The sequence below is a fragment of the Gadus morhua genome, chromosome 9 (assembly GCF_902167405.1).
Source record: "Gadus morhua chromosome 9, gadMor3.0, whole genome shotgun sequence".
Lineage (NCBI taxonomy): Eukaryota > Metazoa > Chordata > Actinopteri > Gadiformes > Gadidae > Gadus > Gadus morhua.
In genome coordinates, this window is record NC_044056.1 from 13,617,621 (window position 1) to 13,759,339 (window position 141,719).

Below are 141,719 nucleotides of genomic sequence, written 5' to 3' on the forward strand. Positions count from 1 at the left end.
AATACATTTGTGTCTAGTACACTGATATATTTGTATATGTTAGGCTATATATTGAGATGGCAGTGTTCGAAATACCCGTCAATATTCGGGGATGCCCTCATCCCCAGATTGTTCTCGATATGCAGTAGCCAGCTAGGCCATAACATTACAATATTTCATGGATGCAAGCAAGCCAAGACAATAAATCTATATCTATAGCCTACATGACAACACACGCACACACACACACAGACACACACACACACACACACACACACACACACACACACACACACACACACACACACACACACACACACACACACACACACACACACACACACACACACACACACACACACACACACACGTTAAACACACTGGTATAGCAATAGGAGCCTGCATTGGCTAAAGTTGTTGGGATGCACGTCATTTTATAACAGGGAGGGGCAAAGTTGTGCATTACAATGCAAACACGACAATAATTGGCACAGTTCTTGCGCACTCAGAAGAACATGAACTGAATAAATGCCAGGTATATAGCATATCGGAGACAGGCACACAATCAGTGCATTTGCAAATAAGAGCCTGCAGTATGACCGTTCTTGTGACATTATTTAACCATCCATCTACAGCTAATACGATCAGACAGATACATCATTGATCACATATAAGCCAACAACAAGCCCAACATCGCCACGGCAGGTGCGCTCTCTCTCGCACATTCACACAATCACTCCAACTTCTCCAACTCCAAGGCAAAGCTGTTTCACTAAGACCACAAACAACCACAACTAACCAGCCTACATATCCACAACAATGCACAACAATCAGTTCTATACATTGCGTCTATCTTCTGTTTGGCGCACATGGCTAATGTGCATACTTGCACAGGACTGTCGGCTCCGCTTGTCAAAAAAATAGAACGTATTTGTGAATAAATGCTTTGAATTCTGAATACTAGACTTGGTGAGCTTGGTGAGTTGGCTATGGGACGTGCACTTTTACCGCGCCATTCTAGGGCCGGATTGTGGCTTTCTTGGACTTCCATAGGTTTCCTCCTACTGCATAAAGCAAAGTGTCTCTCCCACGGAGGTTGGTCCTTACAGATACCCGTAGTTCTGACTTTAAAGTCAGAATTCTGACTTTAATCTCAGAATTCTGAGATTAATGTCAGAATTCTGACTTTTTATCTCAGAATTCTGAGATTAATGTCAGAATTCTGAGATTAATGTCAGAATTCTGACTTTATTCTCAGAATTCTGAGATTAAAGTCAGAATTCTGACTTTTTTCTCAGAATTCTGAGAATAAAGTCAGAACTTAATTTTTTTTTACATGTGTGGCCCTAATCCTCTTCCGTAGATTTGGGCTAGGTTAGTTATTGGTCATTCGAAATAAAGCCCTCCTCCAAGTCAGGAGCGCCGGCCACGTTGGCGCAAGAAAATTCGCCAACGTGGGTCGCACCAGTGTGCGACCCAAGGGCCAATGGTTATCGCTTTTTTTTTGTTATCACCATTCGATTGGACAATTCAGCGAATCAATCAAATAGGCTACCTCCCTCAGCAGCATTCGCGCACCACAACATCATGTAGAGGGGAGATAGATCGCTAACTAGCAGAGAGTTGTAAGCAATTTTCCACCCTTTTCAGTGGAGGAATCGGACTCCCCAAGCATTGTTATACTTAAAAGGAGCAAGTAAGTTACATATTAATTTAGTCTTTCGGCCTGTAGCATATAAACAAAATGAAGCAACTGTCCCATATTTCTAACTGCATTTGAAGTAGACATTGAGACTCACAAGAAATGGACGCTATAGGACAGTGATCATGATTTGTCTCAATATCAGAATAACAACAATGGGTCAAATAGCAATGGCTGGTGGAATGGCCATGAAGTAGGTCTGTATATGCAGTGTAAGCTTGTCCAGGCCCTGCAAGTCAGGATGTAGGCTATGAATCTGAATGAAAAGTAGGTAAATAGGTAGTGGCCATCCCCAAAATGCACCAGCATACAGGAAATCAAATCTATTAAATTCCAAAAAAATTATGGGGGGGGGGGGACGACGACCTCAGACCCCCTGTCTATTACTGTGCCCCACCAACATGTTTGATCGCCAGCCGAAAGCAAAAGATGGGGAAAGGGAGGTTTAATAGCACTATCAAAGGTCTTGGTCTGCGGAGCAGCAACCGGCTGATTGTCTGAGTCATAGGTGTGTACACGTACACGTACACACGTACACACACACACACACACACACACACACACACACACCATGTGTTTTTGTGTCAGTTGCAATGGGAACAGAGCCTTAAGAGACAAGGAAAAACACAACACAACTATATTGCCAGTTTAGCCATTTTATCAAACCCAGATCCACCATCTATACACACAACTTCTTAAATAAGAATATAAATTACGCAACAAAAAATTACATACACAAGGTCATTTCAGCACATGAAATCAACATACAATATACAAATCGAAGGTTTCGCCGGCGACAATGAAAACAGAAAAATACAAGGTTGTCCATGGTTATCGGTGGGTTTAATCCTGTTGAAAGAACTTGGGTACTCTCAGCAAAAGGTTTTGAATGATGAAGTAGCAGCTGGAGGACTACTACTAATATGTTGTGGGTTTGCTGCGGGGAAAGAATACCTAAAAAACAATGTGATGTTTTTGTCTGTGGTGACATCAATACAAGCATTACTTTTCTTACCATAATTTGACGTATGAAGATATAGTTGACGCATCTGATTAAATTCGTCCCTAAATCAGAGGCAGCAGCCATTTAGAGTAATTGCACTTTTAAAAATACATTAATACTTTGGTTATGACAGCAGATTGCAGACACAAAATGATATGTGAACGATAGGTGGCTATTTAGCATACATTCAATCTACAATGGAAGGGTTGTCCCATTATACCCATCGATACACCCCACTCTTTCTTAACAATCACGTACATCAGTGTGGTTGGATGTCCACAGTAGAAAGTGCAACGGCGGAATCCACACAGTATCCAGAGTTTAAGCTGACCTTGTGTTTAAAACCTGTATTTACAGTGGATGGACAGCTCATAAAGTCAGAGAAGATCAAGACGGAAATTACATAAGTCATATCACTGTAAGTCCAGTTAAACATTGACTCCATCATCAACCACTTTATTGCAGTGGATGAACCAGGTCAAGTATTGTGAATAAAACATAACGTGTTCAACTTTACCCTTAATAAACACTTGATAACAAAACAACATTAGTATTTGATTTGTGAAAAGTTGCACTGTGCGAAACCATCATTAACAATGTGACAACAAGGCATGTCTGAGAATCTTAATGGGGTTGGTGGGTTCAACAATTTGCTAAAATATTTTTTTATTAAATCACAACTCTCTGGTTTCACCCGACAACACTGGCTGTGAACGAATGGCAGGGATTGGCTTGGTTCGGGTTCTGCTTTGTGAATGCCTTGTAAATGTCCAACTTCTTTCCAGACCAGTCCGGTCTGAGTCCGGGTACTGCAGCAGCAGCAGCAGCAGGAGGAGGAAGAGGAGGGTCTACTCACTGAAGCTGAAGTTCACCCCCGAGCTCTCTGTGGTCGGTGAAGAGGGCCCCGCACTGGACACTGCACTGGAGGGGATGCTACCATCTACACACACACACACACACACACACACACACACACACACACACACACACACACACACACACACACACACACACACACACACACACACACACACACACACACACACACACACACACACAGTCAGTCACTGATCTCACATACACAAGATCTTCAAAATACCACATATGCCGTGTGTCACATAATATATATATATTATATGATATTATTATAGAACCACATTAAGAGCAAGGTTGGGGTTAGTGATTAATTGATGAACAGAAGATAAATGGTATTTTTTATTACAGAACTGCAATAAGTAAGACATCACATAGTAAAGAAAAAATAATAATGTTGAAGGTGACTGCGGTTTGCTTCCCATTTATCGTCTGTTCATCAATTAATCACTAAGCCCAACCTTGCTCCTAATGTGGTGATCTTCAAGAACCCAGCCAGAGCATTCCTCTGGCTCTTGAGGGGGCAAAAGGTCACATGATATTAGTGGGACAGATGCTGTTTGCTGTTGGAATTCAACAGTCAAGGTCTGACCCCCTGAAGATAAAGGGCTTCCTGGTAAATGACATCTGCTTCAAGGTCATTCAGAACGGTAAGCATCTTCCCTTGCAACTGCCTCATAATAACACATCTATGGGGCACAGTTGGGACCCAATATGGCAGTGACCCACCCAACACCTAGGACCCAACCTAAAACACCTGGGTCCCAACACACCTTGGACCAAAACCCCCCCTTGGACACAACACACCTGGGAACAAGCAAACATACCCGTTTCCCAACCAACATATCCCAAGTGGGAACAACCCAACACATGCCCGCCTTCCTACTGTCAGCCAGAAAGACTTGCATGTGATGTTTTGCTCAAACATCACAGTAGTGCAAGGGAATTCATGGTACTCACTTTCATAGTTCGATCTAACTTTAGGGCTGACTGTTACGGGCCGTCATCATCATTGTTCCAGTTTCATCTAAATTTGGGCAATGTGGGACAGTTGAGAGACAACTGGATTGATCTCCTCCCATGGGGGGGGTTCTACGGGAGGCCGTCCCCGGTAGGGGGCATGAGCATGAAGAGACTTACGCCACAGAGGCCGGCTGGGGGGTCTGAGGGAGGTCTCAGAGCCAGAGGAGGAGAGGGGCTGCTGGGGGCTGTACAGAGACGTCTGACTCTGGGAGTCAAACAGGGTAGAGAGAGCTGGGAGGAGGAGGAGGAGGAGGAGGAGGAGGAGGAGGAGGAGGAGGAGGAGGAGGAGGAGGAGGAGGAGGGCACGTTCAATATGAAACAAATTACATTCTACTGGCATTTGCAGTACTTAATTGGTCTTGGAGTTATTCACTAAATCCCTTTCACTAAATCATCATCGTAATTACTTGCACTGCTTTAACTTGCACCGCCACTTTGGTCGCTTTTTACTCACACATTCATTGACAAAGAAAAGTCATGATTGGTACTATAGTGGAAAAGTGTGCCAAGACTTTTCTAGGCAAAAGTGAATTTTTGTTTTAACAGATAAGTAAAGTTAAAGTGAATTGTCTGTCAATCATTTAAACCAAGGAATATGTATAAATGCATCTTCTCCCTTATATTTGACACACACACACACACACACACACACACACACACACACACACACACACACACACACACACACACACACACACACACACACACACACACACACACACACACACACACACACACACACAGCTGATTGCTCATCTTAGGCAATATTTGTAATACTTTCAAGATGTAAAAAATATATATATAATCCATTTTACTAACAGAGCCTATCCAACGGCCGAAAACAAATCAAAGCCTGACGCTGGCAGAGGTTTCAGTGATCTGGCGGCCCGCGGCCTTGAGTCGTGAGCCTACCCTTCATGGTCTTGATGTGGGCCTCGCTGCTGCTCTCACACACCGTGTTCAGGAACTCGTCCACCTGCTTGAGGGACAGCGAGTTGTGCAGCGTCTCCAGCGGGTAGATGGAGGGCACCATGGAGCAGCCCTCAAACCCTGCAGCCGGGGGAGGGAGGAACACAGGAGGACAGACAAACAAAGACACAAACAAAGTTGCACCACCCCTTCCATCACTGATTGAATGAAAGAGTGGCGGTTGTGGCGGTTGTGGCGGTGATGGCGATGATACAGCCCGACTAGATCTGCTTGAATGTGTTGGCTGCTCTTCAGGGAGCGCATGGGGATGCAGAACAGTGGCCTGTTTTAGTGCATGGACCGGTCTAAGAAATTACCCTGCTGTATGGGTGGAGCTAGAGGTACTACGGTCTACCTTTCATTGGTTCAATCGTAGTCGTTAGACACATCCGGTGTCTGACACGACTCCACGACAAACATTTGAAACATCGAAGCCGCCTTACGAAATACATATTCTACTCCCTAACGAACAGGGCAATGGCACCTCACCTCAAAGGTTCTCAGTTTTAGCATTAATGAATGTTAATTCGTTACACATAAAGGACCCAAAGAGCCCCAACAAGGATATGAATTCTACCAAAATTAATCTTCACGTGCTTTATATAAATACGATTTCAAGAAGATGGGTTAGAATTTGCAGTTTAGTCAGATAGAATAGTTGCTGTCACTGGGCCAGTATTGAGGTTAAACTCTAGACAAAATAAACTTCGCTGCTCTCTCTTTCTACAAAGAAAATGGAGTAGCACAACTCTGGTGACAGAACCTCCCTCAAAAACAGCAGACTCGCCCTTAAAATATTTTCAGGGTTTACAATACCCAAATAAAAACATGACTGGGAAGATGACCCAGTTCAGAGTTTTTTTATCTGGAAGCCAGAAACATGTATTGGGAGTAAGACAGGATGCAGTGTGGTGTCCATCCCAGACCTCCCCCAGAGCACTTCATGTGGTCTCCCCCATATGTTCCCTTATGTTGCTTCAGTCAGTCCACACGCCAAGTCGAAGCCCTTCTATTGAAACCCATGGGGTCGTTATTTTATGATACTATATATATCCATCACACATGCATGTTCTATGCAAGCCTTTAGTTATTCCAAAATACCGCAGTGTTACCTTTAAAAAGGCACAGCGAGCATCAATCACAGATAGAAGGTCCTCAAACATTTCTCTCTGCACCAAAAAAAAAACGATTTGAAAAAGGGCAGCAATTGATTGAACATTTGGATACGGATAAGAGAAATGGCTGGTGAATCCTGAATGCATGCAAAGAGAAACAACAGATACAAGGGGAACGATGATTGCGACAATATGCACTGTGAACGACAGGTCACAAAGAGTGGCGGTGTGAAAGACTTAATCATCCACATTTCAGGACCAGCTGAAAAGAAAATAGAAGAAGAATAAGGAAGAAGCCAAGTACGATGTGCAGCAATGGACTCTGGTATGCAAATCCGCATTCACCGCAGCCTTGCATGAATGAGGAGGAGATAGAGAGGGGAGGAGGAGGAGGAGGAGGAGGAGGAGGAGGAGGAGGAGGAGGAGGAGGAGGAGGAGGAGGAGGAGGAGGAGGAGGAGGAGGCGGCTAGAGCTCTGCAGAGGGGCTGACTGTACAGGGATTCTGTGCCCTGCTGGCCTGCGGCCACTAGCCAGTCCCTGGGGAGAGGCAGGCGATGTAGGGGCAGGGGGGCAGGTGGAGGGCCATCGCCCTTCCCATAGACAGATCGGTGCAGTTGCTCCCCAGACACCACCACCACCACCACCACCACCTAGCAGCTGGACAAGATGCCCCTCCTTTAGAGGCTCTTGGGGAGATGGGTGGATGTTGATGTTGTTGCAGAGGAAGAAAGAAGAGGGAAGAAATGGAGCAGAATGGACCGGGAGGAGGTCAAGGTGTCACAAAAGTCGAGGGTGTGAGAGGAAAATGTTGTAGGCCAAAGAGAGACATTGTGCCTAACCGTGAGAAAAACTGAAGGGTGAAGAAAAAAACAACAGCATTGGTACTGCAGTATTGCTCTTTGCTGACATTAACTGGGTGCTCTGATGGCTGTTCATGCGAATGGTGTGAACACACTCTAGAAAACCATCAGGCCTGAAGCACAACAATGCAATCACATCTATGCAGAATTGCAACCCGCACTGTGGAAAAGGCACACAGAGTTCAAGTGATGGGCGCAATTAGCATGAATAAGGAAAGCTGGAATCCCTGGGCCAGTAATCCATATGAAGAATGATCAAAGGGCCTTGAATAACAATTCCTCCACTTGGGTGGGTGTGTGCGGATAAAAATCAGACGCACAGTTCCTTTGTTCACTTGAGGGATTAAACACTCCACCTCCAGTTTCAGCAGTGGTCTCTGAGGAGATTGAAGGAGAGATCTGACTCAAATCATGGATTCTCCAACTATAGTGGATGGATGATTTATGCACTTTTAGTCATCCGTTTTAACAAGTAAGTAGGAGCTAGGAGATGCCGGTTTTCATTCAGTATCAATAACAAATGCCAAAATGTATAACCTGAATGTGTTGCGTTCAATGATTTGCATTGATCAACTAGCATAGAAAGCAAGGGAGCTAGACACAATTTGGAGTCGAGGCTAAGAGTTTGGTCATTATAAACATCTAAATATCCTAGAACTTCCACAAAAGAAAATAGTTGTATATAAAGGTCAATGTTCCTAGCGATCCATTCCCAATTCAATGATCTGCAGATCGCTTTGATCCATTTGTAATGCATGATAACAGAGAGCTTGCCTTTTGCTTAAATTATAAGACAATAATATTTAGAAACACAGCAGTAGTTGACGATTATGTGTCCAAGCAACAGACTGCATATTCTGGCTGACAGGTTCGCCGTTTGTCCCCGTCTTGAGCCTTATCATTTTTCTTCTTGCTTAGCCATGAAATTCCTCATTTCTGATTACAAAACCACATTACAAACAAATGTACTTTTGGCTGGATTATGCTGTTATGGTGTTGCAATAGTGCAGTACATTTAACATAAGACCACCCCCCCACAAGGCTACTCATAAGTAAATATCCTTATAACTTAAACAGCACAGCGGGATCTATGATGCCTATTATATGTATTTGTCCTACATATAACACCATTATAAGGACACGGACAGATCATTTTATAAACATACATAAATTGTTTATAAAACAAATTCAGTTCCCGGTCACTACCTAAGAGGGTCGCTCCATACATTATCATTAAGGTTAGCAACGCTTCCACTCATGAATACAGCAGCAAGTGAGCACACATGACATACTGTAGCAGACACTGTATCCATCCGTCCTGCAGAGAAGCGTTATGAGGATCAGGCAAAATGGTGAATGTTAGAGGATGTGGTCAAATCCAACACAGGAAACAGACACAGGGATGTGTCCTGTGAGATACAACATTAATGAAAACAAACAAAGAGAATTAAAAGGGTTTTTTGTGATATGAAATGCAATTACTGATCCATCGTCAACAAAAAATCCCCAAATCTCGAAAATAAAAAGGAAAAAAAGTTTCCTTTTCCCCAAAAAGGGTCATGCAAGAGAAAGGAAAGTGGAGGGTGGACAAATGAACGTAAAAAGTGAAAAAAAATAAGCAGACATACCATTAGTCGGATGCCTGGCAAACGACACAGAAAACCTCTTTACTGCCGGCATAGAGAACAGCTCTGAGGAAAAAAGGAAGGTATGGTGGTGTTACCAGTGTGTGTGTGTGTGTGTCTGTGTGTGTGCGTGAATGTGTGTTTGTGTGTGTGTACTTCACACGGTTCTACTGAATGTGGTTGAGGCTAGGCCTGATGTTCCGGCGGTACTCCTCTTCAAGTTCTGAACAACAAGAGCGGGGCGCTGGTTCGGTTTGTTTTGGGGTCAAATTAAAGAGTTTTCAGTTAAACAAGAGAAGGGTGGAGGAGACAGAATAAAAGGAGAGAAGGGTGGAGGAGACGGAATAAAAGGAGAGAAGGGTGGAGGAGACAGAATAAAAGGAGAGAAGGGTGGAGGAGACAGAAAAAAAAGAGAGAAGGGTGGAGGAGACAGAATAAAAGGAGAGAAGGGTGGAGGAGACAGAAAAAAAAGAGAGAAGGGTGGAGGAGACAGAATAAAAGGAGAGAAGGGTGGAGGAGACAGAATAAAAAGAGAGAAGGGTGGAGGAGACAGAATAAAAGGAGAGAAGGGTGGAGGAGACAGAATAAAAGGAGAGAAGGGTGGAGGAGACAGAATAAAAGGAGAGAAGGGTGGAGGAGACAGAATAAAAGGAGAGAAGGGTGGAGGAGACAGAATAAAAGGAGAGAAGGGTGGAGGAGACAGAATAAAAGGAGAGAAGGGTGGAGGAGACGGGACAAAAGGAGACACGGTGAGGCAGAGAGATAAAAAACACAAAGCATACAGACAGAAAGGGACACAGAAGAAAAATTGCAGGAGATCCATCCATCCCTGTATGAATACATGCATACGTAGCTGTATACATTTGAATATGCGTGTTTCATTTCAACAAAAGAGGAGTGTAGATGCAGTGAACCTGTAAATGAATGTCAATATGTGCGTCATGATGACACGTTATGTATTTAATATGTGCGTTATGACGATGCGTTATGCATTCAATATCTATGGCATGACAATGGGGTGGGTTATGTATTATGTATTTAAATGATGACAATGACATTCGTTTGAGCCGATGAGCAAATCTCTGATCTAGCGGACATTTGGAGGTGCAGCCGGAGCTGAGCAACAGAAACAGAACAAGGCTTTTCACTCCCTCCTCGTGCTGCCACAGGTCTTTAAGCCACACCAGCTGCTGCGGAAGGGGATCTACAACAGCTGGGATGTTCTTTTGTAGACAAGCAATACATACAAACAGACACTAACTATGCAAATAATAACAATAATAGTATGAAAGCAGAGTACCTATCAGCATAGTGGATCAATAGTTGATCAGTTGATTAACGCTGCGACAATCAGGTGTAATTTTGCCTTTAACAACGACAAAAGGAGATCCAGACCCCTCTTTTTTTATAGCAACTGCTTTTTTTTCCCCACAAAACTCAATGTCCAGACGTCCTTTTTTGTGAACCCCTGACTGTTGCCTAGACAGCAAGGCTTTATATGACGTCATATCATTATTGATATTGGAAGCATGATTCCTGCCGCCACAGTACCCAGCCTTATAGCCAGAGTGACCTCTGGTGGCCAAGTTGGGGAGCACAGGGTAATTTTCTGCCTTGTCATACGGCCTTCTATACAGTCCATAAGGCAGATGTTTCACTAATTCATAAATGAATTGACTGTATAAAGCAGGTCTTCATACCATAATCAAGCATCCCATACATGTATGTTGAACCCTGGTATACTTGGTAAACCATACAAAACTATTTAACCAAGGGGCAACCTGCGACACTTTTGACTATTGACTATTGAGAAGTCCATTATCCTGAAGCCCATTTGTTTCGAGATAGCACGTTGGGTTAATTCGTTTTGAGTTAATGAGAGTAACAAATCATTCCAGACAGAAAAAATATTTTGTTTCAGATTATGTTTCACAGATCCAAGGCTTGACCCAAGAGCATGCAGCGTTGAGAGGAAACGCATGTACAATCTGAAGAGCCAAGTAGTGCAGCACATTAACAAGCATGCTGATCAGTGAACCCATGCAGACCCAACAGCCAGCATGAAACAAACGCAGAGCCCACAGTCGGAAGGGGAGGGGGGGGGACTGATGAAACCGTTTGAAACCTCTCATTTGCTTCCCAAATTAGAAGCAAGGTTCTGAAGAGGAGGAGGAGGAGGAGGAGGAGGAGGAGGAGGAGGAGGAGGAGGAATGACGGTCCTTTGGAATAATCCAAATCAAAAGTCCCCTGGCCAAACGGCAGGGGGAAAATAAAAGATTCTTGAGTAGCATCACTGGGAACCCCAAGTCTCTTCTCAAGGGGAGCCAGAGATGGAGAGGGTGAGAAAAAAAAAAGGCACCGGACAAAAAAAAGATCACTTCCAAACCCCACTTCAAATATTTCAAGCAGTGAGATCAGGTGGGGAAAAAAAGGGCAGCGGGCTCAGTCGACCTGAGAGCTCCCGGTGGTAAACCACAACCAAAAACCAACACAGAGGCAGTAAATAGATGAATGAATGGACTGAGACGGAAATATCCTCCCTCCCCAGAGGAGGGGAGGGGGGGGGGGGAGGGGAGGAGAACAGAGCAGTGAGGCGCTAAGAGGAACATACCGAACATTGCAATCTGGCATGGCAGGCTGCCGGGGGAGAGCGGCGGTTTGCGTTGGCTGTGGTGGAGGTGGAGGCGGTGGGTGCGGACGTAGTCCCGCAGGTTGGGGGCGCTAGAGGACACCCCGAGGACAGAGGCACTGAAGAGGCCAGAGCAGAGAGAGCCTGTTGGGGGGTGGGGGGGGGGGGGGGGGGAGGGAGGGAGGGAGGGAGGGAGGGAGGGCGTGTGGTGGGAGTGCAGGATGGGGTTGGGAGGTGTGATATTGGGCTTCTGTTAGTTTTGGCCGCACACCAGTCATTATTAATAATGCTGTGTGTGTGTGTGTGTGTGTGTGTGTGTGTGTGTGTGTGTGTGTGTGTGTGTGTGTGTGTGTGTGTGTGTGTGTGTGTGTGTGTGTGTGTTAAAAAGTGAATTGTGGATTTGTAAAAAGGAGGCATGTGGACAAATGTCTAACAAAGTGCACATATTAGCATTATATATTAGTATGCAGAGATCTTATTCAAACTATGTATGGTAGGCATTGGTATGAATCTATCTATATTTATAGATATAGATATAAATGTATAGATACTTCAACCAATGCCCAGGGCCTAAGATCAAAGGCTCTGGCCAGAAAAGGAAAGGTTACATTTAAAACAGACCAAAAGAAGACATTGTAATCATGAAGGCTGGAGACCAGTAGACTTAAGGCAGAGAATTGACTTCAGGGACTTGATTTGAGGAGAGTTTGTTGCATGCTACCTACACTGTAAACTGACCCAAACCCTTGCCTCAAAGATAGTAAGCAGATATTCGTACATTAAATCTGCATGCGTGTGTATGTGTGGGTTAGCTTTGAATCCAATGTTTGAGTCTAGAAATGTCAATGTTGGACAGAAACAAGTAGCAGCTGCCTGAATGAAGGTTACCTCTGTATAAGCCTACTTAATGTGTCTAGTGCCATCCATGTGACACCAGATACATTGCAGTTGGCTCCGGCACTGTGACCTCTACATAGTCTGGGGCAGCCCCCCCCCCCCCCACCCCTACACTATGATGTCATGGAAGCTAAGCAGCTGCCAGCTAGCAGCAGTAGGGCCAACAGTACCGGCTGACCGGAGGGCGGAGGAGCAGGAGAACCAAGGAGGCAGACGACAGAAGTAGAAGAGGAAACAGAAGGATGAATGAAAAATAAAAGACAGAAAAGAAAAGAAAAAGAAGAGTAAAAAAACTGAAAGAGAGAGACAAAGACATGATAACAAAGACTGAGAGGAATGAAGTGAACAAAGTAAAGTAGAGACAGAAGAACACGAAGAGAGACAGCAGAGCAAATGGGGAACAGAGAGCAGCACAAAGGAAGGGCCAGCGGGAACCGAGCCACTGTAGATATGTGCATGTGTGAAGGCTGCTGGGACACACACACACACACACACACACACACACACACACACACACACACACACACACACACACACACACACACACACACACACACACACACACACACACACACACACACACACCCCTTACCTAGTCCGGAGGGGGGGTGGATCTCGGGGGAGTTGCGGGAGACGGAGGGGAAGAGCCGGTGGGAGGGGAAAGAGGAGCCTTTTGAGGGGTGGGTGGGGGACGACTCGGAGAGTACCTGGGTGATGGGAGACGGTAATGATAATGATGATAATAATAATATGGGCAACATGCGATACCCATTAACATTGAGTCATTTCCCTTTCATCCTAAACGACTTCCTGTGTGGGGTGAGGCTGAGAACCACCAAAGCAAGAGTACAACATCAGAGAAGCTCCCAACAGAGTTACCGCACTGCACAACCAGGGTTTAACAACAACCGGAGCGGATTCAGAGGGGAGAAATCTTTTTCTCCTCGTCAGGAAACCTTAGAAAGCTTTATTTTTTTAGTGACGAAAGACAAATATTGAAAAGAAAAGCAGAAGGCCTCACTTGGCTGCGTATCTCCTTTAGCACCGTGCCACATCACAGTGCGTGTGTTGGCCCAGACACACACACTACGCTAGGCTAACGAGGCTAAGGACCGGCGTGCTATACCTCCATGGAGCCCGTCTTGCGGCTGCGGACCATGGGGGAGCGCTTCTGGCTGCAGATGGGCTCGGTGAGAGGCAGGGCCTGGTCGGTCTGGTCCTGGGACAGGTCCTCCAGGCTGCCCTGGTTGGTCTGCTTCTCTTCGTTCTGATTGGCCACAAGGTGACGCAATTAGAACATAGAGAAGATTAGAGTCGAACACCTGTCAGCGTCACATTAGAGATGCTAGGCATGTCGTTCGGGATGCTTTATTTTAATCCTGAAGGACACTATGGTGGAGATAAGACAAATATGATAGCAATAGAGAATGGAAAATAAAGCAAGAATAAACAGTGACGAAAACACATCCGAAATACAAAAACATGCATAGAGACAGAATAATGTGCATAAAGATATACAACTATGACTTAAGTGGATCAAATGCTGGGACGTTGAACATTCAATCGTTCAATGTCCCATTATTCAATTCAAATACGACAATTGCACATTAATTACGGCACATTAGCCAATATGTGATGAAGAAAACTAAACACGTCCGGGAGGAAGCACATATATTCAGAGTGCATGAACACACACCTCAGAGGAAGCAGGCCTGAAGCCAAAGCCCATAGGAACGTTCTCCTCCTCCTCGCACCCCTTCACCCCCGGGCTGAAGTGCAGCTCAACGTGGAACCGCTCCTCTGACGAGGGGTCCTGGTGGGCCCACACACAGAACATCTCATCAGGAGAGGGAGGGAACCTGCCAACCACAGCTGTCCCTGTGGCTGGTTCTACTGAGCCGCTCATGGGTCCATTTTTAGAGATAGGAACACAAAGACTTCAAAGAAAACAAAATGGGCGCCGTTTTCAGTGATTTTTCTTTGTGAAGAAAATGAAGTCCCTAATGCAATCACAATGTAAAGCTCATACGCCCATTGACAATAGAGGTTTGCAAGTACAGAATAACCCCGTAAAGAAATAAACATTGGCATCACTTGTTAACTGACAAATAAAATCGGAAAGATAGCTTTCCACAATGTGCTCTCAGTCCTTGAACGATAATTCAAAGTCTGTGTGTGTGTGTTGTGTGGTCAATGTGTGTGTGTAAGTGTAATGTATGACCAAACCTTGTTATTGTCCTCATACAGCATTATTACTATCTGAGTCATGTAGTTGAGTTCAGACACAGCACTCAGGTAGTCCATAGCCTGCTTCCACTGCTGGTCCTTCACCTCCTAACACCACACACACACACACACACACACACACACACACACACACACACACACACACACACACACACACACACACACACACACACACACACACACACACACACACACACACACACACTAATTAATTTATTTAGCAAAAAACCAAGAGACAAAAAAAAAACACAGCCAAAAACCATGTTTTAGGCTGTGTTAACTTAAAAGTTGACAAGTGCTGGCCGGGTTTGAAGTGAAAGAAAGTGGTCACCCAGATTTTGAGCCAGTCTGCCGTCAGATTAGCTTTATAAAAGTCAATCTAAAGTCTGATTTGCAAGAATAAATATTAGGCCCGGTTACATATTGCAATCTGTCATTTCTAAACGCTGAATCAAGAGTTCAAAATGTTGTGATGTCAGTGAAATGGCAGGAATAGGAAAGAAAGGAAGAAGGAAGCCAAAACTAATTCAGAAGTAAAGTGCGGGGTCCTTTAGTACTCATTATGGAATTCCTGCCAATTTGCCGCGAATAAATGTAATCTTATTTGACATAAAAACATAAAAATGCCTGACCTATCTTTTATGAGGATTGTCCTGCAACTAAATAAAAGCATTGCCTATGCTTTAACAGCATTGCCATTTAGAACAATCCAAGCCTGAGAGAGCTTTATGGGCATCCTGTAGTAGATCAAAGTGTTGTTGACGCGTGTTATGGCTCTATGCTCCACGTACATCCAGCAGCCCCCCGTAGCGGAACACACTGAGCAGGGAGTGCACGTGGCTCTCGCTGGTGAAGTACAGGCGTGTCCTGACGTGGCGGCCAGGGGACATCACTCCCCGGGAATACCTGGAAGGGGGGGGGAGAGGAGTGAGTCAGCCAGCGGGCATTCACACACACACACCCCAACCTTGCTCTTAATGTGGTGCTCTCATAATATCATATAATATATATTATGTGATACACGTCGTATGTGGTCTTTTGAAGATCTCATGTGTGTGAGATCAGTGAGTGAGTGAGTGAGTGAGTGAGTGAGTGAGTGAGTGAGTGAGTGAGTGAGTGAGTGAGTGAGTGAGTGAGTGAGTGAGTGAGTGAGTGAGTGAGTGAGTGACTGACTGACTGACTGACTGACTGACTGACTGACTGACTGACTGACTGACTGACTGACTGACTGACTGACTGACTGACTGACTGACTGACTGACTGACTGACTGACTGACTGACTGACTGACTGACTGACTGACTGACTGACTGACTGACTGACTGACTGACTGACTGACTGACTGTGTGTGTGTGTGTGTGTGACACACACACACACACACACACACGTCATCTTTGTTATCGTGTGTGGGATAGGGCCCCTTTGTTAATGTATGTACAGTGGGCATACACAAATGCACCCAATCCCACTCTAGATACACACACACACACACACACACACACACACACACACATTCACGCTCCCCAGCCACAATCCCTATGGCTCCTTCTTGCATGCCGTGTGTGGGTCCGCCCTTACAGTGGGTGCAGCTTGTTCACAGCCTCGTCCTCGTGGGTCCTCTGTAGGTCCAGCTGGATCTTCTTCATCAGGGGGACACAGAAGGCCTGCGCTATGTCCAGCTTCTCTGCTTTACTCAGACCGTACTCCTGCCAACACACACTCCTCAGGTCAGCAGTGCTTAGGAACACTCACGGTACACCTCATCGGAGCTCTATACTTCACTGTGTGTGTGTGTGTGTGTGTGTGTGTGTGTGTGTGTGTGTGTGTGTGTGTGTGTGTGTGTGTGTGTGTGTGTGTGTGTGTGTGTGTGTGTGTGTGTGTGTGTTTGTGTTCGAGTAGAATGTGTTTAGAGTGAGTGAATGTGTGTGTATGTGTGTGAGTGTGTGTGCAGAATGTGTGAGTGCCTGAGCCTAAGTGACCTGTGGTATGACGATGTCAGCCAGGGCGCGGGACAGGCGGAACAGCTCCAGGGTGTCCTCCAGGCCCAGCGAGGCGTTGTGCTGCTTGTCGTACTTCACACAGTCGTAGATGTCGGGGATCTTGCTGATGTCGTAGCGGCCGCTCTTCATGCGGAAGTCCCGCTCCAGCTTGGACCAGCGCTGCAGCATCAGCTCCAGAGTCTCACTGTGGTACAGCTGCAGGTCTGGGGACGGACGGACGGACGGACAGACGGACACGAGCGGATCATGAGTGTTTTGGTCCTGGTTGCCAGGGCAACCAACTGTTTTGGTTGAAGAGTGCTGCTTTGTTGTTTAGGCAGAGATATATATAGTTGGAGGAGTATGGGCTGTGCCGGAGGGTTATTTTGATTTAGGTTTTTACTGTGCTTTTGATTATAAAAAAACGATCTGGTCACGCAGATTTTATGTATATGATCTTGATGGAAGTTTCGTCATCAGGCTGGGCATATGCAAGATTAAAACCACGCAGTGAGGTCAGAGAGTACCTGCTGACTTGGGGTTCTCTAGTCTCTTGCGGATCTGCGAGGTCAGGCTCTGGATGAGGGTGTACACCTTGTCACACGTATGCACCGGGTTCTCTATCAGCTTCATGGAGTTGACCAGTGATGGGCTTTGGGTGGGGGCCAGCTGGGGAGAAAGCAGGCACAGGTGACTGAGTGAGTATACTCTATTTGTAAGGGGACAAATAGGCACATAGACAAAAGGTCCCTTTGACCTCGTGGAGCAGAGTGTGGTCTCCCAACTGATCCAATGACTGGTTACAGATAACCTAAACTGCTATAAATGTATGTCAATCTGACTCGTTCAAACAAGTGGTTGAGAACGCAGTTATACTGGTTAGAAAAGACGATTCAGATAATCTGTAACAAAACATGTTCTCACAGATGCTACATTTAAAAAGCTTGACTTAATAAGTGAATAGAGGTGAGACAGGCTCGGACTTGTTGACATGGATACCCGCTCTACTGTTCATTTTCCCAAGGTGCAAATGGGGACAGCGACAGACACAGATAGGCCTTTCACTGCGCCGCAAAATCAGAGTCCGTTCCGGGCTAGTTCGAGTGTTTTGGTTTCACAACCCCACAGAACCGGCTCGGGCCTGTAAAAACCGGTTCAACTCCAACCCCACGATTGAGCTGGGCTAGAACGAGGACTGCCTTTACGCCAGGGGAAGGGGGCGGGGTTATCCTTACCTTCATAAACAGGAAGACCAACGAAGACCGGCATTTTTAAAAACACCGAAGTAAACAATGGACGTGAAGACGAAAACACAGTGGACCGTGGAGGAGACAACCTGTCTCCTTGGATTCTGGTCTTCTTCCGAGGTCCAGAACAAGTTAGAGGGCGCAACCCGGACAAAGGCTATCTTCGTGCAGCTGCAGCCGTTTGCAGTGACGTGATGACGTTGCTCTTGCCGGCCCCATGGCTGGCTCTGGCCGTTGTGAAACCAACTGGTTCATAACTGGGATAAGGCTGGAACCAGTTTTGAACTGGCCCTAGCACCAGCCCGGAACTGGCTCTTGGTTCTTTTTGGTGTGAAAGGCCTAAGAGAGGCCCGTCTCAACTCACCTTTAACTATTTGTCTGATTGGCCTTATACATGTAGCTCACGCTAATTTGCAATACCTGTCTCCAGATGAGTTTATTCTAAATCCGAACATAAAATAGACAAAGATACGTATCTAGAAACGCTTCTCTCTTACTCGTGACTGCATGCCTTGCGGTTCTCTGGTCAGTAAACTATTACCTTTAGGTAGTCTAGTTAATAAACTCCTACCATGGTGTAATCAAGCTCAGTAAACTCCTACATGTGGTAGTCTAGTCAGTAAATTCCTACCTTGTGGTAGACTAATCAGTAAACTCCTACCTTGTGGTAGTCTAGTCAGTAAACTCTTACCATGTGGTCGTCTAGTCAGTAAACTCCTACCTCGTGGTAGTCTAGTCAGTAAACTCCTACCTTGTGGTAGTCTAGTCAGTAAACTCTTACCTTGTGGTAGCCTAGTCAGTATACTCCTACCATGTGGTAGTAGTCTAGTCAGTAAACTCTTACCTTGTGGTAGTCTAGTCAGTAAACTCCTACCTTGTGGTAGTCTAGTCAGTAAACTCCTACCTTGTGGTAGTCTAGTCAGTAAACTCCTACCTTGTGGTAGTCTAGTCAGTAAACTCCTACCATGTGGTCGTCTAGTCAGTGAACTCCTACCTTGTGGTAGTCATGCTCAGTGAACTCCTGGTTCTTCTGCATGATCTCGTGCAGCCTGGCCTTCACCTTCTGCTGGCAGTCAGTCAGCGAGTCGCTGTCGCTGTCCAGCAGCCCGTTCATGTTGGCGCTCTTCACCATCTGCACCAGGATGGGAGTCAGCTCTCCCTCCAGAGCAAGCAGGCCCTTCACACATAAACATTTTGAAAACATTATTATTAACAACTTATTTTTAAACGTAAATATTCCAAACAGGTACCAAATTTAAAGTTTCTGAAAAAAGAAAATGAAAAAAAAAAAATATATATATATATTTAAAAAAAAAACATTTAAAGCTAACCTTAGCAAAAGCTGCGGCGGTCATCTGCACCCTGCCTTCGTCAGAGGCGTAGATCTTCAGGTCGTGGCGGTAGGTGCTGTGGAGGCGCAGGAGCCCACAGCCGGGGAAGCCCGCATAGTCCCCTGGAAGGTCAGCGAGAACAATATCGCTCAGGGGAGTTTGGGGAAGGCTTGAGGTCAGGAAGGGTAATCTTATGATGAGAATGAAATCCACTGAGGATTTAATACCATCAACAAAGAACCCCAATTAGACGGCTGCCACCAAGACTTGACTGTAGATAACAATGCGTGCTGAACATTAGCCATCAGCACACGTGGAGCGAGAACGTTTAATGTTCATTTGTTTGCAAGTGTGGTTGCAGCAAGATACAGAAGGAGTTTATTATCATCAATAAATCATCGTTAATTTGAGACCACGGCATCTTAACATTACCATCTGTAAACAACAGTGAACACATGTCTCTGAGTGGTGCTGTACTGCGGATCATTCTTCAATGACAATAATGTCCAACAGTGAACACTAGACACCACTTGTGATGCTGGTGACATTAGCATAAGTAGACCACAGTGCAGATGAGCCGCCCTGATGGCTGAGAAGCGAAGCTTCCTTGGCATGGTATGTGGGCTGTAGGCCAATACGGCGACGCCTTCCACTCAGAACATTCCATAGCAAGCTCAATACAGTCACAGCCGCAGGATGCAAGAAGATGATGCCCCCGAGATCCAAAACAAGATGGGAAAAATCCCGGGGGCTTTGCGGGAGCATGGGTGGATGAAAAGTTGTGGATTAGACGGGAAGCAAATGGAAGGAAGGGAAGCGATACAAGGCAGGAGGGAAAGCCTTCTCTTACCACAGTCAATAGGGGACTCGCAGCCAAGGGACTGGCGGTCACCGGCTAGTGTTTTACACAGTGAAACAACAAAAGGTGAGGAGAGAAGGGGAGCGTCAACGGGGTAAGAAGAGGTGGGCGGAAGAAGAGGAGGAAGACGAAGAAGAAGAAGAAAAATATTTAACTCAAGATCCCATTTGAACGAATGCTTCCAGTTCTATTTCCAGTTACTTGGTAGTCATAAAGCAGTAGCACTTGTAGGTCATGCACTACAAAACATCCAATAATAAGTAGAAAAAGCTTAAAATCGGGCCATACAAACAAGAACCAGTGGATAGTAGCTATTCAAATGGGATCGTATTTACAGTTCAAAATGCAGAGGAGATGCCAACACAGATGCACCTGGGTTAGACCATACCATTATCTTATAGTCTCAACACAGATGCACCTGGGTTAGACCATACCATTATCTTATAGTCTCAACACAGATGCACCTGGGTTAGACCATACCATTATCTTATAGTCTCAACACAGATGCACCTGGGTTAGACCATACCATTATCTTATAGTCTCAAAAAGGATCCCTTTACAGGTGATCCTTTGTCGGATGATTCAATCATGACCCAACGTTTGGCTAGTCAAACAGAGGGCATGTGCTCACTACTTACAGACACGCCATTACTGTTAATGCTAATCATGCTCATCTGAAAACACTATGCCTGATGAAAAAGACGGAAAAGAATATCAATAAAGGTAATGTCAAGGCATAACAACCCTCAAAGGCTAAAACACCCGTGTTGTGTGTGTTTTGCCTGTGCCGGCCTATGTAGGTCTAACACACACAGTGGGGGCTTCACCATTAGCACTGTGTTGTAAACCTTCACGCTATTGTAAACGGTGCTGTAAACGGTGTTGTAACTGTGTACATGTGCAGGCGTGTGTTTGTGTTGCAGCTGGTGTGCTGGCTGGGCACCTTGTCCTCCAGGGTACATGCAGCGGAAGGCCCGGCCCAGCTCCTCGGCCTGGACCCGGCCTGCAGGGGTCAGCTCCCCGCCCCACTTCAGCACCAGCAGCAGAGAGGGGCCCTCCCTCTCAGAGTCTGGGCAGGAAGGGGAAGGAAGAGCACTTTTGTTGGGATCAAAATATTAACAGTACACTTGTACACTTCCTCATGGATTAGTTAAACCACCAACCTGCCAAGGGACAGTGCTAAGCTTGCATTTACATCTAGACATATTCAGCACGTGTGGTGGTGTATAACTTAAAATGTGCATCTTAAATTATATCCAAACTCATTTTTTAATGGTCGACGTTAAAAGATTATGGTGAGAACTAAATGGCAAGTTGGACAACACAGGAAGATGGAAACATAAGCTTAGCATTGAAAAACTAGTCCCCCCGTTTAGCATTCTGGTCATCCAAAATGTATTTTGACATTTTTATAATCAACATTAGCATCAAAAATTGTTTGCTATGAAAGCTCTACAACACTTTGTGAGAGTGTGTATCCTTATACCTTCTTCCTCACTGGAGGCCTTTGGTTGGCCATGAGGAAGGTACGTCATCTGCACCTTCCTGTTGATACCGGAGAAGTGGCCATACCTGAACAAACACACACACACACACACACACACACACACACACACACACACACAAGAGTCTTGTTCATACAGGCAAGCTCATCACCTTTCTAGGCACACATATCTAAAGTGTGTTCCATTCCAGAAGCACAAGGACCTAAAAGTGGAATGGAACAGAGCCAAAGTTGCTCAGTTTTGGAAAGCACGCACGTAAGCTGCATAGTGATAGGTATTTGATAGGCTGTGAATTAACTTTATTCCGACATAACGTTTTGGGCGAAAGTTGGGTTAATGCCACCTAGTTGGTCGTTGTGCTATGACAATAGAACATATTGTAATTTTATGGAAGTAAAAAAAATAAGTACTAAATTTCTTAATTTCAATATGTCTGCGGCCAGGTGGGCAATTGTCCGCCGCCGGTACCTGTCCATGACCCTGCAGATGAGAAAAGGGGCGTTTCTAGGTTTTTGAAATATCGGGGGCTTAGCCCAGAGGGAACGGGAAAATGAGCGCTTAGCATGCGGCAACATTTTTTGTATGCTTTATTGCGCATGCACATTTTTCATAGTAATGCTTTACCTAAATACACAAAATATGCAGTTTATTATAGCTTTAAATAGCTACCTGACTGCTGTGCTGCTTAACCACAGACATCTAAAGTTCCATTCAAGTTATTTCAGAGTAAAATGAATACAAGTGAGACAGACCTTATATATATATATATATATATATTAGAGCTGTCAAGCGATTAAAATATTTAATCGTGATTAATTGCATTAATGTCATAGTTAACTCTAATTAATCGCGATTAATCGCAAATTATTTTTCTATGCTAAATATCCCTTGATTTTTTTGTCCCATAATTCTTCTCATTTTAATTCTCTTATCAACATGGTGAAGTGTTTGTTTGCCTTGTGCAAATGATTTTTTATTGATAACAACATTGGCATATACACTGATCAAAACAGGACGATACAAAAAAAGAGCCTTTAGTGCAATTAAACGACTGCTTTGAACAAATGTCATTTGAACATAGCAGTCAGGCTACTGCTTCTTTGTTTTGAGCCAAAGAAAAACAAAAAAAAAAAAGTTTTTTTTTTTTTTTTAAATAAAATAATTACGTTAATCGCGCGATAAAAAATTTAACACCGTTAAATTTGGTTTGCGTTAACGCCGTTAATTACGCGTTTAACTGACAGCTCTAATATATATATATATATATGACTGGGGATAGGATAGGTTAATTCACTTGAGGTGGTAAACAATCTGGTTATGTTTTTAAACCATTTATTCTCTAGCCAGAAGGACTATCTGGAAGGACTAAGCTACTTTATTTTGAGATGCCCCTGGAATCCCCATGTTTGTTTCTAGTGTAAAGCAAGCTAAATAAAATAATAAAAATAAAATAAATGCAAGTTGATATTCTTTTTTTCACAAAAATAAGATTCGGGGCTAATTAGGTAATATCCGGGGCTTTAGCCCCGAATGAAACAGCCTAGTGACGCCACTGATTGAGAACCACTGCTTTACGCCACAACCGAGATACTGTTAATGTGACGATGGTGAAAGTAGGTGGAGTGCAGAGATTCAGTAGGAGCCAGCTGAATGTTGGCCAGGTTTTGTTAGCGCAGCGCACACTGGTGCAGACAGACACACAAACACACACACATACCGAAATAATGCTTTAAGATGCATTTGGAGACGTCTGCCTCCGTACATGTGAAAGTTGTTAGCTGAGATGTTTGGAATGGCAACAATAGACATTGTGTACAAAACATGGGCCACACCCATCAGCCTGCACAAGCACCCTCATTGCACTTGTATCCCAAGAGGCGTTTTGACTACACAGTCAACGGGAATACAAGTGAGAGCGATCCAAAGACCAGGCATAGCCAGTGATTTGGATCGTTTGCACACATTACTCATCGGCAGCTCGATAAAAGGAGACGGAGACATGAGAGAAGAGACGGTGCGTACTGAGTGTCATTCAAACTGGATTCCCTTTTGGAGAGGAAAATGGAGGAATGGGCGAGGGAGAGGGAAGGAAGGAGAGAGAAGGACAGAGTTAGAGACACAAGAGGGAGGGTTGTGCCGTCTTGTTGTCAGTGTGAAAAAAAACACGTTTTAAGGAAGAAGAAACAAGACATTTGAAGAATGTCACGTGTTTTACACCATGGACGACAGGACACAAGACTGGATTAATATAGTGCTCTCTGAGTGTGTGTGTGTGTGTGTGTGTGTGTGTGTGTGTGTGTGTGTGTGTGTGTGTGTGTGTGTGTGTGTGTGTGTGTGTGTGTGTGTGTGTGTGTGTGTGTGTGTGTGTGTGTGTGTGTGTGTGTGTGTGTTCTCACATCTCCAGGACTGTCTTGAGTTGCTCCAGTTTGGATTTCTTCTCTTCGATTTCACAGTCGTCGTGCTGCTCCAGCTCCACCAATAGCAGACGAGCTATGTCCAGCACTTCCTGGGGCAATGGACAACCACACACCCATCCAACCTTAGGACGCGTCTCCATGTTGTATTGCCATTCAAACAAGCCAAGTCCACGACAGTAAAGAGGAGTACACATTCAGAGAAAGTACTTTCAATTATTAGTATTTGAAATCCATAGCATCACAGCGTGCCACTGTCCGAAATACCAAAACAGACTCTTTCAGATGACTGTTGAGGTTAAACAGGAGTGAATTATGCAAAAAAATAAAAATGTTAAGGAAAAAATTGGCAATACCATTCTCAACGAAGTGTTAGTGAAAGTAAACGAAAATTGCAAGTAAAGGAAACAGACCTGTAGCTGTTTTGGCTTCTTCAGTTTTAGCTTTCCTGATTTGTAGCCTCCACACTTCTCAAAAAGCTCAAAAAACCTAAACACAGAAATATGATGTTCAGGAAGAAGTCAGGCTTAAACGTTTATACATAAGAATAAGAAAACGTCTTCAAAGTAATGTTTTTTCCAACGATACAAAAGATATCCCTCCCAACCAAAGCCTCTTAATGATAAAATCAAGTAATGCCTTTTGGTATGTGGCTGATGACATTGCAAGAATGGGGGACAGTTCTTATGAAATAACAATATTCTATTAATAGGAATATAAGTATAATATCATTGATTCCATGTCATTTTTACTTGATTTGTGTTAACTTTGATGTCCTTTATGAGGACAAAGCATGCTTAACATATTAAATTGTAATATGACAATTGACAGTGGTAATAGTGATATGGAACCCTTATCTTACAGTGGGTGTCGGACTTCCATCTTCATCTTCTGCTTAGGTGTGCGGTCTCCATGGCGAATGATAGCAATGACGCATCGCAGCTCCATCCTTAAAAAGGCGTTTGATGCAAAGTTATATGCGTTGAAAAAAAAGAATGAATGTAAGACTGCTGTCCAAGTAAAGGACTGGGCGTTCCAGAACATACATTGTCCCTGAGGTGGTGGGGACGATGGGTATGTCCTCAGCCTCCAAGGGAATGGACCAGGGGATGTGAAACAGGGGAGCCAGCTCCCTCATCACCAGGTTCCTAACACAAGCACAACGCAAACATTAGACAAACACCAGAAAAGAAACTGAAAATCACCAGAGAAACATGAGGCAAACACCAGAGAAACATGAGGCAAACACCAGAGAAACACCAGAGAGACATGGGGCAAACACCAGACAAACATGAGGCAAACATCAGAGAAACACCAGACAGACATGAGACAAACACCAGAGAAACATGAGGCAAACACCAGAGAAACACCAGAGACATGAGGCAAACACCAGACAAACATGAGACCAACACCAGACAAACATGAGACCAATACAAGACAAACATGAGACCAACACCAGACATGAGAAAAACACCACAGAAACACCAGACAAACACCAGACAAACACCAGAGAGACACGAGACAAACAAGAGACCAATACCAGACAAACATGAGAGAAACACCAGACAAACACCAGAGAGACATGAGCCTAACACCAGAGAAAAAACAGACAAACATGAGACAATCACCAGAGAAACAACAGAGAGACATGAGGCAACACCAGAACAACACCGAGAGACATGAGACCAGAGAAACACCAGAGAGACATGAGGCAAACACCAGACAAACACCAGACAAACATGAGACCAGCACCAGAAAAACATGAGAGAAATACCAGAGAAACACTAGACAAACACCAAAGAAACACCAGACAAACATGAGACAAACACCAGAGAAACACCAGAGAAACAACAGAGAAACAACAGAGAGACATGAGGCAACACCAGAACAACACCAGAGAGACATGAGACCAGAGAAACACCAGAGACATGAGGCAAACACCAGAAAAACACCAAACAAACACCAGACAAACATGAGACCAACACCAGAAAAACATGAGACCAATACCAGACAAACATGAGACCAACACCAGCCAAACATGAGAGAAACACCAGACAAACACTAGACAAACACCAAAGAAACATGAAACAAACACCAGACAAACACCAGACAAACATGAGCAAACACCAGAGAATCACCATGAGGCAAACACCAGACCAACACCAGAGAGACATGAGACAATCAGCAGACAAACATGAGACAATCACCAGAGAGACATGAGACAAACACCAGACAAACATGAGACAAACACCAGACAAACACCAGCCAAACATGAGACAAACATGAGACAAACACCGGACAAACACCAGCCAAACATGACCATCACCAGACAAACACAAGAAAAACATGAGACCAACATCAGACAAACATGAGATAAAACAGACAAACCCCAGACAAACCTCAAACAAACACCAGACTTTAGGCATGAGGCAAAAACCAGACAAACAAGAGACTAACAGAGAAACACCAAACAAACATTAAACAGATGGAAATTAAGCAGGGTAAACAAATCAATTGGCCGTAGACAGTCGGTTCACCTACCCCAGAACTTTAGCACAATCGTCATAGTACTTCATGGAGTTCTTCACAAAGCTGAAGCCATTGACGTCGCAAACATAGGAGTGGCCATTTGCTCGCAGCAGGTCAAAGCCACATACCGTTTGCTAATGGGCAACAGAGATGACAAAACAATGTTTTAATATTACGGCTCAAGAAGAGCAAAATGGACTTCATTCGTCGTTGTTTAAGCATCGTCTCATGGCTAGTAACGATCAGATAAGTCATTTATTTCCGAGTAATTTCTAGTCAGCAAAGAGTGATTTTATCATTTTATTTCATACAGCCTTTATATTGGGCCAAAACCTAATTAGTCCCTGTAGTGGACCTATTGTATACGTGACAGTAGACCCCTGTAGACTATAGGTTACCTTGAAGGCCAGGCAGACCTTGCGGGCCACTAGTTTCTCCATGGCGCTGAGCATGACGGGGTAGCGGATCTCCTTGCCCTCGCTGTCCCGCTCCACCTTCCCATCCAGCGCCGGCGACTTCCGGGCCTCCGCATGGGCGTAGTCTGGACCCACAGTGTAGACCTGGAGCCCACACACACACATCAATACACACACAATTCAGGGTCACATGTTTCATAACCAGTGCACTGCATAAGTTTTCATAATTTTAAATCAAAAACGATATCGGGTCAGCTTGTTAACGACAAAAGTATTAAAGAACATAAATATTGCAGAAACACACCTCCGACCATATTAAATTAAAGCTTGCTTAAGGTTGTTTTGGTTATGTCTTATTAAAGTGTGAAGAAATGTAATTACAAATGTTCCATTCCACTTACATATAAAACTACATTTCCTTGTTCAAAATATTTGTACTAATAGTGGAAAACGGCTGTGGCAGAAAGAAAACTGGACTATCTTGTCCAATAAGATGCGAGAGAGAAGACATATCTGAACAAATTCATCACAACTGCTGACAAAAAATGAAAGGACCAAATATCCAAAGAGAGCTGAATATGAGAGGGCAATGGCTCACAAACTACAGCGAGAGCAGTTGGCATTGATCGGTTTGAAACCTGACCGGGAGCTGGTACTATTCAAACAAGCTTTTGACATAGGTTTGCCTTAGCAGGGCATCACACCATACCAACAAAGTTAAATACCGTTTTTTGTGCGATTGACAAATGGGGCTTACAGAAACTACTTTGGTGCACTGTACATATTGCTACAACTCTTTGGTCAGGTGTGGTAAGGCTTGTGCTTTATCCATTGGATAAAGCGGCTGTAAATAAGATTTGAGTGTTGTAAAGAGTATTCAATTTTGAAAATAAACACAGAAAACTGCCTCTGTGCTCCAAAACTCCCTGTGTTATCCGCCATTTATCCACCGTTATCCACCATCAGGGAGAAGATTGTCAGAGATGAGCTGGGAGCAGTCTCAAATTGATTGGCTCATACAGTAGAGTCAACTCAAAACAAATAATCTCTAAGAGCATTTCAGCTGACGGATAGCGATGTACTTTGTAACAAATTACAGCTCGGTTTTCAGCCAGCCAAACAAAAGGAAGTACGATTTGTCCCTTTTGCTCTCATGAGTAGACAGGCTGCTCTGGTGCAGTCAGGATACCTTGACATCAGTGCCATCTGTGGGCATGAACTCCTCGTAGATGTAGGCCCCAGTCTTCCTGACATTGCTCTCTGGAGAGTACACACTGCTACGGCTCCCTATCTGTAGTGGGGCCGCACACACACACACACACACACACACACACACACACACACACACACACACACACACACACACACACACACACACACACACACACACACACACACACACACACACACACACACACACACACACCTCTATAGGACTCTACAACCAACCTCATGATGATCAATGCTGCAGAACGGTGACGGGTGGAGAGACTATACCTTCCTGAAGAGCCGCTGGCTGCCGCCTCCAGCAGAGGTAGGGTAGTAGATGTATACGTTGTGGTCCTCGGCACAAACAGGTTTCTCCACAAAGGGCTTGGGGAAGACCTCTCCGTTCACCTCCACATGATCCTCACACTCCACAAGATTGCATTCTAGTGGCACAGCTCGAAAGGTTTTAGCGATGCACCAGATTCTCAGTTCCCAGTTGATAAGACCGCCGGATTAAAACCTAATTAAATATATTACAATAATAAACCAAGATACAACTGTCGAATAACGAAACACAAAAAGGAAATGGATGCAATTTTTGCATGAATATAGTTTGTTGATTGTAGCGGTGGGGTATTTCTCTTCTACTATTCATCATTTGCCAACTAGAAAGTAGGTGAAAGATGCTTAATATTATTAAAATATACACAATTATGTACTCACGTGAATATGTTTTTAATAAAAGATTAAAGGGAATGCTTCTCACCATCTGGTTTGCTTGGGTCTCTGTTCAACACAGCATAACGTGGTAGGTCAATGCCCTCCTCCTGGAGAATACGATACACCTCCCTCCTACACACACACACACACACACACACACACACACACACACACACACACACACACACACACACACACACACACACACACACACACACACACACACACACACACACACACAGTGTTTTCATCTTGAACCAGTCCTGTATAAAGTGCTGCATGTTGAGAGTGTATATTTATCTGTACCTGTCCTGTATAAAGTACTGAATGTTGAGTGTGTTTTCATCTGTACCTGTCCTGTATAAAGTACTGCATGTCGAGAGTGTGTTTTCATCTGTACCTGTCCTGTATAAAGTACTGCATGTCGAGAGTGTGTTTTCATCTGTACCTGTCCTGTATAAAGTACTGCATGTTCAGGTCGTTGATGAGCAAGGGGTTGCGGAGCTTTGCGTACTCCACAGCCTTGTCCAGCGGAAAACCTGTAAAAGTACAAATACACATGAGCATAATAGTCACAGGTCAAACTGTGGCGGTAACTAAATACAATACAATATAATGTATTGTAAAAATGCTATTACTTCCACACACACCATATGCCAGTTTATTATTCCTGGTACATTTTTCACACATCTTAAACAGCTTATACCTGTAAGAACCAGTTCCAAATCATACAATTGCCGGAGTGCAGATTTGGGCGATACCATAAAAGGAAGCAGAAACCCCGGAGACGTGGTTCACCTTTGGAGTGGAAGGAGATGAGGCAGTCACAGAGCGGCCAGCTCTCCACAGGCTCCTCAAGGATGGTCTCCTCTGGGAAGATCACCACGTTGATGTAGTCGAACATACAAAGACGCTCCAGGATCTGCGTCATGGCCTTGGAATTGGACTTCTTGGTCATGGCGCAAATGCCCACCAAGATCTGCCGCTCTGCGGTCTGCAGGGGGTTCAGTAAACAGAGCGCGGGAGAAAAGCACGGTGGAAGTATCAGAATGGTACATCCAATGCAGTTATATATACTACATGTCTCCATGCGCCCCTGGACCCACTGACGTTGGTGGAAAATCTATCTCTGGGATTAGGTCCAGTTTCTCTATGCATTATGACAACCATCTGGCGTCAACCATCTGGATCTGACAATTAGTGCAACCCGCGAGTACAACTAATGAGTCTGAAACATGTGTCTGAAGTCTGCCGTTTTACACCTCTTGATAATTCTCCAGCTCATCCGCCTAAAGTTCATTACCGACTCATCGTCGCTGTCTTCCTCAATGGCCTCAAAGTCGTGGATCGACCCATCATGCTTCCCGAGGCTTTCCTCCTCTTCCATTGGTTCCCATTGCCGCTCGTCATCCTCAGTGTCAATCACCAGGTCAGGAGCGGTCTTCTGGGCCCGCCTCTGTTCTTCTACTGCCTCAGCAGCGGCTCCGCCTTCTCCTGTCCGGGAATCAGACATCACAAGACCCTCGGCAACATGTCTGCTCTTTGCCTGGAAATGGCTTGGCCAGGTGGGGATGATGGTCCCCAAAGAGAGGGCTTCAGGGTGGCTCTTCTTGGTCAGAGGTTACATCAAGTGGATGACCCGCAATAATTAGTCATACAGCCAAGTAGTAAGGATCTCGTGTGGCTGAGAGGAGAGCGGAAATGAAGTGCATTGCAAAAACAAGGTATTGTCAAAAAAGGAAGTATCAGTGAGGTAGTTTTGCCCAATGCCACTATATGCCTGAAAACAGCCTATGGAAGAGATAAAAATTATGTATTCTGATGTTTTTTGATATGTTTCCACTGTCTCTGGGACTGATGAAGTGCGCGTCCGCTGAGGTAGATATGCTCTGGCAGTTAAGGGATTAGTGTCCATTAAGTGTCAGCAGAGAGAGGGCTGTGGCATAGACATGTTCCAGCAGATGCCTTCTTCTCAGGGGGTCTCACACAGTTATCATTGGGACATCATTGTTCCAGACCTGGTGAGCAACACAAGAAAAATGTAATATTATTTAAAATCCAAAGCGTTACTGAAATGTGCTTTGGGTGGCCCTGGACAAAAAAACAACAACTCACAAATGCACATGATGTTGACAAAGTTAACCACAATGTTGTATCATAAACAGGGAAGATGATGCTTTGCAATTGGTGGTAGGATGATAATAGAGAGGGCCGAAGAGAATAACTGTAGATATGTCTGTGAAGCAGATATCTCACAAAGTACTGCACAGATTTGCACTAATTGGCCGGGAGGTCAGTGATGGGCTAAGGAATAACTTGTCATGGTCAATTGGCCAAAAGGGTGTGTGGCATATCCCAATAACTACAAACTTTGTCTAAAGGGGGGTTGCAGTGGGCAATATGACCTTGCTCAAAAATGCTAATAACTTATGAACAGAGACACATAGCACCACGGAATATTGGGCAAAGGTTGGTGATGGCTTATCAGGAAATAGCAGATAATTTCTACCGTGTTACACCACAGCATTTGATGTGGAGGCTCGTCACACCCATTACAGGTCAACTTGCGAAACTAGAGAATGTGATACCATGCACCTCCTGGAAGTATGACCAAATAGCCTTCTTCATCCAGCCAATGAATTGCTGGTACTGAACTGAAGTAATTTTGCCCTAGCTATATTTGTATAGCTAGGGCAAACCCCTTTACGACTGCTCTTTTTCCATTTGTTAGGTCCTGACTAAGTCAAGCTCTGTGGCTGACCACAAATGGGCGTTGTTAAGATACTGGATGTGTACATTCTGGGTCCTAAAAGACCCTCTTGGTATAGCTCTTTGTAGAACCATGCTCCATGTGTCTGGAGGCATAAAACATATCCAACATATTTGAGGTGGATTTGGTGTCAGATCTCACACAACAGACGAGGATTGTGAGTGCAAAGTTGGAGTAAGATCAACTTTTGGACTTTTTCATTGTACTACTAATACACAGCACTATTATTATCAGAACACCTCTATCTAATCTAGCCTTTTCGTACTTTGTCCTCAACACTGTCTCCCATCACCACTTCTGATCAGACTTAGAGTTCATGGTCCAAGAGTGTAGGAGCCACACTAGAGGAATTTAATTCTAGACTTAAAACATTCACAAGCTTGATAACTCTCGTGCCAGTCTTGTTGATTACACTAGGCTACATAAAGACACACTAAAAGCACACCACAATGACAGCAGCAAAGCCAGGTCAAGCTATTTCTGTTTCCAATTAGCAAGGCTAAACCCCAATTTGACCCATTCTGAATGAACAATTGCAATAACATTTTCTTGCACATCTTTAACCTCTGTCGGTTGATATTGATGTTTTTTCAGACTTGTGTCATCCATAAACAAGACTGTAAGGTGTAAATTAAGAACTGGTAAGTGGAGTCAGTGTAAACTAAACACACAGCAGGCAGTAGTGAGAGAGTCGGTTCCCTCCAGTTGATTCCAATTTCCCCCCCACCACCAATACGCCACCTCCTAACAGCTGATCACACGAGAAGACCCCAAGAGACAGATCGCATTGCTGCACACAGACAGAATTATCAACCCTGCTGTGTGAGGGATCTGGAAATGACCCCGAAAGCCAAAGAAAAACCAATACCCTGTCGTGAAGGAAAAACCCTGAAGATATGCTATGAGTCCACAGTGCTCCATGTCAAGAATGAACACATGCTCCCCATGACAGTCTATGTCTAAAACCTCATGTTGCTCATGACCCCTTTGTAACCCTGAGGTCTAGAATAGCAGCACCCTCTACCCCACATGGGATGTGCGTATGAAGAGGATGAAGGGGTTTAGAATGGAGTGTGGGAGGAGGGGCCAATGTGGTGGAGGAGGGGCCAATGTGGTGGTGGTGATGGTGGTGGAGGGTCTAAGGTGTTGGGTGCCAGGCCAGGTATCTGACTACATCACCTAAAGACAACTCATCAGCAACAGCCTCCCGAGTGATGACAGGACCCCGTTAACAAAGAGGAAGCAACATCTCTCTGATCCGGGTCAGGTCAAACGAACAGAAATATACAAACCTATGAATAGTGGCAAAGTCAAAACATAGTGGAAACTATGCCCCTATTTGCAATCATGAATGAATGTAGTATTTCATGGTGGTCGGACCATAGAGAAATGTAACCCCTATATATAACCATCATAAGTACCATGGGATAACAAGGCAGGACTTTTCGATATTTTTGATAAGCAGAAAGACAACTTTTAACATGAATAAATCAGCAGCCTGCCAACCGTACGCCATGGGAGGTCACCTCAGTTGTCACAATCAGGCCTCAGCAGAGACAGGCCATAGACAGGATCTCTTTACCTTTGAGACTGTCTGCTTCACGAAGCCAAACATGTCTGGTTTATTACTGCGGATAACAGGTCCAAATGTTGTACCCAATCTGCCAAGCTTTTAATGTAGTCTTCCTTTGTAGACTATAAACAGCTGCACACCAATAAAGATTGGACATGAGAAAATTTAAGTTGACCTTTTTTTTTTATTTACTTTGTTTTTACATGGCAACTATGGGCGTCCGGCTTTTATAATTGTATCTGTGGTTTATTTTCAGCCAAAGATACGTTATCCTTATTTTCTAATGGAGCTTTATGACATTTAGCCATTTCATATTGACAAGCATTCAGAAAAAGCATTTCATTGACAGCCAACTACTTCATTTTTTCTGAACGACTACAGATCAAAATCGTCCCCAAACAAACAAACCGACAAACAAACAAACCAGAACATACACGAATGGGAACGAAATGAATAGCAACAAATACAACTTTGAAAGCTACGTGATGATCATTTACTATCTGCGACTATATCATAATAAAAACCTGCTGGATCTCTAAACGGCAGATGTGTCACTACAGCACATGGTTCAAAAAACATAACCAAAACAATTGTTACTGAGGAACCTGTAAATACAATACTGAGGCACACCCCCCTGGAACAGGCAGCGAGCTACTGACGATAAATGTTAGCAACCTCGAGCAGCGTCGGCCTGTAACACTCTTGTGAAAGATATTGTATCAACGTTAACGCTAGCCTCTTGGGGGCTATTAAGTCAATACTTGGCCACTTGTACGATAAAGGAAGACAACTTTGTTTCAATAGGTGACGTACATAGAAAACGACGCCAAGAGAACCCGATAAAAGACACCACTTACCAGGATATGTTTGAGGTCATTACAATGTTAACTTACTCGTCCCCGAATATAATGTCTCTCTTTCGTTTGCACAGAGCTCTGCATGCTAAAGTTCTTGTCGGCAATTGTTGATAAGCTTCCTTCCTTCCCCCTTCAAACAAGAGCGGGCTTTTGCGTGGTTTGCTACCGCCATCTCCTGGCCGTGACAGCAACCTCTCAATGCCCTTAAACAACCCAAGGACGTCTTGTATTGCACTGTATGTTTAGAAAACCTTGAATGTTTCAAGTCACACCGAGTCTGTCATATATTTTGGCGGAGAGACTTACTGGCCTCACGGATTGTTGGCTAGTGTGACTTCATAGGATAGGTACAAATGTGTACCATGTCATTAGATCCGGGTATGCCTCAGCCATGGCAGATTTATGTCCCTCTCTCTACCTATCTCTCCTTATGTCTCTCCATCGGTCTTTCTGTCGGTCCGAATACGCATTTGCATGTATGCAGCGTTCTCATGTCAACAGTTGAGGGCGCTAGAAAATGAAATGACTGAAAATCAAATAGGCCAATAGCTGTGTAACTATACTGGTATATCTATGTTTAACCCTTTTCTGATAGTTATTATATCATATAAATAATACATTATAATATAATTATAACATATATATCATGTTATGCAATATGACTACATAATAGTTGTTAGACCTAGATCATGAGAACACAACTTTAGAACCTAAACTGTAGATAGTAGGAACCATGGTAACCACCTCTCCTTCAGCAGTCAGTCACCATCTAACCTTGTTCAATGGTCTTGTAATTATTCACTAGATTCTCAAATTCACTAATGGTGGTTCTCAAGTTCTCGAATGGTGTTCCTGTTAACCAAGGTAATGGTGTAAATTATGTTTGTTAGGCTTAACCCTAACTCAATAACCCCTATGCTAATTATATAAGATATTGCTTATTACTTATTAACTAAAGAATCAGTGTACCCATACCCAGTGTATGAAATAGACCATATATACACCTACAAGGAAGGCCAGGTAGGCCACACAAGGTCATCACACCAATAAAATGAACAACTAACTAACATCCAGAAGTTGCCTGCCACTGAGCCATGCCCATAGACAGACACTGCTGCCAGGGACATTGGTTTGGCCAAAGTAGGTCTGGAAACCAGTCAGGATTATGCAGAAAAGGTCCATATCCCATCATGCAAGAAGCCATGAGAGGACTGTTTGTACTGTAGGAATAAGGAAGCAGTGTTTTCTTATGAAGCCTTCTGAATTAAAAATCTAAAAAAAAGGGATCAATTGATTGAAAAACATTGCATTTCTTTATTAAATTGCGGGAACACTGCTTCCATAACACCCTTGTCACATAAGGCCCTCTTGCTGTGGGTGCCTCGAGAAGTCAAGTGGCTGCCTGTTCACTTCACACTGGGCTTATAAATGACGTTGAGCAAACCCAGGGGTACAACAGTTTGTGTAAAATGTCTCATAAATCTGAACTTAACCCTAGTGAACCAAAGCAGAGACGATTAAGAGCTGTATCTTTAGTCACAACACCTATAGAGAGGGTAGTAGGAGCAAAGTTCATTTTTTTGCGCTGTGACTCATATAGCTACGTGTGCCAATAAATGCTTGCTGTGAAAAGGTACATTCTATGCATCTCCACACTCTCCCCTGGTGAAAGCTGTACATTGTGAGTCATGGTGAATGACAAGGGTTATCTGGTATTATAGCAAGCTGGTGATTTTTCTGTTTGTGTGACTGAAACCAAGAGGCAACCATTTGGGGAACAAAACAGAACTAAACACATTTGAAGCTGATCCGTGAGGAATAAACCCGTTAACTATATATTTTGGGGTATTCATATATAGTATCAAATTAGACCGAATTATGAGGGCTTTGATGTTAAATCGCACTCATATCGATAGGGTTGACTTTTCCTTCCAATTTAGTAGTAAGTATTAGACATGAGAAATCAGTCATCAGTCCTTGTAGTCAAACAATAGCCTATTTAAGTAGGAAGCAGCCTTTACAGCCATCTAGCTTGTCCAAACTGACTTACAGTAATAGCACCATGTGCATAATATAATATTTAGTTAGCGTCCTCCTCATAATATGCTCTTTCATTTCTATGGGAGGAGAGCTGCAGAAAGGCAGCACACCTCCTTGATGGAGGCAAGAGGCTGTGTCAACACCCCCCCACACACTCTGCCCTACTCTCTGCCGCATAGATAGGAGCAGGAGACTGCCAACAAGATCTATGTGAAAGAAGTCTTTTGACAGGACAACCACACACACACACACACTCACACACACAACCACACACACACATGCGCATACACACACACACACACACACACACAAACAGATTTACAAACACACACACACACACACACATGCACGCACACACAAACACACAAACACACATGCATTCCCACACACACAAACATGCACGCACACACACACACACACACACACACACACACACACACACACACACACACACACACACACACACACATACACACGCACAAACACATACATACAAATGCACGTGCGCACACTGACAAGCACAGATATAAAAAGACAAAAGAACACACACAAAACCTGAATACATATACCCAGACCCACCAACAAAAACACACACACACACACACACATTAACATACACACACTCAAGGAATAGCCTCACTAAACCTTGTTCTGTGTGTCAGCAGTGTTCATCCATCTTGTCTCAAACATTCAGTCAATGCTGCCACCAGTACACACACCTCAACGCCCTAAGTACACGTGGGTATTTACATGAAATAGTTATGGAGTAAAGGTGAAGTAGCTACAGAATTCGGTTGTTCTATTTGCATTCGGGCTCAAGTGTGCTTATAAGATATCCCATCTAAACACACAACCTCAGGCTCTGACAACTTCCGATGAACTCACTTACAAGGTGAGGTTATAACATGTTAAAACTTGTCAAGTCAACGTCAATAGGGTAACTTTTGTTTTAATTTCCTATAATGACTCAAACTAAGTCCAAATTATGCCATTGTTGTACTCCACTTGTACAAGTTTCAATGTTAGTTCCCTAGAATTCACAATCCCTTTAGCAACCCAGAATGTGTCAGAACAGGATAGCTGACTGTTTCTGAACACTCAAAAGGTGAATTACCTTCCTGCAGACGCCTTTTGCAAACACATGAGGCCTATACATTGAACCCCAATAATCATTTAAACATTTAAACAAAGACATATGTATGTCACATACACGCTGCATAAGTACAAGTGATAGTTTCACACTAGTTTTTCAAGATTTAGGCATTGTTTGTCTCTTCAAATGACTTAATGATTCTCATGTTATCATTCTGGTTTAAAGTAGAATATTCCCCTTTCCACTGTTGAAACTGGGGCTTTCGTCAAAAGGAATAATGAATAAAGACCATGTTTGCTGGAATCCCACACTAGCTGGCTAATAGGTGGAAGCAATGGCTCACTTGTAACACTTTCTTATGTTGGTCTCTAAGTACATATAAAAGGCCATTGTACCCTGAAGGTCTCGCTGGCTTTGCTATGGCTGGGAAAGTGAGCATGGGAAAAGTGAGCAAGATTTACTCCTTCAAAAACAATGACAGACAATTGTGTCCTTTAGTAGAACATTTACAGTAAATGTACAACCAACTCCATGTCTGGAAAGAGCTGCAAAATATGGTCATGATGACTCATAATGATTTATAGCAACATTAATGTTCAATAATAATTCATTGACTACAATTAATTTCCTCCATCCAAGGATGTGAGATCTCCCCTCATCAGACATGGATGGTGTTGTTGATGATGGAACAGTGTGTGTGTGTATGTGTGTGTGTGTGTGTGTGTGTGTGTGTGTGTGTGTGTGTGTGTGTGTGTGTGTGTGTGTGTGTGTGTGTGTGTGTGTGTGTGTGTGTGTGTGTGTGTGTGTGTGTGTGTGTGTGTGCAGAAAAATGCTCGAAAATACCGCATCTGAGCTTTCCCAGCAACAGCAGGCATCTCCCTTGGCCATATCCTGCCACCAGACCGCAGGCCAGACCCCTAGAGAGGGAGGCAGGGTCCCTCCTCAGGTCTCCTGATCAGTGGAGAGGACACTCAAACATGCCGTGGCCCAATGTAAAACAGATGACAGAGACAAGAGGAAAAAAACAAACATTGCACTTGGCTCCGTTTCTCCAGTTTCTTTCCCAGTCAGGGGAGATGGTTATTGAGGCAGCGTGACCTATCCTCTCCACTTACTGGAGCCAAGGGAGGAACATGCAAGCGTGTGAGCTTGCACGTATGTACGTGCGTTTCATAGAATGCCTCATCTTTTTTCCGTCCTCTTCTGAACACTTGCCCTTTGGCCCTCCGTGATGACACTGTCCCAGTCGCCTGGGACCACCCCAGCCGTGTCCAGCAGAGAAGGAGCAGAGCTGGTTCTGTTCTTCAGAAAGGGTTTTACCGAGGATTATGTTAAAGTCTCCACCGTAGAGCTGAGCAGTGGTGACTTGTGATGTATGTAAATTGAGATGCACTTAAAATGTGACTCGGTTGAACGGTTTGCTAAACACTAAAATAACAGACGTCTTAGATTCGACATGAATTGCATTCGTATAGAATTCAGAGCAGTAAAGTTCACAACCTGAGTTCACCACATAATGGACACTGAAGCAAGCTCTTCCCGGAGATTAAGTCCACATGCAGAATAAATAATTTGATGCACATTAACATTATGTACATATAGGTAATATAACCCAGCATTCTAGCGATATACACACTCTAAGCAGCCCATAGCCTCTTCTTTTTTGTAATTTTCTTTCCTCATTTACCAACCAGAAACGAACCCTGAGACCATGTCCATGAATCCTTAATTTGCTGAATGGACCGGGCTGAAAAAGCTTTTTTTCCACAGTGTTTATTCACATAAAGAGGGCATTCACATGGGTGTGTCTTAATCATCAGAAAATGAATAGCGAGAATACAATAGATACGCATAATAATCACGAATGAATAAGAATAATATAATAGGTATCAATGACCTTTTTGTATCTGATTCTGTTTCAGTTTTCATGTTCAAAATCTCAGAATTTCAGTAGGGCAGTGATATTCTCACTATCCCCCCCCTCTCTCTCTCTCTCACTCTCTCTCTCTCTCTCTCTCTCTCTCTCTCTCTCTCTCTCTCTCTCTCTCTCTCTCTCTCTCTCTCTCTCTCTCTCTCTCTCTCTCTCTCTCTCTCTCTCTCTAACTTGTTGCAGAGTATCTGGAATAAAGGTTCTTTCTGCTCTCTGACATCGACGTGAGCTAGAGGCCCCCAGTCAGAATCTAGGCTAAGAGAGTGATTTGGCCGGCAGAGTCGATGGCACTGGGATCTTTTGCTGGATTAATGGTAGGTCTATACTTTAATGCATGTAGTTCTGTCAAAGGGGCCTTGAACAACACTTGATTCCTCATTGTAAACATGAGGAGGACATGAGGTTCTGTGTGATGGTACTTAAGTAGCCTGATGCAAGTTTTTGAATTGCTAAGCATTTAAGGAATGACATAATATAATAAGGAAGTTCTGCTAGGTTCATGTGTTTTGTAGTTATGGGCTTTCTCTTCTGATCTTTGTTAGATGGTTACTCAACATGTCTACTATACTATTCTACTTTTCCTTATACTTTATATTTATGCTTGATCAATTATTTTGATACTTTGCCAAAAGAGGTATTCTTATGTACGTTATTGCTGGTGTCATTGCCCATATTCAATTGCATCCCATTACAGGAAAAAATGACATGAATAATTATGTTTAGACTCATCCAATCTTACTTTGCTTCCATAACCGGTCTCTACCAGTGTGGATTGTAGCACTCTTCTATCGATACACTCATACTGTTGGGATGAATCTCGATGGATTTCAGCATCTTACACTGATTATGAGTGGTGTAACAATAGGTAATGTTGCAGATGAGAATACTCATTCAGCTGAAAAATAGATCGGCTATCAAAAAAATATTTATTATTAGAATTATTATTCTCATGGTATCTGTAAAGGATGTAATCATGCAGAATCCCTGGGTTCCCTTATATGTGGGTTAAAGATTCATGTGCATGTGTGTCTACATTCTCAATACAAGCATGTCTTTGATCATGGAAGAGTTAACACAGGTTTATTAACTCCTGCATGAATTGAGCTCCACCACCAATTTTCTAGTATCTGTTCTCATACACATACACTAACACACACACACACACACACACACACACACACACACACACACACACACACACACACACACACACACACACACACACACACACACACACACAACCACACAACCACACAACCACACACACAGACACACAGGCACAGTTACACACACACACACACACACACACACACACACACACACACACACACACACACACACACACACACACACACACACATGCACACACACACACATGGGTTCACACACACACGCACACACATACACACACACACTTTGCCTGGGGAATCGGACGTGACCTACCTACCCTTAGTGATGTGTAAACGGTCGTTAATGTGTGTGTCTGTGTGTGTGTGTGTGTGTGTGTGTGTGTGTGTGTGTGTGTGTGTGTGTGTGTGTGTGTGTGTGTGTGTGTGTTTGTGTGTGTGTCTCTGTGTGAATGTGAGCGTGCGTCTGTGCGTGTGTGTGGGGAAGTGATATTTGGCATGCGCAGTTGTGTGTATGCACTGCATGCATATCAATGTCCAGTCTGTGCTGTCGCCGAGTTAGTCCGGAGGGCCGGCTCACAGTGAGCGAGGGCGGGGGGGGGCTTTCCCCCTAGATGCCCGTCCTGTGTTTACCTTGGCTGGGTTGAACTCCCACAAGCCAGCCCCTAAACCCCCACCTTGCCCTGAAACAGACCAAGGCCTTATTGCCCCATTTGCCTCTACTGGTGAATGGAACATACCACAGTGGCTTGGCTAGGGGGGGAGCAGTAGCCACCCCTGGCTCACTGAATGGGCCCAGTGTGAAAAAGGGCTGATTGGCTTGGCTTGGCCCCGCTTGGCTTGTTCACAATGCTAGTGTATATAAGTAAGAAACCCACATTTAAATGACGCATTTCAAGGGAGAGACGTTGAGCGGTTAAACGGTTTGAGAGTGACCAATAAGAGGGCTACAGTTTGGGTGGAAGGTGTTTGCGGGCATCGTCTGTTACTTTAATATGAAGTGCTGAGCAGAGTTGGATTGGCTGCATTGCTACTGGAAACTTCAAATTTCAAATGAGTATTAATATAAGGAGGATCTCTTCAATAACTTCCAATTGCAAAGAGATTAGAAAGTAATATGGAAATAAATTATCCATCTCATCTATTCATCCCTGTTTTTGTAGGATAGTGTTCTTTTCCCCATGTATAAAATAGAAACTTGTGAATTCAGATTTTTCTTTCGCACTATTGGAACAGTTAATCTTTGACAGCAGGACACACGAACGAGTACCCCCACACACACAAACACACACACACACACACACACATGCGCACAAGTACACACACACACACACACACACACACACACACACACACACACACACACACACACACACACACACACACACACACACACACACACACACACACACACACACACACACACACACACACACACAGGTGGTCTGCACCTGGCAGTTGTGATGTCCAGGTCCATTAATGCTCAACCTTGGACCTCTAAGCCTGTGAGGTGGGTCAGGCTCTTTAAATGTATATTATAGCCCCGGTGTTACGAGGGGTCAGAACGGTCACACTGACTCACTGTGAGACCTGTAAGATGCTAAGTCAATACGTTGTGGGGAAATGGGCTGGTTCTGCTGGTTCGGACAACAGGGTAACAGTGTTGGCAGGCTCCGCTAACGTATGCTGCCCGCGCTGTACGTCATCGAGTTGAAGAGAAAATAAACACGTTGATCACCTCGATGCATGTTCAGAGCGCCATGTTATGTGGAGAGATTAGGAAGGGGCGAACATTTGTACATATGTAAACATATAGAAAAGGGGAATTCATGTTTTAGTATATTTAGTAGGAGTAATGTTTCTTTTGGATGCCCACGCTTTTTTTTCCCACAAATGAATATATTTGAGCATTGAGCAAAAGTTCTGTAAAGGAGACAGAGGGTCTTTCATTTTTTTATTTGGCCAGGAGTCATCCTGTTTCCACATGACAACTTTTGATGTCCTTTTTCCATTGGAGCGGCAGGCATGACGTAATGAACCAGGACACTAAGGGACACACGCAGGGATATATCACCAAGAACAATGCAGGTTACAAAGCTTTTCAGGAAATCGTGATACGGAAATATAAAACACCCTTTCACACTGCTCTCAGACCATTAATGAAACACAGTATTTAATGTATTTAAAGGTAGAGAAATCATTGTTATCCTGAGGTCTATTCATAGTTTCTCTGAATTTGTACGGGTTGATGGAGAGTTTTTTGTCCTACTTTCTTGTTAGTAGGAAGAAGAAAAGATGAAAATAGATCTGAAGGGACTCATCTTTGGAATATCTTTCTCTTCTTCAGGTCACCATGACTCCTCTACTCATTCTCTGCGTCTGCCTGCCCTTCATCACGGCGACACCGACCCCGTTTGAAGACCATGATGGTGAGTGTTCAGACAGACATCCAGGGAGACAGGCATTGCTCATGAAAATGAATGTAATTACATTACATGTGTTTTTAGTCCAAATGTCCTTATTTCAATGAATACTAGGAAATAGTAAACAAACAAAACAAAAAGCAAGAGTGGAATCAAATGACAACAATTAATGATAATTAATGGTTTCCTGAACCATATGAATGATCATTTACACTGACACGGTTACGGGTTTGATTCCCACTGGTAGAGCATGGCATTAACACTGCCATGGTCAGGGGTTCGATTCCCACTGGTAAAGCAAGGCATTAACACTGCCAGAGTTAGGGGTTCGATTCCCACGTGGGCCACCCAAGTTTAGAACGTTTCCACTCATGGTATTGGTATTGTTGATAACACACGCTATCCTGACCTCCACTCAATGCGTACGTATCACCATGGAAACGTTTCTATACCTTTGTGCCTAGGCCTGGACGGTACGCTGAGCGTTAGCATCCCAGTGGAGACGGCTCTGCGGCCGCTGCTGGGCGACAAGGTGGTGATCCCGTGCTACTTCCAGGACACGGCCACCACGGAGCCCGGAGCCGGCCCCACCACGGCGCCGCTCGCACACCGCATCAAGTGGACCTACGTCACTCCCAAGAAGGTCACCACCATCCTGGTGGCTTCCGGGGGCAAGGTGGCGGTGGACACGGAGTACCTGGACCGCGTCACCATGGTCAACTATCCGGTGGTGTCCACCGACGCCACCATCGAGGTGACGGAGCTGCGGGCCAGCGACTCGGGAACCTACCGCTGCGAGGTGCTGCACGGCCTGGAGGACAACTACGACTCGGTCAGCGTCCAGGTGCAAGGTGGGCCGCCCGTCTTCTTGTTATTACTTTTTATTTTTTGCATTTCTATGGTTTATTATAGAGTGAGATAGAGGGGAAGGTACGGGAGATAGAGGGGAGGAAGTGCAGCAAATGACCACAGGCAGGATTCTAACCGGGTCGCGGTGTTCATTACGGAGCCTATATGGTAGGGCGCTGTACCCTGGCTGGGGGGTCTTCGTCTGCTCACATAGCCCCCTCTACCGCGACGTTGCTACTGCTCATGTTGTATGTGTGTTTTGATTTCTCTTGTTTTAATTTGGAATCTCTTGTTGTTTCTACGTTTGTCCTAATTGTACCCTAATTGTCCTGACCAGGAATAGTAACGTGCCCTCTCACCATGTCCATTACACACAAAACATTGAGTGAGACACCAAATGTCACAATAACTATTTGTAAGCATATAATAGCATCAATGCAGGCTTAACATAATTATGAGAAGTTGTTTGCATCCAAGTGAAGTGGATGTGAGTCATCTTATGTCACGGGACAATGCACGATAGGCAGTGTAAACGATGGCTTGGTTACTCACTATTGGTCTTAACATCATTTAAATGTTGTACATCGTTGAGTCCCACATCAATCCGACCAAACCCCCTAGCACAGGTGGTCAACGTGGGCTGTTTGATCACGCGTTTGGCCCCTGTCTGCTTCCCCAGGTATCGTGTTCCACTACCGCGCCATCTCCACCCGCTACACCCTGACCTTTGAGAAGGCCCAGGCCGCGTGCGTGCAGAACAGCGCCACCATCGCCACCCCGGCCCAGCTGCAGGCTGCGTATGACGATGGGTACCACCAGTGCGATGCTGGCTGGTTGTCTGACCAGACTGTTCGGTAAGACCCAACAACACAGACAACTTTCCCTGGAGGCGTCATCGTAATACAAATGCAGGTGTCTCTGATGATGGGTCTGCTCCTTCTCAGTACCAGGGTACGGGGAATAGACTTATCATCACGAGTTATGCCTACTGCCAGTGCCCATTGAGCTGTTTTCTAAAATCCCTCTATGAGCTGGTTTTCAACACATTTTTGTGTCAATGTACTCTGCATGTTTTCATTTAATAAGTCGCATTGAGCAATTGAGTCGTTTCGCCCTGCTACATAAACGAAAATACAGTTATTCTTTACTTTAAGGCCCAATCCCATTTCTACCCCTTGCCCCTTCCCATTACCCCTTACTCTTGTTTTGAAGGGGTAAGGGGGAGGGGGAAGGGAAAGGGGTAAGGGGTAGAAATGGGATTGGGCCTAAGAAAAGCATTCAAATGTATCTTCTCAAGGCTCTCTGCACGGTACTCCCCCCCCCTGAAAAAGGGAGCCTGATTTGCTTTTAAATAAACAACGCTGTGTTGTCCTCAAGATACCCCATTCATGAGCCAAGGGCCGGTTGCTACGGAGACAAGGAGGACTTCCCAGGCGTGAGAACGTATGGCGTGAGAGAAGTCAACGAGACGTACGATGTGTACTGCTTTGCAGAAAAGATGTCAGGTACTCTCTAAACTGATGCACAATTAACATGTTTTCAACTGTTTCAATTCTTTATAATCTACATGTTACATTTACCTACTCCCACTACTTTTTGTTACCGATAAAGCAAGCTTGGTACATATTGTAAATGAGTGAAAGGCATATTTACCTCCAGTCAAGCCCTTATCGGCGAAACAAGTATTGAGCATCTGCAAAAAATGTTGGTAGAATATATCAAAACATTTGTTTGAGATTCAGTCAGCCAAATTGGTGCTTTGGCTGCCCAAAGAAATGGATCGCTCTCTTATGAAAGCCTTTACAGACCTGAAGAAGCGCCCGTTCAATGGAGCACCAACCAGAGAACAGTGAAGCTATTGATGAGCTAACCTCACGGCCTCCCGTCTCCCCCCAGGGAGGGTCTTCTACTCCTTCTCCGTGGAGAAGTTCACCTTCTACGAGGCGGGGGACCAGTGCGGCAAGCTGGGCGCCCGCCTGGCCACCACGGGGGAGCTCTACCTGGCATGGAAGGGCGGCATGGACGTGTGCAGCGCCGGCTGGCTGGGAGACCGCAGCGTCCGCTACCCCATCAACCTGGCCCGGCCCCAGTGTGGGGGGGGCCTGCTGGGGGTCCGGACCGTCTACCTGAACCCCAACCAGACGGGATACCCATACCCTGATACCCGCTACGATGCCATCTGCTACAACTGTAAGTGTTAGTCCCAGTAGAAGAAAGAATCAAGAGGGGTAACTATACAGTAACCAAGAGGCGTAACTATACAGTAACCAAGAGGGTTAACTATACAGTAACCAAGAGGCATCACTATACAGTAACCAAGAGGGGTAACTATACAGTAACCAAGAGGCGTAACTATACAGTAACCTAGAGGCCTAACTATACATTAACCAAGAGGCGTAACTATACAGTAACCAATAGGCCTAACTATACAGTAACCAAGAGGCGTAACTATACAGTAACTAAGAGGCCTAACTATACAGTAACCAAGAGGCATCACTATACAGTAACCAAGAGGGGTAACTATACAGTAACCAAGAGGCGTAACTATACAGTAACCAAGAGGCCTAACTATACAGTAACTAAGAGGTCTAACTATATAGTAACCAAGAGGCCTAACTATACAGTAACTAAGAGGCCTAACTATACAGTAACCAAGAGGCCTAACTATACAGTAACTAAGAGGTCTAACTATACAGTAACCCCCATTGATCGCAATAAACAGGTTTGTGGAGAGAAACGTACATCTGAATTGAAACGATTTTGTGAGTACTTGTGAGGCCGGGTGAAGAGTTCACACCTCCGAGGCCTTGAGAGCGAGGTCGAGGCGTATGTGTCCCACTCCAGAGGGGACCGGCGGCAGTGCACCCTGGCGTTAGCACGATGTGGGCCCCTCGGCCGTCCTAACTGTGTATAAGACGACCCCCGCCGGACTGAGGAACACAGTAACACGTCTTGGGTTGTGTCTGGTGTCCAGCTGAAGGCGGCGGCGGCGGAGTGAAGCCCGTGCTGCTGACCACTCCGCTGCCCGGCGTCATCCCCATGACCCCCGGACCGGTGGAGCTCCCCGGCCGCACCGACCCATCCCAGGAGGCCCACGGAGAGACGGCCACCCTCTCCCCCCTGCCCATGCCCGTTACCGTAGCAACGGGAACGGGCGGCCCGGGAGTGCACCTGACTGACGAGGATGCCCCAATGGGACCCCAAGGTGCTCAAGACGTTGTTGTTGTTGTTGTTTTTTCGTCTTTGTCTTCAAAGAACTGGACACCGTGACTAAATATTTTATGTGTTATAAGATTAATTTTGAAGGTTCAAAAGGCCTGTTATATCTGAAATATATTCAGTACATATGATTTGGGGGAGAGCATAGTCTAGATGCTTCAGTATTTCAAACCCAGTCCAGGGAGTTGGGGAAGGTCACATTTTTTAAGATAAATTACAACCTAATCCCATATAGCAAGTGACAGTGATTCATGCATGTAAACCTCTTCGCGTAGCCCCTTTAAGACATGTATAAAAACAAATCGTCAACTTCATACTAGCAGTAGTTGTAGCAGTAGGCCAATATACTAAACAGACTTCATTGGTTGGGGTGGCGATGTGAACCTATGACCTCCCTAGGCGTTGTGTTCCACTACCGGGCCATCACGGGCCGCTACACGCTGACCTTCATGGAGGCCCAGCTGGCGTGCAAGAGCATAGGAGCCACGGTGGCCAGCCCCCGGCAGCTCCAGGCCGCCTACCTGAAGGGCCTGCACCACTGTGACGCCGGCTGGCTGCGGGACCAGACCGTCAGGTGAGGAACTGTCTGTGCAACACATGCAACCTACAGGCTTTTTTTTATTGGGTTACAACTGTATAAGTATTCAGCTGCAAGATAAGATAAGGTAATACTACTATTGATCCCGGATGGGAAATTTGAGATTGGGGCTTGAAACTACTGACCAGAAATTTGTAGCTTGGCAGTCTAAATATCAACAAAATGTAAGATGTTATTATATATGAAATTAAAAAGGGGAGGAATTCAAATTTAGCCTATCAATCATCTAAGTTAATATCCACACCAACTCCCTATACTGCCCTATACAAATCTTATATACATGGTTTCTCATGTGTGTGTGTTTGTGTTTCTTTGTGACATCTGATTTACCAAAATCATGTTCCATTAAACCCAATACTGATGGTACCTTTGATTTACTTAGTTTCCATCACTGACACTGTCCCTTGTTTGACCTGTTGCCCAGGTACCCTATCGTGTCTCCCAGAGGGAACTGTGCAGGTAACCTGGAACTCCTGCCAGGGGTGAGGTCGTACGGCCTGAGGACTGCCAGCGAACTCTATGATGTCTACTGCTATGTGGACCACCTCCCAGGTGAGACACAAGTTGTTTCAAATACATGTGCCCTGATATCACCTCCATCTAGCGCCTCCTGATTTGGTTACAAGCAGACAGAAGATATGAATGTCTGTGTATCTTAACCAATTTCAATTGGTTCAATACTAGTTAGCTGGTCGATACGGGCTGCAGTGAACCTGTAAACCTTCAAAAGCACTTTGCTTTCCTGGGAACCGCTTAATCACTTACTTGGTTATTTTGTTTTTTTCTTGAAATACTATAATTGGATAATATCATACACAAGAAAAAAACAGAGTATGGATAACGTAAATAAGAAATAATGAGTTGGTTTTACACCGAAGGTATCCTTTGAACATTCTCAGCCTCACGTTAAGAGTTGAGTTGAAGATAAACGACCGATTGAACGCGTAGGCGTAGGTTCGTCTTCTGAACCCCCTAACAAATAAACCCCGTCTCCCAGGCAAGGTGTTCTACTCCAGCGACTACGACAGCTTCTCCTACGAGGAGGCTGTGCAGCACTGTGAGAAGCTCAACACCACGCTGGCCACCACCGGCCAGCTCTACGCCGCCTGGAGCCAGGGGCTGGACAAGTGCCGTCCCGGGTGGCTGCTGGACCGCAGCGTCCGCTACCCCATCTCCAGCCCCAGGGCCCACTGTGGGGGCGGGCAGGCCGGGGTGCACATCCTCTACGCCTTCCCCAACCAGACGGGCTTCCCCGACCAGCACTCCCGCTACGACGCCTACTGTTTCAGAGGTACAACAGCATATCTGTATTGAGTGAAATTTCGGATAGGGGAACTATTTTCTTGATTGTTATGTTTATGTCGACCTTATTTTATTGTGTGTGCTTCTTCGCCCTGAGCAATGTGTTGTGTTTCGCTAAACAAGTGTATTCAAATATAATTTTTAATTAATTATTTTGTGAAATGTGACGTGCAAAAGGCTTTTCGGAGGCAAATCTGAATTTGAAGAACATTGAAACTCCATCGAATACAAGAAATCCAACCCTTTAACCATAAATATATTCTACAGAAGTTCCCTATTTCACTATGGGTCGTTTAGAATTGTACTTGTTTTTTCCAGCTGAATTTCCTGGACTTAAGATGGAAAATAAAACCAGTTTGGATACGATTTTTGAAGAGTTGGTGGAAGAGCTAATCAACATGACAATCATCACTGTGGACAAAGCTGCTCCAAATGGTAAAAACCAATATGTCATGAAATCCAATTGCTAAAAAAGCAATTTTGTCCGACAAAAAAAACATCTGTACAAAATTTCAGTAAATATATCCTTACTGAAGTTCACTCATTAACTATGTGTTATTAAAAAAATTGAGATTTTTCTTTTCTGCTGGGATTCCAGTAGTTCAAATTGAAGAAGGAACCAGTGAGAAGACTTTTGAAGAGACGATTAACGAGCTCATCAACATGACAATCATCAACGTTGTCAAAGCTGTGCCAACTGGTAAAAATTATGCTACATAATATACGTCATTAAATCTGATTGATAAAAATAAAAAAAACACCTAATCAAAAGTAATAAAAAAAGTATAATTTGATCAGACAATGAAATTTCAGTTTAATCCCAGCCGCATTATTATACATTCATATTGCTTGACCAAATGTCTCCCATGTGGTTTTGTGATTTTCAGATGCTGTTTCCGTCACAACTGAGACAAGTGCGAATACAACCTTTGTGGTGGAGGAAGTCATGAACAAGACGGACATTACAACTGACCAAATTGCTCCAACAGGTAGGATACTTTAAAATGCTTTTAATAGCGTTTGATTTCTTATTGCAAAGTGTGGACCAACACTAAAATTAATTGAGTGGATCTTCCACAGAACTTATTCACACCTATCCTCACTTTAATGTCTATATTTTCATCCTGATTCCTCAGTGGTACCCATTGAACCCATTCTTACCCTTTTACCTGTAGCGACCGTGGATGTCTCTGGCTCTGGATCATCTGAGCAGCAGTCAGCCAGTGGTAGTGGAAGTGGGGATCAGACAGGGGAGTCTGGTGTCTCCATGGTCAGTGTTAGCGGCAGTGGGGATCAGACAGGGGAGTCTGGTGTCTCAAGTGCCAGTGGTAGCGGCAGTGGGGATCACACAGGGGTCTCCGGTGCCTCAAGTGCCAGTGGGGAGGGCTCCGGATCTGGCTTCCAGATCCTCTTCAGTGGCAGTGGACACATGGCCTCGGGAGAAGGATCTCCATCTGGCCAACCCCATGAGGCAAGGGAGGGAAGTGGTGCCATCACCTATCCTGGCAGTGGACTGGGATCTGGTTCGGGACGGGAGACTGGGTCTGGTGCATCTGGGTCTGGGTCAGGAGAGGGGCCAGATGGACAGCAGGGATCCAGGTTCAGTGGCTTTTCTTCAGGATCTGGTTCGGCAAGTTCTGCGAGTGGAAGTGGGGAATTCATCGGTAGCAGTGGCGAGTCCTACATCATTATGGTGGATGGAAAGTGGGTGGAAAAAACACATCAGAAACACACAGAGCAGGAGTTTGGCAGAGGGGCAATTGATTACATCCCTGGATCTGGGGCCATGTCCGGGTCAGGATCAAGCTTCGGTTCAGGAATGATGTCTGGGTCAGGATCCTCATCAGGGTTAGACGGATCAGGGATCGGGGGCTCCGGCTCCGGCTCCGTCTCCGGCTCGGGGCTTCCAGACGTGTCGTTTGACCACCAAGGCCTCGTGGACCTCACAGAACAGACCTCCGGGGAGCAGGAGCTGTCGGGCTCTCCCCCCAGCACGCTCCCCTCCGGCGGCTTCCCCTCCGGTGGGTTCTCCTCCGGTTCATCGGGCAGCGGTCTGGGCTCCGGGACGGCGTCCGGGGAGGGATCCTTCGGCGAGGGCGACGTGATCCTCCTGACTGAAGACAGAATGATGGAGATCACCACGCCGCGTCAGCCTGAGCAGGGCCGCGGGGTGGTGGAGTTCAGCGGAGAGGGGAGCGGGTCAGGGAGCGGCGGCGGCGGCTCCGGTAGCGAGGCCGACGGCCACCTGCACTCCTCCGCCAGTGGACTCCCTCACCAGGAGACCGCCACTCCGGGCTTCTCTGTAGAGATGGCCCCCGGATCCACAGCGAGCTACCCAGGGAACCAAGAGTCTAGCACGGATCACACAGAGCAAGGCCAGGAGCTCGAGGAGGAGAGGGAGGCACGCGGAGGTCCAACGGAGGAGGCTTATGTGACGTATACCGCACCGTCAGTCCAACTGGCGACCCCTGGTGTGGTGGAGACACCTGCCGTCGTGGATGGTAGGCACCAGTTAAACATTATCAGTATAAGACCTAGCTCCTCTTATTAAACGTTCTCCCTGCCCAGATCCTATAGGCTCTGCAAGAGGTGCTTTGCTGTTTTGCTTTATTATGATTGCTTGTTTTAGGTCGAGCTTTGGGAAGAAGAAAAAGTTTAATACATGTGTATTATGTGCTAATGTTATCCTCGGTGACAGATAATAATATAATATAATTATGAATGTACTTCTGTACAAACTATCATACGTATGTTTGTAAAAGTTTCCTATAAACCAATGTGGGCGTGGCACATATAAGGGTGCAGGACACTTACGTAAAATGTATTTAACTTAAAAAAAAAAAATAATAATTAATGTGCATGCATAAATGAACTATGTACATGCAGTGAATCTTTAGGTTCAGATATATTTTTGGTGTGTTTACAGCGTTGATGGGCTGTGCTGATGGCTGGTTGGAGTTCATGGGCAGCTGCTATCTGCACTTTGAGGAGAGACACACCTGGTCCGAGGCAGAGCTGCAGTGTCAGGAGCTCAACGCCCATCTGGTCAGCATCACCTCCGCGCAGGAACAACAGTTTGTCAACTGTGAGTAGTCTGAGGCGCGCGTAAATGTTTGATAGTATGGGCCATTTCGGCATGTGATGGAAATGCACCTGATTCTTTCGCTTCATTTTGGACACGTCCATTTTGAAACAACCATATGGAGGATTAATGTTTTCCATGTGTCTGTCGTGATGTTGGCACGCTAGCCAACGCCCAGGACTACCAGTGGATTGGACTGAACGACAGAGACGTACAGAATGAGTTCCGCTGGACAGATGGCAGCCCTCTGGTAAACTTTGTTTGGTAGAAATTTCAGTTGCTTTTAGCCATCAAGAAATACGGATGCATGAGCAGGAAACGGGTCAGCTTAATTGTGTAATCCATTGATTATAACAGGTACATTGCAGTACGAATGCCTCTTTACCCGGCTGTTTTACGGCATTTGTTTCACTGCCACACAGCTTGACCGGTATCATTGCATGTTTGCAGTTGTGTGTTGTCCGTCTTCCTAACGTTCCCATTCCGATCGCTCCGTCAGGCTTTCGAGAACTGGAGGCCGAACCAGCCAGACAGCTACTTCAACTCTAAGGAGGACTGCGTGGTCATGATCTGGCACGAGGCCGGCAAGTGGAACGACGTCCCCTGCAATTACCACCTGCCCTTCACCTGCAAGAGTGGACCAGGTGAGTCCTCCGACTGTCCTCCTCCTCCTGGTGGAGAAGGCTGCTGCGGTAGGACTGTCCTGGTAGACCACTAACGTAACCGTCCTGTCCACCTGTCAGTCACATGCCAGGCGCCCCCGGAGGTGGAGCACGCCAGGCCGCTGGGCGGGGACAGCAGAGACCGCTATCCAGTGGACTCCATAGTCCGCTACCAGTGTGAGGCGGGATACACCCAGCGCCACCTGCCTGTCATACGCTGCATGGCCGATGGCCAGTGGGAGGAGCCACATGTGGAGTGCATAGAGGGTGAGTCGAAAGGAGTCTAAAAGATACACGATACGTTATATTTTATTTATTCTTCTTGAAACCATTGCTAAAATGGACCCCAAATGACATAGGCTGATGATTTAACAAATAAATACAATTGAATTCCATTAAAGATGTCATTTTTGGATCAGTCGGTCAGGGCAGAATGTTATATTAGTGTTACAAAATTGTTGGCACATAAGCTGACTTTAAGCATACCGTAACCAACTCTTACTTCAATGCTTATGACCTTGTTGTGTCTGTGTTTTCTTTCTCTTAGCCGCCAGCAACAGGCTACACAAAAGGTCTGTAAGAAGTCGGACAAAAACAAATCAACGGTCATAGAGAGAAAGGCTCTAGAGCAACGCCCAAAAGGACATACAACTAAGAGCCACAGAAGGACCCCTCTTGAACTTACAGCAGTGCAATTCTTGATTGAAAAGCCCCCTCTCATTCCCTTTGTGTACATACAACACACAGAAAGCACATTTAGAACATGGTAGTCCCAACTGACTGGTGCTCGGGATCTTGCAATGTCACTCTGTCTATTTTCATAGTGATTTTATGTGTTATTAACTTTATTTATAGTTTATTTATAGTTGTCTATACCTATGTTCGTTTATTTGGAAAAAAAAAATAGATCTTATATTTTCAGCAGTGGGTACTACATTTCTTTTAATGAATGACGTCATTGGGAAATCATTTGTGAAAGTGCCAGAGTGACATTGAAAATCCCCCCCAAAAAAGCAACAATTTAAGTAATAAAAGCACAATAGATATTTTGAACTAGTTTACCTGCAGAAGGAACACGCTGTTCCCTTTTCTTTTAATATATATATAGTTTTGGTATTGTGTTACTTTTAATTAAGTTTCTTAGTATTTTAGATTTGGTTACATTTCCACATCTGTGTTTATAGCAGTAGATACAGAACCCTTAAATTTGATTTAAATTGGAAATAATAGATACACCAACCCAAAATATTGAATCATTTGTTAGTTAGGTAATGTCAAAAGAAAAATGGTTGCAAAAGGACCTGGGTTACCATTGTAAGCACTCATGCACTTTTGGGAGTCTTCAGTCACTTCTTTTGTGCTAAGCATAATAAAATCATTCAGCGCACCTTACTGATTTAAAGAACACTCATCCCAGGTCCGCTTCAATTGTGTTAAAAAATAAAAAAGCATATTGTCGCTGGACAATTGAACATACTACAAATAGTTGCCATGCTTTGCAACCAATGGAGTTCTCTGAGGGACTGTATCGCCCCCTATTGGATCCCTGGCAAACACACACAAAGGCACAGCTTGAAGCGTGTTTTCAACAAGGAAAATGTGTTTGAGAGGATCCTACTTGACTTTATATCTAGGCCTTTTATATCACCTGTTAATCCTTTTATAGTACAACTCACACAAAACAGCAGGATCTGTGTTAACTGAGCTGATTATACTGATCAAATAGTTGGTGCGATTGACGGATTAATTGGCCCATGCTTGGTTTCTAAACTTTAATCCAAAATTATATATTCAGAAGATATCAAAACAATAGATTAGAGAAGATATGCTTAGCAGAATTGCACGCAAAGATTTAACTTCTTTTTTAATATAAGACCCTTTGAGGAATTATAAAACCTGAGATTTAAAACCATTTGAAACATAAAGAACAACAAAAGCTGTGAAAGCAAGACGTGCAGGCTAATGAGAAACCTGAGTATATAAACTGACCATGACCTCTTTAGGGTCAAGTAGACCCAAATATAAGCAGAGACCCGGGTTCACACTCCAGACATAACATCTAGTATTTAGGCCCAATCCCATTTCTACCCCTTACCTCTTCAAAACAAGGGGTAGGGGTATGGGGAAGGGGTAAGGGGTAGAAATGGGATTGGGCCTTAATAACTCTTTTACAGACCGACCTCCAACAGACTCACACATTGAGAAAACAGGTAAACACAGGCATAGAAATACACCAAATACACAACACACAGAATTACAAGGTATGCAGGGCTTTAAGCAAGTTGCTTTCCAGTCATATGTCTCTGAGAGTTTGAAAGTAAGCAAACAAGAGCGGGAGAGTGACAGTGGTGGAATCTTTGGGTAAATGATGGCAAAGTGTTGATATGATAAGAAACATCCTCCATGACAGATCTGTGATCTGTCATGAGTACTTATGCAGTGATACACATGCACACACACACACACACACACACACACACACACACACACACACACACACACACACACACACACACACACACACACACACACACACACACACACACACACACACACACACACACACATACACACACACACGCATGGTTGGTAATACACTGTTGTGATCCAAATGCCTGATTAACCAATGCCAAATAAAGGGATTACTCTGTGAATGTGTTAATGGAGAGTAATTTATGAGTCCATATATTTGTATTTATTGATATATGATCACTCACTGAATTGTGAGTGTGTTACAGAAGCCTTCAGAAAAGTCTGAAAAAAAGAATCCCTTCTTAGATTTCTCCTTTTGGTCAAGTTCATCCACGTTCATAGTCTACTTGGTCATCATTCATTCCCTCACACATTGAAAACGTTTTTTTTGTGATTTGAAGCCATAAAATGAAGATGTACTTTCATACATCTGAACGAATGTGTGTAGGCCTAGCTACTACACAATACAAGGTTAATCGTCTTTGATAGGGCACAACCACAAAGCAGTAAATTCTGAAGGTCTGAGTTCAGGGTTACGACATTATTTGAAATTATACAAGCTCACCCTAACGATAAGCTTTCATACTGGTTATAAATATAGAGTAAAACGTGTTTTACTCTATATTTTTTTCCGCCATTACCCAAAATAAGTAATACCCATCTCAAATTACTTGAAATGGCTCCTATACATGATTTATTTTTTCTTCCTGGAAACCAAGCAAACAGTAACAGACAGTGGCTACCTTCATCTCAACATGGCAGCAAAAACAGATTCCCTCTGTGGATGTATACCCGTTTAATACAGTGTCAGTGTGTGTATGTGTGTCCGAGTGAGTGAGTGAGTGAGTGAGTGAGTGAGTGAGTGAGTGAGTGAGTGAGTGAGTGAGTGAGTGAGTGAGTGAGTGAGTGAGTGAGTGAGTGAGTTAGTGTGTGTGAGTGCGTGAGTGAGTGAGTGAGTTAGTGTGCGTGAGTGCGTGGTGTGTGTGTGTGTGTGTGTGTGTGTGTGTGTGTGTGTGTGTGTGTGTGTGTGTGTGTGTGTGTGTGTGTGTGTGTGTGTGTGTGTGTGAGTGAATGAGAGAGTGAGTGTGTGTGTGTGTGCTTGTTTGTGTGGATCTTCATGAAAAAGATGCACACACACAAGGCAGCAAATGTGTGGACACTCAATGGGTGGACACTCAATTCAATGGGACACATATACATAAAAAACAACTGCACCTGAAAATGCACAGGCTCCTACCGTGTTGGCGTTGGTATACAGTTGTGTACCTAAGTGGCATATTAATTGACGCGTGGACAGGATACTTCAATGTTTGCATACCTCTCTGCTGCGTGTCTATGCTTGTCTGTGTGTCCGTCTGACCACCGCTCGCTCCACCCATGTTTGGCCAAAGGGCGTCAATAAGACGCGGCCTCCAAGGCCTCTGCGCCCCACCCCATCACTGGGGCTTCTGTTCGTCAGGAGGGTGTGACGGAGCAGGTCGCTCTCCCCGCTACACCTAAAAGCATCACGCGGCCAGACAGAGGGGCGCGTGTGTTTATGGCCTGCTGTACAGTATACTGGAGAACGGCTGTGAGTCAGATACACTGGCCGTTTGTATGGTCCGGTAAGTAGGCCCTCTCACCTCTCCACCCGCATGGGCTGAACCCCCTGGCATTCCTGCTTGGACACGAAGCAATGCTCCCAGTGTCGAAGACCTGCATGGAGCGTGGAGCGGATGGTTCACTTGCAGATTGAGCCAAACTGATATTTTCTCCTGAAGATGTATGTTTGTAGAGTCGGGCTCTCTTTGACCTGTCCGGCTACACAGTTTAGAAATTATAATGCGTTCCATTATTTAAATTAAACTGTAGAGAGGGAGCTATTAATATGGAGTTCTGTACACTTAACTTTAGGGGAAAGTCTGTTACTTCCCCTAACTACCAATTCACCCGTACTTTAACTCTTTTCTGTCTCGTCATATTCTTTACTTACACCCTCCTCCGGCCTTCTCCTATTATCTAACATCTATTTCTCCAGGACCAGAGGGGAATTGACAGTTCTTCACCCAACTATGTGCTTACTAAGTCCTACTGATCAATAAAAAAACTGAACTGACCACTGTTGAAAGTGTAGTTTGTACTCACTGAATCACTGAAATAGTGATTCAATAAAAACAAGGATTCTGTCTGTTTCACAACAAAGGACAAGATTTTCAATAACATATAAAAAAAGCATTACATTGTAGAAAATAATACAAAATACATAGCCCCATAGACAACCTTTGTTGAGGTATAATAACTACAAAATGCTATTATCCTACAATAGGGCTTTAAACAAAGGTAGTATACGTTTCATGGCTATTATAATAGGCCTTTATCACAGAGGTGCAAAAGTAGTGGTGAAACCAGGCGCAGCGAAATAAGATAATTATGGGACTGTAGGCCTGTAATTAACATCGTGAGCTACACCTGCGTCTCCCCTACTATATCACCTTGTTAATATCAAACAAAGGCTGCTGCATCGTAGCACAGCCCTTGGCTGACACATCTCTCAACACATAATAATACATTACACTTAATACAGTAAGATACACTTTCAGAATTGCCTACTTTTCCATAGTGGTACTTCAGTACAGAGCATTACATAAACACAGTTTCTATGATCAATAAATGAACTTCTTCGCCATAAAGTTCCTGTAGCAGGAAGGCACCAGCTGTTTTAGCATGGTAGGGAAGCGGCCAACAGGACGATGAACAATGGGGATGATGGTTCTACAGAGCAGTTTCCATGTGTGACATTGTGAATCTAAACCTTTTGAAGTAAGCTTGAAACACATTGTGATTGCACAGTGAACATAATATTGATAATAGTGAAGAACTAACAATAACCTAGTTAACCTCAGCTATTGCTAACTTCCAGGAATTCAAACGCTAAAGTCAGTGCTCTGTGGTTTTGCTGGTTAGGTTTGTAGTATTTGTCTCTTGGGTAATCGTCGAGTGCCGTCGATTAGGTCAACCGGTAGCAATAGACACCAAATTTCTTGTTATGTGCAGGAAATCCAAAGCTCCGCACTCCCGGCTCCTCTGTCCCGCAGTGAGCCCGGGCTTTGATGATGGGGTAACGGACACTTCCGTCAGCCAACCAGCCGGCGTCACAGCGGTCCAATCCCATCAGCCTCCAGCCGGCGTAGATCTGTCCCACTGTGGCCATTTGGCCGCCGTCACTCCTGCACGCCTGCTGGGCCTCCGAGAAGGTGAGGTTTGACGGGTGTATCAGGAAGTAAACCGTCCCTATGGAAACAGGGGCCGATACACAAAGAGTTGATTTGTTAAAGTCGTTTATCAAAGATATTTGTGGAAAGAAATTGAAATCATTGAAATGAAAAAAAGGTTGAGGTTAGGAACACACGTATAGTTTATTCCGTAAGCTTGAAAATATGCCTCGATCATGCATGTTTACTGACCCTTGAGCGAGGCAGAGAAGCAGAAGGCATCATAGCGGTGAAGCAGCCGATGCCGTTGTCCATAGCTACGCAATCCAGGTGATAAGGCCACGCCCCCACAGCCCGCACGGGGCGTCGTGATTGGATACTGCACGGTGCCATCAGCCAACCAGCCGGCATTACACCAGTCAAGCCCCTCCTCCCAGGCCGTGAACAGCTGCTCGAACGACGCCAGAGTAGCGTCCTGCTCCTCACACGCTGCCTGGGCCCCCAGGAAGTTGTAGTGGTATCTTCCATGCTGGGAGTAGTAGGGAAATACCACGCCTAAAGAGGGGTGACAGGATTAAACCAATATCAACAAATTAACTTCATCGCAGTGTTCCAAATGGATCACTTTTTCACTGATCCCTTTATAGTGAACACTAAATCGTACACTATTTAGGAACAAGTAAGGCAGGGGCACCGCACATCTATATAGGCATGACGTCTACTGGCTTGGATAAACAAGCTGACAGCTGTTTGATAAGGTGTCAGTAATAAACCTGTTCAGGAAGGACGCTATGTATCTTGGTATATGGGGTATGAATATTTGCACATTAGTTGTGCACTTCTTTCCCGGTGCATTATGGATAGTGCACTACAGTGAGCCAGATTTGACAGCACCACCAAAATGGTGATGGTCCCAAATAATGCTCTATATAAGGTGTGAGTGAGCCCAATGTGGCACATTTTGAATCAGGTCCTTGGTTACCCTTAAGCCGCCACACACACACACACACACACACACACACACACACACACACACACACACACACACACACACACACACACACACACACACACAGACACACACACACACACACACACACACACACCCACACACACACACACACACACACACACACACAGTCAGACAGACAGACAGACAGACAGACAGACAGACAGACAGACAGACAGACAGACAGACAGACAGACAGACAGACAGACAGACAGAGCCACCTCTCATCTCCAGGTCCACCGTGACGCTCTCGTCCTCCACGCCGTCGATGACCTCACAGCGGTAGCGGCCGGTGTCGTTGAGCTGCAGCTCCCTGATGACCAGCGACATGTCGCCGGGCGCCGAGCGCCGCAGGCGCACACGCCCCCGGAAACCGCCGTAGCTGCGGTGGCGGTTGCCCATGGCGACCATCACCTCCGTCTCCCGGATGAGGTTGGGGACGGTGTCCGGGTCCGAGTCGTCGTGGCGATCGCTGGCGGGGAGCCAGGACCACTTGATGCGTGTCCGGCGCGGGGCGCTCAGCTCGGGCTCGTAGCGGAAGTGGCAGGGCAGGGTGACGCTGCTGCCCCTAATGGCGGACACCAGGGGCTGCTGGGACTCCACGTGCAGCTGCACCCCGTCGTAGAAGACTAGAAGAGGACATGAACACAACACAGAGGGGAGTGAACCAGCTGGAAAATGCTTCATTATAGAGGGCAGGGGTTAATGTAAGGTTAATGTAGGTTTTTTGTTGTAAATAAACAAATAACAAGTTATACTAGTTATACGAGTTTCTGGAGTTAACTGGAGACACCTTGTGCACTTTATTTAGACTTTTCAGTCTATAATGAATGAAACCTACAGGTATATATTATTCTAGTCAAATAAAGTGTAGCTGCAAATATTATATTCCAACCATAACCCTCACCGATGAAAAAGATAAATAATTGAACCTACTCTCTTTATTTCCGTGTCCGTTACTAATATCATGGTAATAGAAGCCGTTGTTGTATTGCGGGGTCCCGAGGCAGCCGGGCACCAGCAGGAGTAGCAGGCAGACGGCCGCCAGGGGGCGCGGTGGAGTGATCATTACGGGAGTTGTCGGTGCCGTGGAAGCTATCCAAGAAATGGATAAATCACAATGGCCTATCACAACTTCTGGACATTCTTTGAAAATTTCAGCCGACAGTTAGGTTCTGTTATCACTGAAGTGTGAAGAACTATCGAGAAAATACATACATCATTAATAGCTCAAAATTAAGAGCATTATATGTAGGCCCCTCGGAACAGATTTAAGTTTGAAAAACAAAACATTCAACTAAATATCCGATTATTTGGAGAAAATGTAGGCCTTTACATTTTTCCCATAACTAACAACACGCGAACAATAGGCGTATTTAGATCGAGGGCGCCATAATACGTTTTAGACAGATAATCATTGGTTTTAGACATTTCTGAATCAATAAATGAACAGCAGACCTATAAGCTTAAGTGACGTGGGGAAAGTAAAAAAAAAAGGTTTGCCACGATTACTTGGATGATAAGTTTGGCCGAAATAACATGGATACAATAAATATTAACGTTAGCCTATTCGGTCGACGGTTTCTTATTTCAATAGCACTCTCTATCAATTAGGCTATAACAATCCTATAGCGAAGATAGGTGGCTCGTATAGATGATGCCCCCGAGTCGTGATCCCTCTTTTTGCAAATAAAGTTGACATTAGGTTCTTTGTCGGCTCCTTTACTAGACGAAAATTAATATAATATACTTACCGAAGAACTGTTCGAAGAACGGGTGAGATCAATTAATCTTCTTCTCTTACATCCGAAGTGTCTTGTCCTCTCGTCTGCTCCACCACAACACTTCCAATGAAAAGGGGCCGAGCGGGATGGCTGGCGTCAGTGGTTAACGCATCCCCTTTGAAGTAATTGACAGCAAGAAAAACTATTTTGATCTATTTTGGAATACGTCCCAGGAATGCAGATGAAATAATACACCCAAATAAGGGTGTGTATATATATATAACAATAGCATGCATTCATTAATTATTTATTCTTCCTCCAGAATACAACAATAATTGAGGCTATCAATATTAACAGACGAGAATTCCATCAACATTTTACAATGCAGGTGTTTTTTTTTACGACCTAATGTAAAACGGAATGGTTCAACCCAGGTTGACCTGGTTGGGTAAGAACGCAAAGCTAGCATTAAGAGATATAATAAAAGAAACAACAACTATTCACCACATATCCAGGGTCCTCTACATGTAAATCATTCTGAGGTGAAATAGACCACATCAGAAGCATAGCTCTTATTAATAAAGGCTGGTTCTGCTGATTTGTTTTTGACTAAATTCCTTTGGCTTGAGGAGAGCAAACAAACAATGTAATCTAAATATGTCCCAGAACTTGAGCATAAAAACGCACAAACAAACACACACACAAACACACGCGCGCACACACACACACACACACACACACACACACACACACACACAGACACACACACACACACACACACACACACACACACACACACACACACACACACACACGCGCGCACACACACACACACACAAACACACACACACAAACACACACACGTACACACACACAGACAGATCTCACATATTTCTCATTGTTTTTGAGGCCGGATACAAATATATGACAAATATAAATATAGTGTGCTTGTGTGTTGTTGTTTTTTTTGAAGTGGCCTCAAATAACATTAGAAATATTGCCGGAGCATCTCGTGTTTCCCCTAAAGGGCTGCCATAATAGCAGCTGTGGTGGGCTGCCTAAGTAATTCCACTACTCTTTTGGGGCTGTGAAGAATGTGATGGTATATCCTCTGTTGAAGAGCAGATGGGAGATGCCCTTCTGACACACCACACACACACACACACACACACACACACACACACACACACACACACACACACACACACACACACACACGCACGCACGCACGCACACACACACACACACACACACACAAACACACTCACGGCTGTAAAGTGGGAGAGGGGAATGACCTGCAGTGGTCTGGAGTCTCTTGACCAAAGACGCCACAATATGTGAATAAGAGACCGACCCAGACAGTGGATGTGTGAGTCAGTGTTGATGCGGAAACGTATGCAGAATCGTGCGCACACGCAGGAAAGCCCACTCAACCAACAACACACAGACAGCCCTCTATCCCCTTCTCTCTCTCTTTTCACTTCTCTTTCTATTCACACACACACACACACACACACACACACACACACACACACACACACACACACACACACACACACACACACACACACACACACACACACACACACAACACACACACACACACACACACGCACGCACACGCACGCACGCATACACACACACACACACACACACACACACACACACACACACACACACACACACACACACACACACACACACACACACACACACACACACGCATACACATTAACAGAAACACATTATGCACTGGACCTCATTCACTTGGATTCAGTGTAAGAGTATGGAGAGGGGAGCCTGAGAAACATCCTCTTGCTCTACAGCAAGACATTCTTCAGGCTGGGTTACCCTGAGCCCATCATCACGCAATGCCATCCCCCCACTGAGGTTAACCACTGTTAGTTATTCTGCACTTACTGAGTGACATCCAAGAGACATAACAACAAGGCCAGACCACCGCAACTCTCAGGGTAGAGGAAGAGGAAAAAGCTGTCGGGAGCCCCCCATTGGAAAGAGCCCAGAATGTCACGTGAAAGGGCCGGGACAGAATTGAGGTACATGCACATTGTTGTGTTCACACTTCAACACTATTTTTCCAGGTCTTAAATAAAAGGATGTTTCTGTAACCGAAAGTTGGAGTTCAACATAGCAGGAGTTCAACATAGAACGCTTCAATGCAGGAGAACAATAGTGAGTCCTGAACCCTTCTGTCAACTCGTACTAAAATCCTCCTGTGCTCTAGAACATTTATCAGTTTTCTTTCATTTAATGACATTCATTAAACGATAGACCGGTCACTTTATGACAGCACGAGACAGAGAGAGAGACACCTGACCCTGGCTGTCCCAGGTAGCCTCCGTATTCCTAAAGCCCTGGCTTGCGGAACGCGAAAAATACTTGTCAGCACTGTGTGTGTGTTCGTCTCAGTCATTATGGTTGGAGTGTTTGAAGAGACCACGCCAGGCTCTTCTTAAAGCCCCAGATGAAAGGTGCTGGCCTGGGGCCCCAAATACCAGCAGCCCTGTCAACTGCTGGGTGACTGCGCTCCTTAAAAAGTGTAATTTCTTTTTTGCAACAGTCGACATAGAAACCCAAGAGAGGGCGGTTTGGCCAGGACCCAAACACATAAAGGGAGAACAAATTAGAGCGGGTATTAATGAGGCTCTGTGTGTATGTGTCTGGGTGTGTGTGTGTGTGTGTGTGTGTGTGTGTGTGTGTGTGTGTGTGTGTGTGTGTGTGTGTGTGTGTGTGTGTGTGGTGTGTGTGTGTGTGTGTGTGTGTGTGTGTGTGTGTGTGTGTGTGTGTGTGTGTGTGTGTGTGTGTGTGTGTTGTGTGTAGTTTGATTTAAATCCAAGGGGTCTATCGTCTGCTGACATTAACAAAAATGCTAACTGTGTGTGAGTGGGTCATAAATGTTTAACATGATCAGCTGATGGAAACATAGAGAGCTGAATGAACAACACATTTGTGCCACTTTTGCATACTGGTTTGGGGGCATGAAATCGACCATCAAATATTTATAAACAGTTCAGATCCGTGAACTGGTCATTGCTATGCTCTGATGACCCTGGTTCCCCTGGAACACGGTCTTCCTCCTTCCAGTCCAGTTATCATCTGAGGACATGAGAGAGAACGCTGGCACCAACTGAAGGCCTTTTAAACTTGAAACATTCAGCAATAAAGTGGTGGATTGTGTGCCATTCTAGTAATTGTTTTATGATAGACCCATAAATGCAAATCTGAAGTCATGCTCGAATGTTGGATAATATAGCGGGCTATTCAAATGTTGCAGGTTTCCATTAGATATAGGCTAACAGAACTGGAAGAGGGAGGTGTTGACGTAGATGTAGCAAAGGAACACAGGTCTCTTTGTGAATTAATGTATCCATGAAAGAGAAAGACAACAAATGCAACTATGTCACCAATACTCTTCCCTCCTTCCAAGGGAGCGGCACCAACAGAACAAAACAAGGAACCTTGAAGCCATCTGTAATCATACCATCCTACTCTATCCTATACCAATCTGGCCACACCAGTGTTCCCAGAATGGCGGTTGTTCCCCCAGTTCTTAAACAGGAAGAGGTGGACAAACCACTGGGGAGATTTGAAGGGACACAGAGGGGAGAAAGCAAAAATGACGAAACACTGTGCATTACGGCGGACCAGATGGTTGGTTTTGTAGCACCACTACATCAGGACAATTACATGGAAACTATGACATCATCACTGCACTCTTGTTGTTCCCGTCTAACCAGACAATAAATGTATGTGGTCAAAGGTCCATTTGTCAAGTAAAACGTACTTGACAAAAAGCTGAGGGGTGTGTGAGGGGAGGAAAATTGTCTGAAAGAACAAAGATTTGTCAAGGCTTCCTATCCATGCGACTGTAAAAGGTGAAACCGTGCTGACAAAGAGCTTTAACCATCAAGTTTGACCTTCCCCGGCCTGCACAGAAAATGAGACGGGTAATGACACCCCTGGAAGATAGGATCTTTAAAGAAAGGAGTCAGGCCCCCAGGGTGTATAAATGGTAAACAGGCAATATGGCCCAGAATACTGTTCTTTGATCCTCCACCTTTTTAAATGGAAAGTGGCTAGATTGATTCCAGTGCTTCTCAAGCTTTAATCCAATGTATTCATGGAGGCCAAGATCCACACAAGCCACACTGAATCAATTATACTGTTGGAATAAATTCTTTATTCATTATCTTTAATGTACAAAGGCCAAACGTAAGGGAAACTCAATATAGAAATGTATTCGTTGGAAGACAAAAAAACCAAACAAATTCCATATGAGATGTTGATGTCTAATTTCTGAGAACATCACAAAAATAACCTTCATGAAAGCATAAAAACACAGCTTTTCATCAATCATAGAAAACTGGAACAGGAATAAAATAACTTATTTACAGTAACATAAGATGGACAACATCATCAACAACAAAAAATCTTTCTCACTAATAAACCTAAACTAGACCCCCTGAACTGTTCAATTTACCAATTAGATGCATGCAGGGCTGCATAACCCACCGACATCTTTATGCCTGCAACAACAGCTAATACAGTACAGTGTTTGACACAAGTCTACTGTCAGACAGCTTCCGTGCATACCCATGTATTTTTGCAGTAAATTTAGTTTAACTTTCATTCATTTTCAATGCATTGTGATATTGCACAGGCCCTGAATCCCAGTGTTAGTATTTTATCTAAAGAATTAGAATTTGATTCTATGGCAAATCCCAGCTCTACCGTGAAGGATCAAGTGTCGATGTGGCTTATCAGCAGGGCCACACCTGCATTTGGTTGGACACACTTTTGGATTACATGCTTTTTAAATAATTGGCATAGGATATGCCTTCTGCAAAATATACTTTTTTAAACAAATCAAGTTAGTAAAAATAATTAAAGTTTGTAAATGTACATCATATGATAATACTATACTTGAATCACTGGCATAACCCCAAGCTGTCTAATTTCTCATTCGTTAAAGTTTTTACATCGTTCTCCTAATAGCTAATGAACATGTTTTCTGCAAAATACTTTTTTTGGTTTTATCGTATTACCAAACACCTAAACACAAACATCAAATTTGAAAAGTGTTGTTAAAATAGGTTGATGTTCAAATATGAAAGCACAGAGTGACTGAATTGAAATCTGCAACGACAACAACAACAACAACAACAAAGGTTTCAGTAGCATGTACAAGTGTGCTAGCCCAGACATGAAGGAATATAAAGAAATAACTCATCCAAAACCTCCTCCCCTATTGTGTAGCTCATTATGATACAATGATTGTTGATGATTTATGAATTTAATTATATAGTGTATGGCGGGAATGACAGGAGAAAATAGGCTACAATAACTACTATGAATGGAAGTGGTGTTTGGCCCTTACAAGGTATTTTCTTAGGCAAAAAGAAACTTTGAAACAATGCTGCAATTATATGCCATTAAACATAAAGGGGTTATTACTTTTTTACATAACCTCCACAGTGGGTTTTTCATACTAAATATAGCTACCAAGCACACAATACCTACTTACAATGAAATAATAGTAGTTTAACGAAACACCAAAGGATAATCGTTGGGAAGAGCAATACAATGGCTTTGTAAAACATGTTGCTGTATCCAAGAAAAAGGGCTAAAAAATATAGAAAAATTACTTGAAATTGTCAAACTAGAGTTTAACGCTGTAGTGATTTGGATTGCCTTCATGGCATCAGGGTAACAGAAGGACCAACATGTCCTGGCGGGTAGTACTTTGCTTTGACCCTGAGGCTGTCCTCACTGTGTGTGGACTCTAAATGACTATAGCTGTTAGACTATAAAAATGTTGTAAAAGCTATTGTAAAGGATAATTGTGTGCCTGACAACAAATGCCCTCTGAAACTCTTAAAATAGCAGTACAAATATAACACATGTAACCATGTTAGGTCCCACTGGGTTATTTTCCCACATTTTCTCTTCGTTATCCAGGATAGGTAGTTTAGCATAGTATTTTCTTATGATCACTATTAGTTTAGCAGTCTTTACTTTTAGATAGGGTGTGGATTTCCGGTTGTTGTTTTGGCCTGGGCCATCCCAAAGTTTATTTGGCTTCCCTCCTGAATCCTTGTTTTAAAGTAAAACACTTATCTTTCACCTTAACTGGTTTCTGCCTTATTTACGTTTGAGTTATCATTTTAGGTAATGTGTTACCACCCCCTTTTCCCCTCTACCCATTTAGGGGTCATTACAAAGCACAAGCAAGCAAATATTAATTGTGACAATTCTACTATGATAATTTTTTCTTCTTTGTCACAATAAAAAGACAACCTTTTCCTGTACATTTGCCTTGAAGCTACGTGGTATGGTATCTAGCAATTACATTTTTTTTTTTCAAATCTATCCATTTATAAATGTTACTATAAAAAACGTCCAACAAAATCATGAAGATTGATAATGTGCATTCTAGCCTGGGGTGTCGAAGGGTCTAGCTGCAGATCATCTGTGACACAGCTCTAGCACTGAAACAACTACCAGCCCCACACTGCTGATCTCAGACCCTGGTATCGGAAAATATCCCCCCCATAAATATCTATGATATACTGGACAGAAGAAAAACTTCAATTGAAAATAAAATTGGCTTATTGGAAATGAGCTGGATCGACCCGACCGATGCCGATAGGCCACCAATAAAGCAAGGACTCTTTCCCCTACTAGCTGAGCAGGTACATCTCATGGAGGAGCAATAGGACTACTTAAAACTACTCTAGGGTTTTGCCGCCCTCTAGGGCTGAGAGACGGCAGGTCGGAGGAGAAGTAGGTAGAGTTATGGTTCCACGTCGTCGACGCAACGCAATGACCACGCAGACGCTTTGACGCAGTCGTGAACCTGTTTTGGTTCTGCGTTGGGGTTACTATAGCGAATCTATCGCCCCCTGACGCAAGGTCACAATTTTGGGAGGCGCACGTCCGGACCTTGCGGTGGACGCAAAGAGGGTCGGCAAGGACGTAATGGGTCCGTGAACCCCCTTGCGTTGCGTCGACGTCAACCATAACTCAACCTTATTGTGTGTGTGTGTGTGTGTGTGTGTGTGTGTGTGTGTGTGTGTGTGTGTGTGTGTGTTTGTGTGTGTGTGTGTGTGGGGGGGGGGCGACGACTACTCATTGCAGCCCAGCAGCTCCATGCGCAGAGTGATGCGCTCGTGCCACGCCCACGGGACCACCCGCACAAAGCGTGCGTAGAAGGGCGGCTCGAAGGCGTTGTTCTTGTGGACGTTGTTGTCACTGTTGCCCTGGAAGATCTGGACACAAGAGGCAGAGCCAACACACTTAATACAGAGGAAGCCCCTGGACCATAAGCACTCACTCACCTCCACCTCGACATGTACTACATGGAAAACCTGGTTTTCCTGCTGTTACATTCCATTGGAGTCCAGTCAGAGCGGTTACAGACTCTGATTTGATTACTCGATGTGGCGTGCATTTCTGGACATCCGAGCCCAGATGGCAGGTAAGCCGATTATTGGATTGCAATGACAGCAATCAAGTTAGCATGACGATAAATGGTTCCAGGTGGAATGTTCCAGGAGTATGACCCCTGTATGCAGGCTACGCTGTCAACAACCCTATGCTTTTTTAACAACTGTATGTTCACAAGCACACACACACACACACACACACACACACACACACACACACACACACACACACACACACACAAACACTCTACCATGTCTGTCTTGGCGGTGTCATCCTTGACCGTGGCCCAGGACTGGCCGTCGTTGCTGTAGGATACCTTGAAGGCGGTGACGAACTGCACGGAGCCAAAGTCCTTGGCTCCCTGGGTGATGATGCCCGTGACCCTCTTGGGAGACTCCAGGTCCACCTGACGACACGGATCAAACCATCACACGTTCCTCAAACGTTCCTCACACTTTCCTTACTCTGTTTACAAGAAGGTGGTTACGCGATTGGCTCTCAGGTATGTGCCCAGGGCATGCATTTGGATGGGATCCAAGTGGGAAGATTTTAAGAGATTGTTATTGGGATGATAAGCTCAACATGGCTCACAGAAACTTATCTTAAAGATCCCCCTCTCATGAAAATAACCAGTGATTGACTTGTCCTTGTGGTATTTAGGTTCAAACATAAGTCAGTTCAAGTGCGAAATAAGCTGTCAACAGCATAGACGGGCAGCTTTGAAACCAAAGTATAGCAAAAGCTAGTCTCCAAATCTGACTATAGATTAATATTTAAAGTATGTTGGCAGTTAAGCTCCAATCTGGGTTAACGGGTCATTTTACTTTCCATCGCGTCATATTTGTTTAAAGACAAATCATGTTGCTGGAGCCAGGGATCTGTAAGCCTGTAATTGGTGTAAACAAAATTGTCTGGCACTAGCAAACAGTCAAAAGACTCTGAATAAATCTCCACTGGCCACTGTAGAAATACAGAAATATACTTCATTAAGCTTCAGCACAATATCTCCGTCACAAAACAATTGCCGGTGTGCTTCGATAACATAATAGGATCGCTGGATGTGAGTTTAACCAACGACGAGCTCTGAAACCCAGATTCAGAAAGCCTGAACACCCCCTGCTATTGGCCGTGCGTCTGAAATGTGCCTCAGTTGGGCCCTTCTTGCGTGCAGAATGTGGCCGTGCATGGGGCCTCCAGCGCTCTGTACCTGCAGCCACTCGGAGCGGTTGTTGCTGGCTGCGGCCCAGGCGTTGGTCTTGCCCTGCTTGTCCAGCCGGGCGTAGTGCGGCTGCCAGGAGAAGGCCTCGATGCCCCAGGTCCGGAACACGCTGGAGGCCGTGATCTGGCGGTCCGACACCAACCGGGACCGGATCCCCAGCGACTCGGAACAACCTGTTGTGTTTGAAGACACTACTGAGGTGAGGGCCGAGAAAAAGAGACACAGACACACAGACACACAGACAGACAGACACACACACAGACACATACAAAGACGGACAGACGGAAACAAGGACCAAAAGGAAGGATGGGTGACAAACAAAGAAAAGAGAGAATATGATAGGCAGGAGGGTGCCAAGGAAGGGCAGCCAATGACATTGAGGCAGAGCACAGACATGACGACATGGAACACTTAATGGGAGGTAAGTAATTTAAGGTAAAGTGAGGCCAGAGATTGTGGGAGACTTTGAACATAACCTTGGATTATAATAAAGATGGGCAGGGTAAAACATGGAGTCTTCTGAATAGACTCTTGCTTCTTAGAAAGGTCATCCGATATAAATCACCAGTATGTACTAATATTCAGGCCTGGGAACCAAGGTGACACAAGGCAGTATCACCCGGAGAGATTCCGGGTTTGCTCAGATAGACAAGGCACATATACGGTTTGTTCAGGGAAAGATTACGCCCCTGATGTGAAGAGTCTGCACAGTTTTCTTCAGGCCTAATAACAAGATGTGATGATGAAACATGCTTGACAGTGTTTGATACAAAGTAAGAGAATGTTCGGACATGTTATTGATAAGTTAAGATGATGAAACATGGCACATATCCCAGAATAACGAAAACAACGGAATTTGGTTGGTGGCAAATTGACCGCAACTGTGAGCATGCATGGTCATTGTTGATAACAACCCTGCATTGGAGCTTATGGGAGGAATCACAGGAGCAAGGATAGAAAAACTGGAACTGGAATAGCAGGCGTTCTGCAGACCAGCTCGGCTTTTGTATTACTTTCTTAAAATAAATGTCCTCAACTCTATTCAGCTGTTTCTTGATCTTTTTCCTTGTTGTAGAATTTAAGTGCTGTTCTTTCCCAACAAGATGGAGATGAAGATTTCCAAAGCGCACTTGACAAATCAAGAATTTTGTGTTGACTCAATCACATTAGTTGTGAATTGCTTGACACGATGCGCACACATTTTGTAAAATCATCACTTCACAACCATGATCATCCATCTATGTATAATAGTTATTCTAGTGAACTGAAATCCCGTCAGTCCCGACTGTACACACTATTCTTTACATGAGAGACACATTCTCCCATGTCAAACGAGTTCACAAACAGAACCATTTCCACACCGCCGCACAGAGAGCTCAGCATGCCAGACGCTGGCGGAACAGACACAACGTGGTCACCAGCAAGAGACAGACGTGCAGATGGGGGAAATCCCAGCCCCGTATTGAGGCCAGCCAGCCTCCAAGAGCCACGCTGGCAGGCCTTGAAGGAGACAACGAGGTGGATAAACACGAGTGGCGTACGAGCGACCGCTAAACATCACCCTGGCCCTGCCAGGGAGGGGGAGGCCATATTTTGATAACCATGACTAACACTATTCGCCGTCCAAATAAACACATGCGTTCATTCGCAGCTGACGTATCCCCTGCCAATATTACCCTGGTGCATTCACTCCCATATGGTCTTAGTAAAGATCCATGGATCCCGTTGGAAGAGGTTCACACATGACACTTGTAATGGGGGAAACAGGGATGTTGTTGTGTGTGTGTTTTTCAGTGTCAGTGGGAGTATAAAAGAAAATGCATTGAGATCCAAATGAACAACTTTATTCAGTATCTGAGAATAAATAAACCCTTTGTATATATATATAGGCTGCACGTGTGCACAAGACTTACCATTGGAAAAAAAAGGGTATTGATATCCAACTTAATGACTTCATTCAGTTACTGGGTATAAATAAAACTGAATGCATACAAAGTGTGTGTGTGTGTGTGTGTGTGTGTGTGTGTGTGTGTGTGTGTGTGTGTGTGTGTGTGTGTGTGTGTGTGTGTGTGTGTGTGCGTGCGCGTACCATTGAGCTCACAGCCCACCAGCTCCATACGCAGGGTGCACGCCTTGCGGCACACCACAGGGATGATGCGGAGGAAGCGAGCGATGATGGGCGGGTCGAACAGATTGGTCTTGGTGCTGTCGTTGTCCACGTTCCCCATGAACACCTGACCAAAACACAGCAGGGACAAAGTATTTGTCCTGAAACCCAATATTAATTAAAGCTTCGTTCAGTTGTAGTTGTGGGACTGCACACGCATCCTAGTATAGACCTCTTCAACCGAGCGCGTGTCTTGGTGCCCCCCCCTAGTGGCTCGTCTGGAAGTGGTCTTGTTGCTGGTCAAAAACTCCCCATAGAGGTGGTTCGCTTCTCTTTGTCATTTATTAGTATTTGAAAACGGTTGTGAGATTGCGATGCAAAGAGAGATGTCGCTCCATCTTAACATAGTTAAATGTTTTTCTGAAACCATTCATATAAATGTAATGAAGTATTTATGATGGTATAATCCCAATCTAATCCCAGGCCGTCTTTGTGTGAGGCGGTGCACTCACATGGTCCTTCCGGTCGGCGCCCTGCTTGTACACGGTGTACACGCGTCCGTCCAGGCTGGACGCCACCTTGAAGGCCTTGATGTACTCCGCCGTCCCCATCCGGCTGGCGCCCTGACTCACCATGCCCGTGAACCGCATCGTCCTCTGCATGTTGACCTGTAACCATGGCAACACACACACACACACACACACACACACCCACAGCTGGCAGAATCAGCGCCAGAACCCCAAGCTCCAACACTCAAAGATCTCCTTGGTTACGTCCACAATTGATCTAGTCGCGAGCGGGCGACTAGATGGATGAAGTGACGGGAACGCTGACATTTTCGTAAAATGGTAACCAAGGAAAAGTGAAGATAACTTAAAAAACTAAGTTTTCACAAACATACATGAACATAGGTGCAACTGTCCATGCAACGTTGATCCCACTCCCTAAATGAAACATGAACCATCACTCCCTAACTACATTCAGAGAGCCCATTTGAACCCAGAGGCGTTGCGGCTAAACAGGTCGAGCAGTGGCCCACAGAGGGTCTTTTGGATCAGGGTCGGGGCTCTCCCTCACCTCGATCCAGGGGTTCCTGTCGTGCGCGGCGGCGGTCCAGGCGTTCACCAGGCCCTTGCGGTTGAGGCGGGCCAGCTCGGGGCCCCAGCGCTGCAGGCCCAGGATCCCGTAGTAGACCGAGGAGGCGGAGATCTGGGACTCAGCGATGCCCCCTCCCTCCATGCCCAGCAGGGACACACAGCCTGGGGGGGAGCCGGGGGGGGGGGGGGGGGGGGGGGCAGCAGGTTGAACTGGGAGGTAGTCTATAGTCTACACTGTGATAATACACCGTGTTAAAAAATACGCTGACAGCTCTATAGGTTCTTGTAGCTTTTTAGATACAGTGTAACAAAAAAATGATAATATCTATTAGTAATAGATTCCTCTGATACAAGCTCTAAAAAGGCTACCTATTGGTCAATCAAATCCTGAATATATTAAATCATATCTCCTTTTTTGAAAGCAAACATACCATTCCAATTAAAGTAAACCAGTATATTTGAGCAATGCAGAATACAGCCACATGTTCAGTTTACACTAATACTTGGCGTTTGTTCTATATCTTAAGATTTAGATCGATTATATTAAGTAAGAAAAACAATTTTTAAAAGATTTACCCTAGTCCAACCATCATTCTCCACCTACGCGTGCGCACAGGCACACAGGCACACAGGCACACTGGCACACTGGCACACTGGCACACTGGCACACACACACACACACACACACACACACACACTTACGGAGATGGCACTGTTTGCCCACGTAAGGGGAAGGGCACTGGCAGACAAAGTCCCCTTCAAGGTCACGACAGGATCCACCATTTTTGCAAGGCTTGGCAGCGCACTCATTAACATCTAGGGGTAAAAGATGGGGATGTCAGTGATACAGAGTCATCTTCCGCTCTCATCTCACAGTCAGTCCGGACTCCACTGTTAGAGAAATCATGGTCATGCGTGACATAAGGAGGTTGGTTAGTTAGTGAGTAAGTTGCGGTCATGCAACACAACACTAGAGGAGCGGACGGCAGAATGGTCAGAGGAGCTGTTGGCTGAGTGAATGGCAGCTAGCAAACATCATCATCAACAAATAGTTCAACTTTAAGTGGAAGAATGAAGGGTGTTTTGGGAAACAAATTGTCCATTTGTGGAATTTGTTATGTGCTGAAGAAAATCTGGTAAATATTAATAATTGTTAATTGCTTGGAACAATAATGCCTAAAAGTAAAGCAATATTTAAGCAAAGACTCTACAAAGAAATTCAAATTCAGACTCAAATGACATGCAGTTCACTATACATCCGCTAGATGGCCCCGTTTATCAAGTTGGGGCAGAGCAACGTTAAAAAGAAAACACTCATCAACATCCAAGTGGAATCGGTACAAACCAAAGCACTTCATCTGTCGCCCACAATGAGTGGCAGCATGACTGAATAGCCTTTTAATACATACTATATTTCCTGTTTACCAGGCAAGGAACACACCATTACTGAGTTATATTTTTAGCATAGGAACACAACATAAACATGTAGGCGGATAAGATTAGATGCATTTCTCATGGTGATTAGGGTTGTTGAAGAGAGTGCAAACACACAGACTCAGCCAGCACATGTGTAGAGTGTCTATCGGGCTCACTCTCAAATCCCCAGATACTCATGGTCCACAAATAGCTTAGGGACCTCTCCCTTTTCATATGTTCACAAATCAAGTTCTCTCATTAGTTGTTCAGTTTAGTCGTTTTCTAATTGGAAAGTTCCTGTTTACATGTCCATGCAACATTTCTAGATACCATCGTGACACAAGGTTTAATTAATAGGTGTTATGCTACTATAATAAACATAAAACACTCCCATGTAAAAATGACACACACACACACACACACACACACACACACACACACACACACACACACACACACACACACACACACACACACACACACACACACACACACACACACACACACATAATTGATAACAGACACACTGAAGGATTGGTTATCAGGATGACCCTATATCCAGACCTTATTCCATTGAGTGGAGCACCCAAGAGGGTACACCGGGACCCTAACACTCCACTGAGTGGAGAACCAAAGGGGATCCACCAGGACCCTAAGGCCCAATCCCATTTCTACCCCTTACCCCTTCAAAACAAGGGGGAGGGGTAAGGGGAAGGGGTAAGGGGAAGAAATGGGATTGGGCCTTACACTCCATTGAGTGGAGAACCCAAGGAGGATTCCATGAGGACCACGCTAAGGAGGGGACAGGCGGTGTAAAGGCCAGTGCACAAGTGGAGTGCTATGCTGGGGGCCGGGTATACCACCTGGGTCGCCTTCTATGCTAAAAATAGAGTTATGTAAGGCACCCTAAGGTGCTCTTGGTAACCGCATCTTGGTCTCCGCATCGATGCCTCATGTGGCATTTCACGATAAAAAAATAAAAGGTAAACAAGCCATTTATTTATTTTAATAACTTGATTTAAATAACTACCATGTCCCACTGTGATGATTATGTGATTGTTTAGTTATACATTAACGATCAACGATAATTATAATAGTGACATAATTTCAATGGTTAATTCATTATATTATAATCAATACTAACATTTCAAATGAATCCAATTTACCTCACCTCAATAACCCACCCTCCACTAAACCCTTATGTCGATAGATCACTAAGCCAAATCAAATCAATATTATAAGACTGATGATCCATGTAATATTACCTTGAATAAGTAACGTTTCACAGCAATCAGCAGACTGATTGCTGACAAAACATTTTGTATACAGACTGCACAGGCTGAAGTAGACCAAGCTGTTCCACTTGTGTGTCCTTTGGAGAGCCAAACCCAATACCGTAACTCATTCAGCAGTTTGTATACAGCTCCATTTCCACCGGGTGTCAATATGAGCCAGTGTCTCAGCATGAAACACAGAGAAAAACCAATAACGGGCTCACTGGGCCGGGTCTAAAAACTGGGCCTTCATCGATACAATACAAGGGGTCAGCAGCCTCTGCATGAGTCAATCAGCAGATCTGATGAGCCCAGGATCTGGGCCACAGTCAGCAGGACTTTAGCCCTGGGTAGATAGAAGCATGGCTACATCCAGAGGCTGTTTTAGCCATCGATAGATAGAAGGCCTGGCTACATCCAGAGGCTACTTTAGCCCTGGTAGATAGAAGGCCTGGCTACATCCAGAGGCTACTTTAGCCCTGGTAGATAGAAGGCCTGGCTACATCCAGAGGCTGTTTTAGCCCTGGATAGATAGATAGAAGGCCTGGCTACATCCAGAGGCTACTTTAGCCCTGGATAGATAGATAGAAGGCCTGGCTACATCCAGAGGCTGTTTTAGCCATCGATAGATAGAAGGCATGGCTACATCCAGAGGCTGTTTTAGCCATCGATAGATAGAAGGCCTGGCTACATCCAGAGGCTACTTTAGCCCTGGTAGATAGAAGGCCTGGCTACATCCAGAGGCTACTTTAGCCCTGGTAGATAGAAGGCCTGGTTACATCCAGAGGCTACTTTAGCCCTGGGTAGATAGAAGCATGGCTACATCCAGAGGCTGTTTTAGCCATCGATAGATAGAAGGCATGGCTACATCCAGAGGCTACTTTAGCCCTGGGTAGATAGAAGCATGGCTACATCCAGAGGCTGTTTTAGCCCTGGGTAGATAGAAGGCCTGGCTACATCCAGAGGCTCCTGTAACCAGGCAGTGCTGAGGGACTAGGGAGTGTGATGTTTAAGGTGCTCATTATTAAGATCATGAGTCAAAAATGATAGAATCTGATACCTCTTCCTTTTTTTTATAGCAATAGCAATGTGCATATGTATCAGTTTTAAATAATTGGTCATGGAGGGGTTCTTCCTCTGTTAAAAATGGAAGTAGCCTTTTGTTGCCATGGTGAAATTAACCGGCAGTAGAGTTGCCACTCAAGACCAAAGGATTATTTATATGAAACGAGACGTGTGCGGAGTGGAGTGGGTTGTTGTGTTAATGAAGCGGTGAATTGACTGGAAGTACCGCTCTAAACCTACCCAGCATCCAGAGTAGTGTAGTGTAGTAGAACAGTCTTTAATCCCTTCTACTTTGTGCATAGTTCACCTGTTCAAACTCGCACACAACGTCTAACTGATCACTGTTTTGATTGTTTTTTTGTTTTGTTTTGTCTTGTTTTTGTTTTATTTATTTCTTATTGCTTATGTTTATTTAATTATTTATTTATTTTTCCACAATGTCTTGTTTTTTAAAAAATGTATGATGACTATATGCTCTGTAAGGTGACCTTGGGTGTCTTGAAAGGCGCCTCTAAATTAAATGTATTATTATTATTATTATTATTATTATAGTGACTGGCAACGTCCAAGAGAATATGTGACATCATATCCTGTGTACTGGAGCATTCTCATTCCTGCCTGAGGTCAAAATGTAATTTAAAAGAATGACACCAGGAACATGTAAAATGAAACACCATTGTACAGAGGTTTCCTGTGCCTCACGTAAGGCACTGGATAATGGGTTTTTCTGCAGGTCAACAATAAACAAATTGTGAACAGCTGTATAGGCTGCATCATTATGTGACAGCTTTGATTTGTGTGAAAATAAGGCCAATATATACTTTGCTACAAAGTTTTCATCATCTCAAGATGGTAATCACACTCACACACACACTCACACACACGTACACACACACGTACACACACACACGCACACACACACACACACACACACACACACACACACACACACACACACACACACACACACACACACACACACACACACACACACACAAAAAGGGGTATGAAGCCTAGTCTGCACACATCACCACATCCTGGGAGGGATTTAATAACTACTGGAGAAAAACAACTCCACGCACGTACAGATGCACGCACGCACATACACAAACAAGCACAATGACTAACCGATAAACACATTTCAGCTTTAATCGATTCGGAAAATCTAGGATTAAGTGAGAAGAATAGGCAAAACTAAAAGTCCTTCATGCCAAGGAACTTTCCAGCAATCTGCTTTGGCCCAGACTAGAGGAAATGCCATGAATATCTCTCCTTCTCCCTATTGCAGCTCTCTCATATATTGCCACTTTCCAACAGTTTCCCTTGATCTCTCTCCCGACCTTCCCTCCGCTCTCTGGGCTATTTCACCTGGCGGTTAGGTGCGCTGCAGTGAGGCTTGAAGAGGTACAGTGACATTGTAGGGAGGGCACACCTAAATCCTCTAATGCGCATCATCAGAGTCCTATTCTCTGCCCAGCAACGGCAGAGGCACTGACGTTGCAGGCGCTCTGTGCAGGCGGACAATTTCCGTTGGCTGGGCCAGCGTCGAGGGATAAGCTGTATGCATGCTCTTTGCATACGTGTGGATGAAAAGGAGCGAGAGAGAGTGTGCGCTGCCAGCCCCCCGGCTCAGCGAGTTAAGTAAATGAGCGTTTAAACGGCGCTACGCCTCCAGAGGCTAGGCCACAAACAGAAGAGTAGCCGTCCAGCTACAACCACCAAAGGGGATCCGGCCACTCTCTCTCTCTTTCTTAAAAAAGAAACACTTTTGTGTTTCTTTTTTAAAATGGCTCCAAAAAATATAACCCATCCATCCGGAAATACTTACTCTCCTTATTGGACTATCAACCAACACACACACACACACACACACACACACACACACACACACACACACACACACACACACACACACACACACACACACACACACACACACACACACACACACACACACACACACACACACACACACACACACACACCAATTACAGAGCTGTCCTAACACAGGCATTAGTAAATGAGAAGATGCACCTCTCTCCAGTGCCAGCATTTATAGGGCTCAGTGCCAGACAAATAGACGCATAGAACAGCTCAAAGGACTGGTCCTCTTTCTGGCAGCGTTGGCATGCGTCCCTATACGTGGGATCTTTATACACAGGGTCTGTGTACGCATTTATGGGATATTAGAAGCTAAGTTGTACGAAAGGTCTCTGAGGGTCTCTGAAAGGCAGTGCTCGCCTCGCAACAGAGAATCGGGGGATCTTAACCAGCGTTAACATGGGCTGTGGATCGCCCAATTCAATTCAAGGACAGTATGACGCTACCAAAGAGAGTACATTTCTCAATGACGGAGGTTGTAGGAGTCGAGGGGTTAATGTGGAAATATTCAGGTTGTTAACACTATCTCCAACAAACTTTGGCCTTGACCGAGGGTATGAGGGCGTGCATGCTGCCCTGTGCAGATTAGTGTGTGTCTGCGTCTGTGAGTATGTTTGTTGCACATTCCTCTGCCCCCGCATGCAGGCTAGAGAAGAGTCAGTGAGCACCTGGATCCAAGAAAGGGATAAGAGTCCAGGCTGAACACACACACACAGCGTCTCCAGTGCCCCTTGTCTGTCTATTGTTCTAATGTTACAAGTTACCTTTTTTCACATTCAGGTCTGCTCCTTTGACTCCTAGGGTAAGAAAAAGCACACACACATAAAACACAAATCATACATTTCTTAAAGCCCCCCTACCCCGCCACTGCCACCAGGCCTGTTCAATCAGGGCCTTTGTGTTCATTTGGCAACTCTTTTCACCGCCTTCCCCTTCCATAGCTGCGGCCATCTGTCAGCCCTCAGTATGTACGGGGCTCGAAGGCATTTTGGACGAACGCGTTGAACACATGCTCCCGAGCATTTTCCTCTTTCAGACTCAACGGCACTCACTCTCAACTGGACATGAGCAGAGACACAGTCCTTCGAAAAGAAGGCAGCTGTTAACAGGGCTCCTAATATCAAGCAGAATATGCGGCCTGAGCTGTCTCCCCTACAGCTAACATAACCACTACATTTGGCGGACAGCTGAAGCTACTGCCTAAGTGCCAACATCGAGTAGAGGGACTCTCAGTAGTAGTCCTCTCCTGTCAGGGTTTCTCGTTGTGTGGTTGGTACCTCCATATTTAGGAGCTGGTGTGAAGTAGAATTCATTGTGCGAGAAGAGAATTTGAATCTGGCCTCACTACCTCTCCCCTAGCTCGAGAACTCATCAGGAGGTACATTTCACCCAAAAGGCACATTGGAAGAGAAACTAATGGAATAACTAAAAATAGTATAAAATGTTATGCATATTGCAAAGCTGGAAACATGGAAACATTTAGTGTAGCCTGGAGGATTAATGTATAAACAGGAAGAGGGGGAAAAGGCCACGATAAAACAAATTCCAATAGATCTGCTGACGGGTTCTGCTAAAGCAGTCAACACATGATGAGCTTTCAGAAAGCGCATGACGGCCGAGTGCCAGCGAAAAGACGAGAGTTCAGCGCTTTTAACTCATAAACATCATCCTAAGCTGGCAGCTGATTAGACGCTCCTAAAGGCTCAGCGTCAACCGTCCACCGATGTAACTGTTTGAACTTTGCTTGAAGCCTTAAGTTGGAAGAATCAGAGCTGTCTCCTACACCCGGTGCAGCGTTCAACACCAGGTTGGGCTTCAACGCGCCAAAGGAACACATTGGCAACGCTGGCAATGCCGACGCTGAGAGCTCATCATGTGTAAACGGCCCTGACGCGAACGAGCGTGGAAGAGGGGATCAGGAGGGGCTTACTGTTCTGGCAGTGCACGCCCTCGAAGCCCAGCTGGCACTCGCAGACGTACTCGCTGAACACGTCCCCTCGCCGCGTGTGGCCCGTCGCAACGCAGACGCCGTCGTTTGTGCACGGGTTGGGGTTGCACGGCCCTGTGGTTGGAGATGGAGAGAAGCGCCGGATGAATGTCTATCCCCTAAATCATTGCAATAAATATACGGACCAATCATATTTATACTTGAGGAGTAGACACTAGATCATCTTTAAATCATAGAGCCTCACAACTGATACACAACATTGTAGGTACAAATCATAGAACCTCAAAGCAGATGACATCGTTTTACATTGGAGTTTCGATGTCCGTGGTCTTACCGGTCTCCGTCTCGTTGCAGGTGTCTCCGGTGAACCCATCGGGGCAGATACAGATGAAGGGCTCGCCTGAACCCGTCACACAGATTCCTCCGTTACTGCACTTGTTCACCACGCAGTAGTCACCTGGGGACATCAGGTGAGATCAGATATCAATACTTCCCCAATCTAAAAATCATATAGATATACATAAATAACTTTACGTCTATATCTATATACAGTATATCATTCAAAAAATTGCATGTGTGGGCTCTGTCCCTCAAAGTCATTGTTGAGTGGTTGATCTCTGTTTCAGACATCAACTAATGCCCCTCCAGATTGGAGAATGTGATGGAAAATCGACATGTTGTTACGTTTTTGGTCTATCTATGAACTTAAGTTTTGTTACTATTTTGTGTGATGCATATATTGCCTGCCTTCTACTCTCCTTGTGGGTCATTTAAAGTGTGAACCTTCGAGGGTCGTGTGATGCATTTTATTGCCTGCCTGTTCCTATGTTTTCGTGTGTTGTAAATCATCTTCCATGCAATCCTTTGATGTATGGGCCTGTTCCTCGACCCCCTGGCTAGCGTCAACGAAGACAGAGGGTTACATGGCACGGCCGCCACCCCCTCCAATGGCATCCAGGGGAGCTTCAATTGTAAAGATTACCATCTGGTAAACAAAGGCTTTTGGTTTATTGGGGGACACACCCCCTCCAGAACCCAACTCAAGTGAATAAGAACTCACGACTCGGAACAATCGGGGGACATCTCCCGAGCGTACCTTTAGAGTATGAAGTAACACGCAAAGAGAAGCTCCCATCTGAGGCCTCAGATTATTGTAATGTTTGCCTGTTATGTTGTTTGTTGATGCATGTTGTGATGTATCTTTGTTCGTACTTTTCTTACAAATATATATGACCACCAATTGTCTACAGTATCGTGTGCTTTTTGCATCTAAATATCTCATCTGTCTTAGACGCAAACTCTGATAGAGAAATTGCCACAGCAAGAAGTTCTGCCTAGCCGGTAAACAACTCTCTAACTAGGGCATCTCAAACAGTATCTGCCTTTGTAAGTGTCTTCAAAAGGGGCAAGGAGATTTCACACGAGCCATCTTCCTATTAAGGAAAAACTAAAAACAAACAGTGCAGCAAAACGTGTGCTGCACTGCTTGCGTCCGTCGTCCTGTGAACCATGAAGTGCTACAAATGGGTGTCAATCACCACCTCGCATCACATCCCGTAACACATCCTCTGAAATATTGATGGGGTGACTCTGTGCTGGATGAACCAGTGAAACACCTGATCGCTGCCTCTGCTAGAGAACCCTGTTTCAACTCATGGTTTCTGAACAATAGCCCTTTCTTACCAAAAACACAACATCTGAACACTCACCATGCTATCTCACTTTCTGTGTCATAGTCTCGCACACACAGACCGACAAACACTTGTTTCCCTCTTAATACTGCTAAACCAGACAATATTAGCAACATGATATAATGATCATCCAATAATAACCATTACGGACTCTTCCCACTATTTAAAAAAGATTGTATTTATTCAGAATTAAAAAAATGAATGTTAATAGAAGGTTGCAACAACATTTCAATTTGTTTAACGTTGTCCTTTTGACCCGGTTTGGTCACTGAACAGAGGCAGAATTCATGCACCTTTGTTCTAAAACCAGTGCAATCTTTGCCATTTTATTTACAGTGTCAATGCATTGGTTTATTTGTGCTGCATCAAATATTTCAACCGTATCAGCTTATGTCTATGTGTTCTAATAAGGTGAATTCAAAAACCACAAAGCATTGGAACCCTGGCAAATGAGGTTGGGGCATCTGATTTTACAGTCCAAAGATCACCCAGCTAGGCGTTTGTATCATGGTGATCCTGAAAAGGGGAATATTATATATAATTTTCAGTAGTTAGTTAGTAGTAGTTAAGGAAGAGAGCTGCTGGATACCAGGGATCTCCTAACTGATTATGTGGAAACTGGAAATAAAGTCTGGCACGTATTTGGTTTCAGATCAACTTTTCAGTAATATTAAAAATGCAAGTTTAATTTCACTAAACATTTATGGCTACAGTTCCCACACTGTTTACAGTCAATAAGAGGTGGACAGCACTGTTTGCGGTCGGAAGTGCATAATCTGTACACCAGCTGACTAAGCAACAATGAGCCATTTCACACAAAACAGACACTGGGCCTTTCCAGTAACACCTCTCGGATGCCCAGTCTGGCAGTCTCTAAGCCATCAGGGTCAAAGGGAAATGGTGGCTGATATGTGCAGGTACAGGCAATATAACATTTGCCTTGGAGAGAGACAGCCCTTGCACAATAATATTATATTTAGTTACACAACGAAAACATATGATAATAAAAGTGATATTTCGAAAGGGACTGAAAAGAGTAATAAAACACCAGGAATGAGAACAGAAAAGGGTTTCACCCAAGATAGCCTTGCCTCTCTAAATATTTCGAATTGTAGTATACACTAGCATATTAATCCTAGTACTTCAATGATAAAACCTTGGGTTCTAGTAAAGATAACAATTGCAACAACATGCACAACATGTTTTGCCAGAAGTTGAGGAATTTGGCCATTTTCCATCCCTTATGATTTGACTGATTGTACACGAAGTACAGCGTTGGCTTCCCAAGTCTGAAATTGGCACCTTAAGAATTATAATGTTGGCCTTCAAAATAGAATAGGTGGTTGGTGGTGGCTGTTGTTGGCTCCTCTGGTATCAACCGACCTCAACCATACAGTAAAAGTGGATTTGTAGCGCAGATAAGTAATGTTTTGAAGAGTCAGTGGTAATACTAATAGGATAACAGGCCCGGGTATTTTGGTATAAGTTCAGCGGGACTAAAATGCCACACTTCCTTATCTAGTATACCCACAAGGCCACCTCCAGATGTACAGCATACTGGTGCTTACTGCTCGCTTGGGCAAGAAACTTTTGAATATCAATATACATGTGCGTACATGTGCGTGCATCAGAAATCTATTTCCACATTCTGAGTGGCTCTGTGATCGAGCAAAGTCATGGTTCCAGCCAACATGTCTACCTATCCTTTTAGTGGCCATTTATCCATCTGTCCTGCTCAGAGAACAAATTAACCGCCTGTAAAATAGGTGAACTCCAACTCACACACACGTTATACATCCCAGGGTAGTTGAATAGACTCAGTGGTAGTTGAACCAACTAAATTAAATTCCCCAAGGACAACCATTCTCTGTACTTACTCAAAAGTACTTTTATGTATCAAGAGAATAGTCTGTGGAACAGAAGCAAGTGTATCCTAACTGTGTAATCTGTGGTGGTTGAAGAGGAGTTGGGCTGTGGACCAGAATTGCTTTCGGAAACATTAGTGCGGAGGGCGACACTGCAAGACCGTGGTCGAATAAAAGCCTTTTGGGAAAAAACGACATGTCATAATCCGTTTGTCTGTTTAAACTAGAACTAAATAAATGACCCATTTAATACAAATAAGTGAGGATGCTTTTAAGGCAGAATCGTGCAAACAGAATCCTGTGCTGTACCACAATGTGAGTCTACCCATGACCATCTAGTTACACATGTGACAACCTTATTTTAGATACGTGGATGGGTTAGTTTCAGGGAAACTTTGGCTGCTGTTCTGGCTTTCCGTTATTGTGTAATGCTGAATTACCCATAAAAACTAATGACTTATCTGGATAACAGTTGACCAAGTCAGACGAGTCCTTGCATGCCTTTGCCTCTTTGTTTTGGAATATTAAGTGTCTCAACATGTAGGCTTCGAACTAAATCCATCTTACAATAAATGCAATACAACAAGACCAACAAGTTTACGATGGTTCGGTTGATGTGCACCTGCAAACTAGAGATTGTCTATTTATCTTAAATGGATAAACCTGTATTGCTACGCCGACTAAATTGGACAATTGGAAGGGCACAATAAACTAACAGCAGTTGCCTAGCATTTAAGGCTATTATCTTTTTCCCTCCATTTTTAACATAGTAATTACAATTTAACTAGTTTCTGCTGTGTTCTGAATACAGCTTTGATTACATCAACCATTATGAATCTGCTCGTTCAGCACCTACTGGGCTCCTTACCATCGGCAAAAGGAAGACGCCAGAGAGCGTAGGGTTAGTGGTGGCTTAAAGCACTATGTGTTTGTGTGCATAATCTATATAGGATAGACAAAAAAATGATTTGAATCTATGATTGTGCTTGAACACTGCCATTATGTCAGTTCCGAATTGAAACCGAATCAGTTGTGAGACATAAGCAGTGCTGTAATGTCCATGTGTCTCTGCCTCTGATTGAGTGCAACTATAGTGGAGTCATGTTGGTATGGGCTCACCAGTACCACAGGCCATTGTGCTGGTGTATGTCATTATGAGTCATGAACCCATGCCTTTACCCATGATTCCCAGGCCCAAGAATGAGGTCCAAATACCAGTCAGAAAATACACCGCAGCAGCCACCTAATGACTCTGTTTTTGCAATCCAAAGTCTGGCCCTGGCATCCCAATATATTTTTTTTACCATTGTACTTGAAGGATGCTGTACCGGAACTGGCATTGTGAAAATAGGAAGTCAACACTACTCTGTAATGTACACCCTGCATTGTAACATTTCAATGAACAAAGTAACCACATCATATCTCTTATATCTCTTATGTCACATAAACATCACCTTCTAGCCAATATAATATAGGCAGGCAATTTCTTGTTGTGCATAAAATAACTCAAATGTTATCAAAACTGAAACCTTATTAAAATATGCTTAATAAATCTTTATTTCTCAACCTGAATTATATATAGAATATATTGAGGTTGGTCCTCTATATTTAGGTTCCCTTGCTGCCCCTTGTCAGTTATTGTGGTTTCTGCCTATGGTCTACACTACACTGTATTTATTTTGAATATTAGTATACTTCTTTTATACATGCTTCTGTGTGTTTCAGCTCTGTGTTTGGGTTCACCATCTGTTCCAAGACTAACAGTTAGCAGGTGCTTCCGAATCCATCCGAGAAGATCAGCCAGCAGGCGGGTGCCCTGAGCCAAGGTGGAAAGACAAGGCTACACAACTCCCTGGTAACTATCCTTCAGGGGCCACTGTTTACATGAAGATCATAAACTACAACCATGCTGACTAGGCTGCGGAGCTGCCTCAGGACACGGGCGGAAGGGGAGGGAGGGGCTATCGGGACACTTGGCAAACCTTGTCTCGAGATAGGTTGGCAGCTTGGCCTTAATCAGTAGGAATTACAACAAAATTATTTCAAGGAGAATTAGAATCAAGGTTTGATGACACATCTTTTTGGCCTTGACAGTGCTGGGAGTACACTCTGTGGACAATATCTGTGGATATGTACCCTTTCCTGTTTTCATTTAAAATAGTTCATTATAAAGTGGTAAAATGGTAAGAAGGGTATAGTAAAAAAAAAAAGGAGCTTGATATAGTTTAGTATAGGCTCTGAAATCATCTCTTATTAGGGAAATATTTGGCAAAGTAAATCATCAATTATCTGAAACAAGAAAAGTGCAACCACCTCCTTGTGAAGAGCTATATATGTATGTAAGGGCAAAATTATCCCTGTGTGTGTCTTAACATATGCAGATATGGTTATGTCAGCAGTCACATGTGTATGCCATCCAACTGAGTGAACATCTCTCTCTCTCTCTATCTCTCTTTTTCTCTTTCCCTCACTCTCTCTCTTTATCCTTCCCTCTCCTCTCCCCCCCCCCCCCCCCCCCCCCCACCTTCTTATTCTTCAGACCACCTTAGAAGTGCGAAGCCAGGAGTATTCAGTAATCTGCTAGTACAACTTTAAAGCCACCATCTGCCACAAAGAATAAACAACAAAACCAAAGCCTAAAAATAAACTGTGGACCGTCATAAAGATGACCCAGGGCTGTATAGGTAGTCCATAATCTTCTGACTTGGCATGGTGTGTGTGTATGTGTGTGCAAGAACACAAGGATAGGCCATGTCACAACCATATTCTCTACACCACGTCATTGGAATTCAAAGCTGGTCAAATCTGTTTAAGAAAATCAACGTGTATTTTCCTCTGTGGGCTGGAATTGGCAGGACTGCTCCATGACTCAGGGACCATCACTGACAGATGGTGCAGCCAGTTTTTTTTTTAGGGTTAATGACAAAAACACATGGATGAAATCGAAATACATTTACCTAAAGAGGGCGTAACATACAGGATTTCTTTTTTCCAATTGTGTTTGTTCACACACAATTTGGGAATGTATCTTGTATAGCCCTAGTTTAAATTCACTGCCTCTAGTGCTGCATCCGTCTCGCTATGATTACATGGACAGATCATGACTTCTTGTTAGTGAAAGGAAGTTGACAATTTGGCATTTTAACTCCATTTCCGAAATGTGACTCAACTAACGGTGAGCTACACGCCTTTGACGCCTGGTACTACCAGCCCCAGACATTACAGTACTTACATGTTTATCCAGACCGTAAATTTGGTAGGTTTGTTATCATATGCCCTGTATTAAGAACATATAGACTAGAATTATACGTTATGAATTCTCGCTGTAATCAACATTTGTAAGGCAACTTAATTAAAATATAATTTTGACCAAATGTTCTTGGTAGTTTTGTCTATAAAGGTGTTATAGACAAAAGGCCTACCACTTTTTCAGGTCATATCTGTACTTTAAATGCTTTCAACGATTTGTAAAAAGGTCTTCTGAGTATTTAAGGTAGGAAAATAAGCTTTACTGTTCATACAGACAAAATAAGTTACCGTCGTAGCCCGCCTTCTGGGTTGTCTGAAAGCAGCACACCGAGTGTCTAGTGGGGCACCATTGTCCGCTGCCCTAGATGGATTGCGTGCAGCGCGCGGATGCAAACAAAGTCAATTGCCTTTGGCAAGAGCCACAACAGTTAAGAATAATGGACCGTGTGCCTAATAGTTGTGAGAGAGCACTTTGCGCTAAATTACCCGAGGGAATACAGGGCGGCGATAAACACGGCGTATGACACATTAGCCTATATTACGCATGTCTGGGTACCTCGAGAGAGAAAAACAAACTAAAGATCTGAATCAGTAGGATACTAATTTCTTTTTGACTCCTTAGAGATTTAGCCTTCTTACTTTTTGGGCAGAAAATGGCTCTGCTTGCTATTCATTCGGAGCAATAGACTACATCTAGTTTAGTCCTTGCAGAAAGGGAATTTAATTCCAGTACCGAAGTTAACCAAGAAGCAATGAGCACCGATCCCAATGAGCAACGTGGTTTGGAACAACAAAATGTAAACAAAGAAGCAACTTACCGTTCACAGTGGAAATGGCACCGAAAACCAAAGAAACTGCGAAAAGTGGCAAATAAAGTGAAAAACACGATAGTGTCTTCATTGTTGCTGTCCTGAAGACCTTAATAAAAAAGTATTTTTGTACAGCCAAAGACGTGGGACAGTAACTGCTCTCTGTGCGATGCCGTTGCAGCTTTAAGTGTTAGAGCCTACACTGGGAATATGGCAAGCAACAGCAGCACGTGTACCACAGTGGTGAACCAATCATATCGCCCTTTATAATTGTAACCCCTCCCCTCTCAGGGTGTGACTTCAAAGGGATATAATAATAGCGACACAGCAAAAGGCTTTGGTGGATTCCAAGGTGTTAGTCACTTGAAAACCATCATATAGCCTAGCAGCGATATCCAAGAAAATGATATACCATTTGTTTTATAAGATTCAACTAAAAGATGATATGCTATGATAGTTTGGTTGTTTTCTGTAAATTGAATCATTTAACGAGTAATCCAGGCAGGTATTTTGTGTGTCAATTACTATGTTAGATTAACAAGAAACACAGGTAAGCAAAGGCTCTTAATCCTTTCCCCCCAATAGCATATCTTAGTCTAGCCTACAGGCCCACTATTGAGGCAGTCTGAGAAAATGCCCATAGTGGGGCCATGCATGAAATCCTCTTCAGAAATGCAGATCAGGGTCAGCATTTTATTGTGCTGAATGGTTGAAGTGTGGGCGTTTCTTCAGCCAGAATCCACCAATGCTGTGACCAAAATGAGTGGGCAGCATCACATTTTCATAATTTAGCATTTCCAAAGCTAAGAATTCGAAATAAAATCCATTAGTATTTCAATATCACACATATCACATCTATGCCAGCACAAGGGAAGCAGTCATTTTCCTTGTCAAACCGTCATTGGGCTTCCTATAATCATTGGGAAAAGCTTTGAGGAATCCATCTAACTTTAATCCGAGATGAAATAAATAAGTCAAAGGGAAGTCTTTTCTTTAGTAAGGAGACTGCTGCAAAATTCCCTGATGTGAAATTCACAGTTTTATATGACAGCCTGAAAAAAGCTTCTCTGTAACCTAGTAACAAGCGCATGTGAAGTCATCAGGGCTGACCTCATGCTATTACCACCATAAGGAAGGAGCACAGAGCTTTCATCACTTTGATGGCAGGGTTGGGTTTTCAAATGACTTTGTTATGCAATGTGAAATGATTTACAGGAGAATACACCTTTATACATCGTAAATAACATGAATTATAAACAAATGTAGATAATACATGATACAAATATCTTAAATATCTAAGTATTCATGTAAAATATGAGCAAGACTGACAAGTTTAGTTTGAAGATGACAGGTGTAAACACTGTTACACACCCACCCACACCTTATCCCCATCGGTCAAGGAACTCCCTTGACCGAGGAACACACGGAGGACATCCGTTCTCTAGGGGAGAGTGAAGGTTGTCTTTTCACATCATGTCTGCCACAGGTGTGTGAGAGAGAAACCCACCCGAGTCACACTTTTTTTATGATAGTGTATGCAACCCATCTAAATCAAGAGTCGGATTTTGTGCTTTGATGCATGCTGTGTTTTTTTTTTAAATGTTTGAGATGTATAAATGTTCCCAGAGGGAGCAGATCATAGGAAGGTCACGTGGTTACCTTGGGTCTGGAAAAGACAATCAGGTGACTGATTTCCCACCAAGACCTCTGAAATAAAGCCCTTACTCATGACCAACCACTGTGACAGGACGTGGTTAATGACCAGATAGTAATGATAGATTGTGCTCTAATGAGATGGAGTGGGTTTGATGTTAATCCCTGCTGTATGCATTATAATCCCACTGTGTGAAATAGAGGGGGTTCATCAGTGACCTTCAGTCCTCTGACAATGTAAGAGGACTGTGTAAATGTAATGATGTAAGACTTACATCATTACATTTACACAGCTCTAAGTAGTGGCAATTGTATTGCTTTGACCATCCTCAGATAATATAAACTTGAGCATTTTGGTAGATTAGGAAGTTTTAACTAGTTTCTTCCCTTATAACATAAATTATTCTTCATTTAGGCCTATATTATATCATGTAGCTGCTATTGGTTGCCTTTGAAATAATATAGGCCTGCTGCCGGTGTTTAGTTATTTTTTTTACCTCTGTGGTCATATTGTAAAAGAAAATAAAGTAAAGAAAAATACTTGGTGAACATTGCCCCTCAGTGGTCAAAAGAGTCCTCAAAAGATCCCCGGCTATGCCACTGCAGGGCTATCATACAGTTAGGTTTGGACGAATATGGTAGACCTTTAAAGTATCAAAACAATTTAAATATTAGGAGATAAAATAAGAAAATAGTTTGTTTTAGACCTACATGTAAGTGCTTCAATAGTAGGCTATTTGTTCCGGTAAAGAAAACTGACTTATAAAGCCAACAACATTATCCTCGACAATACCCGGCGGGCAACAAAGAGCGTTGATGTTCAGTTATGTTCGCTTCGAGCAGTGGCTTTCATACCAGTTGTTCTGCACTTCACTACACCACCCTACACACTTCTACATCACATACTTGACTAGCAGGAAGCCACACTGGTTTGCTGCTCCGCGTGACTTGTCACTTGTTGCAGATGTCAACCAGGGGTAGCGCGCGCCGAGTAGCCGAATAGTCCCCGGTCTCGCGGGGAGACATGTTTGGATAAGATGAGTAGTAAGTATTTTGGTATGCCGGAGTTCTAGTTTGATACGCCCTTTACGGAAATCCGTGACTACGGAAAAACAGCGGAATGGCCAGATCTCGACAGTTTACATTTCTGAAGGTAGGTTTCCTTACAATCGGTACTATTCAGGTAGATCCGAGTGTATTCTGTTCTATTATGTATAACACTGTTGTGTGTGGGTAAATATAACTACGAATGAAGACCTGATAACAAATAGAAGTACAATCTGGATTGTTCTCTCTTCCTCCTTTCTTTTCCAGCCTCAATAGTAACCAAACCTGGTAGAGGGGATGTTTTAGCTTGTTGACAAAGCCGTTGTAAGTTGTAAGGTGAGCAAAAGTACGATATGTCAACTTTTTTGAAGAACATTTAAACTCGAAGGTAAAAAGAAAAAAAAGTTAGGGGGGCGGGGTCTCTCTGCTTAGTTCGCCTTGACCCTCCCAGACAACTCATTTTTAAAACCAAATTGTTTTCTCCCGTTTGTCAACACGTTCAGGTGCGGTCTCTGAGTTGAGGTCATGGCTTCCCTTGAGGAGCTGCCCCTGTTGCCGGTGTTTGACGGCGTGAAGCTAGCAGCCCTGGCCACCGTCCTCTATGTCATCGTACGGAGTCTTCACCTGAAGAGCTCCCCCGCTCCCCCCCATGTCACCTATCAGGACACGCCTCTGAATAGATTCCTGTTCAAGTCCTGCCAAATACTGACCCAGGAGTGAGTCCATCATATCAGTGACTATAGTGATGTTGTCATGAGGTTAATGAGATGGCTTCATTTGAAAGTGTTGTTTAAGAAAGTAAAGGATGCCTAGTTTGCTTGTTTTTGCTATAGAGAGATGGAAGCCACTGTTTTTGAAAAAACGAATTACATTTGTGCATGTGTGGTGTAACATCATCCTGTCATACACAAGTATAAAATTGCCTCATCAGTGTTTGAGAGACAAGTAAACATTTAGAGAAGAACCCTGGGCCACTTCAGTGGATTGAATAGGCCTTTGGGGTACTGGAATGTCCTGCCTGTCTATCTGTCTATTTGTCTATCTGAGAGTTTCTTCTAACACAGGAGTACTGCTGATGCTGGTGTTTGGGTGTGTTTTGTCCAGATACATCCCTCCATTGCTTTGGGGTAAAAGCGGCCACATCCAGACAGTCCTGTACGGTAAGATGGGCCGCGTCGCCACCCCCAAGCCGTGCGGGGTCCGCACCTTCCTGCCTATGGAGGACGGGGCCACCATGACCTTTGACATTTTTGAAGCGCTTGGAGACCACAGTACGCAAGGTAAGATTACCTTACATGAAACGAGCCATGTGAGGAAGTTTTGTGTACAACAGACCTTTGTCTGTTTCCCTATTTGCTTGGCTGGGGGTCTAGATAAAAAAACACATTTGAACTAGAGCTGTACAATAAATACCGATCAACTTTACAATTTATTTGCATAGTTGCCTTTAGATCTGATCATCTTGGTTTTTACAGTGTGTGAAGCCAGCCTGATCATAATTTTATGCATCGTGTTTATAGTCCTCCAACCACAAACTGTTATTTACTACTATTGGATTGACCGTCTAGTTGCATGGGACAGGAAAACCATTCATCTGCATCTTGGAAGGTGTGTGTGTTTTTGTGTCTTGGCAGGAGCGAGTGTGTGTGTTTATGTAGATATGTGTGTGGTTGTCTTTGTCTTGTGTGTCTAGTGCTTTGTGGTTGTCGGTGTCTTGGAGGGCGTGTATGTGTGTGCCTTGGAAGGAGTGTGTGCGTATGTGTGCGTGACTGTCTTGTAAGGTGCCCGAATGTGTGTGTTTGTCTTGAAAGGTGTGTGTGTGTGTGTGTGTGTTTTTATCTTGGGAGGTGTGTGTATGTGTGTGTGTCTGTCATGTAAGGCGTGTGTATGATTGTTTATCTTGGAAGGTGTGTGTGTGTTTGTCTTGGAAGGTGTGTGTGTGTGGGTGGGTGTTGGAAGGCGTGTTTGAGCTTGTCTGGGAGACGTGCATGTTTGTGTGTGTGTGTGTGTGTGTCTGTATGTGTGTATCTGGGAAGGCATGCGCAGCGCACCACAGAAGCCAATTAACTAAGAGATATCCAGAAGCCTGTACTGATATACAATGACCCCCTGAAGCCTTGCACATGCTGGCATGCATCCGTGTGTTTTGGTGTGTGTGTGTGTGGGAGATATACCGTGTTGCATGTGCTACCCATACAGATGACATCACCATGGTTATCTGCCCTGGGATCGGTAACCATAGCGAGAAGCAATACATTCGAACCTTTGTGGACCACTCCCAGAGGAAAGGCTACAGGTGTGCTGTCCTCAACCATCTGGGAGCCCTACCCGACATAGAGCTCACCTCCCCGCGCATGTTCACCTATGGTAAAACACCCCACCGTCACCACACACACCTCCCCGTGCACGTTCCCCTGAAGTAAAACACTCCGCCGTGGGTTCACTTCTCCTGGACATGTCGAGGTGTGAAATGCAATGGTTTGACTTTTTGTTATTGACTTTTTGTGTGAAAGAATTACATTCTGGAGAACAATTGTGAGGCATAATCATCGTTATTATCAATAAATGAAAGTTAATTTAAGTTTGATTATAAGATCTGGAGACATATTAGACTTTAACGCCTGCTGAGGATTAAGTTATCGTTATCAATTTCCAGGTAATTCTGGAAAAAAGAATCAACAGACGCATTTAATCCTCTTATCTCACTCACAACTTGCATATCCTTTTGTCCACTAAACTCTTTTCAATCTTCGGCAACATGCTGCAACATGAGGAATGCAGACACACAAACACACCTACTTATACACATATACATATATACAAACAAATACAAACACACACAAACAAACACCGGGCCCTGTTTCAATAAGCTGAATTTCCAGGTTAAGCGGATATGAATTCAGGGCAATCCAGACATGTAATTTTGAGGAACCAAGATAAGACTACTCTGTGTTCAGCTACCATGGCGACATATGCTGTGAGAATAACCAGTTTTTCTTCCTTCTGAGCATAGTATCTTAAAGGGGCAGTGTGAATAATGGACATCTGAGCATCTAGCAGAATGGTCAGAAATGGCGATATAATATTCATAAGTAGGTTTCAATCAGTGTATAATCCCATAACATAAGATTAGTTGTTAGTTAAAATGAGCTATATATATAAATCTACATAAACACAATCTTACTTGTAAGCTATGACCTAAGGCTAAGCTATGACCATGTTTGACCTCAAAGCCACTCTTTCCATAGCTATGTAGGACGAATTAACAGAAGTGGCTGAGACTAAGATTCAACCCAATAGACACTGAAATAGCAATGTTTGCTTGAGAATTCCCTTATCGACCACATTTCCAGGGTGCGTTAGAGGATGATCTTTGAGGCCTGTCATGAACGCTCATCTTCAGATGAGCGTTCTATCCGAGATCTGGTGAACTCTTTGCCTTACAATTGATAGCATCCGTTTTGTAAGCCGGTTAAAGCTAACCGACTACTACAAATGGCCCCAAGGAACAAAGAGGTTCAAACAAGCTCCACTTTTGATATCCTCTACATGTCAGCATGCACGTGTATACCTAAAACCAATATGTGTGAATCTGTGTTCTAAGTGCAGTGGGTCACTATCTCCCTACAGGTTGTACCTGGGAGTTTGCAGCCATGGTGAGCCACATCAAGCGGGAGTTCCCCCAGACACTCATGGCCGTGGTAGGCTTCAGCCTTGGGGGGAACATTGTGTGCAAGTTCCTGGGGGAGAGACACTCCAACCAGGAGAGAGTGCTCTGCTGTGTGAGTGTGTGCCAGGGATACAGTGTTCTAAGGTCAGTTTACAGAGAATATGACTAACTAACTACAACACTAAACAACCCAAGTTTTAGGCCCAATCCCATTTCTACCCCTTACCCCTTCCCCTTCCCGCTCCCCCTTGTTTTGAAGGGGTAAGGGGAAGGGGGAAGGGGGAAGGGGAAGGCGTAACCCCTTCCCCCTTCAAAACAAGGGGGAGGGGTAAGGGATAGAAATGGGATTGGGCCTTAGAAGGCTATAATTATGAGACTTCAGTTATACACTTACTAGAGACTAGACTTTGATTTCAACCTGGGAGTGTTTGTGTGCGCCACGTGTGTTTGTTTGTGTGTGTCAGGGCCCAGGAGACCTTCCTCCAGTGGGACCAGGGCAGGAGACTCTATAACTTCCTGTTAGCGAGCAAGATGAAGAAGATCATCCTCGCTCACAGGTGACACAAGTCCATTCAGCATTAAAATGTAGAAATAAGACGCATAATAATATTGTTACTAATGTAAATCATGGATTCAGATCAATTCATCATTATCATCTCAATGTTTTTTTAAAGTTAACTTTTTTGCTATTCCTTTTAAAAAGTGTAATAACTGAAGGACATGCCGTGTCGTATTAAACAACATCTATAATAATACATGCTATGTTGTGTCACAGGGACACTTTGTTTGGCACCAAGTCCAGCAGACTGGATGATGCAGATCTGAACAGACTGCGGGCAGCCACCTCATTAATGCAAATTGATGACACCATTATGAGGTAAACATCCATGAATGGGCCATTCACAGTTACGATTTAGCCACAACGTCCGATGTGAATGAACTTGAAATTGTGCATCAATTTTGTTTCCCTGCAGGAAATTCCACGATTACCACTCGTTGAAAGAGTACTATGAGACGGAAAGCTGTGTTCAGTACATGCACAATGTAAGTCAGGGGTAAACATAACCATCACATAAAAACATAGAATTAAATTGAAGGAGTATGGCTTTAACTTTTTATGAGGAAATGTAATTGCCTGTAATTGTGGGAGTGTATTTAGAGCTGCAAACTGCACTTTTCTGTTCGCCCCTTTATGTTTTGATTCAATAGTGCGTTAATTGAGTCTAATCTTTCTCAACCCTTTGACTAAATTAAAACACAAAATTGCTGATGACACTGCAGCCTTTACTTCCACCTCCCATGCCGCTCCTATTAATGATCTTCTTCGAAAACATGGCTACAAATCCAACATTCTGCCTGCCACCCATCTAACTTTCCATTTGACCGTCATGTGTCTTCTCTTTGTCACCCCAGATCTCAGTCCCTCTCCTCCTGGTCAACGCAGTAGATGACCCTTTAGTTCACCCGTCACTGCTGGCCATCCCACGCACACTCGCAGGTCCATCACACTCATCCACCCTGCCTTATTAATCCCAAATGGGAATTTTGCCACATATTTGTAGCACGACACAAATAAGAGCTGAAATCATGTTGTTTTTAACGCACTGTAGCACACAGAGCATGAATGCAGCGTAGCTGTATTTTTCACACTAGGGTCAAAAAGGAAATGTCTATTTTGGACATTGAATAATTGTCAACCAAAAATATGTCATATATAACAGTCAATGCAGTGTATAGTAGTGGACCTAGCTAATAATGTAGCCTCCCTGTTCCATGCCATGAACAGTCTGGCACAATGGAACACTGTCCCACATTCTACATTCCGACAAGTGCAGCCGTAAGGGTAAACTCCCTCAGTCGAATTGCAGGTAGCTTGTTGACCCCAGCAGTGTTAGTGCAAACTGAACCTGTTTGTTAATGATCCAGGTACGAGGAAGGGAAGTGTTTAACACAAATGGATGAATGAAGTGACCCGGCTGTTGCTTCAACACAAGCTTACAGTACAGAGTCTTCTCTGAGCTCTCTTCAAGGGTGCCTCTCCCTAGACAGTCTTGTTGAATTTTTCATTGCCACATGATCCCTGTGCTGTGTCATTATTTATAAGTGCAGTGTGTTGGGAGTGTAGTTTAACAGCGCTGACCCCACTGTGAGTAAATCAGTGAGCTATAAACAACCGATTTCAGGACGCGATTTGGATTCATCGCGGAAAAGGGATTTAAAAAATGTTTCATCACAACCATATGTTGAGAACATTACTGCCGTGTGAGATTTAAATGCCACAAAGCGATCTCTCTTTCAGCTGACCTACTTTACACACACACTGACCCCACTTAGCTGAATGCAGTGGAACAATGTGCTGTCAACTAAGATGTGGTTTCCATTTCCTGCTTGTTTGTAGTAATTTCACTTCAGCGTTCACTTAGCGATAATTGATTTGCATCACATTGATACATTTTATATTATGCTGATATTTTCATACAATATCACAATATTACTCTCACCAACACCAATGTTTCATTCTTACAGTGAACGACACAAATGGATAGAGCACCGTGTGTGACAGTGTAGACTGACAGAAATGGAAAGTATACTGGGATCGCAAATCATTGAGGAATCCAGAGACATGTCTTCCTAAGGTGCACACCTTGACCATTATATAGCAAACTCATTTATCCATGTCTGCCAATCATTACAGCCCACAAAATCTAATTAAATAGGTGAGAAAAAACACATTTAATTAACTTGAGCCAAACGCCCCTTTAGCCTTTTCAACGTTATATGAATGCAGTTCGAAATGCCTTTCTAAGTAACCTGGCCTTTTGTGTCCAATGAATGCTGAAGTTCAAGCTATGTGACCACAGATATGTGGCACGTAGGTGAGAAGTACAACACAAAGCCAATTTTTCCTCCCCCCCCCCCCCCCCATCTTGGGTTCTCGCCTGCAGACAAAAAAGCCAACGTGCTGTTTGTGCTGACTCAGCACGGGGGTCACCTCGGCTTCTTCGAGGGGGCCGTGCTGTTGCCCAAGCCCCTCACCTGGATAGACAAGCTGATCGTCAGCTACACCGACACCCTGTGCCAGTGGGGACGGCAGCCAGCCCACACCCCCCAGGATGGACACAGGCTACGCAGCGCCCAGTGACGCCGGCACGGGGCCCAGACACGCCTTCACCCGGTGACGAGGGCCAGGAGAACTAAACACACGCCTTCCATTGTATGCGTACCGCCACCGGTATATACATGCACACAAAGAAACGCACACACTACCCCTCTCCAAAGCATTCTTACACACCCACAAATGAAGACACAACGCCTCTATTGCTTTTATTTTCATCTACCTCCTTCGCTCGAGCCTGCTTGCAAAATGCAAAAAGTATAGTTATCATGAGCTTACTACAAACTCATGTGGAGCTATTGTATAATGTGTGAGACGGGCAGCCTATAGTTTCAAAATGTAGGCTTTTGATAAGAAGCCTTTATCTGCACTGTACTACCTCCCTAATGGCTTAACTGCTACGTTATTGAGATGATTATTACATGCCAGTATATTCTCAGTCTATTTGTGTGACTGGTAATCCGTTCACTTTGAAGGACCTTTTGCTTAATAAAACAAATTGTATGTACATCTGTTGATTTCTTAGAATTCATGCTCACTTTACCTATCCGTGCATACCAAATATGCAGATAACACCTCATATTCAAATTTAGTAGTATATAAATAAACAAGGACATTTATGTAACATTTATATACAGTTTATTATTCTTTCACATAATGGTGCAAATCTGTGCACCGGGTTCACAGGTGCATCCGGTAAACTTTTAAATTCATTGTTTTATTATTCTCTTGGAAGCTTGGGCCAGCCAGTTTACTGAACAAGCTGTGTGGGTGAGGTGTATCAGATGGGGAAGGCTAGATTATATCAGATCCATTTCATTATATGTTACTAATTGTCCGAAGAACTGCACATAGCAAATAAGATGCTAAGTAAAGTAGTATGTCAGCTTTTTTTATCAAAGCATCATATTTAACCCATCAGTAATACTACGTTGGATACAACATCTTTCCCAATGTTTTTATGCAACCACACAGCTATAGATGTTGAGTTACAGGGTTGGAGCCTAGAATAGCTCCCAGATTTGTATACACAAGGAGGAAGAGATTCCTAGTCAAACAGTTTGGCAGCTGTTTCTTTTCCATTGTATTTGGAAGCTTTCCCGTCAAAATCAGAAGGGAGGATGTCCTCCTCAAACTCCTTATAGTAGGTGTCCAGCTCATCTCCGTGGACAAAGACCTGGGTGGGAGGGACGGCTTGTTACAGAGCTTTTATTGATCAACTGTTCAGTGGTGAGGCTTCATTTGAAAAACATAAAAACATTTTGCTATTGTCTGGACTGGCTACTTTCTAATAGTATAATTTGTCTGTCAGTAGCAAAAGCAACTTTTTGGAAAGAGTGCGTGCTTTCTGGCTATACAACGGTTTTGTTAGAAGCTAGTTTGCATATTGCACACTTATGGGTAACATCAAATAACAATGATGTTATCTACCATTCATTCAAATGACTAAACTCGTATCATTAAATCAATAGCGTACTATTAAACATTTACTTTTTGGGTTGGCTTGAAACAGACTTAACTGTTGCGCATCATGCAATGTTTTGTAATTTAGTATTATTCTCAGTAAACAGTCCCCCAGCGACTGCAGAAAGGTTACCAGTACTTACTCTCTCCAGCAGCTTGCCCTTCATCAGGGGCTTGACCACGTTGTAGGTGGTGGTGAAGTACCAGGGCTGGTGGATGAAATGGACCGCTTTGAAACGGGCCGGGAAAGAGTCCTGTAGGCAACCAAACAGGGGTTAATAGATAATGATTCAGTTAACGAAGTGAGGATGATCTTTAGTTATCAGGATCGTTCTCCTGGGAAGTATTTTTAGGAAGAACCTCCGTACCAGCCTGTATTTCCCAGATATTGATAAGCTGCGACTATTGTATTCAGTGTCTTTGTGTGTGGTTTCGTTTTGTGTGTCATGTCATTTTCCTTAAAATGTACATATTTTTTGGCCAAAAGGCGAAGGATAAAAAAAAAAAAAAAAGCTTCAATCATCAGTTTGCTTCGGCGTTATACGTCAATGTGTTTGTTTCCGTCATGAAACCTTGTTTAAGACGGAGCCCTGTGTACAGTGAGTCCCAATGCGGGAGGCTCCTCACCTGCAGCATGTCCACCATCTTCTTCAGCTCTGTGGGCTTGATCCCGGAGGCCTGCTGCACGGTGAAGCCCTTAAAGTTCTCGATGATACAGAGGCCGTTGATCTGCGTCTCCTCGTTCTCCAACAGCTTCTCCAGGATCACGCAATAGGCACGAAGGATCTGCACACGCACGCACGCACGCACGCACGCACAAAATCTGTAAGAGGGTTTCACACATATTCCAAGCCGCTAATCTTGGTGCTTTTTCACCATTATCATAATAATAACTTGTAGCTTGTTAAGTACCAAGATGTCAGGTTTGAACTTTTATGGAACTTCAGCGCATCCAAACATGATGGAAACCCTCCTATTACATCTGGAAGAGGGCGATGGTCTGGTTTGGCATCAGAGGTTAAGGACAAGTTAGAGTATAGAGTGGGACCCATTGGAGAGGTTTGTGGTCCACCGTGGATCCTTCCACACGTTACCTCATCAAAAGTGATCTCCTCGTAGTCCCAGTTCTCGATGTTGAACAGCAGCACCACGCGGCCGTACTTGTCTCTGCTGGGGAGGATGCCCGGGTATCCAGCCTCGATGGTGCTGCGGACAGCCTCTGGGGTCAGGTTCTCAAACAGCTCCGGGTAGTCCCTCCTGAAACGCACATACCCTGGAGCAAGACATACAGAAACACACTGAATACAGCTGGAGACAATACATGACAGATAAAAAACACTAAACAAACATAATTAGTAATTTGAAGCCATGACTGGAGTGTTTCCCTGGTATTTGTCAGTTTGAAAGTTGATACTTTCAAGGAAATACATTTTACTCTCAAGGAAATATATAATACTTACAACTGTAAGTAGATACTTTAGTAGCTGTAAGTGAAACCGACTTAAAACAAGCCAACGGCATCCATGTTAGGAATCTGATAATGTTGCGAAATCATTTCTTTCTAAGAAATAAAAGATCGGAGCTCTGCCATTCAAAAATGTCCAAAAGAAAGAAGATGTGGTTTCTTTCTAGCTGAGAGACTCACCCTTCATGAGCTCGTAGGCCCGGTTGACGTCGTACTTCCTGGCGCGGATGAAGCGCACCAGCATTCCATCGGGCTTCTCCCCGAACGCCTCCAGCACGGCCTTGACCAGGTCGTCCCCCCCCTCCGCCTTCTCCTTCATCATGCCCCGCAACTCCTTCACCGCGGCAACCCGCTTCTCCTCTGTCTCATTCAGCTCATCCTTGGCCTTGAGGGGCCAGACCATAAAGAGGAAAACTTCAACATCATGATGCATGGGTGCTGACATTGTATTGGCAATTACCAACACATTGTTGTAACCGTACAGCAAGGTGTAGATACAGCTGGGGAAGTTGGAGGGGTGAGCTGAAGAATGTGTTGTCTTTTCAGTTTTGTCACAAATACTAAATAGAATAGTTCTGTACTTGCACTTTGGTTTAAAACTAATTTTGATACCATAACGGCAGTCTACCCGGGTCAGATTTTCTAACCTGATGTATCTCCTCTCCAGTTCTTATTGTTTGGAAACCACCTGCCTTGAATGGCGCCTTGAGCTTTTGTAAGTATTTTAATTGATTGATTGATTGATCGAGTGTGTTGGACCGCCTCACCTTCTGAACGGTGTGGTCGGGTAGCTTAGCACAGGTGCCGAACACCGGCCCGTGGTCCTTCACAGAGAGGTGCTCCAGCTTGGCCCTGAGAGCCTGCTCCTCCTCCGACACCATCCGGAAGGTTCCGCTCTGAAACCCAGACATGACCCGTCTTATCCAGATGCCACCGCTCATGGAGCACCGGTTCAGCCATGTCATTTGTTATGCTATAAAGAAGATAATTTCATGCATGGGAGAACTCCTTGGCCTAGACTATATTTTACAAACATTAGACAAAGTTCTATAGATAGTAGGCTCTGAGGTGATGAATGGTGATACTAATTATACTAAGCTCAAGATTTAGATGTCAGGGTTCTCGTCTTAAATCTTGGAGCACAGTAAATATAAACTAGATTCTGACATTCCAAAATAAATCCAGAGTGAGGCAAGATGCAGCACGCAGCCTTCTTATCAATAGGCCTCTGTTTCACCATCCTAATCGCTCTCACATGATGGAGTAAAGCCTGTAAAGACATCAGAAAGACCAAAACTAAACCTGCTGAGGGCAAGATTAGCATTCAAAGCTAGTACTCAACATCTCAGTGCTAACACTAATGGCATTGGCTCGTCTTAACCAATAGTTCAACTATCAACCCTACTTTCTCTTAAATACCACCTCTACCCAAATGTGCCTAGATTTGTCTAATGGGTTTTCATTAGACTTATAGATTGTTATTACATTATAGACATGGTCTATAACCATGTACACACATGGTTATAGACCATGTGTGTACATGATAGGAAAAACACATAGAAACTGTTAACCTTAATTTCAACCTTGACGAGTCTATCATTGGATTGATGCAACAACACGTGATTGAATCACAGTGAGTCGTTAGGGTATGAAGGAATGTACTTACAACGACAGCCATGTCTTCTGGAACTTGAAATCAGCTTTTCTACGCTCTGGAGCAAACAAAGAGGGATTTGGTGATGCACATTAAATCAGGCTTGCATGGAGAGAAACACTTCCCCTATTGTACGAAAATAATCTCTCCTCATCCTCTGCCGCACTTCTGATCCCTGGGCTATATTTAGTCATTTCTCATTCAGCAGGTGATTTGTTGAGTGATTTTAAAGTGTGATTTTCATAATCAACCTTTGACCATTTATCATCTAAATAGTTTTACATTCTAAAGACTAACCATAACTGGTGTTTCATCCTTCTTTAATAACACAGAACAGGTATATTCTCCTTTAATTTATATTGGATTGTAGGTGTAGGTCAGGAGAGGTTAAATTAAAATACAATACCATAGTACAGTAGCAGATTGGAGACTAAATCATTGAAATTATCCGTTGGTTACGCGACACAACACGACTTTCACGATTGTGTGCCATATCCCCAGTGGGAATAATTGACAATTATACTCGACTTCATATTCTAAACTCAAATGAAATATTCTACTATACTAGTGTGTTTTGAACCACGCAATTATGCAAACATATCACACTCAGGGGCACACCTAATTCTCAGATGGATGTAGTAAATGTTTTCCAAAAACACACATACTAATGAGTGCATAATAAAACTAAGACCAATTAATTTGCTAATTAACTACACCTTGTTATCCCTCGTCTAATAATAGTAATAAAACATTGTATTTAAAAAGCACTCTAGACATTCAAAGACTATTCACATGGCCAATCAATTCAATAATAACACTTTATGCAGCGCTTTTCTTAATATTCTATGACACTTAACAAGGCAATCCATTCAATAAGTTAAAGAAAGGGGTCGCAGGTAGAAGGGGTTCAGATGGGTGGAGGGGTCCTTACCTGAGTGGAGGTTCTGCCGGGGAGTCACAGCGCTGTGTGGGGCGACGGAGCGGCCTCCGACCATTTGTACCGTTGGGATTAGTGGCGTCACACCAGATTACAAACAACTATTAGGTTTTCAGTTAATCATCATAAAACAATGCAAGGGGGGGCGGGAAAATGCCAGAGCTCGGCCAATAGTAAGGCTGCCGTGATGTAATAAATGACACTGATTGAGTGATGTAATGTCACACACTTGTGATAAGGGGGCGGTTCTATGGTGAAGTAACATCACAGGGGATGGGGGAAGTACGAGAGACCAGTTTGAGGTCAAAGAAGCCATTGTGAGGAACCGTTCACTCCCTCTTACGCCAGCATTGTTGACGGGATTGAGCCTAAGACCTGGCAGAGCATGTGTTTTAATTCACATGCTCACATTTTAGGAGGCCTTGTGGAGAAACAGCTGATCACAGACTTACGCTCTCACATTCTGCGATGTATTATCCCTGTTAAACATATAGAATTTATATTAGTAATAATAATCATAAAGAGCAGAACCTGTTGAAAGGAAGATCAAAAGATCTATAAGAACGGTTATACAAAGTAGACCTAATTGAGAAACCAGATCTATCTCTCCTAGCCCAAAAAACAACTTGTGATCAGAAAAACATTCAAACCTAATCGGTTGAAGATAGAATAGTCGTGATCACATAAATGATGTTGATGAGTGCTCAATTATTCTCAAGACCATGAGTACGGTAAGATAAAGATTAATGTAAGCATTGAGAAAAAAAATATCTTTCTGCATCATAAATATTTTTACTCTGTACAATACGAACTACATTGAATTGTTGCTGAAACCTTTTTTGGTGTAGAATAATACTTAGATTGATTGTTCTATTCATGTGGTGAACTCATTGCAACCCATCCACATACACCGCTGAACAGGGGGCAGCACTGAATTAAAACATGCATTGCCATTTACTTTCCCTTCATGTTCCCCTGAGCCTCGATTGCCACCAAGGCAAGTTTTACCTCCTGATGCAATGCAAAAAGAGAGCTTGTGGAATAAAGAAAAAGCACTCCCAATCTTATAAACCCGTACTGAGCCGCTAAGCAGGAAGGTCCAGGGAGCTAATTTAGATGGACAATACCAGGCTGTGTTCACCATGTCCTGAGCCTCGTTTATTACGTACGTTGCTGTGTGCTTATGGTATAGAAGCTAAGCCAACCTATTTAAATGTAAAACATTATGGGCCAGGAACGAATAACCAAATACTGAAATCCAACTACAATCCAAGATATGCCCTACATCGAAGAGTTGTCCCTGTAGCATTTACTCAGAGGTTCCCTAGATACAAGGGCTGCTGATGGATTACAATCAATTTAAAAGTATTCTTGATGGTATTCCATCAATCAAAAGTATTCCCCAATTCATGACATTGATGCCAAAATCGACTACTAGCTACGACACTACTAGCATAGGGACTAAAAAATAGACAACATGATTATATTCCAATTAACCCGCACTTAAACATATATAATGACCTGCCATCAGGTGTTTCACATGTCAGGCCATGAGCCTCAAACCACAGGGTTTCTTACTGGATGATCGGCTGAACCTTACCCTGATTCTGCATTTATTCTTACCCTGATTCTTACACAATTCATGAGCATATTGCAGGGCCAAGAGCAATGAAGGATTTTGTAATTTCAGTGATGTCACGCTGGTTTCACGCTTTAGACCCATCGAAATCAACTTAATTGACGATTTTCAGGCCACGAAGTGCAGAGTGAAGCCAAAGACCATGACCGGAGAAGATTATAAAGTAATGCTTTACAGACAACCTCTTTTGAGAAACTGGGCGCAGTTGTAAAACCCACAACTTAATAGGCAGTACTACAAACAAAAAGGCTGGAGTATAATGGTGTAAGCTTATTCAAGAAATGTTTACTTGGTTTCATTGAATTTTGTACATTTGAAATTGTGCTGTTAAATGCTTGAACCAAAATAAAGTTTGTTTTGGGTGTAGGATCTTGTCAAAACGTACAACAACATATATAGTAAAATGACAGACAATGTACTGAGGTGCTTTACGACTTAATTTTATTGTGTTCATGTCGGATGGGAGCATGATAAAACATGCGCCATGTGTTGAACACAACAGAATACCGTCTCCAACAAAGTTATAAACACCTGAAAACCATGTTTCGACCTCCAAGCAGAATATACAAGTTATATAAATTAACCTTTCCATCTGTACAATTGGAGGAGCAAGAGGAGGTATTGGGAGGGTTTGCATTTTGCAAAAATCCAACTTTAAGAGTAAACTTTAAGAACATTTCTCACACAAAAACACAAAAACATTTTGAGTTAGTCATTTGAAAATATTCACCAGAAAACAGCAAAAAATGTGTTGTTATTGAACACATGTTTCACAGATCTTACAACCAAGTTAAAAACTACACATTGCCTTAAGATTATATTTTTATAACATTTCTCCGTTCATTTCAGTTCATATGACGAGAAAGAACATTTTGTTTCACAGACCAGTTATTGGATTTGTAATACCCATCATACCCTTTAGGTATGTGCATGTTGCTAACCCACAGCTACACTTAAAAAGGAGCCTTATTATACCACCAGGTGAGAGTGTGATTAGCCATTACAAGCCGTTTCAAGTTCGGCCATTTCTTGTGCCTTAGTGACATCACAAGTGGGGGTGTCAACCTAGGTGGACACCCCCACTTGTGATGTCACTAAGGCACAGAAAAGGGCAGACTTGTAATGGCAGCTGGTAATGGCTAATCACAAACACTCAAGGTATAATAGGGTCCCTTTGAAATATTTGTCGGAATATGTGTGTGCTGCATCTGCTCTTAGATACAGCACTTAGATTAAACAACATATCGGGGAAATGTTGTCTCCAAATATATTCGATTTACTGTTAAATCTTTCTCTACTCCCCAGCTAGATGAGAACCTGCCAAATCCATAACTTACAGCATGATCCCATGACACCTTAGTCACTAGCGCGTTCCTCATTGGCCGTCGTCAGTAAGGTGCTCTGGCCAGTACTGGTCTTGCATGTAGTGGTCAATGGAGACTGGTCCTGGTTGTGGCAACTCCTCGCTCTTACTGGTTTTGCTCCACAGCTCGCTCTCCATCTCATTCTCCACCAGCTTGTAGATGTGCAGAGCTGCCAGGGCATCTTCTACCGAGCAGTGGCCTTTCCTCCCACTCTGGTGAAGCAAAGACACACCATAGCCCTTTAAAGTCGAGCCAAGATCCGGCTGGGAAGTTGTTGCGAGTGAACACAACCTTCCGATAAACAGTGGCCTGAATAAACTGTGGGTCATCATAGCAGAGGCGGCTCTTCCGAGCATGTCAATAAACCTGGAAACTCGCTTATTCTCTGGGAGGTCTCATAGGGGCATAACGAAACTGGCCAAAAAAACATGCCATGAACGCACACGCAAACGGTTCAGGGTGGATGGAAACGAGGTACGGCAGAGGAGGAAAAAAGGAACCCCCCGTGTGGCAGTTTTGAGTCATCACAGCCACTCTTTTTCTAAACTGGGATACTCATTAAATACAAAGCGAATCACAATGATGACTCTCAGCAAAAAGAGAGGCCGTGCTTGTCTTTGTTTTCCCCTCAGGCTTCACTAACCTAGTGCTGTCCAGTGTTAGAGTCTGATGTTGTTGCTGTTTAGGGCTCAACATGTTTGGCCAGTTCGACTAGCATGAGAAATGTGCCCCCAGCAAAGCTGTCACATTTTTCAATGCAGAATCTGTTAAGTTCAGGCACGCCTGTGGAAATCTGCCTTACAGGTTATTTTGTAGTTGTTTTTTTTATATGTTTCTCTTTTTATTTTTTTTGCTTTTAATAAGGGGGGCAGCTTTGCCTAGTGAGACTACCCTGGTTTTATAAAATGGTAACCTTAATACAAAAACTTGACCAAAATATTATGCCCGTAAACCACGTAACGAACCAGACCATGACTTATCTGACACGCACAGCATCCCACCAAAGTAAGGCCGAAATTCCTTGAGCACATGATTAGTGTTTGTCTGTTAGCCAACTGACCTGGATGCTCCGGTCCAGGAGCTTGTTGGCCAGGATCTTCAGTGAGAGGCAGCGGTTGTGGGGGAAGCCCGCCAGCTTCCTGACGTGGCGACTGCTGCCCACATCACGGACCATGTGACACGGATGGCACATGTCCAAGGCCTTGAAGTCGTTGTAGATGGAGTGTCCCACGATCACCTTGCCCTCCAGCATGCAGAGAATCTAGAGAAAAGAGGCAAACAAAAAATGTATACTTCTGTAAATTCATGTCAGGTTTGCAAGTGACTTTAGAGGAAATGGTAGAAGGAAAAATAACAAAAAAATATTACAATATTGTGCATTATCATTATCTATTAACTAAAGAGCATCACAAATGCCTGCAGAATACTGCAGTGAATGTGGCAGCCTCTTGCATGAGGCCCAAAGTCAAGATGAAGTCCTTTCTTGGACGTATCGGACATAATTATTATAATTTTCAAAGTCAAAGATTAAAGATGGAAATCAATGCATGATGGCATAGGAACATCAGAGAGACAGAGGGAGACCCAGACGGAGGCGGTCAGACATTCGGCCGCCCTCACCTCATCCCGGGCCTCGGCAAAGGGTACGGCGTTCAGGAGGTGGTGCCTCTGGATGCCGCTCCAGCGCGTCCGGTAGTCTGTGACGGGCTGACAGGGGCTGATGTATTTGTCGTAGAGCACGCTACCGCTGTAGTCCAGGATGCTGCAGCGGGCCAACTCGCTGCAGCGTCCCCGGGGCCCCGTGCCGACCATCTCGCAGTCCAGGGACACAAGCAGCGCCGGGGACGGGCAGAGCGACGGGGAGCTGCGCCCGCTCACCGGGGGACTGGCCTCGGACGAGAAGCCGCTGTCCGACTCCCAGCGCTCACCGAGAGCCGGGCCCGCCCCCGGGCGCTGGGCTACTTTGTGGTGAAGGGATGAGGTCGAGGCCTGGGACCCGCGGAACTCCTGCCCGCTCTTGGCCTCTTCAGCCCTTGTAGCGCCCAAGCCGAGGGTGCTCGTGAAAAAGGCTGGGCTTTTTTTGACCATGGTGTTAATTTCAAGGCTTTCTGGGTGAAATTCGGTTCTCTTCCTCTTCAAGCTGGCGGATTTACTTTTCCACTGGCGTTTGCGGTTTGGTTTGGCGGTCTCGGCCACTCCAAGCATCATGGTTTTCCTGCATAAATCTCTATAGTTATTGGGAGAAGATGTGTGAAGGGTTCCACTCCGATTTGACGATGCATCCATTGATCAGTCGGTGCAACTGGTAATGGAGTCATATCTGCAGACAATAAGAGAAAATTTTATTAAAAAAGGTTCAATGATAAACAAACTTTGCTTTAGTCACAATAACAGTATTCTCTTGCCTTTTTAAACGGTACACAGCAGCTAAAAAATGTTTTGTTAAGAGTTGGCACAAAACAAGTTTAGCTTGTACACTTAAGTCTAAAGTGTTAGTTTAACTGTATAAACAGTGAGACTAACAGTTACTAACCATTCACTTCATGCACCTTATTTTACTGAAATGTCTGGGACATGCATGAGCTTTACCTACTCACAGTTGGAGAGCAGCTCTGGTATAGCTACTGTATATGCTCTTGGGTGCATTGAATACATTCACACTTCCAGTCAAAACATTTAAAATGACCTACTTTTAAAAGCATTTCATGGCCCTTATAAGTACTATTGCATTGGCCGAACCTCCCTGTGATAAGGCTACAATAAGATTGCTAAGAAAGGTAGAATATATGATCTAATATTTACCATTGTGAAAAATGTATAACTAAACTTAAATTTCATAATTGGATTTCCATGAAAGATTACAGGGAAAGCCATGAAGTGCATAATTATGAGGTATGGGATATTGTACGGTCCATTTCAAACGTAATGAGGTATGGAAGTCTTAAATTGATTATGTTTGGTAACACAAAATGTATCTCGATCTGAATCAACAGAGAACTGACAATATTGGAGATGTAACGTACAAACTCAAGTAACGGAGTTCTGTAGCACTGGGACGCTGTTCCTTTACATGACATGTGCATGAACCTAAATTGAGCTACGGCGTGAGGTTTAGTGTAGAGGCCGAAAATAGAGTCAACGCTGACTGTGACAAAGCATGTAACCGTCATTGGCAGCTGAGAGTGGCTGACAGCGAGGTAGAGTCCGGAGTCGGACCCACTGGTGTAGTCCAGGGTATACACGGGTATACGGCGTATACCCACTTATTTTTCAGTCATCATTGCGTATACCCACTTCTAAATCCCCCCAGATGCGCACCATTCAGTAGTATCTGCATTCTAAAAGCCACATTGCCCACTTTTTTGCGTTCACACCAAACGCGACGGGGCGACAAGATCACATACAAGTTTTGATTTGTCGCGCCACACTTTCGCCGTGCACAGGTGAGCGCGTTCACGAGTATTTGTGCAGCGACAAATTCGCTCGAGTTGAAATATTTCAACTTTGACGCGAAGTTCGCGCGATGACAGCCAATCAGCGTTCAACAGCGTGGCCACTGAGTGACATATGTAACATAACAGCCAATCAGCGTTCAACCGTCAAACTCAGTGCAGTGCAGTCCGGGGTGAACTGCAGCATGGAGGAGAAAGTGATTGTTGCTGTTTGCAACTCCCAGAGCTCTATATATAATAGTATATAATATAATATAATTGTATATATAATATCACGACCAAAAGCTCTGTGCGCCATGACCCACGCTACTCTGCCTCTTATTGGCTAATACTGGCTGCCTTTACTGATTCGATTGTTGAATAATTTGAATGATGATGTTCAATCATCATATGATATTTATATATATATTGATACTATATATATCTAACGAGATGATTGATGTGGAAGACAATGATGTGCGTTTTTTCTAATCTAAGGTGAAATATGAATAAGGATGCATTGTCAAATTCAGATCTAAAGTATTTTATTTAAATAAATGTTCAAAAAATTACTGAAACACCATGTTTGCCTCATCTATATTTTACATTCATGCAGGCTGCCTGTGTGACCAGTAATACCTACAAACTGCTCCTTATCAAGTCATGTTAATTTTATAATAGTGGCCCACTCTGGGCCATGCTATGTGTTGCAAATCAGCTGTTCAAAGACACAGTTTACAAAATAAATTACTGACCTGCCAAGTGAGAGAATAGGTGTCATTCCAGGAATAAGGAACCCTCAAAATGTATAGTTGTCTCACTTGTCTGTCACTAGTCTGTGGGCGAGTATTGGTTTAGTAATTTCATAATACTTCCTCCCTGAGATCAAGCAGCAGCAATTATTTGACAATGAGCAAATACTACTGAAGGATTTTTGGGTAAACTAAATAGAGTAGTCTCACATGTCACTGTTTCTAAAACAGGGCGTTTTTCTGGGCTGCGTTAAAAAAGGGCAAACATTTAGAGTATACCCACTTCTCCAGGGACCACTACACCACTGGTCGGACCCATGGACCAACTAAGCGGGGGGCTTGGGCTGCTCACGAGGCCTTGACGAGCTTCAAGCTAGGAGGCCGAGGAGATAGCGCCCCAACCCTTTACCCGTACCGTTGTTCAACCAGAAGGGTGAAGACACTCTGCTGCAACAGTTTAGACAATGAATGTAAGAAAAATAAGGTTTTGGTATTGTATCCCTGGCGATTGCCCCATGGTATGCTAGCTCTTGACACATCAAACAGAAAAGCTACAGGGGTACAAAGCTTGAAGACGCATACAATAAGGATCATCTAACATATTTGATCATATCTATATATACAAACGAAACATCGCCAACATGTTTTCTACCAGGTGTAATTTAGACATAGAGGGTCATACCGTTCTCGGAACACGTGTAAACAGCGAAGATCAGGACCGTTCGTGCTCTTTGCTTCGCTTGCTTGAAGTGTGGCATGTGCCATATAGACTGCTTTTGCTGCCACCTTTCGTACCGGAGTAGCATTGCACATATAGATTTAATAAATATAAATCAACCACTGAACAAAAAAATCTGCACATTTCGCGAACCAGAACCATTATGACAGCACTAGAGTACAATTACCGCCATTAACTCTTTAGTTGATATCCATGAACACCAAGGTTACTAAATACATATTTAGTTGTGGAGGAAATTGCCTTCTATTGTGTGGGAAAAAAAAGCCATTATGATTAAAGGGAATGATATCGGGGCCTCAACCAATCATTTGGCTTAATTTAGTGTTTGGGAATTTAGACCATTATAATACCAGATAACAAAGAATGTAATAAATCCACCCATGCAGAAATGAATACTGTTCTGAATATATATGACATGAATGAATCTGATTCGATACTTTGCCAAGTATATAGATCCAGATAATCTGAATTGAGCCAAGATATGTAATGGTACCTAATTTTTATGAACCCCGGCCATCTGAGCCAACCTCAGTTTGCACAAATTCAAATAAAAAGAGCATCCTCTAACTCAATCTCTACAACAGACGTGAGCTAAACATATATTGTAGAAAACACCACCCGATTCTCGTGTACTCTTTCATTGAGGCATGGTCGAGAATATGCAAGCCTTACATGGTGCAGGGATGGTAAGGCTTCGAGACTGGTTGGAACTTGAAGGGATATCTCTTAAGGTTCCTTAACTGTACAAGATCATGGAGACTAATGTGACCAGCCATAAACTCCACTACAGTAGGTGGTGCTGTATGCACATTTTCAGGTGGTAGCAACTTTCCTTTTGATTGAAATCCTCTGCATGCACTCTTAAATAGTCCCTTCAAAATGCGTACAGTAGAAAATGTGTACTCTTTGCCTCACCAACCATACCAAGTTCACATTTATTTCCAATTTACCCATCAAGAAGGTGGTTTTATTTGTATTGTGCCAGGAATCATTATTCACATTTTAGTTGTACCATTAATGTAAAGTATTTCTGCAATATTCTTTAAGCTGCCATATACCAAAATGTGCTATAAAAATAAAGCCTGTTTAAAGTCAGATTTAACTAATAATCAAAAAAAAGGAGGATGTAACAAACGCCAAATTATTCCAATTAACCCAACATTCTTTCGAGTTTTGTGGGCCTTTTATTTCCATAATCCTTCCAATGTACAAAAACAAAGACTTAGTACAAAATAAACATCAAATCACCATTACCAATACCCCTTGTCAAGAAGATGACAACAAAAAGCTAAAAAGAGATAAATGAGTGGAACGACGTTTAACCAAAGTGCAGCATTCAGAGGTGTAGTAGACAGACTGGGGGGGAAACCAAACATAAAAACTCAAATTTGCTGCCAACTGTCCCTGTTTAAAACTAATTTGTTGTTTGACTTTGGAACAGACAGGCCCGGGCCACACATTCTTCTCAACCTACCACAGTATTTCCAATAGCATCCAAAGACCCCCAAAAAAAGGGAAGTTTGGCGAGGCATTCTGACTTGGCTTTTAGAGCATTCTGTAGTTCACTACAAAACTGGAATATAATTAAGTTCTTCCTTAAGGACTTCCTCGGCTCCTCACAACGGACCACGGGGTTCTGGGGGGGGGGGGTTTCCATTCTGATGGAGGTTTATAGCTCAGTGCTCTTCTTCTTCTTGGGCTCCTCTGCTGTCACTAGGGGATTGGTGGCCTCCTTCTTCAGGTAGGCCAGGAAATCGCTCACCTCTCGTCCTCCCTGGAGCCAGAGCACAGATGGAAACCATCAGTTAAAACAAATGCACACTGACGCATACAGACACAGACACATTACAAAAAAACATTTGCAAACCTCATATTTCCTTGGGTTCTGTTTCTCTCCGGCCGGCACAAAGAATAATGTGGGGAATCTGTTGACATTATAAGGAGATAAAAAGGATGAGTCCAAGAGGAAGGGAGGAATGATCTAATTAATTAAATATCCATCACTGCACTAAATCCAGGCTGAGGCTGGAGCCACACTCACCCTCTGACGTCATACTGGGAGGGAACATCATTGGCTGTGGCATCCATCTTGGCGATTACCACATGGGGATCATTGGCCAGCTGTCATTGCGGAAGAGGGAAACCATTGGTCGTTTTTAACACACGCACATATTAACAAATATTCTCAAACATGTCAAATCAAAAAAGTGATGGTGTTCTTATAACAGCTTGTTGCAAGGGTACATGGATAATATGTTAAAGAGCTCTACCTAGGCCAAACAATAATAACAGGTTGTTAATTAGGCCAGACAGTTTTTCCTTCACCTTCTCTTGAAAAGTGCTTGTGCTGTGCAGTCATTTCCTTTTCGTTTGCAAGGCATACAAACCATATTTAGTTTAATTCCAATGCGTTCCAAAGCCATGGCTCTTAATTGGTACTCCAGTGTTACCAAATGAATACACTGAATATCGCATACTTTCCGAGATTTTTGATTTGATATGCCAATGTCAGCATTGACCCAATACCCGCACGCAACACATACACGCAATCGCGCCTCACCTTCTCTCCCAGTTCCTTGTACTTGGGCTCCAGGCTCTTGCAGTGGCCGCACCATGGAGCGTAGAACTCAATCAGAACATCCTTGGTCTCGTCATTGACAATGGCGTCGAAGTTCTCGGCAACAAGAACCTAGAGGGCGTCAGGGAAAAGGTGGTCGTGGTCAATGGAGACTGATAAGAAAAAAATAGAACTGTTAAAGGCCGCCTGAAGCTCTTAGCATGGACTACTGTGAAAGTTGATGGCAAGAAGTTTCAAAAGATAACAAATATTCTTGATTTGATAATTCCCTTCACTAAATATAAGAACAGTTTGGAAGCTGCACGAGGGGAAGAAGAGCGATAAAATTGCAGCTCTACAGAATTATTATTTACATAATAGAAGATGCCAATTCGCTCACCTTCACTGGGCCGTCGTTGTTCTCTGGGATTGGCTCAGACTTGAGGTAGCGCTTGAGATTGCCATCAAAGTAGTCTTGCAGGAAGCGCTCGAGGGCTTTTCCGTCACGTCTAAGAGAAGCAAATGGCATCATTCAAATAATCTGCTCTGGAAATCTGCTTCCTGGAAACAACTTTAAGAACAGGTTGCAACAGAGAGATCAAAAACACAAGAAGTCTTTAAGTGCATCTAAGAAACCATTTCCATATTATTCAGTTTACATTGTCAATATGAGTAACTTATTTTTTATATTTCCGTGGCATTTATCCAGGAAATTAAACAATGAAATATTGTACAAACATGAGGAACATTTTGAAAAGTCCCCGTTGTGGCTTCACGTTGACAAGTTCAGTACAAGAGGTAATCTATCTGATTCCTCTTCAGACAGCGGGACCTACGTGAACTCCTCGGTCATGACGTATTTGTCTCCCTTGCCGGTGCGTATGCTGACGACGGGCAGCTCCCCGGTGCTGGCGTCCAGACCCATCTCAGCGATGTCCTGGCTGAAGACGTTCTTGCTGGCCACCGCAAAGTTCAGCGACTTTCCCTGATCCAGGAAACTCTTGGCCACCTTCATAACCCTGAAGTACACAAACGGGGGGCCCCCCTGATTAGAATCTTCAGACCCAAACTGGGACCTGGCTCTATGGCTCTTTGTGGTTTCAGGTTGGAGTAAATCTAACAGATTAAAGCTGCCTGTACACACACTATAGTATAGACAATTTGGGTGATTGAAGAAGAAACATCCAGCAAATTAACGGTCATGGATAAAAAGAGATGATGGACTTGCTACATGTCATTTTTTATATCCCCATTTAACTAATATCTGTATTGAATGAAAAAATATAAAAACAGCATCCTCAAAATTAAAAGCAAAAGTGATGGTAATGTTCCCCTATCAACTTAAATTGACACTACACCCAAGTGTGTCCCTGTCGTTTAAAGACTAAAATAGCACATAAAGAATAATATAAGTGTGTAAAAAGACGACTTTAAGCTAGGCTTGGTACCAACCTGTTCCTCCAGTAGTTGGAACCCTTGGGGTTCTTTTCATAGTCCACATCGTAGTAGGCCACCAACAGATCCTTCCCCTTCAGCTGGTCCTTGTTGTCTTCGGTCATGTACGGGCACATTCCAAAGCTGCAGAAGAAGGAAACCATAACAGCCAGTTGGTTTCACAAAAGTCTGTCGGTCAACTTCTACAAGTTTTACATAATGTTCTTTAGAGAGATGGATTTACACAAAAAACAGGGCAATGTTTAACTGAGGCCAACATTGTCATTTGAACATTTCTGCAGACCCTATTCTGGATAAATCTTTCTGCCTGAAAGCCAGGGGGTGATTAGGATTCTAGGAGTCATTTATATTGTTGAGTAGAGCGGGAATCCGTGGATGTAATATAAACAAAACAGGCCAGCTAAGCATTTGGTCAAATAGGATCCGCACACTCACATGTTGTCCTGGATGAACTTCTTGATCTTGCTGCTGGTGAAGGCGTCCTCGCTGTACGCCACGGTGCTCTCCTCAAACTTGTTCTTGAGCACCGTGGGTCTGAAGAGGACCACTCCGCTGTAAAGCAAACAGAGACACGCTTCAGATGTCATTCTGCATGATCTCCGAACTTCTCTTACTTGGTTTTAAAACTCTAACAAGAGAACACTAAATCAAGGATGAACTGCAAGAGAAGTACAACATACTCTGCCTCGACACCCTGCTGCTGCAAGAGTTCCTCAGAGTTGGTGTGGGCGAAGCGGTACGACTCCCTCAGTGCACTGGCTGCCTTGAGGAACTCTGCCTGGGCTGCACTTCCACCATCAGCGAAGAACCCTGTAAAGAAAAGAGGATATTTAAGAAGGGGTGCCAATCATCTCTACCTGTCTACCTCCTCAGCTCTTGAGTATAGCAGTATCCATGTTTGGTGAAGTAGTTGATTATGCATTTTTGCACACATTGATGCACTAACGGATTGTGAATAGTGCCTCGGAAGTGCTCACCAATTTTAAAAACTTGCAAAAGTTAATTCCAGATAAATATAACTTGTAGTTCCTTAGAATAAAAGGGCAGAAATGTGTCAAAGTCTGGCTGAACTTCTACAGTTACTGTTGAGCCACACCCTTACCAATACCATTTAAGAATTGCAACGGTGGTGCATAAAAAGGAAAACAAGACATTTCAAATCTTTACCAATGTACACAAATGAATGGATTGTTGCAGTAGAATGTGGGGGGGAAAAGACCCCTCCAGCTACTCACCTACAACACATGCGTCTTTGCCTGACAGCAGCTTGTCAAACTCGGCCTGAGTCTGGAGCGCCACAGAGGCCGGACCCGCCTGTTTCTTCAGGTGGCTAACGATGCCGTCTGGAAGGAGCCAATCAGAGGGAGAAGAACATGAATTGGTGTGGCCCCTGGATAACAACCCACAACATGGGTTTGAACAACAAGTTAATGGTACGCAGCAGGGCTCTCAGCTAAAGCGTGAAGTTAGGTAGGGCTACATTAAGCATTATTATTCTGATAAGGTAACCAACCGACAGTGGGCAGCAGGGGGCGGCCCCTAGATTAGAAGGCAGACGCTCAAACCACCAAGGAAAATGTGGCAAATTAAATTACTCTCAAGGATACTGAATGAGAGGTTTACCATAGGGGACTTGTCAACTGTTTTGAGAGACATCAGACAGATAGTCACCTGCGGTTCTGGGACCATCATAGCCACCAGCGTCCTCCCCATCCCTGAAGATCTTGAGAGTCGGGTACCCACTGACTCCATACTTGCTACAGACAGTGTTGCTTGATGTGCAGTCAACCTTGAATGTAATTAAAAATAATGAAAATCACATGATAACATTGGCACAGTTTGGCCATCAATGCAATACAGAGTGAGTTTCAAAGTCCATTAGGTGATGCAATACCTTGGCCAATGCGACAATGCCCTTAAGGCGAGTGGCTGCTACTTCAAACTCAGGTGCAAGTCGTTTACAATGGCCACACCTAAGTGAAAGAATTGATAGGATCATTTGTTGTACACGATTAATGCCTCAGAGGAAATCTTTACCATGCGTTAAATACGATACCAAGATAATTGATTTAGGTGCAAGTAATCATGTTAGTTGTCATCGATCAGGAAAGCAAGGCCCAATCTGACAAAATCTATTCAGTGAGCCTAAACTTGAATGACAATATTAAGGTGGAACGGTAAGAATATTACGTTAGTTAATACAATTTGTTACTGTGATAAAATACCAAGGCGTTCAAGCGTGTTCATGTTTTCCATCGAGAACTACAGAACAGTATATCAGGGGCCAATCAGAGGTGTCCACCAAAACTTCCCAGGCCAATCAGAACGTTACAACAGTGTAGGGCCGAACCACACACTAACTTCCTTAGCATTGTCACGTCGTAGTCATTTCGAAAGGAACATTTTACAGCTGACCTGGTGGATTAAAAAGGGTCTCGCAAAATATTTAAGCTACGTGCAATTGGGCTGGATGATTATGGCATTTCTTTGCCGTTCATGCATAATGTAGTAGCAAATCGAGTAGCTGGTTTTGCCATGGCATTAGCCGCTAACCGGCTAAGATAGTGGTAGGAGTGTCAGTTCAAATGCAAGAAAGACCTCCCAAAAAGAAAATGTTTCGTTTCTGCAAAATCGAATCGACAACGAAACCTTATCTATGGATGGCATTGATTAAGCCATTTCCGACATTTCAATTAAAGAATGATAAGCAACGTAAGAGCCTGTTTGAAGCACCCAGCAGTTTACAGCCCATTTTACATTAATTGCACGAAACCCTTTTTGCATAGTAGTCTACAATTTCAAAGCACTAGATACACATGACTTACCAAGGGGCGAAAAACTCTACAAGAATCATATCATGGTTTCCGATCCTGCTTTCGAAATCGTCATCTGTGAATTCTAGGACGTCGCTGGCCTGGGTACACCCAGCGAAAAAAGCTAAAACCAATAATCTCAACATTTCAGTGATGGAGAACGTCTTTACGGTAGAAAACGCCGTGCAAATGAGATACAGGTCGCCTCTATCGATGAGATATAGGCAGAAGGGGAATTCCGTAAGACCAAATGTAGGCTTCGATTTGAAAGAGAAAGCGTTGGTGAGGCTACGATAAGCGGGCCCTCTAAACTAACCAGAGTGTGGCATCCTACCATTGGGTTTTGAACCTCGTCATTCTATCTCCGTCAGCCAATAAGAAGAAGGCACACATTATAGCCTTGTTTCAGTACCAATCGGAGTTCTTCAAAGTAAACATTTCTTGTGACGAATTGGTAGTAATGCCGAGAGAGATTTATATTAATCTTAATCAATACTATGTCTACTATAATTTGTCATCAGCTTCGAAGTTACCTCATTAACTTGGTATGTTGTAGAAGTTGGTTTGAGTAAGTAAAGGGTGAACGCCTAGATCTTTATTCTTTTTATCGGTTTCGTTAGGTTCAGAGTTCAAACATGACCCAGCCGGATGTATATTTATTCAGGAAGAAAATTAAAGAAACGTTGCATATATTCCTGTGATAATACAAATGTAAATATGCAGACCTATGAAATGAGATGGGGATTAAAACACCAGTAGTGGACAACATGTATTAAAATATATGTTATTATTATTGTGATGTTAATAATGATATCCATTCATTCATCCAAGATCAATGGCTTCTAATTTGGAGATTCTATTCAGATTAGTTCATTGTTTTTGTAAAGTTTTATTTCATGATGTAGGCCCTATTATTAAACAAAAGTGAGGACACAGCACAGACAATGCTTTCAGGTCCTCGTCGGTCACGCTAACTTCCGTGTTCTGAGTGTCCTTGGTTGCTATCAGTGCAGGAACATGTAATTCAGTCGCCCATGGTAACAGTTAATCTATGCTCCATTATGTACGCATAATTCTAACTAAACACAGATCTCAGGTTACTTCGAATGGAATGGAAAATTACACGTCATCCGAAATTAAAGTACATATTGGAATATATTTATTAGGAAGGAGGAGGATTGAGTGACTCAATGAATGTGTGACGAAGCTCTCACCTAATTGTGGGTATAAGCCTACTTATTTAGCTGTGGGCAGTGTTGTAGGCCTAACTATGTTTTTCACACGGTAAAGAGGTAGACCTTCAACAAATGGCTTGGCGGCTCCAAGTGACACAGTTCTAACGCTGCTGAAAAAATGAAGGAACAAGTAATCCTGGTTTTACACTAGTGGGTGTAACCTAATTAACTGGTGTCCGGTTGTGTGTCGTTTGCAAAGTAGGAGGGTTCTTATTTGCTGACCTGATAATACCTAAAAGTGAGATGTCATATGATACTCTAAAAGATAACAATCGTTTTGTTAAGGAGGCCTGCAGCTACATGACCACCCTAAGCATTATATGATGTAGGCCTGTAGGTTATTCATGGAAAATGTTCACATGTTATATACATTATTGAAAGAATGGTGTAGCCTACATTGTACTTATAACGTCGAAGATATGGCTGCTTAACATTTATTTGTATTTATTTATAAATTATTTGTCCGGGACAGTACTTTTATCGACATTTTAGTTTACATTTAAACGTAGAGTTAGCAACAATTTACAAAAAAACATATACCATAAATTGACTTTGGAATTAGGGTTTGGCCCCGGCATAGGCCAAAACAACCAATAGAAAATCGACTACACTGGCTAATAAGCAAACAGCGGCTACACATAGGTTGAAATCTTGTTCCTCTGTTTGATCTGTTCTTTAAAACGAAATTCACGTTTAATTATTTATCCAGAATTCAAAGTAAATTAACCACTTTATTAGAATTTCCTTCCTGCCCTCTATTATGTGTGAAATTAGGTTACCTAAACCCTAGGCCTATTTTAGTGCATTGGATTTTTAGCGTAAAAAATACAGAATCAGTATTCAACGAATTAGTGAAATATATGAATGAATTAATCATTGTTGCAGTAAGATGGGTCAACCACTAGAGGGCGCGCTCTCTCGATGATACATGCACCAGTTGTCATTGAAAATACGCTGTCAAACAGCTGTCGTCAGTGATCGAAATTGTAGTCAAGAGCAGGAATTCAACAGTGAAGGTTGCAAATATTGCCTATATTGTATATCTTAGTTGTGATGAATCTGCAATTTGTTTCCTAAAATGCAAAATAATAAATTGAAACGAATGCAGTGCATGCCACTGCGAAAAGAGAAGGTCATTAACAGCAGCACAAATTATTTGGAGAAAAGCCCTTCATGCTTGTTTCCTAAATTGAAGCACACAACTGTAATTTTGAATGGTCAACGGTATGACTGGTCAACTTTGAATGTTACCCTTGGCCAAGACCTTGGGTTGGCAGGTGATCCTTTTAATCTCATAAGAGCTGCCCTCCAGACTGGCTCCTGCTTACAGTAAAGCTAAAGAGGAAGTCCAAAACATACTGAAATGATTAAGAGCCAGATTCAATGTAGCCTGGAAAACTATGACTAGGGTGTGACTGTTTCTTAGTGTTCCATAACAATGCTGTTATGGCTTTTTTTGTGTGTTTTAACTGATCCCATTTGTTTTGTGATATAGATATGTCAGGCAAAACCTTTGTTTATTAGCCTGTACATGTTTGAGATGTGGGGTCTTTCCTTTGTGTGTGTGTGTGTGTGTGTGTGTGTGTGTGTGTGTGTGTGTGTGTGTGTGTGTGTGTGTGTGTGTGTGTGTGTGCGTGCGTGCGTGCGTGTGTTTGTTTGTGCGTATGTGTGCCCCAGATTTGAGAATTATTCTCGGAGCCCCTTCAGTCTTGAGTTGGAGTCCCTGTTTCCTCGGTGAGCTGGTTGTCATGGTAACCCAGTCTTCCACTTTCCGTGCCAGAGAACTGAGGTTCACATTATTAGATGCATCGGACGCACTTATGGAATATAATGTAATAATAATATGATAATGATAATGATAATATAATATAATAATAATAAAATAATATATAATATTATATTATATTTATAATAATGATAATATATATAATATGGAGAGATTTGAAAGAGAACAAGGGAGATAAACAGAGATGGAACAAGATGTGATTTAGAGGAAGAGAGAAGGGCGGTGGTGATGGTGGTGGAGGTCCCCTTCACATCTCAGCTGTGTGTTTCATCTCAACACTGAAGGCCCTGTTGTGAATGTACTACAGTATAGACAACAACACAGTCATTGTGACGGGAGACATGCTGTCTCAGAGCATGCACGTGTCACCAGATTGGGTTTAATTTAAAGCAAACTGCTGGTTTCTTTGTACAGCAATACAGTTACACATGTCCGTATTTTTTTAAATTCATACATATTCACCAGAACAGTGAATTGGGTTTTGGTCAAACATTTTATAATGATCCTCCTACAATAGGACCTTGTTGGGAAATGTCATTATAGTAGAGTCTTGCTATAGTTCTTGTTTAATATTGTCACAATACATAGCCTATGCTTACTTATCACAAACAGGCTGCCGGGCCTTAATATCCATGGTTACAGCAGTCCACTCCGACTTTCAAGTTTGGCCTTAGTAAATCCGGGCAAAGTCCACTCAGAAACAAATAGCGGTATCAAGTTAAGGAATCATTTAAGGAAACATTGCGACAAAAGGAAAGCTAGGACAAGTGTACTGCTAAATAGATGGTTTCTTTAATAAAACAGGCTACATTAAGACATTCAATGGTTGAGGTGAAATGATATTGCTTCCTTAGCCTATAGTGAGTCCAACCCAGTAGGCTTGACTTCATTTGTTTTAAAATGACTACTTTTTAAGACCCAGTTGTTGTTGTTGTTGTTGTCAATGTTATTGTTGTTATTGTTGTTGTTAGAGCATTGCTAAACCTCCCGGTTGACCCTGAGTCTTAGTGGTCGCTCTGTCCAGATCGACCTTGGATGGTAACAAAAAACACACACACACACTCCACACAATGGAGATCAGCGAACAAATGGTTTAAAGGTGCTATAGGTAAGATTCAAGAGCTTTAATTTGTAAGAAATGCCATCGCCATCTGTCAGCTGTCACTGAGTTAAATGCATTGTGAGAATATCTGTTCTGGTTGGCTCCATGCCTGCCTCTCTTCCCTGCGAGATGGAATCCATCTTGCAAGTGAACTGCAAGCATGTCTGCAACACAACACATTCCTGACGAGCTGGCTGTCGCCTTGCATGGTTGACTCTGCCGTCGGTGTGTCAATGTGTGTATTAACCGATGTAAGTCGCTTTGGATAAAAGCGTCTGCTAAATGCCCTAATTGTCATTGTACCCTGCCCTCTCTCTTTAAAGAACGGTCAAATCGTACCTACAGCAGCTTTAACTATACAATCACAATGTTATAAATGTCTTCAGATTTAAGTTAAGTATGTCCAGTTAATACCGGGCATTGAATAACACACAAAGTATAGATCATGCTTGAGGAGAGATTATAGGCAACTGGGGGGGGGGGGGGGGGGGGGGGGGGGGGGGGGGGGGGCACACAAAGCTGATTGATGAATCCTGAATGTATGAATGGTTGCCAAGACAAAAGTAGTCTGGTGCGCTCCGTTGGAAGCATGGCTGTATATTAATAATACACTATATATATAATGATAGACTGTATATGTATTTAGATATAACATAATCTAGATTATATTACAGAGGGGTGTGCAATGCAGATATCAGCCAGGAATATAGGTAGACACCATGACTGCTGCAGGCATGGTAGAATATCTATGGGCGCAAACCGGGAGCATCTGTGCATGTATGTGTCCGGCCCAGGGGGGTTATGGGGAGGGGTTGTTCAGGAAGGGGGGAAGGGGGAGGGGGGGGGGGTCTAGTTCCCTTTGGGTGGTGCAGGCACTTTGATATCTTGGCCCTTCTCCAGTTTCTTCTCACACTCGATTAAGTAGTTGACCCCATCAACTACTGTCTGCACCAGCTGGACCTGAGGGGCACACAGTAACACAACGTGAGGTTTGATGAGGCTTCGCCATGTCTAAGGGTTCATGGTCTCTGACCAATAGTGTGAGCGGCAGAAGGGGGACAACCTTGCCCTGTCCCTCATGGCATTCTCAATAAGAATGGAAAACAACTCGAGGCTTGATTCACAGCGTCAGTAATCAATTTGATTTCATTTGGCCAAACGGTCTCTTATCCCTCATTTGTGGAACTCTTCAGCGCTCTCTTTCCGTCTCTGACTGAGAGAGGGCAGAGCAGAGGACTACTGGGATGTCTGTAGGTATTTTAAACTGTGAACCTAAAGTGATGATGTTCAAGAGAGGGGTCTGCCGGCCAGCATTATTATATGGCCCCAGTGTTGCCAAATTGGGCCAGATTTCCACCCAAATCTGGCAACCCTGGCTGCAGTGGCATCCAGGGTTGCCAGATTCGGTTGGAAATCTGGCCCAATCTGGCAACACTATTTGGCCCCAGATCATTTGAAAATGTTTTGCCACATCTTTAGGGTCGGGGCTTTGGCGGCTGGTTGTTAATAAGTGACTGTTGTTCCCCGGGGCCGGTAGGGAGGGCCATGATAAGCCGGAAAGAACTTGCAATGTCGATATTTTTTTGGTCCTGCGAGTAAATGCTAGCAACCGTGTGATAATACGGTAACCTCGTGTGATCGTCTTATATTTGTTATTTAATGTTGCTGGAGGAGTGGATCTGTAACCGAGTCTGTGTGTGTGTGCATGCATGCACATGCTAAAACATAGTAGAACTACACACGCCTGATGTGTGTGTGTGCGTGTGTGTGTGCGCGTGTGTGTGTGTGTGTGTGTGTGTACCTCAGACTGCCCCAGTCTGTCCAGGTTGGAGATGTCGAAGGTGCTCCCCACTGCAGCAGTGTCCACTCCTCCTGTCCCACGCTTCTGCAGACGCAGGTTGTCCAGGATTTTGCTAAAGCGAGGATCCTGGGACAAATAAAAACAGGCAGTTTGAAATCCACTGTAACACTCAAACAAATACCCTTTAAAACCAATTATCGGAAATCCTTGATAATAATTAGAGATTGTAAAATTGCTGCCCCAAAAAATTTCATACGCTAACTTGAAGTTGATGAAGATCTTGCCCCATCTACATAAAAAAAGGCTGTTCTGGCACAGAGAAAGAACTTGAAGGAGAAGGTAGGTGACTGGGTCATTTAAGAAGGACAATCTGCTTTCTCCATCAATGCAATAACCTAGAACTCAATCCCCACAGAATTCCGAGACTCCACCTCTCTAAGCAGTTTTATAGAACCATTAACGTCTGGCTCAAGAAAGCCTCTAGTCAAAAATAAAGTAGAAAATACTACTCTTACTATATTACCTTTTCAATTTCCTTTAAAAGCATTTTATCATATTGTATTGCATATTCATCTTATATGATTGCATCCCTGCCAAATGACCACAGATGTTAACAAGTGTGAAGCAAATTTTGGTGCCATGTGAATTGTTCAAGGACCCTGACAAATACACAATAAGTTAACGATGCAAATTTAGGCGTAGTGCATGTCCCTGCATGTTTGTGTGTGTGTGCGTGTGTGTGTGCGTGTCCCTGCATGTTTGTGTGTGTGTGTGTGCGTGTCCCTGCATGTTTGTGTGTGCGTGTGCGTGTGCTTGTGTGTGTGTGTGTGTGTGTGTGTGTGTGTGTGTGTGTGTGTGTGTGTGTGTGTGTGTGTGTGCGTGTGTGTGTGTGTGTGTGTGTGTGTGTGTGTGTGTGTGTGTGTGTGTGTGTGTGTGTGTGTGTGTGTGTGTGTGTGTGTGTGTGTGTGTGTATGTGTGTGTGTGTGTGTGTGCGCGCGTGTGTGTGTGGGGGGGGGGGGGACCTTGCTGAGCCGTGGTAGGTTGACGTGGACCCCGGCGCGGAGCCCGGTGCCCAGGTTGGAGGGGCAGGTGAGGATGTAGCCCAGCTTCTCGTTCCACATGAACTCCCAGCCCTTCTCCTGGATCATCCTCTCCACCTGGCAGGAGAGCACACAGGAACCACAGAGAAAGGAAGAAGAAGTTGATGTTAATATAAATGGCCCTGTGCGTCTGTGAATCATTTATTCATCTGATTTTGCAAACTATATACCTGTAGTCTGTGTAGAATAGAGGTATGTTTAGTGATTTATTGCGAGTCAAAGTTGAATGAAATAACATTTAAAATAAATACATTGTGCTCAAACACACTAAACTTTCCTTGGAACACACATACATTATCTCAAACTCTGTGTGTGTGTGTGTGTGTGTGTGTGTGTGTGTGTGTGTGTGTGTGTGTGTGTGTGTGTGTGTGTGTGTGTGTGTGTGTGTGTGTGTGTGTGTGTGTGTGTGTGTGTGTGTGTGTGTGTGTGTGGGTGTAGGCTTGGGTTTGGGTGTGTGTGTGCACTTACGTATGTTTATGTGCGTTTTTGTCTGGCATTATAACATGTGTCCCTTTGATGCAGATACCTGGAGGACAAACGCACACACACACACACACAAACATGCACACAGACTCACCTCTTTGAGGCCCCTGCAGAATCTATCAAACACCCTCTTCATGTTCCCTCCCTTCTCCATGGAGATGACCCTAGTGTGATCCTCCTCATTGATCCACACCAGGAACGTCTTCTCGTTGTTGTGCCTGCAGAAGAGCACCGCATGAAACTGGAGTCCAAATTATAATATATATGTGAAATGTCAAATTGCCCTTGCTGTGTGCCCAGTATTATTGAGGAAGGAGATTATTGATGAAGGATTTGTTATTCAAAGGATTTTGTTTACTCTTCGCTGATGGAATTCTTCAGATCAATATCCGGTCAGAAAATACTATCCAGCTACACTTACATTATATATTACGTTAGAGAATATCAGCTTAACTGTTCTTGACACCAAGAGCCTCAGACTGATAGTCAATAGGTCAACATGACATATCAAATGGACCTTGTTGGTTCCTACAACAACTGATTGATTAAGATTATATATGCAAAGTTTATCTTTAAAAGCAGACATGTTTCGAGGTGTACACTAACTATGGTTTAGTGTAGCTTCTCCAACATGCTTAGCACTCCAGGGGATTTGCTTTCTCCATTCAGTAAGTGTGAGATAAGTATGCAAAACCAGGGCTGGGGAAACCTTTCGTCAATTAACTGGTTTGTCAGTGAATCAATCGCTTATTTCTGTTTCTCTTCAGGGTAAGAAAGGAGTGACAAAGGAAACGGGTTTGTGTGCAAAGGAAGAAAGCAACTACTTGATATTTGAAAGTTAAAAACAAAACTGGGCGGCTGGATTAGAACGCCCTGAAAAAATAGACGGGCACCGAGGGGAGGGAGAGAGACAGAGACCGGGAGAAACATAGTTCCAGAGGGCGAGATATGGATGAAAGACATTACAATGTACCCGTAAGGCGATATGAACAAAGTGAGAGAGAGACAGAGAAGGGGAAACAGAGAGAGGGAGCGAGAGACAAAAGGAGACAAAAGGAGACAGATGGAGGGAGAGAGAGAGAGAGAGAGAGAGAGAGAGAGAGAGAGAGAGAGAGAGAGAGAGAGAGAGAGAGAGAGAGAGAGAGAGAGAGAGAGAGAGAGAGAGAGAGAGAGAGAGAGAGAGAGAGAGAGAGAGAGAGAGAGAGAGAGAGAGAGAGAGAGAGAGAGAGAGAAGTTGAATTATTCAAAAGGAGAGTCTGACATTGCCTAAGTGAAGGAAGTCTGGTGGTGATTGATCCGGGCCCCGAGGTACCGTTGGGGTATATGTGTCTGGGAGCCCAACGCTGACAAGGCAGCCTCTGTCTCCTGCCAGCCGCCCTCTCTTTCTATCCATCTATCGTTTCGATCGCTTGGGACTATTCTGAAAGTTGAAAGTGCTCTTACCAGATCCCACGGGCATCTGGCCAATCGCGCGCCATTCCCGCGCAGGTCAGCAGGGGGGACACGGGCTTGTCAAACAGGAAGTGATCCTGGGACACACACAGGAATTAAAAACAAATAGGTCCACCTGAACTGGCCTTGCGTCTTTGTTGCGCCCATGTATTATTACATGTTGATCGCCATATGGTTCAGTAAGTCCAGCGTAATAAGTCTCCTATATATATATTTATATTATACATGAGGAGGTGAGCGAACGGCTTGGCTGAACTCACGTCGATGAGCTGCTGCTGCTCCGCGTCCGTCATCTGGGTGAGGCTGTAGTACTTCCCGGCCAGGTCCCCGCTGAGGCCGGCCAGGGCGTCCACCGTCACCCGCTCCACCTCCCGCCGCTCGGCCCGGGTGCAGGCGGGGGGCAAGCTCAGCCCCCGGATGCTGCGGCCCGTCCGCACGCGGGACGACAGCACATAGCGCTCGTCAAACCGGCCCGAATGGAGCTGTTGGGGGGGAAAGGGGTTTTCTTCCTTGTTTGTTTTTTGATAATAATGGGGAGGTTTGTGTCGGGATCTATGGTTCCGTTACTTCATTTGGTGCACATGTTGTGTTAACCTAGGGCTGTGCATTTAATTGAATTTTGATCTTGATTTCGATTCTGTGGTCAAACGATCTCCAAAATAATAGAATCAAGTTGAAACTATTTGTTATATTCATTAAATGTTTTATAGAAATTGCAAAAATGAACAGCTGGATACATTTTTGTACATTATCTTTGTGTATTCTTTTAAGGGGGAATTTGGAAGTACTCAGTTACAAAGTCTTTTTTTGGAAAGAAATGCTGAATAAATGCATCATCAAACTCAAAAAGAATCGTTTGAATATTCGTCATTTCAATATTGACAAAAAATAATCGTTTTCCATAATCGAGCAGCCTCCACAAAAATATGAAAGATTGTTTATCCCCATTGCAAAGTAGGAGTTGTAGTATTGTCGGGAGTGGCCATGTGAGCGATGGTGTGAGTTCCAGCTCCAAGGTACCTTGCTTGAGTCCAGGTCGGTCGGGTGGGTCATTGTACGACAGTCGTAGCCATTGTGCCTCTCTCTGATGATGGGATCCAACAGGTCAGCAAATACCTGAAACCACAATTTTAGTTTTATTTTTATTTTTTATTTTTTGACATTGCTTTCATATGACATATGACTTATTAGAAAGTGTTGACGGTCTTACAATATATAATATTCCTTCAATACTGCTGAAATAGTGTAATTGTGTGAACCTTTTGAAACATACTTAAAAAGACCCTCGTAAAAGAATTAACAATGGTACGCCCTCCCGCCTATGAATAACTGCAGTGCTCATTAAATCCCCATACATCTGAAGCCTTAAGATTTCAGGAAATGAGGTTCCAGGCTATGAGCGGCTCTAATGGGTCTAAAAACAGCCCTCTCTCTGGCGTACATGTCCTGGATCTAAAACTCGACAGGGAGTCCGAAATGAGACGAATCGGAGAGGGAATCTTTTCTTTTAACAATGAGGCAGCAAGATCAAGTTAACGACCAACTATCAGAATACATGTGCTCACTCAAGCCCAGCTCTGGTGAAACACTGGCTTGCTGAACTTGGCCGAAATGATGCAACTGCCAATCAATGACCACGACGAAGTGGCCAGATGACTTGGTCAATAATAGAGCTCTGACCTCATAGGTCTCCTCGTCTCCGGCCACCATGCCCACGGTCTTGATGAAGGGGTGGCCTGGGTTGTCCACCCCGGTCTGGATGGCCTGGTCCAGGGTGTAGCCGTTGGGAGTGGACTTATCACACAGCTTGGCGTAGATGGCCGGCGTCAGGTGACTGGCCATGCAATTGTTGTGCTGGCGGAGGTCCGGGTACTCGGCACTAGATTAGACACGCCGAGCCAGATAACAGGGTTACTTAGGTGATGCTGCTGACGGCCGTGCTGTGGGGTAAGAACCAGTATGTGGTTCACCAGCACGTACCGGCGGTGGCAAGCAGCAGGAGAGGTAAACATCATCTGCAAATACAATGGCCTGAGCTTTGTGTCCCTATATTGTTACATATGGACATCTGTTTTGTTGTGTTTTTTTTCACATTTTGAATAGTTTACTATTCAAGGTGGGTGAGGAAGGGGGGGGGGGGGGTAAGGGAAAAACACACTGCACAGTGCGCACTTTGAGGACAATTGCACACACGATATAAAGTATGACTCATAGCTGTCAGATCATCAGTAAGACAGCCCCCATTCATCCACAATGCTGCCATGAAAGGTTGTATTTAGAGATAGAAGACCACGTCGCACCAGTGCTGCTCTGGCTTTGTTTGCAGAAAGTTAAAAAAAAATGTAAATCAAAATTTAAAAAATGGTTTGTGAGGTGCTAAATTTGTTAAGGTGGTGGAGGATGTAATCCAATAGATCATTCTCCCCTGCACTGATCATTATTCCATAGGCCTTCTACTATAACCTTTGTCGGTCAACCCTAATCTAGCTAAATGTAGCAGCAGGTGAGTTCAAAAATGTGTTTATTTTGTAAAACAAGGGAAATTACTAATTTTCAAATACTATGGATGCAGGTAGCTGATGCTCTATAAATCCCCCGGACTGTTCACTGTGTCTGTAGCTTAGCTTGTGCTGTTAGCTATAGAGTTCAATGTCATCGAAATGTCGTATAGGAGGATGAACACTAGTGCAATATAATTGATGTAATATAGGCCTACTGCTCCTACAGAAATATTAAAAAGTGCTGTTCCCTGGCAGGCTATCGATGTTTGGGTTATTTATAATGCAACGTGATTAACCTGTTGGGTGTGTTTTATTGAACATGACCCATCCTCCAGTTATCTCTATCATTAAACAACTATCGGATATCGCCTTGCCGTGACCAACGGCACGTAGGCATGCACCTCCATTGGCCAACATAGAGAAGATCGTAGTAAAACATGATCTTCCTGAGTGCATTGATTGCTCAATAGGTCTGCGGATAATCTACCCTGTAGGAATAAATAATTCTCACATGACTGACATAGGATATCCCATATCTGCACCTCCATCATTTACAAGAATTACCACAACCATAATGATTTCCATGACTGGTGGGGGCAAGTGCATAGATTTGCTTCATGCAGTCTATGACAAAGGTGAGGCTGTCAAATGAAGGACAATGCGGGATTCCATTTTTTGTGGATTAGAATTATGTTGTTAATACCAATGGTCTACGTTAGCCTATAAGAACCGTTTTGAAGATGGGCTATCAATGAGCTGCCAACAAATAAAAACAGGAGAGTCAGGTGTGATGGTGAACGGCGGGGTACCTGGCTGGGTACGTTCTTCGTACGTGCGCACTGGCGGTGACATGTTCCCGGCGGAGCAAAACGGCCCCGGTTATAGATCCAGCACCGACCAAGGACAGGATGCCAACATTGCGTTTGGACGACAGGATTCGGTAGAAGTTGCTTGCCATCTTGCCCTCCGTTTGCAAAGCCCAAGAATGAGAAAGCCTACAGGTCAATGCTAGCCTCTTTGGTGTCTCTGTGTGTGTATATTGCTCTATGGTGTGTGTGATGCTCTATGGTGTGTGACTCTTCTTATGGAATGAATCTGAGAAAGGCTGGAGGAGGCGCGCGTGATGTGAATGCCGAAGGACGCTCGCAACACACACACACACACACACACACACACACACACACACACACACACACACACACACACACACACACACACACACACACACACACACACACACACACACACACACACACACACACACACACACACCTGCTTAATAATGCGATACGCCTACAAGACATGGGTTGGTCCGCATAGTTTTTTATAACCTTAAAAGGGACAGGCCCTACGTTTTATTTTTAATGAAAATACCAATATGACGTTGATTTGATGTATCGGTTAATATCAAACGCAATATTCGTTTTGATTTGGCGCTCTAGATTGTTCACGATGGAATTAGAATTAATTTTGTTACGTCGATTTTTTTTGCGTCAAATACCAAGCAAATATCAAATTGACGCATCGCAGCGCACCATAACCTTGTGGCGGGATTCATTCTACAAGGCGCCAATGAACCAAATTGTAAACGTCATATGCTATCTTTCTAAAATATTATCAATTATCGTAGCCATGATGAGTGATGAATAATAACGGTGATTAATTATATAATTTATTCTATAGCAACCAATTCTAACATGTCCAGAACAGTACAAATATAACAAACGCAATCTATCGCTGTCATTTCAAGACAGTAGGCTACAAGACCGAGGCTTTTGTTTGCAATAGGCCTACAAATAGTCCATCAAAAAGGGGCAGGTTCGAAACTAATTGCTTAAAATAACACTTGTTGCAGATGAGGCTGAGAATCTTGAGTGATGGGTTAACTTTTAATGGAATTAGACGTGTTATTTAACCTTCTATTGTTTTGTTATTTATCTGAACACTATGTTGATTGATTCTTTGCAGTGAAGCCTACAACCATTGTACAATTTGCCTATTTACATTTACCGGAGAGAAATTTGCAAATAGGGGCAGACTTTGGCGGTCAAATGAAGGATTATCCTCTGGTTGGCCTAAATTAGTGTTCTATCCCTCAAATATGCAAAGCGGCATTGAAGCTGTTCTGCCCGACAGTTTACCAAGTCAAGGGACAAGCCTTCTCAAACAAGGTAGGCCTATGTCATTGAACTTTTCCGTTTTATCAAGCAGTGAGATACCATTGATAATGCGGACGTGTAGACTCGTAGAGGGCACTTTGCCAGCCTTGCCTTTAACAGGATGGTATCGGGTCACGCCTAAAGGGCTTATCTGACAGCACATGCCAAATAAATATAAAGAAGTTCATGTCCAAATAGTTGCTGCACTGCTTTTATATAAGACACCACTGAGGAGTTAAATTGTTAAGTTTTATTTTCAAAAGACTGACAATATATATTTACAATAATTCTACCCAATCACTACTCCCCTTACCTTAAAACGACCAAACAGAACAATATACAAATAAATAAACATGAGTCTCAAAACAAATATGCATTTCAATTAGTTAGAAATAGACATTAGATAATAACGAGGGTTGGAATCAAATATCGATAATAATAATCGTTACGGATGCTTTTGAGATCATAGACCTTGGCAAAAGAATAAAAACATGACAGGCGTCATGTCAAATGTTGTAAAGGGAGTTGAAGGATCAGAGCAGAGAAGTCCTGGATAGAGCGTGGTCAGGACAGTAGTCTCTTTCTGCTGTACGCCTTCCCAGCGGCTGGCTGACTGCTGGGCTGACTGAATGGAGACTTCCCCTCCTCATAACTGGCTAGTACTTCCATTGCAGCTTCATCTAGAAGATCAGACACATATTTCCTTTAAACAGAGTAGCACATGGCGATAAAGGAAGACATGCCCCGTTTGTACATTCTGCATTTCTAGGGATCATTGGCACTTCAAATCCTACACACAGCCACAAGTCTTACCTTTCCTGTTGAGGGTTCTCTTGCGAGCAGACCCTTTCTTTCCCCTGAATAACATAGGGGACTGCGTCAGCGCCATAATCCCACTTGGCGTCACCGTTTTCCTCATCTTTGAGCTGGGAGGAGCTACCAAAAAGACAAATAAAAAACATCTTACTGCAACATCTTACAGGCATTGACAAAGTCGTTTCTACTTTATTACTAGCATTTATTTCAGCAAAGAGATTTTTCTTTAGGTATCTCTTAAGTTATCTGGCTTGACTTACTGTCTTCATTTCCAGCTCCCCATATCTTGCAATCTTCAAATGTCCTTGGCTGTGCCTCATCAGCTAGTGGGTCCATGTAACTCGAGAGCGGGGACTCGTCTCCTCCAATAAAAGGGAACTGCGTGAAGGCCATGCCTTGTAATGCAACCTTCTTGCCTGAACGCTCATCAATGTCCTCACTGTCCAGTAGCCTGCTTACTCCAAGCTCAGCCTCTTCCAGGAGTTCCTCCATCAGTGGTTCCCCCCTCAGGACACCCTCTTTGCCTGCTATTAGCCCAGCTTTGGCTCTCCTCCTCCGAGGCCAGCCGTTTAGGTGGTCTGGGGTAGATCTCCCTGCCCTCTGAGGCGAAGGCGTTAAGGGGATCAGGTCAGCCATAGCAAATGGAGCCATTGTTGATGTGGCGTGGCGTGTAGGGGTGTAGGATTGGCAGATACGCGTTTGGATGCTTGCACTTTTGCCAGGTGTGCATTTTGCTGGGGTGGCCCGATTGCAGAGGGAGGGTGAGACACAGCCAGCCTCTTTGTGTTTGGAACAAAAAGCCAGTGGGCTTTCCATGTGCCTCAGCCCCACGGTAGGGCTGTGGGCTCCTGATCCTGGACCCCCTTCGTCAGAGACAAAAGAGTCAGCGCGTCGGAATTTGAGCTTGGGAAGCCCCGACGTCGGCATGTCCAATTCGACGTGGTAGGACGAAGGCTTGGGGGCGGCCGTGTGTCTCCCAGGGGGCGCGGCGCTCCGCGGGGTGGAGAACCGAGGCGGATCGTTGGCGTAGCCTAACCGCGCTGCCGCCTCCCTCTGTTGCCGGTCAGGTGTCCGACGGAAACCGTAGCTTCGTCCTGGTGTCTCCTGGTTTGGCAAAGGCTGCTTGGGAGAGGCCTCCGTGCAATTCAATACATCCCCCGACTTTGAAGGCTTCCTGGTAAAGCTTATGTTCATTTTGAGACCTCCAGTAAGTTGAGTCCTAACAACAGCGGCATCGGTTATTTCTATGCTATCTTCTTCAGAGGTTATTGTGTTAGCGCTAAACTGAGACGAGTCCAATTGTTGGGATTCAGAATGGGAACCAGACTCTGCTTCGGGACATTGAGACAATACAACACAAAGCTTTTCATCATGCGTTTCTAAACGTATGCCGTCCTTCTCAAAAGAGTCACTAGTCACTGTACAACTAGGACTTACCTGGGACCTCAAATTTGTCCTAATTCCACTTTTAACTACATGGCTAGACCTGCTACGATTTGCAGTTGGAGACTTCGGAACTATTTCCAATATAGCGGCACTAACTGTTGTTGATACAGCCTTGGATGTAGATGTTACTGAGTTTTTAACAGGAGTTCTTTGGGAGCGAGTATTTATTTTGTGAATAGTGCTCGTAACGGTTTGATCAGGCTCAGATTGGAAGAGGTCTATAAGCAGGTTACATTTTAGAGGGGTAACCATGGGACTAAAAAGTGCTTCAGTAGCGCTGTCCTTTTCAGGTGTGTTCATGGTGACAAGTCTTTTAGACGACCTTCGGTATTGATCGTTTTTCTGTGGGGTCGTTTCGACACTGGGTCTTTTCTCAGGAGTCATTTCTGAAATTACTTGACAGCCATGGCCCATCTGAAATGCACATTTTTCTGGGGTCTTAAAACCAACAGCCCTATGATTTTCAAACGGGCTGTTGTACTTGTTTGGCGTGTTCAGCAATGTTGGAGAGCCTTTGCCAGAAGTGTGGGGTGAATCAGGCACTTTGAACGCCGCATCGGTTCCCAGCGCTCTGGGGTTCTGTGGAGACGGGGACCAGGTGACACTCTTCTTAGGAGTCCTGCATGTGGGGCTTATTGTCTGGCAGGGTCTGGAGGGGGATAAGCCCTGCTGCAATGCTTTGACTGGAGTCCTAAGGATGCCCTTCAATGGGCTCTTCAAAGGGTCTTCCTTTGGTGGACTCTCTAGGACCAGTGACCGACTGGCTGGGGACCTGAAAGGACTGCCCCTAAGAGCCACAGCGCTCTGAGACCCACCCACTCTGGGGCTCGTGGTGACAGAGCGCAAATGCCCCCTGAAGTACTGAGGTCCCTTAGGGGTTCTTGGTGCAGGAGGGGTCCAGGCTGCCTGAGGGGTCCTGGGTGTCTGAGGGGTCCTAGCTGCCTGAGGGGTCCTTGGTGTTTGAGGGGTCCTGGGGGCCTGAGGGGTCCTGGGTGTTTGAGGGGTCCTGGGTGTCTGAGGGGTCCTGGCTGCCTGAGGGGTCCTGGCTGCCTGAGGGGTCCTGGCTGCCTGAGGGGTCCTGGCTGCCTGTACTGCACTCGGGGTCTGCGGGGTCCTCTGGGTCCTGGGTGCCAGTAGGGCTCTCGGGGTCTGCGGGGTCCTGGGTGCCAGTAGGGCCCTCGGGGTCTGCGGGCTCCTGGGTGCCAGTAGGGCCTTCGGGGTCTGCGGGCTCCTGGGTGCCTTGTTTCCATGATTACTAGGTGACCTTGCTGAAGTTTTCATTGGACTCTAACAAACACAATAGAGAGCAATTATTTAACATTACTACATAAAATGTTGGACAATTCATTGATCTTGAAATGAATTATTCATAGCTTTTCCAATACCTAAAACACATATAACTTGCCTCAAAGACATCAGCGTCCGTGGATAGCCGCCTTCGACTGGCCCTGGTTGTGATAGACCCAAAGGAACAGCCGGCCCGGGACGGGGACTGAGTCGCCCCAAAAAGAAGACGCATTGGTGACCGGACATTCTTCAAGTCGACTCCGACTCTTCTTTTGTCCAGGGTGAGCTGCGAGGCCGAGAGTGCCTTCTCCAGGTTCCTTGAACGAGGCTGAGAACTTGAGTAAAAGACTGTGGAGTGTCTTCTTGCAAGCCTCTTTATCCTTGGGCTTCTTCTCAGGTCTGTGATACAACAAGGCACAATCAGAACATTACATAGCCATAGCATCCCAGTGGATTAACATGTATGATGTGCATGTGTGGCCTTTTGTGTGGATCATCATTTTTGCGCAATAAAATGTACATCTTGAAGATTGGACAAAAATGCACCTTTAACTCCCCGACTGAGCCATCCCAGTCGGGGAGATGGGTAGTGAACTTCACTTATTTGATATTTACAACAGCTAATGCAGTGTTTCCCCTATATGCACCTAGCAGCGCTGGTACGCCGCTGCTGATTCTTATTATTTTTTTTCAACGAGAGGAGAGCTTCAACTTATCTTTTTAAAAAACGAATGTTCGATTATTTTGCGCTACCGACGCTTCATATCCAGATCAATTCACACACTTGGGAGTAAAGCATACAAATGGAGATGAGAGGAGGGGAGAGGAGAGGAGAGCTCCCTCTTATCTCCCAAAAAAACAAATGTCATATTATTTTGCGCTACGTACACTTCATATCGAGGTCAATTCACAAACCCGACTACAGCATAAACGGAGAGGAGTTGAGAGCTCCGTCTTCTCTTTAGAAACATATTATTTTGTGCTAAGGACGCTTCATATCTAGGTCAATTCACACACCTGTGAGTAAGGCGTGTAAACGGAGAGGAACTTCCATAAGTTGGAAATAAATTGGCAGATTCTGAGTTTGCGGTTCAATAGATCATCAGTGAAACATCATTGCGACACAATTGATAACTCTAGCAGCTAGAGTCTAGCTACCGGTAAATGTAGTAACCTAGAGAACCACGTACAACATTGTTTTCATCCAAACGAGCCATCTTTAGCGAACGGTGAATTGCATTGACTTCTATGAGCTGTCGGCTTTCAGCCACGATCTTAGGGACTGTCTGCAAAGTGCAAAACTGAAAACGACCACAATGGTAAAATTTCAATAGCGTCGCCATTATTGACTCTAGAGTCCCAAAACTTGTTCCATAGAGGCATGGCCTCTTTATGGTCCTACTACAACCTTTAGTTTTGAAAAATGTATCAAGAGCACAAAGAAAAAATTGAGAGCAGAAAAATAACATTTCATCTCCGCTGCTGCAACTCCAACCTAGGGGAAACACTGTAATGGGAAGAAACAAAAAACCTGTTCCTGGGACAAATACCCATGATTTCCTACCTGTTAACTATTAATCAGTCTTTTTGTCTATCCCGCAAAAACGCAGGTCTGAAACTGAGCTTGAAATGTGGTTTCAGTAGTAATGTTGGCGACCTTTGTGTATGTACCCCTGTATGCTCCTAGTCTCAAGGCAAGACGTTAATGATATTTAAAATACCTTCTGCTGGTTTAACAGGAGACTCCTCCACAATGCAATCCTCTGCTGGGGCAGATCTCCTAAAAACAATTGTCAAACACAGTTAATTATAATATAATTAGAAGACAAATACAAGGCCCACTTGAATCTTCTAATTACAAAAAATACTTTGAAGAAAAGGCAAAGAGCAAAGCGAGGCGTACCTTCCCATCCGCTGTCTGTAGAGCAAGCGGCTGGACACCTGCTTGTGATGGGGTGTCTCACACACTTTCTTGGTGAGAAGTTTGTGGTGTTCTGCGAAGAATTCATTCAGAAATGACTGTCGGTCGTGGCATGAAAAAAATATGCATATTCTTTGCTTTATCTGTTGTTCTTCTTACCTTCTAATTCCTGGGAGCGTTTGCGCTTCAGTCTGTCCACAGCAGAGACAGACTGACTCCTTGGAAGCTTGGCCCTCTTGGAAGGAGAGACAGTCTCTTGGTTGAACAGGTTTCTCCTCACCTTAGTCACCTCTGTAAACAAATCACCACAAAGTATGCATTTGACACTCGCATTGCATCGGCAAACATTGTGCCATGTTTTGAAAATAGATACCAAAATGTCAAACCATTCTAGTGAACATTTATGATCAACATTAAAAGAATTTGGCCGGTTTGTCAAGACCCCAGGATAAAAATAAATGGTTGATTTAGATCTCGACAGACAAAATTAACAAACCAAACTAATCCCTTAAGGTTGAGTTTGAGGGAAGGGACAAACCTTGTGCTGCTTGCTTCTGAGGTGGTGCCTCTTCAACTGGCTGCTCCAATGCAATGCTCTGCTTGGATTTGGTCTGTTGAGAAGAAAACAGAACTTAATCACAGCATAGATTTGGGAGTGCTGTGGGGTGTTCCACAAAGCCGGTTTTATCACATAACCGGGTAAGTTAACCCAGGGTTTGCTGTAACCCTAGCTTTTCCGTTCCAAAAGGATCACGGTATGTTAGTTGCTATAGCAACATATGCTCTGAATCAAACCTGGTCGGACCAGGTTTAGCGCAGGTTAAGTTTGAAACATAACCCGGTTTTGGGTAATTCAACCGGCGTTCACCGCAGATTTCATATGTTCACAATGGCATGCCCTTTTGATGAGAGAACTGCTGATATCAGAGCGCAAATTATACGTGCAATCCACCGGGAGCGATTGATAAGACCACGGCTCGACATCTTGGCATATTGGATGACTTTTTGCTGGAGTGGAGAGATAGATTCTCGCGCAAATCTTTAATATATTTAAATAGCCTTACATAGCCAACACTACCAATCGAGGCCTTGGCCTCAGTTCACTCCAGACTATTTGCGTAGCCCTCCGTTTTTTTCAAATGGTAGTTTTATCTAGGCTATAATGCTGGAGATGCTGAGCACATCACAGTCGTTTCAGATGACCCATCCAAGATTTGTATCAGCCTCCTATCATACAAAGAGCAATATTGTCTGAGTACTATGCCGAGAGGCATTTACAACATAAAGTATATAATAGTCCTAACGGACTTGCATCCACTGGAGAATGTTCGATCGTAGCCGGCGGCTTCATTACAAGCACTGATCCATCTTGATCTGTGAAGTTGATGAATTGTCACTTTTAGGTTTTCTACCCAGTTACCAAAAAAAGAAACATTTGGAATAGTATGCGCTGTGGCAAGCACATGGTTTGCATGTGTTACTTCGAAGGCAAAAAAAATCTAAAATACAAGAAAACACAAAAACCTACATTCAACCAGTGGGGTATGGCCCCTGACTCTCTGAGGTGGTATTAGGCCTACCTCCAGGTACCCCCTCCATGCCAGGGCGCCCTGAATTTATGTTTATTAACAGCTCCTCCACCGGGGTCAAGACAATTTGAAGGCCAGATCCAGTCTGCCGACTGTCGGCCTTTTCATGATTGGCTTAAAAAAATGGCTTATTTAAATTTATACCAATACGATGTTGGGAAAAGCTTACCAGTTTGTATGTTTTTTATACTTCATTTTTATACTTGATCCTCTGACCGCTTGGAAGCAATCGGAGTACATATTGTTTTAGAAGAAAGGGCTTATGTGGTAGGATCTTTAAGAATGCTTAACTGGGATATTTATATATTCATGGCTCAAATATTAAGGATCATGCTTTTGACGTGTAACTAACGCATTTACGCGGTCAGCGATCCGCTTCCAGGCTTTGGTTCTCCGGGTTCCAGAGGTTTTAGCGTTCCCTTTTCTTGTGATAATGTCCTTCTCCTCGTCATAGCTCTCCAGGAGAACCTGGAGTTCCATTTCATTGAATTAAGCGGCCCATTTCGCCATATCGATCAGGGTTTCCATGATCCAGACATCACGTCTTTTTAAGTTTGGCGTGGACGCGCACAACCCTGTGTTAACCAACCCCGAGTTGATTGAACTAATGCATAACCGCTGCTGTGGAACCGAAAACTCTGGGTTGGTCGGCACAGGGTCAATCAACCTAGAGTTCAGCGTTAACTCAGTGTTTGTTAAACCTCCGTTCGTGGAACACCCCTCTGCTTGGCACTCATCTTCTTAGTTGTTATTCTTTCTTGCTTTCTTATTCGCTACAGCTTTGTCACTCATCTACTCCAACAACTTTCCATTTTTTTTAGCTAGGAAGCACATTCCACCACTCTTCTAATGAAAATATTGCATAACTTTGACATTAAACTTTTAATCGGTTCAAATAATTGTAAATTAGTTCTGCGATTCAACATTTCTAGATGTCTTCTAGGTGACTGTGAAGCTTCATTAACATACTTTTAAGTTCATTTTACGCTAAAGCAGATTCATACATGCTTCAGTGTACTCTATCCATAATTCATTTCTAAAATATTGTAACTACCCATCTACTGAATTGGTCCGTCTCCGTGTGCATGTATCTGTGCATGTGTGAAGTAGCCATGGGGGAAGTAACAACATTGTCTTATTGATAAATAGATTGCGGAACTCACAGCTCGAGTGGTCTTTTTTGGTATCTCGATTTGCCGGTGCGTCTGGGACGATTCAGTCATGCTGCGATGGCGGGTCAACATCCCACTCCTAAGATCGACATTAAAAGGGTTTGGTTAAGAGTTGATTAAACAGAGTTCACAAATTGTTTTAGGTTCTGTCATCTGTGCAAGAACTATGTCAAGATGTGGTGGATATCAATAATCAGCATTATTGTGTGTGTCAAGGAATTTGACCTAAATTTGATCTAACTTGAATTTGATAGTATTTTGTCACTGCTCTCAGAATAGACTTACAGCTAATACAAGGACAACAAAGCTAAACGAAGGTGAGGCTAATCATTTCACTACTATTTACAGATACAACCTAACATCTATGACGGTCAGGCTGCGTCTCCACACACCTCCTGTTGGTGGCAGAGAGGCTCCTTAAGTCCTCCAGACGCCCCCCGCCGTCTGAGGCCTGGCTGTAGGAGACGGAGGGGGGCAGGGAGGAGGCCGCAGGGGACTCGCTGTCCTTGGCCCCCGACTCGTCACTGAAGAAGTCAGACGGCAGCACGGCCAAAAGGGCTTCGGGGAGCTGGGTGCCCAGACTGTGGTAGACCTCGGCAAGGGTCCTGGGGATGGAGGTCAGGCACCTAGACCGCCGCGAAGAAAAGGGACAAGATAAGATCAACGTGGACGAGTTGGGGCTGTCCAGTACCGTCAATGTGGCAACACACCCACATACACCCATCCACACACCATGGGAGAATCTGATCCTGCATGAATCTTGTGAGGAAAACTGGATCTTTAGTCAGGGAGATGATCCTCAGCATATCAGCCACCTGTAGAACAGGAACAGAGTCATTTAAGACGGTAACGCATACTGTAACAGACGTGCCCACCTTCTGGATTGCTGGGTTCTTTCAACACGATATTCAACTGCCTGTTGGTTAAATGGATGTTTGACTAGTGGCAGTGTTGAGGAACTACCAAACACAACAGGTCGTACCTCTTCCACCATGAGCTCCGCTTCAGACGAGTCCAAGTGGTCGGTAGGGAGGCTCTTAAACAACTCTAGCCTCAGCAGAGCCTGGAGCTGACATCTAGAACACATGGCAAAACTCGGTGACAACTTACCCCTCATTCAAACAGTCCGTCCAAGACATAAAACGGTGGTCATCCACTTCTATTTTATTGACCAGTAATTCTGCATCTGTGTTCCATCAACAGTGACTCAATATTCGTAGGCAATGCATTGCAGCAAGTCAATGTCAACAGCCAGATCTCTACTTGGGCTTTAAGACTCACTCTTTGACTTTGCTATCCTCGTCGGGGGCGCTGCCATAGAATTGCCGGATGGATTTACTGGTCTTGAGAAGGTGCTCCTGGACGAATAGGTGCATCTTTACCTGTGGGCCAACATAACATTTATTTATTTTTTTAAATCGGATTAATACGATTGTGAATGTGTGTGGCTTTTTAAACCTACAGTGGTGTTAAAAATACATGGGTGAGCTAAACAGATAAAAGTCTATTTTATCTAAAAGGTTTTCTAATACCATGATTGAATTGATTTGGTTCTCACCCCGTCATCGGGCTTGGCAACGTGGAATATTTTGATGGAAAATATGAGTTGCTGGACTCCAGTGAAAAGGGATGGCCCTCCCTCTTCCACAGTCTTGTCATAACTTGACTTGAGGTGCTTCAGGAGATCCAGCTCACTCTGGAAGGCTGTGGGAAGGGTGGGGGTATATTATATAAATACTCTATTCAGACTTCATGTTGTTATGATCATATACTTTCTTGTTGACATGTAACAAAATAATCAGTGTTGCCAAGAATACATGTTTTCTTTCATACATTGTACACAAGTGCATGGATAACTAGGCTGAGATATTAGGCAAAAATATAAATACACACTCTATATAATTTCCTGGCATAACGCACGCCTTGCACAAACTTTTATGTAGGATGTACCCCCATATCCCCATCTATAGGCCTCG

General features: G+C 44.0%; 10 protein-coding genes across 22 annotated transcripts in view; 2 read left to right on the forward strand and 8 right to left on the reverse strand.

Annotated features, from left to right (window-relative positions):
• Positions 1-2,321: 2,321 nt before the first annotated feature.
• On the reverse strand, positions 2,322-34,471 carry ppip5k1b (diphosphoinositol pentakisphosphate kinase 1b). Of its 5 annotated transcripts, XM_030366475.1 has the most exons (31): positions 34,330-34,471; positions 30,433-31,147; positions 29,928-30,123; positions 29,578-29,668; positions 29,176-29,261; positions 28,698-28,852; positions 28,390-28,491; positions 27,183-27,344; positions 26,797-26,918; positions 25,302-25,403; positions 25,118-25,204; positions 24,669-24,744; positions 24,238-24,347; positions 21,823-21,908; positions 21,280-21,405; positions 20,328-20,372; positions 19,478-19,599; positions 19,141-19,323; positions 17,427-17,568; positions 16,900-17,123; positions 16,499-16,626; positions 15,714-15,828; positions 14,902-15,009; positions 14,372-14,488; positions 13,802-13,942; positions 13,268-13,382; positions 11,761-11,922; positions 9,153-9,215; positions 5,493-5,630; positions 4,698-4,811; positions 2,322-3,624 (listed from the first exon to the last, which is right to left on the reverse strand). In XM_030366475.1, the coding sequence occupies exons 2-31, from the start codon at positions 30,640-30,642 to the stop codon at positions 3,533-3,535; spliced, it is 3,720 nt and encodes a 1,239-aa protein (XP_030222335.1). In that variant the 5' UTR covers positions 30,643-31,147; positions 34,330-34,471; the 3' UTR covers positions 2,322-3,532. The 5 variants fall into 5 exon arrangements, with proteins under 5 accessions (XP_030222335.1, XP_030222337.1, XP_030222339.1 ...); XM_030366477.1 differs by lacking the exon at positions 20,328-20,372; XM_030366479.1 differs by lacking the exon at positions 11,761-11,922.
• A 5,113-nt stretch (positions 34,472-39,584) lies between these two features.
• Positions 39,585-55,312, forward strand: acanb (aggrecan b). 3 transcript variants are annotated; one of them, XM_030366467.1, is made up of 19 exons: positions 39,585-39,706; positions 42,867-42,948; positions 43,407-43,793; positions 44,471-44,645; positions 45,169-45,296; positions 45,688-45,981; positions 46,766-46,996; positions 47,410-47,584; positions 48,033-48,160; positions 48,606-48,899; positions 49,229-49,345; positions 49,509-49,610; positions 49,798-49,899; positions 50,086-51,411; positions 51,837-51,995; positions 52,151-52,242; positions 52,492-52,636; positions 52,736-52,921; positions 53,202-55,312. In XM_030366467.1, the coding sequence occupies exons 1-19, from the start codon at positions 39,677-39,679 to the stop codon at positions 53,264-53,266; spliced, it is 4,218 nt and encodes a 1,405-aa protein (XP_030222327.1). In that variant the 5' UTR covers positions 39,585-39,676; the 3' UTR covers positions 53,267-55,312. The 3 variants fall into 3 exon arrangements, with proteins under 3 accessions (XP_030222327.1, XP_030222328.1, XP_030222329.1); XM_030366468.1 differs by having other exon boundaries at positions 52,160-52,242; XM_030366469.1 differs by lacking the exon at positions 49,509-49,610.
• Positions 55,313-57,295: 1,983 nt separating this feature from the next.
• On the reverse strand, positions 57,296-61,237 carry hapln3 (hyaluronan and proteoglycan link protein 3). The gene is made up of 5 exons (XM_030366554.1): positions 61,081-61,237; positions 60,263-60,421; positions 59,548-59,955; positions 58,570-58,872; positions 57,296-58,396 (listed from the first exon to the last, which is right to left on the reverse strand). The coding sequence occupies exons 2-5, from the start codon at positions 60,393-60,395 to the stop codon at positions 58,113-58,115; spliced, it is 1,128 nt and encodes a 375-aa protein (XP_030222414.1). The 5' UTR covers positions 60,396-60,421; positions 61,081-61,237; the 3' UTR covers positions 57,296-58,112.
• A 3,994-nt stretch (positions 61,238-65,231) lies between these two features.
• On the reverse strand, positions 65,232-88,359 carry LOC115551031 (lactadherin). 4 transcript variants are annotated; one of them, XM_030366524.1, is made up of 11 exons: positions 88,148-88,359; positions 80,859-80,981; positions 80,507-80,638; positions 79,341-79,373; positions 73,643-73,756; positions 72,921-73,102; positions 72,356-72,511; positions 71,826-71,970; positions 69,725-69,930; positions 68,768-68,923; positions 65,232-68,339 (listed from the first exon to the last, which is right to left on the reverse strand). In XM_030366524.1, exons 1-11 carry the CDS (start codon positions 88,227-88,229, stop codon positions 68,196-68,198), a joined length of 1,473 nt encoding a protein of 490 aa, XP_030222384.1. In that variant the 5' UTR covers positions 88,230-88,359; the 3' UTR covers positions 65,232-68,195. The 4 variants fall into 4 exon arrangements, with proteins under 4 accessions (XP_030222384.1, XP_030222385.1, XP_030222386.1 ...); XM_030366525.1 differs by having other exon boundaries at positions 69,725-69,909; positions 88,148-88,358; XM_030366526.1 differs by lacking the exon at positions 79,341-79,373.
• Positions 88,360-90,666: 2,307 nt separating this feature from the next.
• On the forward strand, positions 90,667-98,133 carry LOC115551040 (monoacylglycerol lipase ABHD2). Of its 3 annotated transcripts, none has more exons than XM_030366539.1 (11): positions 90,667-90,944; positions 91,106-91,174; positions 91,342-91,554; positions 91,943-92,118; positions 93,038-93,205; positions 94,469-94,652; positions 94,973-95,065; positions 95,284-95,385; positions 95,483-95,552; positions 95,922-96,006; positions 97,454-98,133. In XM_030366539.1, the coding sequence occupies exons 3-11, from the start codon at positions 91,364-91,366 to the stop codon at positions 97,648-97,650; spliced, it is 1,266 nt and encodes a 421-aa protein (XP_030222399.1). In that variant the 5' UTR covers positions 90,667-90,944; positions 91,106-91,174; positions 91,342-91,363; the 3' UTR covers positions 97,651-98,133. The 3 variants fall into 3 exon arrangements, with proteins under 3 accessions (XP_030222399.1, XP_030222401.1, XP_030222400.1); XM_030366541.1 differs by lacking the exon at positions 97,454-98,133 and adding an exon at positions 97,035-97,144; XM_030366540.1 differs by lacking the exon at positions 91,106-91,174 and having other exon boundaries at positions 90,679-90,944; positions 97,454-97,665.
• Positions 98,134-98,245: 112 nt separating this feature from the next.
• On the reverse strand, positions 98,246-103,249 carry rlbp1b (retinaldehyde binding protein 1b). Of its 2 annotated transcripts, none has more exons than XM_030366562.1 (8): positions 103,138-103,249; positions 102,219-102,264; positions 101,320-101,448; positions 100,733-100,937; positions 100,182-100,360; positions 99,715-99,873; positions 99,231-99,341; positions 98,246-98,800 (listed from the first exon to the last, which is right to left on the reverse strand). In XM_030366562.1, the coding sequence occupies exons 2-8, from the start codon at positions 102,228-102,230 to the stop codon at positions 98,672-98,674; spliced, it is 924 nt and encodes a 307-aa protein (XP_030222422.1). In that variant the 5' UTR covers positions 102,231-102,264; positions 103,138-103,249; the 3' UTR covers positions 98,246-98,671. The 2 variants fall into 2 exon arrangements, with proteins under 2 accessions (XP_030222422.1, XP_030222421.1); XM_030366561.1 differs by having other exon boundaries at positions 101,320-101,525; positions 103,138-103,196.
• Positions 103,250-105,198: 1,949 nt separating this feature from the next.
• isg20 (interferon stimulated exonuclease gene) lies at positions 105,199-111,119 on the reverse strand. The gene is made up of 4 exons (XM_030366555.1): positions 111,012-111,119; positions 107,767-108,466; positions 107,207-107,407; positions 105,199-106,358 (listed from the first exon to the last, which is right to left on the reverse strand). The coding sequence occupies exons 2-4, from the start codon at positions 108,430-108,432 to the stop codon at positions 106,158-106,160; spliced, it is 1,068 nt and encodes a 355-aa protein (XP_030222415.1). The 5' UTR covers positions 108,433-108,466; positions 111,012-111,119; the 3' UTR covers positions 105,199-106,157.
• A 1,089-nt stretch (positions 111,120-112,208) lies between these two features.
• Positions 112,209-118,224, reverse strand: pdia3 (protein disulfide isomerase family A, member 3). The gene is made up of 13 exons (XM_030366523.1): positions 117,906-118,224; positions 116,975-117,053; positions 116,752-116,869; positions 116,316-116,423; positions 115,761-115,890; positions 115,516-115,632; positions 115,078-115,203; positions 114,462-114,644; positions 114,026-114,134; positions 113,629-113,757; positions 113,110-113,189; positions 112,936-112,993; positions 112,209-112,842 (listed from the first exon to the last, which is right to left on the reverse strand). The coding sequence occupies exons 1-13, from the start codon at positions 118,037-118,039 to the stop codon at positions 112,738-112,740; spliced, it is 1,476 nt and encodes a 491-aa protein (XP_030222383.1). The 5' UTR covers positions 118,040-118,224; the 3' UTR covers positions 112,209-112,737.
• Positions 118,225-121,684: 3,460 nt separating this feature from the next.
• On the reverse strand, positions 121,685-130,507 carry LOC115551044 (creatine kinase U-type, mitochondrial). Its single transcript, XM_030366547.1, has 9 exons — positions 130,163-130,507; positions 128,533-128,731; positions 127,873-127,968; positions 127,113-127,334; positions 126,844-126,929; positions 125,495-125,618; positions 124,840-124,974; positions 123,818-123,943; positions 121,685-122,976 (listed from the first exon to the last, which is right to left on the reverse strand). Exons 1-9 carry the CDS (start codon positions 130,309-130,311, stop codon positions 122,866-122,868), a joined length of 1,248 nt encoding a protein of 415 aa, XP_030222407.1. The 5' UTR covers positions 130,312-130,507; the 3' UTR covers positions 121,685-122,865.
• Positions 130,508-131,747: 1,240 nt separating this feature from the next.
• Positions 131,748-141,719, reverse strand: part of ticrr (TopBP1-interacting, checkpoint, and replication regulator) — a 15,507-nt gene continuing 5,535 nt past the window's right edge. Inside the window, exons 8-21 of the mRNA XM_030366445.1 lie at positions 141,302-141,447; positions 141,025-141,125; positions 140,726-140,819; positions 140,476-140,558; positions 140,136-140,369; positions 139,735-139,822; positions 137,521-137,593; positions 137,142-137,273; positions 136,965-137,055; positions 136,783-136,841; positions 135,180-135,460; positions 132,589-135,061; positions 132,326-132,448; positions 131,748-132,192 (exon numbers count right to left, since the gene is read on the reverse strand). Of these exons, the coding sequence (XP_030222305.1) occupies positions 132,077-132,192; positions 132,326-132,448; positions 132,589-135,061; positions 135,180-135,460; positions 136,783-136,841; positions 136,965-137,055; positions 137,142-137,273; positions 137,521-137,593; positions 139,735-139,822; positions 140,136-140,369; positions 140,476-140,558; positions 140,726-140,819; positions 141,025-141,125; positions 141,302-141,447 (4,094 nt within the window). The 3' untranslated portion in view covers positions 131,748-132,076. The remainder of the gene's footprint in view (positions 132,193-132,325; positions 132,449-132,588; positions 135,062-135,179; positions 135,461-136,782; positions 136,842-136,964; positions 137,056-137,141; positions 137,274-137,520; positions 137,594-139,734; positions 139,823-140,135; positions 140,370-140,475; positions 140,559-140,725; positions 140,820-141,024; positions 141,126-141,301; positions 141,448-141,719) is intronic.

Coding starts and splice junctions, on each gene's coding strand:
- isg20 (XM_030366555.1), bottom strand. CDS start 108,432: ATGGATGCATCGTCAAATCGGAGTGGAACCCTTCACACATCTTCTCCC. Junction 107,408..107,766: donor TTGCCGAGGCCCGGGATGAG/GTGAGGGCGGCC, acceptor TCTTTTCTCTAG/ATTCTCTGCATGCTGGAGGG. Junction 106,359..107,206: donor TCCTGGACCGGAGCATCCAG/GTCAGTTGGCTA, acceptor TTGCTTCACCAG/AGTGGGAGGAAAGGCCACTG.
- rlbp1b (XM_030366561.1), bottom strand. CDS start 101,517: ATGACATGGCTGAACCGGTGCTCCATGAGCGGTGGCATCTGGATAAGA. Junction 100,938..101,319: donor CCGACCACACCGTTCAGAAG/GTGAGGCGGTCC, acceptor TGGCCCCTCAAG/GCCAAGGATGAGCTGAATGA. Junction 99,342..99,714: donor AGATGGTGGACATGCTGCAG/GTGAGGAGCCTC, acceptor GGTTGCCTACAG/GACTCTTTCCCGGCCCGTTT.
- acanb (XM_030366467.1), top strand. CDS start 39,677: ATGGCACTGGGATCTTTTGCTGGATTAATG. Junction 44,646..45,168: donor TTGTCTGACCAGACTGTTCG/GTAAGACCCAAC, acceptor GTTGTCCTCAAG/ATACCCCATTCATGAGCCAA. Junction 48,900..49,228: donor CGACGCCTACTGTTTCAGAG/GTACAACAGCAT, acceptor TGTTTTTTCCAG/CTGAATTTCCTGGACTTAAG.
- hapln3 (XM_030366554.1), bottom strand. CDS start 60,395: ATGATCACTCCACCGCGCCCCCTGGCGGCCGTCTGCCTGCTACTCCTG. Junction 58,873..59,547: donor GGTGGACCTGGAGATGAGAG/GTGGCTCTGTCT, acceptor ACCCCTCTTTAG/GCGTGGTATTTCCCTACTAC. Junction 58,397..58,569: donor CTTCTCTGCCTCGCTCAAGG/GTCAGTAAACAT, acceptor CTGTTTCCATAG/GGACGGTTTACTTCCTGATA.
- LOC115551040 (XM_030366539.1), top strand. CDS start 91,364: ATGGCTTCCCTTGAGGAGCTGCCCCTGTTGCCGGTGTTTGACGGCGTG. Junction 91,555..91,942: donor TGCCAAATACTGACCCAGGA/GTGAGTCCATCA, acceptor TGTTTTGTCCAG/ATACATCCCTCCATTGCTTT. Junction 94,653..94,972: donor CAGGGATACAGTGTTCTAAG/GTCAGTTTACAG, acceptor TGTGTGTGTCAG/GGCCCAGGAGACCTTCCTCC.
- LOC115551031 (XM_030366524.1), bottom strand. CDS start 88,229: ATGAAGACACTATCGTGTTTTTCACTTTATTTGCCACTTTTCGCAGTT. Junction 80,639..80,858: donor CTGCAACGAGACGGAGACCG/GTAAGACCACGG, acceptor CTCCAACCACAG/GGCCGTGCAACCCCAACCCG. Junction 73,103..73,642: donor GGGCAAACAGTGCCATCTCC/GTAAGTGTGTGT, acceptor GCTCCCCCCCAG/GCTGTGTGTCCCTGCTGGGC.
- ppip5k1b (XM_030366475.1), bottom strand. CDS start 30,642: ATGTCTGATTCCCGGACAGGAGAAGGCGGAGCCGCTGCTGAGGCAGTA. Junction 25,404..26,796: donor GATTGTGCTAAAGTTCTGGG/GTAGGTGAACCG, acceptor TGCTTGTGTTAG/GAACCTGGTGATGAGGGAGC. Junction 15,829..16,498: donor GTGAACAAGCTGCACCCACT/GTAAGGGCGGAC, acceptor CCCCCCTTCCAG/GTATTCCCGGGGAGTGATGT.
- pdia3 (XM_030366523.1), bottom strand. CDS start 118,039: ATGTTGAGATTATTGGTTTTAGCTTTTTTCGCTGGGTGTACCCAGGCC. Junction 115,204..115,515: donor AAGTTCATCCAGGACAACAT/GTGAGTGTGCGG, acceptor CTTCTTCTGCAG/CTTTGGAATGTGCCCGTACA. Junction 113,190..113,628: donor ACAAGGAACTGGGAGAGAAG/GTGAGGCGCGAT, acceptor CCGCAATGACAG/CTGGCCAATGATCCCCATGT.
- LOC115551044 (XM_030366547.1), bottom strand. CDS start 130,311: ATGGCAAGCAACTTCTACCGAATCCTGTCGTCCAAACGCAATGTTGGC. Junction 127,969..128,532: donor GAGACGAGGAGACCTATGAG/GTCAGAGCTCTA, acceptor TTGTGGTTTCAG/GTATTTGCTGACCTGTTGGA. Junction 122,977..123,817: donor ACAGACTGGGGCAGTCTGAG/GTACACACACAC, acceptor TGTGCCCCTCAG/GTCCAGCTGGTGCAGACAGT.